Source organism: Periplaneta americana, chromosome 12 (assembly GCF_040183065.1).
Source record: "Periplaneta americana isolate PAMFEO1 chromosome 12, P.americana_PAMFEO1_priV1, whole genome shotgun sequence".
Taxonomy (NCBI): domain Eukaryota; kingdom Metazoa; phylum Arthropoda; class Insecta; order Blattodea; family Blattidae; genus Periplaneta; species Periplaneta americana.
Window position 1 is genome coordinate 42,554,752 of NC_091128.1, and position 126,144 is coordinate 42,680,895.

General features: G+C 36.6%; 2 protein-coding genes across 5 annotated transcripts in view; both read left to right on the plus strand.

Annotated features, from left to right (window-relative positions):
* The window catches only part of IntS3 (integrator complex subunit 3), a 181,593-nt gene extending 169,718 nt beyond the window's left edge, over positions 1–11,875 (plus strand). For both annotated transcript variants that reach the window (XM_069841161.1, XM_069841162.1), the window contains exon 16: positions 11,023–11,875. In XM_069841161.1, coding sequence (XP_069697262.1) covers positions 11,023–11,097 — 75 coding nt within the window. In that variant the 3' untranslated portion in view covers positions 11,098–11,875. The remainder of the gene's footprint in view (positions 1–11,022) is intronic.
* A 25,156-nt stretch (positions 11,876–37,031) lies between these two features.
* On the plus strand, positions 37,032–116,708 carry LOC138710344 (myelin expression factor 2-like). Of its 3 annotated transcripts, none has more exons than XR_011335214.1 (15): positions 37,032–37,365; positions 51,032–51,318; positions 56,953–57,107; positions 63,257–63,526; positions 66,022–66,175; positions 71,088–71,243; positions 72,869–72,952; positions 76,068–76,109; positions 81,347–81,882; positions 84,418–84,553; positions 87,166–87,319; positions 102,914–103,062; positions 112,427–112,502; positions 112,730–112,844; positions 115,745–116,708. XR_011335214.1 is itself a non-coding variant. In XM_069841163.1 (12 exons), the coding sequence occupies exons 2-12, from the start codon at positions 37,310–37,312 to the stop codon at positions 87,219–87,221; spliced, it is 1,932 nt and encodes a 643-aa protein (XP_069697264.1). In that variant the 5' UTR covers positions 37,033–37,070; positions 37,259–37,309; the 3' UTR covers positions 87,222–87,661. The 3 variants fall into 3 exon arrangements, 1 of the variants encoding a protein (XP_069697264.1); XR_011335215.1 differs by having other exon boundaries at positions 102,925–103,062; XM_069841163.1 differs by lacking the exons at positions 102,914–103,062; positions 112,427–112,502; positions 112,730–112,844; positions 115,745–116,708 and having other exon boundaries at positions 37,033–37,070; positions 37,259–37,365; positions 87,166–87,661.
* The last annotated feature ends 9,436 nt before the right edge of the window (positions 116,709–126,144 follow it).

Consider the following 126,144-nt stretch of genomic DNA (forward strand, 5'->3'; position numbering starts at 1 on the left):
CGACTTAGCCTTAAATGAAGTCTTGAATATAGTTGCCTCATTGCAGTCGATGTTTTTGTTTTAAATATTGTGTAAACAGTATGCTTAACTATCTATTAAACATCGCTATGAACTTTGTTTAAACACCATCCCTCAGACTGAAACAAAAAAATGTGCATTTTCTTCACCAGTAGGGAGAATACTGAGGAACTTTATTAGATAGATGACTCAAGTGTCGCAAAATTGAAGCATTTGATTAAAATAATGTGGGAAAGTGGAGTTTAGGACAAGACTTCACTTCTCGAAAGAGATTACATGAGCATTAGAGCACTGCAATTCAAATTTTTTTGCTCTCTCATATTCGTTCAAAGGTCTCACACTTGAGGATATTTCCTTCGAGCAAAGAGTGCTCTAAACCATGATAATGAGCGAAGGAGATTCGCAGGATGCAGTTGGGAACCATTTAAATTTTTACTAGTTACTCGGAATTGCTCATAACCTACAGGTGACCTAATGAGTTAGATATGTTCTGTGGGAAAATAGTTATATTCGTTCTGACTTGCCATTCCATTTGCTATATTTTGTGCTCTATTTTACTTTCTTCTTGTATTTCAAATGCTGTATCAATGAAAATTGATTCTACAGTTTTCATTTTCTACAGTATACCGAACTTAATTTCTATATTAAATTATGTCTTTGGACCTAAAATAGAAATATTGTCGGACCATCGGATCTGTGCCCCTTCAGTATGTCGTCGTTCTTAGAAAAGTTAACGCTTGTACTCATTCCATTCCACCCGCTTTCCTCCCACCACATCAAACAGCAGGCCACGAACCTTGCCGAATAGGGATGTTGCCAAACTTCTGTCAAACGGTGTCATAAATAACTGGTCCTCCATGCTACAATATCATTTTTTTCAATCAAAATACATCCTGTATTTCTACATTTTTTAAACCTAAATCCCATGTCTTGAATCACTTTCCATAGTTTTTCTCTCCAACCTTTGAAATTATTGCTTCTCTCGCAACCTTCAGTAATTTCTTCAATGTTGGGGCTTTTTTCTGCACGGTATACAATTCTTGTATCTTTCTTCTTAAAATACATCGGTTCATATCATCTACAAGAATTAAAGGTTCACTTGGTCTGTTCTTCCCTGGTGATTCTAGCTTTTCATCTCCTGCACAGACTCCCTCTCTCCTGATTTTCTTTATTAGGAGCTCTGACCTGCCTATATAAATTATAAATTACATAAAAATGTATTATTAGTAAGTAATTTTAATACGTAATCAATTGAAATAAAATAAGCCTATGCTGTGATCGCATCTACTCTTTTCATTGCCTGATTTATAGGAAACAGATATTGATCTGTTTCTCTTCATCGCAAAATGGTATTACATACTTGCTTAATAATATTTTTTTCACCACTCAGTGCTACAGTGTTCATGTTGAATTGACAACACTGGACTGCAAGTGCACATAAACTGTCCCGCAAGAAGGCCAAAATTGTGAGTAGTGGGGAAGAGAAAGGAAGAGAGATAGGAATGCAGGGAGAGAAATGAATTACCGAGGCTGAGAAGGAATTAGGGTTCAGTTCGCATATCTTACAGGGGCACAGATCCGATGGTCCGACAATACAAGAATAAATGCCACACTGAATTGTGTCTTCAGTTGGAAAATAAAAAAATAATAAAACCATAACAACTGAGAGCAACAGAAATTAAATAGTATTTGTTCTGTAGCAAATTTTCCCCACTGCAAAGGAGATTGAAACTCCAAGTCATGTGCTTGGTTCTTGTCCATTTAATTCTCTTCTAATTAATCAAATTGTAAAATTGTAAATTATGTTTTATTTAACGACACTTGCAACTGTCAAGGTTTATCAGTGTCATCGGTGTGCTCGAATTTTGTCCTGCAGGAGCTGTTTTACATGCCAGTAAATCTACTGACATGAGCCTGTCGCATTTAAGCACACGTAAATGCCTAAATATCATCGCCTGGGTCGTTATTGAAACCTCAACCCAGGCATAGAAGACCAGGACTCTACCAACTGTGCAGTAAAGCCAACTCTGATTAATCAAAGACACCATAAGATTGAACACATTCACCAACCTTTTGCAAAAAAAGAGGACTCGAATGTTATGAAGAAGTTCACGCAGTTGATACTAAGGGCATGCATCATTTTGTGGACATTGTGGCATTTGATAAAAAAGCGAAAACAGCTTACATAATTGATTCAGTTGTCAGATATGAGAAGAATGAACAGAACCAAGCACAAGATGTGGACCAAGAAAAGACAAATATATTTATGAGCTTTGCATTCCATTCTTTCAGGAGAAGTAGAGAGACAAGTTCCTTAATTTCACATTCATTGCACAAGGTTTTCGGTGCAAGGGAACTATCTATCACAGCACCGTAAATTTATTTAATAATTTTGGGTCAACAAACAATATCTCATTTCATTTGCCAAGAACATTATTGCTGATTCCATCATCATCATCATCATCATCATCATCATCATCATCATCATCATCATCATCATCACTCACCTTTCTAACAGGTAATAGTCCTAAAAAGAACTGTTCTGGTCTACAAAATTTTCCTTCCATCCCTTTACAGAGGTTTTAGAGATCTTTCTCCTGCTGGTCTGTAACTCAAGACTGCTTGTTCAAGGCCAGTTATCGTAGTATCAATGTATATACTGCAGTACTGATTGCATTCTGAGATCTTGTAGGATGTCTTCATTTTTTTTTTTTTGTGATCCTATTTGGTATAGCCAGCTGTTCGGCGCATGAAGAACTTCATTTCACTAGCAGTAATTGTATTTTCATCATTCTTTCTTAAAGTACAACCTTCACAGCCATAATAAAGGAGTGGTCTTGTTAGGGTCTTGTATGGACGACAGTGGATATGTTTTTGGACTAGGAATCTTTCATTACACTGTTAATGATGCCCATGGCTTTATTGATTTTAAAAATGTTTGCAGGAATATTTAAATCTTCTAAAAATTATAGTTTAATTCATTAACTCTTTCTAAAATTTTATCATTTGTACAACTCTTACTTGGTACCGGTACTGGTTCTTTGCCACAGAAAGCCATTATTTTAGTTTTGTCAGTGAAAATTTCCATGTAAAATTTGTTAGCAATTAATTTTAAATTATAGATTGATCGTTGTAGATCATCTTCAGAATTAGCTAATAAGACCAAATCATCTGCGAAGATTAATGTATCTAAACATAAATTTCGCTTGATGTCCATGTCTTGTATGTCTGAACTCACGTATTATTCCATTCATATAAATGTTGAATGAAAGAGGTAAAAGTGGGCATTCTTGTCTAACTCCAGAAGAAATTTCAAGCCAATTAGACAGTTTATCATCGCCTTTAACAGATATCACTGTTTCTTTGTATAAGTTGAAAATGTTTTGAATTATTTGTTGTGGAATTGGTCCTTTGCCAATATTTCTAAAGGTACGATCACATGTCACTACTTTTGCTGCGCAACTTTTGTACTGCAGCTGCAAAAGTTGCGAGTTGTGTTCACACGTAAGCCAAAAGTAGTGCGCAGCATGCTACTTTTCATGCTGCGCAACCTGAGTGCTGCAAAAGTTGCAACTGGAGGTTGCGAGTCTGTTCACACGCAAGGCTCTACTTTTGCAGCCGCAGTCATGCTGCAGGTTTCCATCTCTGTGTTGACTTCTCAATATACATTTTGTGGTTATGTTCGCATTATTAAGAAACTCATGCGAAAGCTTACTTATCTATTATTTGCTTTTCTGTCGTATCTAGTATTCAGAAATTGGCATTATTTTTGCTATAAAGCTTTTAAAAACGCCTATATATTTAAATGATAACCAACAGCATATTCACGTAATCAATGTTGGCAACCCTCCTGTTTGAAACCATGATACGGAAAATTAAAAAATGAATTATATCGTCAGCAAATATGCTTACACTGTGTTGTGTATTTAATAACTGTTACAAATAATTTATTTTCATCATATCTAACATTAAAATATATCCAAACAATAAAAGTATCATTGGCACATTTGGGTGGCAACACTGGTTGCAACCGCAGCAAAAGTTTCAACAAAACCAATATCAAAAATACTGCAGCTGCAACCCTGAGAACCCTGTTCACACGTCGCTACTTTTAAGTTGCGCGCAGCATGGAAAAGTATCGGGCAGCAGGTTCGGCAGCCACTACTTCTCGGGTTGCACCGTTGTTCACACGTCGCAGTACGAGAGTTGCGCAGTTTTTTGTACTGCAGCGCTGCAAAGGTAGCGACGTGTGACCGTACCTTTACAGTTTGTTGCAGTTTACTTTATAAAAGCTTTCTTGATGTCATGGATTCAATATGTACTTCTGTATTAAATTCACGATGTTTTTCTATCAAATGGAATTGGAGTGGAATTTACGACACCATGGCCCAGCACTGTGACCTGTTATGATCTATTGTGCTAACCCTCAAGCTAGGCGCATTCCCAAATCCACACCAACTGATTACACTAAGGTTTGCTGTGTACCCAGGTTTTGAGCAGGCAATCCCACTCGTCCCTAGGCCAGGCACCTTAATGAAAATAAAAGTTTTCATACTGATGTCTTGGATCATTAAACTGTCAGGTACATGTCTAAATCAATCAACCATACCCATTGTAATGTTGTAATACATGGGGATACGCCCACTTTGTGACCTCACTGTAGATTTCGACCATTTACTAGGTGGTGCTGCATCATTCCAAATGATATTTTAAATCACCATATTAAATATATATATATTTTTTTTTCATTTAATTTGTTGTATTCCATAGATCTTACATTAACACTGAAGCTTTAAGATGTGGAACAAGTCAAAATTTTACAAGAGTACAATTTTTTGGCGAGATGAAGTGAGGTGAGCCCAAGGATTCGCCATAGTTACCTGGCATTTGCCTTATGGTTGGGGAAAACCTCGGAAAAAACCCAACCAAGTAATCATACCAAATCAGGTAATATATATATAAATTAAAAGAAAAACAGTATGTCATATTATAATGTAATCCTAAATACTAAACAATTATGTATTTATTATATTTATTGTCTTACATGATTGATCATGTTAACTGTGTCTTAAGGCAACTTGTTAAACACAAGCAGCTTCATTTATTTGTTTGTTTAAATGTTTTTCTTTTCTTTATTATTATTATTATTATTATTATTATTATTATTATTATTATTATTATTATTATTATTATCGTTATAAAGTCTTGTAACCTATGAAATCTCTTGGCTGCTCAGTTTACAATTAGGATTGCCAACCCTCCCATATTTGCCCCTAATTTTTAACAGTCTCCTGGCTCCCGTATTATTCTTCTCTTCAGGTATCTTTCTCCCTTATTTTTGCATAATGTAAAACTTGTTATTCTAAACATTTGATTTTGCCGTGATTGATGAGTTTTGTTGTTCAAAAGATGTATGTATTTATTCACACTGCAAATGGGTATATACCTGGTGGCAGTGGTAACTAATTACACTCAATAATGACAGTCAATAATAAACACAACTAATAAAAACATTAATTATAAATAATATCCTAGATTAAATTAAGCACGATCACATAAAATTTAAAGTAAATCTAATTTGTATCTTAATCCTAAGTTCGAACTAAAACCCATGAGTGTGATAGGTTCATACCTGCACAAGTACCTTTCAGCACAACACTTATTACGCTGTCATCTCACTCACTGCACTGATTCTACCCTGATTTCACTAACACTTCAAAACCATTTCACTGTTCAACTACTTTGCACAGCCACTATGAACTATAGAACTTCACTGACACAAACTCACTTCACTGACACAATAGACTTCACTGACACAACACACTTCCTCACTGATAGAACACTTCAAATAACAAGATATCAATTACACCCTTTAAATAGTGTGTATAAGATACTACCGTCTATTAGTAAAGTCCTTAAGCCTATTTTTAAATACATGTTTTGTTATTGGTAAAGCCTTTAGTAAGTCTGCAGGTAAGGCATTCTAGTCCCTGATAATACGATTGAGAAAAGAAAACTTTTCAGTGTCCGTCCTCTATCTTCTTTCCCTCAATTTATATGAGTGGTCGTTCCTTGAAGAGTAATTTGGTGGCTGCAACCTATTTTTTATTTCTCTCCAGGCAGGCTCACCTCTGTATGTTTGAACATTGCGCATAATCGAATTCGCGTTCTCCTGTCCGTGAGTGTGTCCCATTTTAATGGTGAATTTTTCCAACAACACTTGAGAGCCCGTTTTTTAATCTTTTCCAGTGTCTTAATATGTTCTAATCTGTAAGGATCCCAACATGCAGCACCATATTCCATTACTGGACGAACTAGTGATTTATATGCAATCTCATTGGATTTATCAGAGCCTTTCCTTAGTACCCTTATCACAAAGTGTAACTCCCTCCATGCCTTTCCCGCTGTGTCAGTAATGTGTTCCCCCCAACCGAGATCGCTGCTAAATGTTATTCCTAGGTATTTACATTTGTTAACTTCCGGAATAGTTTCACCCCCTAACATATACGATGGGATTATTTTATTTCTTTTTCTTGTAAAGCTGATGGCTTTGCTCTTTAGAGAATTTATTTTCATTTTGTTGGCCATTGCTCAATCGTTTATTCTATTGAGGTCATTCTGAAGAAGATGCATTATGCAATCTCTATACAACTAATGGTTGCCAGAAATGGGTTTTAGTGCTCATACATTTAAAATGAAACCATGTTAATGTTGTAAATTTAGAAAACTGGCTAGTTTTGTTCTAAGCATATCAAGTAGTAATGCTCATACAAAGAGGTGTTTCACCTCATGAACAATTTACAGATGTTCGAAACAAGAGCACCACACATTCAATCAAATCAGAGCTGAAAAATGCAGTCAACTTCAATTATTACACAAGAAAAAATCTGTATCAAAATACTCTTAATTTAAGTCTATCTGCCGAAGTGTAGAATAAAGTTGGCTTTTAGTAACTGAACTGAATAATTTGTCTATTTTCTATGTGAAATTTTTTTGATTCCTTAGTCTCCCATATTTTCTTAAAAAAAAAGTTGGCAACCCTATTTATAATATAGTACCACTGCATCACAATTTTCCGGTTATCATAAATTTCTCAAATTTGTAGCTCCTCCTTCAGATTGCCCAAATATCTAAGTCTAGGTCTTCCCAATGATCTTTTCCCTAAACGAGTTTCTGTGAACACCCTTTTTACTCTTCTTTCTTCTTGAGGTCCAAAGGCTTGACTAATTTGCATTTGTGGCTTAAACATTCAGCATCCACAATCTCTCTACTTTCCCCTTCCATATTTATTGGGACAACTGTCACGAGTGTGTTTCACATGTCTTGAGCATCACACACTCTAGCGATAAAGTCTCATACACTCGCAGCATCTAGCGGTTAGATAGCCAACTACATGATCACTTTGTCATGCTCGAGCAAAATATAATAAATGCAGGTCTCTAGTGGGCATCTGCAATATGATACTCACAATTTTCCGGATGAGGTTGATATAGGTAATTTTCCAACTTCTGCTTAGCTTGTAGGTAGTAACTATAAATAAACCTGTCTAGTACTACTACAATTGGTTACTGATCATAGTTCAGTGCTATATGATTTTTTGTGGACACGGACACAATGAAGCTCCACCAGTGCGCGTTAACACTTATGCCACCCCCACAGTCAACCCCTACCAAGCTACATTCACAAGCCCGCCACTTCCTACCCTTGGTCATTGTCCCCCGTGCCATTCTTCTGCAATACGTTATGGCAGTTCCCTTAAACATAAATAGATTCATTTTCCCTTCTACCCCCAACTCGCCTCGGTAGCCGAGAGGTCTAAAGCATGACCAAAAAGCGTGTGTTTAGTGTTTAGTTACGAACTTACTCGGATCGAAACTTACCCTCTGCGAAGTATTAAGAAAAAAAAAAAAGAGAGAGAGAGACATGAAGCAAGGAACAGAGAAGGAGAGGCTGGAGAGAGAGAGAGGCAGACAGGACTAAGTTCCTCTTTTGGTTCATAGATGTCGCATTTATTCTTTTTGTTCCACTTTCCTACACTAGATGTCACCCCACCCTAAACCCCTATTTCCAATCTTTCCCGCTAGAGTGTGTGGTGAGCTTGTAGGGGAAAGTGGAAAGGGGTCGTGGGCGGAGCTTAGCGTTCGCCGTATTACGTTATTATTGTCTTATTATTAGGATTTGTCTGTGGTACATTAGTTGTTCTTAACCCGAAAAAATTTTCCTCCTCCACAGATCTCTGTCCTGTCTGGATTCAGTGCTCTCATCACTACTTCTACTAGTTGTTTCACGAAAGAACACATCCATATCATTTGCTTCCTCAATTTCACAGTTTGAAATACCCTTTAAAATTCACTCCCCAGCTCACATTGCACACCTACTTCATTGCAATTTGTATGTGTGTTTAAATTGGCATCATCACTTGTTTGTTCTTGGATATCACTGGTCCCTGCTTCTTCATTCACTGTCTCACAAAGTTTGCTGCATGAACTTGTAAATGACTCGTTTATTGCTTGTTTTATAATCTTCTTCCTTTTATGATCTTCTTCCTTGAGATCTGGAACACATTCTTCTATACTGTCCATCCATAAACTACAAAAGAAGTAAATTAAAATCATCAGTACCAGTTGCAGAAGACACAGCCCTGCATATATATTGACTACACCCCAACTCTGGTTACTAGCAACAGGCATTTATAATGAACACCGATCAAAATACCCCTCATTTCTCGTGAAAAACAACAACTGAATAGACTACATGGACTATAGTGGACTTTATGTTGTCAGCAAACAGCAGGATACATTACGAAGATTGATTGATAATCTTCTTCCTTACATATGCAACAGTTTTTCTCTGACTTTGAGGATGTCCATTAATTTCATCCAGCTTCAATTTTAAAGAAGGGATTGCATTTTTTTTTAAACCGGTCTACTTGTTTTGATATGCAGAAGTTCATTTTTAAGCCGGGACAAATTTAAAAATCTTCTGGAGTGACGTATTCAGAACAAACGGCTGAGACACTGTACGAAACGCTACTAAGTGAAGCTCTAAGGAAGAATTGCAGTGAACTACCTGGAGTTGTGATGTCACGACTACAGCTGGTGCATCATTATACACGCAGTTTTGAGAGAACGGAGCGTCGTAGAAACTTGCGATTTTCACTGTTTTATTTCTCTAATCAAAACCTTTATTTTCAGTACCACTTTATTTTTAAGTTGACTCCTGTCAACTTAAAAATAAAGTGGTACTGAAAATAAAGGTTCCAGAATAATAATATGGTCACCATATTAAAGATTGGGCATAAAAAAGGCCGTAAGTGCCAAAGAATAATATCATACATTTTGCACATCTATGGGAGAAGCTAGGACCAAAATAAATTTACAATGAGACTTATAATTTTTCTTAGTGTATTGAGCCAGGGACATAGACTTTTTTTTTTTTTTTGAAAAACTAATTTTCAACGATATTGGCCTTTTTTATGTCCAGTCTTCAGTTTATACGAATAATTCCACTTTCTTATTAATTCATCCTTAATTACATACAGGATGGCACACGAAATTTCATACCATTTATTTTACACATAACACGTATTGATTTGTATTAAAGCTTTATAAAATTATACAGAATTAATAATTAGAATATGGAATTTTATCTCTAATGCAGAACATGTTCCATATGACCACCGTTTTGCCTCACAACCTCTAGCAAATGAACCCTTACATTTGTCACCACTTTTCGACACAAGTCTTCAGATAGCGCACGGCACAACTCCACTAGAAGGGCTCTGAGCTGCACCACATTTTCTGGCCTCCTTTGGTAGACTTTCTCTTTTAGGAATCCCCATAAAAATAAATCGCACAGATTAATGTCCGGGCTATTAGGCGGCCACATTTTGCCGCATCCATGTCAATGTGACATCACACGAAGATCAAACATCTCGTGCAGGTAATCCAGAACGGTGTTTGTAGTGTGTGGATGGGTTCCATCGTTCATGAACCACTGTGTTTCCGTAGGGAGACCTTTTGCCATGAGATGGGGGATAAAACTGCTTTCCAACATGGTTTTGTATCAAACTTGGTTGACAGTTTCATCGAAGAGAATTGGACTGATGATTCCTTGGATCGAAATTGCGGCCTGTACAGAAACTTTTGCCCCAAACATTTCTTTTTCATGCAGTATGCGAGGACGTTCCCTCGCCCCGAATCGAACGTTTTGTTTATTCACAACACCGTTCACATGAAAGTAGGCCTCGTCTGTAAATCATATGTTGTGGAGCACAGCCTCTTCTTCCATTGACCACAATGCAAATTGTTGCCTCCGCTCCTTATCTCTCTGTAAGTTTATGCAGAACGGTATGTAGGAATACAATTATTGAAGATCTGAACGCATGATCCTTTGCACTGTCCAACGACCAATTCTCAACTCAGCAGAAGTCCTCCTTGTTGATTTAGAGTGACTTCGAGTCAAAGCCATGCGAACTGCTTCAAAGTTGTCTGGCGTATGGACACTAGCGCGTCGCGGCTGCATTTTTTCCAACACAGAACTGTTAGTTTCAAACTGTTGGACAATCTATAAATTGTCTGCTTGCTAGGAACCCATCGTGTTTTAAAGTGAGCACGAAAACGTCTCTGAGTCCTCACAACACTCTTCGTTTCTGCGAAAAACAGAACAACTTTCACCTTGTATTCAACAGTCAATCGAACATTGTCCGCCATTTCACAAATTGATGTTTGGCTCGTAGCTATGGTTATATCTGAATTGTGATGCAACCTATCAGATTTTCCATGAATTTCGGCATCCACTAGCGCAGTTAGAAACATCGAAACTACAATATTAAAATTTTAATGAGATAATTAAATGGTATGACATTTCGTGTGCCACCCTGTATTTCCTATAACTAATACAGTTCATTACACTGGTTAATTTTTTTAATACTTAATAACACAGACCCAGTCTTTATGCATTGATAGCATGCCTTTATTTTATCCATATATCTCTTGTTTTCAGGAGGAAGAAATAGTAAAGCCAAGGCATTCAAAGAAGAGGAAAAAGGTAAATCCTGTTGGTTCAGACAGCGATTGACCCACCACCAGTGTGAAATGTGGCAGTATAAATTGGGGACAATTTGATTATATTTTTGCCACAGTTTTATACTATGAGGAGACAGTTTTTATACATTCGTCAGTGAAAGAAAGTGCAAGAACTGTAATAAAATTACAATAAATTTGGAAAATTGGATAATGTTTCGAAAGTAATCTCAAAATTAAACAAGATACATTGCTGTTGTGAATGAAAAGTGAACCAGTTATCAACTGTACTTTGTTAATTTAATAGAAACTTGGTTTTTGAGTAATAGTTGTTCATTATTAAAAAAAAAAAAAGATATTGCATAGCAGCGGTATTTTATGAGGAACTGTTTCATAAATTGTAAGAATATGGATTTTGAGATAATATTAACTGGCATTTCCAGTTCTCCTTATTTTAGATCCATATTTATGTTGATGTAAATGACATCCCACATTGGGAATTTGAATGGATGAAAATGTTTTGCATGTATGTACTTGAATGTGTGCGAGGATGTGTGTAAGTTTGAATGTGTAACATATTATGTTGTGTTTGTTTTGAATGATTGTACATTCTATTACTGTTCAAACAGTAAAATGCATCTCATTGGAAACCTCTATCATCATCCTTGTAAAGTGTTTCAGTTTTGTGGGAATATGAGTTTAAATAGTTTACAAGGATTTCGTAATCTTGTACACATAATTCTTGTAAATAAATGCACAGAAACTTTTGTACATTTCCTAGCATAATATATGTGAATATTATGTTTTTTAAATTAAAACATGAAATGACATAATGGTGTTCTTCATTTGACTTATAATGGTACTGAAAATGTATCATTATTCACATTGGATTTAGTGTAACAGACTCAGACCCATGTATATATAATTCTTTCCAAGAAAATATTGTGATATGACATTCAAAAAAACCTAATGTGAACGAAAAAATATTTCTGCTACAACAAAGAACATTAAGTAATTCATCTGTGGAATGGTGTGCAGTGGCATACTCATTAAAACGAGGCAGTGATATATTTCTATGGAATTATGCTAAAAAGAATTGCTAAAATATTGACATTTAATATCCTAAGAAAATAATGGAAAGGGATTGACAAACTAACAGTTACTGTCCGTGCACTTAAGGTTTAATTTATCATACCCAATCAAACTCATTTTTCATACTGCCCTGAGCCATTGTTAACAGTGCTCATTGTTGAACTGTTTATCTTACGTTTGTTTGCAGGTGATCTGGTAGGTTGGTTGGTTGGTGTGTGATTTAGTTATTAGTGAATTATTAGAGAATGAGTGATTGTAGAGTTAAAATAAGTGGTGCGCAGCACAAAAAAAAAACAAACAAATGACTGTTTGGAAAACTGAATTTATCACACAAATTCCAAAACTAGAATTAATGTATTTTTAAAGAAATCAGATTTGAAAAAAGTTCGGTCCAACAATCTGGTACTTCCGTGTTCACTGTTTCTGATTTAAGTGATATTGTTGATTCAGATCGTACAGATGACACAGATAACAATTCTTCGTCAATATATTTATTATTTATTTGTCTGATGGCTAGTACATGATATTTACTATCATTGACTGAGGAAAAAACAAGAAAGTGGTGAACAAAACTACAGATAAGTACTTCGTCAATATATTATGATAGTGAAATCCTATTTCCTCCCATAAGTAATGGCTAATGATCCTGCTTTTTGGATTATGAACGATGGCATGCATGATTATGTTAGGAAACATGGTGTTGTACAGAATATACGAGAGTGATCCAAGAAGTAATGACTGTTTGCACATTCCTACCGCGCAGTTCAATTCCCTTCCTCTGTTTAAAGTTGACTAATTTACCCAACATCTTTTCTCAGTATTCTGTGAATGCAGGCTGTAACAAGATGTTACTGTGCATTTTGTAAGTGTTCAAAATGAACTGTGTGATACAAAATCCCTTTAACTGTGAGGTGAGAAAAGTTTATCGATTCTTAAATGCTCAGAAGTTGAAACCTGCAGAAACTGATCTGGGTGTCTCATATAACCCCAAGAGAGCAAGGGCAAGTCATTTGAGTGGCATCATCCCTCATCACCGTAGGAACCGCGAAAATTTGAACAGTCTTTGTCAACACAAAAAGTCATAGCGATTGTTTTTTGAGATGGTAAGGGGTTTCCCTGGTGGATTTCGTGCCAAGGGGCATTATGATCAATGTTCATCGGTATTGTGAGACACTAAGAAAACTACGGCAAGTCATCAAAAACTCCGGAGTGGACTGCTTTCTCACAGTATTGTGCTTCTCCATGCCAATGCCTGCACTGCTGCTGCAACCCGACATTTGCTGGATCGATATGGGTGGGAGGTTTTTGATCATCCACCCTACAGTCCAGACCTTGCTCCTAGGGAGTTATTCTTGAAAAGTCAGATTTGTATAATACACGCAATTGTTTGTTAACAAAAAACCACAACATTTAAGTCACACAGAAAAAGTGTGCACTCAATGCTGGATCTTTGACATCTTGTCAACCCACTTGAGGTACGTGGATATAAAAGGGAATAATTGAGCCGAGGTCTGGTAGAGTTCCTGGGTAGCTCAGTCGGAAGATTGTTGGCGCGCTTAGCCAAAGGTCCCGGGTTCGATACCCACCCACAGAACAATTTTTCCCTTGGAATTATTAAAAAGATTGGTTTTTTATACCCATCCCACAATACCATTCACTAATCATTTCTGTCTTACGGGATTATTCTATAAAATCTGAAGACACTATATAGTATACTGTTTTCGCTGTAAGAAAAATCCTAATGTAAACATAAGCACCTGGCTGTCATACCCATGATTGGCTCCCAGTCGAAACACTCACATTACGCAGGAAAATATAGCTCGTGTTTGGAAACCACAATCTTGTATTATTTGAAAATAAAAAATTGAATTCTAGTTGTTAAATATGATGAAATATTTAACTTCACTCATGTGTAAAACGCTATGTAAAAGAAAAGCTACTTTTATATTTTGTTATGTACTATGAACGCGGATGAATACCAACAGTAATACCGAGGTAGTCTGTTCTTGTAACAAGCTGGCGTCACTTGAGCTCGTACCGTAGTTCACGTAAGCACGTGCTACTGAAGTATGGCTTCTGTATCCTCAACTGTCCATTGTGAAGACATAAGACTTAAAAAATAATTTAATTGCTGTTATTATAAAATAAATGTTTCCTAAGCAAATGAATGCATAGTAGTGAGGTTAGGCCTACTTGACGAGTAAGGGAAATGTTTAACATGAAACAGAATGTACAACAGTAGGCGGGAACACGTACTGAGAATCTATGGCGCCAAACAGCGGCCAATGAAACCTCACTTCAGTCACGTGCTATTGTTTACATTAGGATTTTTCTTACAGCGAAAAGATTATAGATAGTTTAAACAAATGTAGATAGGTAGAAAGCGAGTTTTTGTAAGGTCTAAAAACAGTGACAGGTTAGGTTTGATTTGTTTAAACTACTTTTTATGTACCTGTATATATATTAACAGGATGGAAGTGAAATAATTCTACAGATTTTCAGAGCAAATAGTTCATGTTGTATGTAACAAGAAAGTGCCATACCACATTGGTGGAAAGTTCATATTTTTCTCAGAAAAAAATGTTTTTTCCAAATGTTTAACATCCTCTTATTTGATAATTATTGCGAGTAGGGTTGTGATTTTTGTCCATACCGATAGAAAATCTAATAAAGAATCATTTATCTCTCTGGTGTAGCCTATTTCAATAGCGTGGACGATTTTCGTGTAAATTTAATTTAAAAACCACTAATTTCAAGCCAATGAATGATGCATCGAGATTGCAATGTTGTAGCAGAGAGAGAGGTGGGAGGCAGTTCACGTAGGCTGAGTCTGTTGACCTCTTATCTGTATTACGAGAAGAAAGGGGACTGTGTTGGTGGCGAGATTGCCAGACTGCTGGAACTTTCAACTTAATTTTCTAATTAACCATGCATATAATCACAAAATGTAACATAGGTTTTCTATTCATTTAAGTGTATTCTATCGTCCCTTACAATCTGCAGGACTGTTTCACTTTCAGCCTGTATATGAAAGTTTTAGTGTACCAACAAATATCACTACTATTATTATTATTATTATTATTATTATTATTATTATTATTATTATTATTATTATTATTATTACTATTATTATTATTATTATTTTCCCTAGACAGGGCCCCCTCCAAGATTGGGGCTGTAGGCAGAAAGAAGTTTGCTGCTGCAGTTGTATAGCATGTTGATTATTTTAACTTTGTTTTACATTATGTTATCTTCTGATTGAGATTCTGGCTGATATGTACGAGTACATCTATTATCAGGCAGTACATCTCACTTGACGATAATGTCAGAGGAAGAACAATTTATTATTTGTATACATCTAAAGTCTACTGCAATAATGAAACAATTGTCTTTAGAGGCAATTAATATTAGGTACCCTCCACAAAACTGGCTTCATTTATACACCGACGGATCCTTGATCTCCAGAGAACAAGGTGCAGGTGTTACGTGCTGTCTCTTCTCACTTTATAGATCTCTTGGATATGGAACAACAAGTTTTGATGGAGAAATCATTGCAATAAGTGAAAGTCTCAGGAATCTTCTATGCCACATCAATAAATTCAAGAATGCCGTTATATTGTCAGACACCAAAGCAGCTATTCTATCAATAGTCTCTAAACACACACCTTCATCTCAAACAGCAGAAATAATTAAAATGCTCTCTCAATTAATATCACTCAATAAAAGAATTGTATTCCAATGGATACCATCCCATTGTGGAATCCTGGGAAACGAAAATGCGGATGCTTTAGCAAAGAAGGGCAGCACTGCTACTTACAGACCTGTTACTAAATCTACGTATTACTCTGTGAAAAGATTTATTAAATCTACATACTCAGACTTCAACAAACAAAATTTGATAACACAATCTCAAGGGAAAAAAGGAACTCTCTGCATCGTAATCCACAGTTAATTCCCGATTTACCATGCAAATCGTCTGTAGCTGCATTTAGATTGGCAACAGGCCATGACTGTTTGGCCAAACACCTGCATAGAATTGGAATATATCAGTCCCCGAACTGCCCATTGTGCAACTCAAACCAAGAAATGGATTCGGAACACCTCAAAATCTGTGCTTCAGTGGCTGACCATGATAATATCTTTGAAAAATATTGGAGTGCAAGAGGTCAAATGACTTTATTGTCAAAAGCCTGGGATTAGAAAACAACAACATCTAAAGTCTGACTAGTGTAATATGTAGCTAGTCAGCGATGTGCGCAATGGCGGGGGAAAGGAACTGGCCACCGTACCCCATTATATCCTGATATAGTTGCCTCATAAGTGGTGCCTTGTTGGTATCACTTGTGAGGTTCAGACCTGTCTTCGGAAAGTTGACTAAACAACAACAACAACATTGTTACTGGTATGCCAGTGCAGAAGTTTGTGTCTTCTTTCTAATCGTGGACGTAAATCTGAAGATCTTGCAATTGCTGTTTGCAGCTTCGTAGAAAAAACATGCCATTTAGTATTAATAATTACCGGGGACAGTCCGATGACAGTGTATCCAATATGTTTTGGCTCTTGTATTAGTTTACAAGTATGGATTAAATCAGTCAATCCTTTGGCTTCGTTCACCACCTACATTGCTCATGCTTTGAACTTAGTTGGCCAGTGTGCTGCAGAATATTGCAAAGAAGTCTGTGACATTTTTTACTCTCTATGTACAGTAAAACCTCGATAAGATGCGCCCGCTTATTACGCTATCCCGTGTAATACGCTTTTTTTGTCCGTCCCTACACATTTCATATATAACGCTTTTATAAAATACCCCGTTTGTTGTGCTCAAGTCCCGCATAATACACTGATTTTGTGGAATATTTTCGATGTAATTTTCAGCAATGTACTGTAACAGTAATGAAACATCTTGGTCATTGAACTCACTGGTGCCATTAACCTGAAAAGTATTGATATTCGACCCTTTACCTGCGATTTAAACCTTCATACTTCATACCTTAGTATACCCCACCCTCTTGTTACGCTCTCTTATTCGACTCCTTATCTGCGTGGTTAAAGCCTACATACAGTTACAATACCTCACCCTCTTGCTAACCCTCTCTCTCAAATAGCATTCCTCACTCGGCCATAATAAAATTCTGGAAATTTTTGTTGGGCAGTTTGTTGTCCTTTAGTGTATTGAAGTGTCTGTGAATGTGATTACAAAGAGTTTTAAACAAAAAGCCCTTTCTGTGTCGGAAAAATTGGAAATCTTACGAATGTACCATGAGAACAGTACTCTTACTCAGAAACAGCTCTCTGATTCATTAGGAATCCCATCACCGACATTAAGAATGATAATAAAAAATTGCGACTCAATCACTACAGCTGCGATGTCGGGAGAATGTAATTGCAGGAAACTGAAGTGTGGTAAACATGAGGACTTGGAGAACACGCACACGGCAAACAACTATAAATGACTTCTTTTTTTTTTTTTTTCGAAAGAATTAAGTACAGTACAGTAATTACATAATGGAGTAATACTGTATTACCTTTCATGAATCATGTATTTCAATTAAGCAAAATGCTAATAGATACTGTATATAAGTCAAAATTAGTATACCCACCTAATATGCGGTTCCGCTACACGCATTGTATCCTTCACCTGACATAATTAGGAACATTAAATCCAGACATTTGAGATGGGCAGGGCATGTAGCACATATGGGCGAATCCAGAACTGCATATAGAGTGTTAGTTGGGAGGCCAGAGGGGAAAAGACCTTTGGGGAGGCCGAGACGTAGATGGAAAGATAATATTAAAATGGATTTGAGGGAGGTGGGATATGATGGTAGGGACTGGATTAATCTTGCTCAGGATAGGGACCAATGGCGGGCTTATGTGAGGGCAGCAATGAACCTCCAGGTTCCTTAAAAGCCAGTAAGTAATATGGGATCCCGGTTAATATGCGTTTTACACCCAGTCCCTTGAACAGCGTCTTATCGGGGTTTTACTGCATCCACCCACCACTAAGAGGTTCTAAGTAAACATTTATCACAACCACAAAATGTAACATGAAAACGACTGATACATTTTAAAATTTCTTTGCAGAACAAAAAGTTACATTTTTTCTGAATAAATTTCTACACATTTAAAGGGCAAAACTAAAATTCTTTCGATCATTTATTATCATAATATACTGCTCTCTTAAGTTGATTGAGCGTGTCGGGAATTAAATAACTGGCTTTCCCAAAACACATTATGAAATGTTTCTTATAAAACATTTTTTTTTTTCTCTAGAAAGAAGTAAAAACGAGCAAAATTCTGTTAATATTTTTATTTGAAATATCACCAAGAATAACCCCCTGAAATTAATTACATTACTTACGGTTCACCCTGTATATTTAAAAAATGACAGAAATAGGAAAATATTGAAATTACTAGCATTAGAAACTATAAATCCAATATATCCAAAGCAGGGTGGTTACACATTTACACAGATGGATTTCTGCAACAAAATATACTGCTCAAACAAACTAGTGCAACAGGTTTTTTGTCTGCTGTAAATTCTTGGTACAAGACGATAGCTGTGCTGTAATATTATCACCATTTGCGTTAACATCTTTTCTATTCAGGAAACACGACATTTGGTTTTCATCTTCATCGCAGTCCAAGGAAACCAGATAGTAATCCTTCCATGCTGAAAACCAATATGATAGCTTGATCTTCTCCATTTGACTATGACTATTTTAGAACATATCGGAGGCTATGGTCATTGTTATGGTTTAATTCAGATGTTATTGCAAAGGAACTATAAAATGGTTGATATCAGGGCAGTTGAAGTGGCACGAGCAGTCACCTCATTCAGCAGGGATGGATTTTTCGTCAGATTGGCAACGAGCTCCATTACTCTGTGTCAGTTGTGTATAGAGCTGTCAAACGCTACAGGGAGTTAGGGCAGTACGAAAGGAGACGTGCGCAATGACTTAAACGAAAGACAACTGGAAATCAGGACAAATTTTTAGTTCTTTCTGCTCTGCGTCAGCATACATCCGCTGCTCGTGATATGCAAAATAAGGTCAGTACATGGAATCGCAGTAAGTGACAAGATGATCAGGAATAGATTGTGGGAAGTTAACTTGAGATCTTGGAGACCTCTACATGCCCCTTGTTTGGAGGTTCATCTCAAGAGAGCTAGGTTAAGATTCGCTCTGGAACATGTAAATTGGCAACTTCGACATTGGAGGCAAGTAACCTACTGTTCACAGACGAAACAAGGTTCTCCCTGACTTCTTGTGTTGGACAGTTACATGCCTGGAGATGTCGTGGAGAGCATCTTGATGAACCTAAGATCCTTGAAATTAACAGGTTTGGTGGGGGCTCAATTATGGTGTGGACCGGCATCAGCTGACTGTCCTGACCGGCTAAATTCAATTGGTTATGTTGAGAATATATTGCGACAATATATTCTGCCTATAATGGAAGGTATGGGTGCTGGATTTGTGTTGATATATGACAACGCGAGAGCCCACGTTGACACAGTCTCCATGAACTTTCTGAGCGAGCATGAAATTCCTGTAATGGATTGGCCAGTGATTACTCCAAATTTAAATCCTATTGAACACATATGGGATATGCTTGAAAGACGCATCCATAGGTGCCATCGAAGCCCACAGAATCTCGAAGAGCTTGCAATGTCACTTAATGAAGAAGAGTGGATGAATATACCCCAAGTCAACATTCATCAGCTTGTGAGAAGCCTGTCTGGTAGATGCTAAGCAGTAATTCAAGCTCATGGAGGCCACACAAAGTACTAAATCCATGTAGAGATTGTGGGGACTCATGATTGTTAGAATAAAAAAACAGATTTTTCAGCTTGTTTTGTGCAGTATCGAGTAAGATAACCATTGTTGATCACAACTTGGTTGTAAATGGCCATAAAAAGTAATCTGTTATAAAGTATAGTGTCTGAAGTTCAAGTTTACTAAGGACAACATTCTACGTTTTCATTGTTCAATAAAAAGTTAATTTCAAATCTTGTTCCGTTAACTTTTTTGAGCAGTATAATATTGCTGGAGCTGGTATTTATTGTAATCATTTTTTGACTTCTGCTTTGTCAGACTACAGTGCACGTCTAGAAAGTTGCGAGCACTGTAATGTTACCACGAGTATCTGCCTGATATAGGAGAGGAGAGGAGAGCATCCAGTGCAAAAAGAAAGTTGTACATAATTTAATACCACTACCACTACAGATAACTGCAAAATAGGCTAACAATCAGAAGACAGAGAGTGAGAGAAGTCACTACCAAAATTAAGTTTCTACAAAAACAAACAAAAATAGATGCTTTACGATGTGATTGTGGATTGGAAGGAAATGAAAATGCTGGCTTTTTGGCAAAGAAAGGAACCACAATCCAACAAAGATTTCATTCTGAGATTTCGTATTGTTCAGCAAAGTTATTAATAAAAACAAATTATAAACGGGCAGTATTAAATAGTATGATGATTCCTAATTCTAACAAGAACAGCAGTAGGTATTTTCAGATAGTAACTGGACATGACTGTTTGTAAGTGCATCTCTTCAGAATTGGAATTTATACTTCATCCAAATGTGTTCTCTGCAGAGAAAAAGATTCATCTATGAACTGTAAAGCTATTGAATAAAATCACAGGCCCTTACTTGTATATTAGAAAACAAATGGAGAAAATCTAATGTTCTGAGCATATGATTGATTGATTGATTGATTGATTACAGTAGGTAACCAATAGTAGTGATGCAAAGGGTAATGCCTTGGTTTCATTTAAGCAAAGCTGTTAATTAGCTCGTCTTTTATTTCTTAAGTATTTAACAAATCACTGAATATTTTAGTATAAAAAGTAAAATCATATTTTTTCCTTTGGTAGTACTAGTACATACTTAATTATTTGTTAAGTCTTAAACTCGGGGGGGGGGGGGGGTGCAATTGCGGCACACTTACATTCATTGACATTCAATGACTGTCTAAAATAAATGCCTTGACTCTACTCTAGTATGACGTAATAAACATGCTACTGGATGAGCTCAATGGAAGGTGCTGTAATCTGGCTATAGCAGCCTAAAAGCTGAAAGCTCTGATCACATATATCTGATATATGAAGGGTCTTGACAACCAGCACATTGACTCTACTGGTACTACCAGAGCCCCTTCAGTTACGTGTAAATGCCTCTGATACTACGCGTTTAATGTTAAATAACAGCTGAATTCTGATATCACTACTGTCATTGTATACAAGACACTGTAGGTGATTACGAAGGGCATTGAGGGAACCGAGGAGAGGGGTGGTGCCATCTGCTAGTTCGTGAAATCAACACAGGTCAATTTACAATGGACAGTAAGGTTTATTAATGTAAGTATATTAGCATAATATAGTGACGTGAGATGGAAAATTTGCCATTATATATTTTTCCAGAAAAATTTTTCCGCCTTGCAAATAGTTGGTTTCTTCTCTCCTTACAACCTCAAAAGCCTCACATTTATTCCTCACTATTCTCATCACTTACCAGGTTATGAAATGAAAGTCGTAAGTCGTCTAATCTTTGATTGCTGTGTTAGTACAGACTCCAAAACAACGCCATTGTCAAGTTCGTTTTGCCATGAGAGTACTGATTAAGAAATAAGCGCTGGCAATATATTTTGAGAACTTTACTAATCTGATCTAAACTGTCACAAGACTATTACCTCGACATGGGCTGATGAAAGCCTTTCATTTTAAAATAATTATTGTTGGCTGAGGAAAACATTATAACAATTATGTTATATGATTCGTAATTTCTCTTCTTCGTTATCTGTGAACTCTCACTTTATTTATCATAACTCATTCACAAACACAGCCAAATCAGCACCCGTACTGAAACTGCTTTACTGAAAGAAAAGCTGATACGCTGTTGTAGGTCTGTATAGCCCTGTCGCATTCCCCTCCAAGGCGATTCACTCCCTCCAGGTAGGGGAATAGAAAGTGCACATCACACAGAGACTACTGCAGGATTTTGGCATGCGTGACATAAATGAATGAAACATAACTACAATGGAATCACCATCGATTCCGTCTTGTTTTGCAAATAACTCTCATTCCTAAATTGTGTATTGTGTTGTTATAAATTGAGGCGGTAGCCGGGAAAAGGGCCCATAAGCAAAAGTCACGTTTCGAGAAAAAAAAGATTGAAAGAACTACTGTATTTTTATATAATTGCGATTTGAATGCACTTTTATCAAAATAACAATTTTCATTCTGTTGCAATAATATATGTCTACAAGTTTTTATTAAATAATGCATTGCGACTTTAATAGTGTTATAAATATATATTTTTTACTTGAGCAGTTTATATCCCCTTTTTCCAGAGAACAAGTTCATTTTATCAAAATGCTTTCAATATGATTATATTTTAGAAGAAATTAAACATCAGCATTGAACAGTGCACATTACAGAGGTTTACAAGTTCATAATAATTTAACAAAATTATATTTCTTACATACATCTCGTAGTTACGTCATAAATAATGTACCGAATACGTGAAATTAAAGAATATCTGTTAGGTAAGAATACAAATTACAGGTTATTTAGTCTTAATCTAGAATGGATTCACACTCACTTCAAAGTTTATCTTCAGAGTGCAGTTTACACTTTAGTGCACATCCTGGATGGACTCACACTCACTTTGAGGATCATCTTCACTCATGTTTGTTGAATTCCATAACTTCGAAAGGGTGAATCAGTTCATTCAATTAGCTATTCTGCTCTCTGTGTACAAGATATTAAACGAAACTAAGTAAGCAAGTAGACTAGATTTTAAAATGGAGAATTGAATTAAACATTCTCCCAAAAAAGAGCCAATAGACCTAGTATTAAAGTAAAGTAGAAAAATAATTTTAATAGCTTAAGTGCATTTGCTAGAAGTTTCGTGAATTTTTTGTATGCGTGTCTATGTATATTCGAAGTACATGAGACTAGTTATTTCAATATACTAGTAGGCTACATCGCTATGGTTGTGTTTCGGCTGACTGCGAACATTAGTGAGAGATTCTTGCAGGTTTTTTTTTTTTTTAATTTCCTTAAAGAGAAGAATGAAGCAATGAAATGGATAAACTATGTTAGTTTTTATAAACGACGTACCTTCATATACAAATACCGAAGTTAAAATTTCGAAAATGATACCTATAGCACTTTCTATTGTACCTACAGTACATGATTTTGTGTATTGTTTTGGAGGATAGCTGACAAAGGACCTTCAAAATACTGACTAGTTTGCAGTTTTCACTTGCAGTTCCCCAACCCGTTTTTTTTTTTTTTCTTCAGAAATTTAAGTAAATAATATAGGCCTATGAACTTTCCTCCTGCAGCATCTAACAAGACGAAACAGAAGAAGCCGAAAAGATTGGTAAGTCCATGCCTTGCTCTATATTTGTAATAAAAGAGAACATTACCTAACCAAAAGCCCTGTACATTGACTAATGTTATACATAGTTACCTTCTTAAATTCTCATGGTTTTTTTTTTTTTCAGCTATAGTGTAGTCTTTTGTGAGAATGCAGCAGAGGAAGAAAATGATGCCAAATAGACATCGAATGTACAACTTGCAACTTCAAGAACACTGGAGGGTGAAAATTATTTTCTAAAACATGAAACAGGATTGAAAACTGAAGTGGCTTTAATAGGAAGCAGTAATAAATTAATACTTACGTGCACTGTTTACCCAAATAACTTAAAGAAGTTTTTAAATTTGTGTTAAGTTTCATTTAAATATCTTACTGTATATAGTGTGTGGAATGTTTATTGTTTTTCAAAAGATCAACTCTTTATGGCATTGATTAAGCTGAGATAAAATCATCTTCATGAAGACTGCAGTTTTTGTTTGATGTTGATGATAAATTGATTGTGTATATATATATATATATATATATATATATATATATATATATATATATATATATATTCTCACTCGGGCTACACACATGAAAACAGAGTAGGCTACCTATAATTGAATCTGTTAATTTATATCAGTTTTTGAAACTTATTAAAATTTTCTCCTTTACAGGAGAGAAAAAACGTTATAACTCGAATAAAGCTTTGTAAATAGGCCTGTGCATTGATTGTCATAGAGCATTAACAAATAATGCATTTTTGACAATAGAGAAATAGGCCTACATAGAACTGCCCACCTTTTTTTATAAAAAATATTTTTTTTAAATGTCATTATTCCTTTTAGAACTATCTCCGAAATTGATATGTAATGGGTAGAAAATCTTGAAATGTAACATGACATTTATTTTATACAGTATTAATATAGTAAAATTCAATATTAAAGCTGAAAATTAACATTAATAGTTGACAATAAGGACTTTGTTTATAAAATGTCATGAATACGTATCGTTTAGAAATGTTATGAAAATAATATTAAAATCTGTCTGGAACATATATCTTCATATTTGCTCAGTGAATATAGTGACAGGGCTGTACATACTTGTAGTGCAGGCAGAACATGATAAAGAGTAACCTTTCTTCTTACATCTTGTGATTAATCACTAGTTTAGAATATTGTATTTTATAATCATTTTATCATCATAAGTGTTATCAACCTCAACGTATAGGCCTATTGAGATATTATGTTACCAGTATGTACGTATTATAATATGAAGAACATATTAAATTTTTGTTTGAATTATAAAGCAACTCTGCTTCAGCATAACATTATATTATGTGTTTCACTTGTGTTATTTCAAATGTTGTGAAGATTTTTTGTACCGGTACCTATATACCTAATGAAAAGTTTAAAGATTGAATTTAAATAAACAAGAATACGAAGTACTTAAGGGTGAAATGCATGTCTTTGAAAGCAGTTTACGTGCATGTAGTTACATTACGTTCAAGCACGTAGGCAATATTGCAGGCTCACACTGTAACATAATTTATGAGTTTATTAATAATTATAATAGCATTGATTCTGCACCGTGGCATCGCGGTCTAAGGCATCCTGCCTAGGACTCGCATTACAGAATGCGCGCTGGTTCGAGTCTTCGTGGGGGAAGAAATTTTCTCATGAAATTTCGGCCAGTGTATGGGATCGGTGCTCACCCAGCATCGTGATGCACTTAGGGAGCTACGATAGGTACCGAAATCCGGTTGCAAATACCAGCTATAATGGCTGGGGGGATCATCGTGCTAACCACACGATACCTCCATTCTGGTTGGATGATCGTCCACCTCTGCTTCGGCAGCCGGCTGGTCGGTCTAGGCCCTTCACAGGCTGTAGCGCCACAGATTATTATTATTATTATATATATATATATATATATATATATATATATATAATAGCATTGACTTCAAATCAATAGGATTAGTAACAGAGACGTGGCCAAGTTAAGATGGGAGGTGCCAAGTTTTGGGAACATCATATGACAAATTTGTCCATAACTTAGGCCTACATGCAGCATATTTAAAAGACGTAATAATTATTATCTAATACCATAACATTTAAAATAAATTTATAGACTTCCCAGACATAGACATTTATTTGATTTGAAAAAATCTTATTGCATAATAAATAAGCAACACCCATTTTGCGAGCTGTGTCGATTACAACGTGACATGCATAAACAACGGTCATACGATGGACTAATGGCACGCTAGCGTTGTGGTGCGCGCAGTTCTGATATCGTCTGCGTGGCTAACGTATCGTCTTCTTGTTACGTTACTTCCGCGCATGCGTACATAGTTAGAGATGGCCGATATTTCACAAACCGATATTTTGTCACAGATAAACCTGTGACTGATGACGCGAAATATCTGTGACAAAATATCGCTATCGAAATCTGCTCCTTATTCAGTACTCTGTGACTGATATTTTCTCCTCTACGTCGCGTCGTAGGTTTGCGCGTGCGCATGATAGAATAACAGCAGTCTGGCGGTAGTTTCTCCATTTCATTACAAATGATGTAGTTATTACACGATTTAAATAATAACACCATTGATTACCAGTATTTAATCTTGTGTAAAATCCTTTCTGAACAACTGTTTTGTTTTGTAATTATTTTCCGAATACTTATGTTTCATTAATTTTTATTCTATGACTCAATATTATAATGTTAATGCACGACTTAAAATAATTTAGGAACAACTGGATAATACGCACGGCAGACCAATATCGATAGTCGACTCTACTCGCTGGCCACTAGTCACCGGGCCGTACCGAGCCGTATCAAACAAAATATAATCGAAATGGTGGTAGTCAAATTCGCGACTATATTCTTAAATAATTCACTCCATTAGTATAGTTCAAGGTTTTATGTAGTACAACGGCGGTTTTTTGAATGCATTAAAAGAAAATGAAGATGTAATAAGATAATAAACTAGGTTATCACAAGGAAATTAACAGGAAAAAAGGTGTGTTTCACGGAATACAATTAAAATGACGGAAAGTAAATTTCCGGTTAATGTTCGCCAAAGCGTAAAGTACGTAATTATGACGGCGTTGCTGTTTTATTTCTGGCCTATCGAAAAATACCTAGCCTTTTACGAAAAAAAATTTAAGGACCATGAAATTATTCACCGCTTTCATTATAGGCCTATTATTTTTTAACAATATTACGAATCAAAAACTGTCATATTACATAATTTTAACTACTACATGGACGAATCAAATCAAGCTAACCTAACCAAAGCTAACCTAACCTAACCAAAGCTAACCTAACCTAACCAAAGCTAAGCTAACCAAACCAAAACTAATCTAACCTAACCAAAGCTAATCTAACCTAATCAAAGCTAATCTAATCTAACCTAAGCTAACCTAACCTAATCTAAGCTAACATAACATAACCTTCGTAAATGCAAGGCCTGTAACCGGAGCAAGAAGGGATCTCAATCATTTAATCTGCAAGTACACGCAAAAATTAATTCAAGTAAGGATCCCACTGCATGAGAGGTCCGCGCATGCGCTACAGCAAAACTGTTTCTGTCCCGAGCCTCTCATCTAAGGCACTCGTCATAATTTACTCGCAATATTTACGCAAATACACATTGTCGCTAACAGTGGTGCTATCTCTCAATAATGTTCAGAACGAAGGAGGTAGACAGAGAGAGAAAAAATTTCTCCCGCCAACTACGCCACACACCAACGTCATGTTCTTATGTTGGTGACATTGTGTATTTACTTAAATTTGGTGGTAAACGTAACGGCACGGTTCAAAGTGGCCGTGCTAATTCTCCAGTATAGCGATAATTTATCCATTCTATTTTATAGAATAAAAAGGATCAATTTTTAAAACGATTAGGATAACCATATAACCTCAATTTCTCCATACCCAACTAACTACATTTAAAAATGATCAATTGGTTCAATATCCACAATATAACCTCTTGGTACATGAGGTTAACTTTTGACATGTTACTGTTCAGTTAGATAAGTATTTATTTCTTAATGGTACATGTACATAATTTCTTTGTTGGATTTTCCCATATAAATCACTGATGAGTGGTGTGTATAGAGAAATCGTATTCATATTTCACTGCTCTTTAATATTTCCTGCTAATTTTTATCGGTGTGACAAAATATCGGTGTAATTCATGCTACGTATCGATATAAAATATCGGTGTGACAAAATCGCAGGTAAAAGTCACAGATATTTAATTGTCACAGTCACAGTTGTCACAGATACTTGAAAATATCGTTAAGCTCATCTCTATTGTATGGAACGCGTTCCCAGCGAATAGGGAATATCCCTATTCGCTGGCGTTCCTGTCTTTAGTCGCTGCTCGTTTATCTAGTTCTGGGAACAGGATTTAGCTCTTGATCGCGATCAGAGGACGGTGACACACTACAAACCCGATCGCGATTAGTGACTGTAGTCTGTCACCAGTATAACTTGTTGATGCGCAGACTGGTTTCAATTTTGGATAGAACACCAGTGCTCTGTGTGAGTCTATATTTGTTTTTTTGAAAGATGGGACATGACAGGAGCGTTGCGATCGGAAAAACAACTGAATGTCACATAGCGTGGTAAGCCTGTTGCTATGGTAACAACGGTTGAGTTGCCAAACTTACCATTCTCACGAGGCGAGTGCTTAATAGCTCTCTTGGCGACATTTATTGAGAGAAGAGAGACTACTAAATTGAAATGTCAGTTCGATTTCTGATGGTGTTGTGTGCAGTTGGTTCTGTTTAAAGTACGGTATATGAAAGTGTGATGTAATATCTTTTTCGTGTGTTGGCATTTTGGCATTCTCAAAGCAATTAATATGTCTCTTAGTGAGCCCAGTACAAGTGGGAATGCTGGATCGAGTGATTATGGCAGTAATATTCGGAAAATGGTGTTTAGTGTTTATATTTTCTTTAGGAAATACTCTTCTGAAGAAATGCGTAAAAATCTTAACTTTTCAAAATGTCAAGCACTGACTGCCGAGGCGTGTTCTTTAAGTATCTCTAGAGTGTCCCGTGTATGCAGAGAAGTTAAATAGTTCAAACACAGGGTGCCGATAAGTTGTTCCATTTTCCTAGAAAGCATATAAATGTTCCTAAAAGAGTTACAAATCTAGACGACTTCCAAAAAGACGTTGTACGACGTACAATTTTTTACTTTTACGATAACGGAAAATTTCCGACAGCTGACAAACTAACCGTACTGCTTAGAAAAAAAAATACTCAGGTTCAGTTTCTTCCACTAAAAGATTATTAAATCGGTTGGGATTCTGCTGCAGGAAAACCATTGATGGGCGAAAATATCTAATGGAACGGAATGATATTGTTGCCGCAAGACTGAAGTTTCTGCGCAAAATGCACATGATCAGATCATCACGTGACACTCGACCCACATTTTACCTTGATGAAACGTCGGTCAACAAAAATCATTCTCTGAAATATGTTTGGCAAGACTCAAATAGAAATGGAGGTCTTAAAGTGCCTTAAGGAAAGGGAGGTAGACTTATTGTTTGCCATGTAGGATCAGCTGAAACAGGTTTCGTTCCAGATAGTAAATGGGTATTCAGATCAAAGAAAACCAGCGATTATCACGAAGAAATGACGGCACAATCATTTCGCGATTGGTTCTTAAACAGATTTCTAAATCATCTAGAGGAAGGGAGTATAATTATAATGGAAAATGCTCCATACCATTTCGTTAGCATTAATAGAACACCAAGTACCTCCTCTAAAAAAGATGAAATCAGTGAATGGCTGAAAAATAAAGGTGTTAGTTTTTTTCCATCAGAAACTAAGTCAGAACTTTTGGAAAAAGTTTGCCTTTCAAAAGCAATGAAAAAATGTATGAACTTGATCAGCTGGCCAATGAAATGGGGAATGAAGTGATAAGACTCCCACCTTATCATTGCCAGTATAATGCAATAGAACTAATTTGGATCCGGGTGAAAAGGGTGGTCACTAGAAACAACAAAACTTTAACAGGGCTTGTAAATAAGGAACTTGATAATGTGACTATTGAGGACTGGGTAAAATGCGTGAAACACGCGGACAAATTACAAGAGGAAGAGTTCGCTAAAGAGTTAGGAAATGCAGACTAATTTGTTTAAATGTGTTCAAGGCTAATATCTGTAAAATCGGGATTTTTGTCAATCTCGACTCCGTTTAATCGGGACTGAACCAGGAAATTGGGAGAATCCCGCCTAAATTGGGATACCCGACAATCCTGGCTGTCAGACACAGGTACTGTCTTCAGACTTGCATCATTTTCATAGGAACTCTGAATGTGAACATTCATAACCACGGTTAATAAAATAATTAATGTCAACTTTTTAATTCAATCCGGTCGAGGTGGGTTCCTCAAAGTCGGTGACCAAGGGGTGCAATGGTGGCTCTCGTGCTCTTCTTTTCGGCCATTTTTCGCCTTATCACCAACCACCCCTTTTCGTTCTCTCTTCTTTTTTATCATTCTATTTCTCTCCGCCCGGCCACCATTGCATGCGGAACGCCCACCACATCATCACAGTCATTTTCACCTCTCCATCCCTGCTGTTTGTTTTGTCACGTCCGCCACAATGACGGGATTTGTTAATGCCTGGTGAGGCTACATTATTCTTCCTCTTCTAGTTCATTATATTCATTCTTAGGTTAAAGTACTTAGGTTTATAACTCCCGTCTCACCAGCGGGGATCTTTCCTATCTCCGTGGTCCTGTCCCACGGTTTCGAGCGCGACTTCCGACTTGTGTGGCCCGACAGGGCGCCCAGCAACGAAGCAATAGTGGACCCTTCACACTGCTCCTATATGTAAGTCTAGGTGCGGAGCCCGGACCATTACTTATGTACATTCACGTAGAGCCCCAACGGGGCCCCGGGGCGATTTAGACGCCCCGGTGACCGACTCTGCTCGCCGGGGCGGATATATCGCTTCGACATGTTACCGCTGACGAAAGGGTTACGCGATGCAATCAACCACAAGTCTCCTGAAGCTTTGCAGTCTCGGATTATTCGGATTGTGATGGTCGGGTGAGCTTTTTATGAGTCGGGTTGTGGAAGCTGGATAGTCCTGGGGTTGTTCAGTGTAGAGTGGGGAGCCACGGGCTGTTATTCCCGTGGTAGGGGCATAAAATTTTGTATCGCCTCTGGTGTACGACTTGCCGTTAGGTGTCTAATGGCCAGTCTCAAGGGTAACTTGAGTGAAGTGGGTTGCTGGGATCGGGCTGTGGGGGGAGTCCCCATGGCCGGCACAGACCGAGATGAATTTTTAGGTGTCTTTTTCTTACGCCCCCCTCCCCCGGTGGCAGGATGCCCAGGCTGACGCCGACGGTTCCGTGGGGAGGCAGTTCAAAATGGCCTCTTCGCGCTCCTCTTCCCCTCCAGAAAAACAGCAACAAAAGAAAATGAAAACAGTAAAAGACAGTACAACTGAAGTTAATAAGACGAACACTGCAATGGAATTGGACCCTGAGAAGGTAATAATTAAAGTGCCGCCTCCAAAGTTTATCAGCATCACGTTGGATGGGACGGAAAAAACAATGAAAAACATTAGTCCATTTTACGTGAGACGCGCGCTCGACGGACTCGTAGGCAAGGTCAGAAATGCAACTCGACTCCCCAACGGCAATCTCCTTGTTGAGACTGCATCTGCAAAACAGAGTGAAACACTGTTGAGAGCGAAGTTGCTGGGATCATACCCTATCAGAGCAGAGCGACACTCCTCGCTGAACACCACGCGAGGAGTTGTGCATACGGATTCTCTAGATGGTATGTCCGATGAAGAGATCTAATTAGAGCTGGCGGAACAGTCCGTGTCCAAGGCTTACCGTTTACTGCGTAAGCGGGACGGACGGACTGAACCCCTGAGCACAGTCTTTCTGACCTTTGAAACGTCTCTCTTGCCAGAATATATCTTTATCGGGTACGAGCGTGTCCCTGTGCGTGCATATGTGCCGAATCCAATGCGGTGCTTTACGCGCCATCGGTTCGGACATACGCAAAAACGTTGCACAAACAACATCATATGTGTAAAGTGCGGCGGTGCTGACCATGGGGAATCCCCATGTAGTATATGGTAGAGAAGGATATTCAAGAGCTTCGAGTCCGAGAAAATATTACTTTTTTCGAGGCGCGTAAGCGTATTTTCGACCAACAAAAAAAGGCGACAGGAATATCTTATTCCTCAGTATTGCAGAAGGCAACAGAGGGAATTGATGCATCTACGCAGACGCCACTTCTTGCAAGTATGCCTGGGAAGCGAATTGAGACCTCGACCCAGACATACGTGGACTCTGCGACACAGACTGCTGAGTTAGACGACTCGTGTGGGCTTGATATCAGGCATACGTCCCTAGAAAGATCGCTGCCGTAACAGCAGGGAAGGATTCTAGGCCTGGTAGGACACCGGAACGTCGCGCTCCGAGTTCGGGTGGCGGATCGAGATCACGCTCTCGATCACGTCCTCGATCAATATCACGATCTGGAATGCGACGAACTGCAAGTGAGTCGCCACAGTCCAAGATTAAGCAGTCGCTGACAAAGGCATCAACCCATTGAAAAGAAAAAAAGAGAAGATCGCCTGTAAAGCCACCATCATGATTTAGCTCCTCGCGATGACAGATATTGTCCAGTGGAATGTGAACGGTGTACGCAGCAGATATACAGAACTACAACAATTGATCTATCATGAGAACCCTGCTATTTTATGTCTACAGGAGACACACCTCCGACCCGAACATTCCCTGAATATTTCAGGATACAATATTTACCGGTACGATCATCTTGCCGGTATTCGGGCCAATGGAGGTTGCGCCATCCTACTACGTCAAGGTATCATTTCCTCTGTCAATATTAACACTCCTCATGAATGTATAGCAGCTAGAATATCTTTACCTAGCGTCCAGATGTCTATAGTTTGTGTCCATATGCCCCCTGATATACCTTACACAGTTAATGACGTGGAACACATTCTATCGCAGGTACCGGCTCCATATTTGTGAGTCGGAGATTTTAATGCATCTCACCACTCTTGGGGCTCTAATTCTGATGATGACAGAGGAAATAAAATAGCAGAGGTATGTACCCGTCTTAATCTGATTACCCTAAATTCCGGGGAAGCAACACATCTATCCTCGGCTTATGGTACTTTCTCCATGAGAGACATCTCCATTTGTAGCCCAGTTTTGTCCACGCATATCGAATGGTCAGTTATCCATCACCTTCATGGTAGTGACCACTACCCCATTCGAATGCGTCCGCTTTACGTCATGCGGAATCTCGCTCTTCAAACTGGGTTATTAAAAACGCGGACTGGGTCGGATTTTCGGAGTCCATATCATTCGATGATAATGGATATGAAAATGTGGACTCCGTCGTAGAGCACTTTTCAAATGTGGTTATTAAGTCTGCGGAATTATCTATCCCCCGGTCGTCCTGCAGGCCAAAACGCTTCCCTGTCCCTTGGTGGACGGATGCCTGTAGAGATGCAATCCGAGACCGCAAACGTGCCTTACGCCAATTTGAGCACCATCCGACCCAAGAAAACTTTGTCCAGTTTAAACGTCTTCGAGCTATAGCTCGTCGCATTGTGTGCGATGCTAAGAAGACGTCCTGGACAAATTACGTCAATTCATTGAAAAAGAACGTCCCAGCTAACATCGTGTGGGACAAAGTCCATCGAATAATGGGGAAACGTAGTTCTGTAATTCCGGGCCTTCTGAACAACGGCGTAACGACCACCAGTCACGTAGAAATTGCAGAGATATTCGCTAACTCATTTGCACAGATAAGCAGCTCAAACAATTATGACCCGGAATTTCTAAAAATCAAGGATACTGCGGAGAAACTAACTGTTAACTTTACATCTAATAACACTGAACACTACAATGCACCGTTCACATCCGAGGAGCTGGGGGCGGCACTGGACGCATCCCCTGACACCTCCCCTGGCCCTGATAACATCCATAACCGTATGCTTCGCCAGCTGGAAAATCCTTTCTTCTTGCAATATACAACAAGATCTGGACTGAGGGTGTATTTCCATCTGCTTGACGTTCCGCCATTGTAATCCCAGTCCAGAAACCGGGAAAGGATCCTTCTTTACCTGGCAGTTATAGGCCAATTTGTCTTACCAGCTGCGTATGCAAGGTTATGGAAAAAATGATAAGCAAACGCCTGATGTGAGTACTCGAATCGGAAAACCGATTATCTAATATCCAATGTGGGTTTCATAAGCACAGATCAGCCGCAGACCATCCTGTTCGGCTGGAGACGCCATTAGAGATGCTTTCCTCAAGAAGGAACATCTTGTGGCGGTCTTCTTTGATCTAGAAAAGGCTTACGATACCACATGGCGTTATGGAATTCTGCAAACTCTACATGATTGGGGACTTCGTGGCAGTCTACCAACATTTCTTGCGAAGTTCATGGCAGAGCGGTATTTCCGAGTTCGAGTAGGCACCACACTTTCTAACGAACACCTCCAAGAAAATGGCGTTCCGCAGGGGTCTGTATTAAGTGTTCTTCTTTTCTGCATTGCGATCAATGGAATTGCCCACTGCGTGGGTGGCCGAGTATCTTCTCTCTTGTATGTTGATGACTTCAGTCTATTTTACAGCTCCCGATATCTCCCATCCATCGGTCAACAGTTGCAACTGGTCATCAACGTACTATCAGAGTGGTCTGTTCGCAATGGCTTTAAATTCTCCACTCAGAAGACGCAGTGTGTCCACTTTTACAACCAACGTGGACTACATCCACATCCTGAACTGCGTCTTAATGGAGTGGAGTTGCAATATACAGACACTGCGAGATTTTTGGGCCTTATATTTGATTATAAATTAACTTGGGAGGCGCATATACGTGATTTGAGAAGGCGTTGCGAGAAATCCGTAAACATTTTACGCCTTTTGTCAGGGGTTCGCTGGGGTGCAGACCGTACAGTGCTTTTACGCCTTTACCGAGCTCGCATACGATCAAAGCTGGATTATGGCTGTTTTATTTATGGCTCAACATATAAATCTAAATTACGTCTTTTAGATACTATCCATCACCATGGGATATGACTCGCTACAGGGGCCTTCCGAACCAGTCTGATAGCGAGCCTTTATTGTGAAGCAGGAGAACCATCACTGTATCGGCGACGTAATGTCTTGTTGTGCTCTTATTCTGTTAAGCTCCGCTCGCAGCCTGAGCACAATTCTTATGACTCTTTCCATCATTCGTCTCTTTACGGCCGATACAGTGAAAATCCACGGAGACCTCGTCCAGCAGGTGTGCGGTTTCGTGAACTGCTCTCTGAGCTGGATATACATCTACCATCAGTTTGCACACTGGAGTATACCACCACTCCACCGTGGATTATGCGACGTACCATGTTTGATATAATTCTGAGCCGATGTTTTAGAAATTTTACACCAGCTTTTGTTTATAGACTTCGTTTTAGTGAACTTTTATCACGATATCCAAATTAGTCATTAGTTTTTACTGACGGATCCCGAATAAATGACTGTGTTGGTTGTTTCTTCGTTACAAATGGAGAGATATTTAAGTACAGACTAAGCCAATATACTAATGTTTTTACTGCTGAACTCCATGCATTTTACAGAGCTTTATTGTTTTTAATTAGGCAACCTCGGGGCAGATTCCTTATCTGTTCCGACTCTTTAAGTGCCATCCAGTCCTTGCAGTCTTTTAATTGTGATGATCCGCTTGTCTTAAGAACTCAGGAGCTGTTCCACACTCTCATTAGCTTTGATTATGAGATTGGAGTAGTGTGGATTCCTGGTCATGTAGGAATTCCAGGAAATGAGGCCGCGGATGCTGCAGCCAGGGCTGGTGCACTGAATGGCTCTCTGGTATATTGGCGCTAGAGGTGGCAGGACATTCGAAACTACTTGAAATATAAAATATGGTGGCAATGGGAAGGAGAATGGTCTGCACAAGTGGGAAACAAATTACGAAATATAAAGGATACTGTTCGAGTTAGGGATTCGTCCACAAGAGCGTCACGACACGAAGAAGTTTTACTCACCTGGTTGAGGATTGGCCACTGCCATCTGACACATGGCCATGTACTACGTGGCGAGCCTCAGCCGGAGTGTATGTGCCGTGTTCCACTTACGGTGGAACATTTTTTATTGCGTTGCAGAAAATATGACCGTGCCCGCAGGCAATATGGAATTCGGCCCACACTACGTGACGCTCTTGGAAATGATTTTAATTGTACAAATGCAATTCTGAGATTTTTATCGACTACAGGTTTGGATAAGGTGATGTAGTTTTTTATTTACTCGTTTTACTTATCCTCCGGAGGTTACATTTGTTGTTTTATATTTGATTTCACTTTGTTGACATTTTGGACTTTATACATCCGAACATTTGATATAATTTTATTGTTTTTAATATATGATTTACAACTTATCTCTGGTGGTCTTAGTTTTATTGTTTTATTTGTTCGTCTTGAAAACCACCTAGAGTCGTAGAATTGCTCACTTTTATGATTGTGTAGAAATCACCTTATGTATACTGCATTTGTGTGCCTCGTTTTACCGTGACAACGCTTTTTAGTTCTTTTAACACTCTGATTATTATATTATTTATTATGTATTTGTTATATTAAGAATTTTAGATAAGGGCGCAAATAGCCATAGTAGCTGACGCGCCCTTCTTAAACCCTACTACTACTACTTTAATTCAATCTGTAGGTTAAACTACTGTATAAAGTCATAAAATTAGTAGCTGCAGTAGCAGGAATAGTAGTAGTAATAATAGCAGTAGCAGCAGCAATAGCATAAGAAAATGTTTCATTAATCCGTAACTAAGACAGGAATTACTTTCAATCAGTTATATTAAAAGAAATATATTTTTATAACTTATGCAGTTTCTGTATGTTTAAGTTCGATGAATAATTTTATTATTAATGTATGGACTGAAACAATAGCTGTTTGAAGAAAATGAATGATATAGAGTGAGTGAAGGATAGTAGCAGTGTATAATAACGTAGTTTGAAAGGTAATTACTATCTTCGAAATGAGTTGAACACACTGAATGATTCAATGTAGGGTAGAAATTCTCTCTGCGGATTGTACGGTTAAGCCTTAAGGGAATCTTTACTCAGAGGAAACTTGAAGCATAAAGAGTCACATGGCAAGTACAGTAGTTTGTCTTCTGTAACATAATATGGAGAAAAAATCGTCGTAGAAATTAAGGATTAATTAACCAGTGAAATGTAACATTCCTTCCTTCTTTATCGTTACATCCGTGTGCATTGCTGCAATTAAAAGCAGCACACGAAAGAACCATACTTATTCAGCTCTACCAAACAAATGGCCGCTGGTTCAATTTGGGAGCATAACACTAGCGCCAGTGAGCGATCTAGAGGTTATTTAGTAAGTCTATGATTTCAGCGCTATCGGCCAGCAAGGCGTTCAGTGCTGTCGCTATTTCAGCGCTACCTCAGCGCTGTCCCGGCTGAACGCAGCCAATGTTAGATTGGTCACACGGCTTGTTAGGAAGCGTCCATTGTTAGTGTTGACTTCTGTGAACTTAGAAATATTCTTTCTATCCTTTAATTTCTATATACATTTATTGTACTACGTATTGTCATTAATAGATAGAGCATAATTTAATAAGTTGCTATCATTGACGCAGAAATCGTAGAAGTCCAATGCTGTGGACAAGGCGTCATTAAGGATTCCCATTTGATTTGTAGGTATTGGTGTGTTAGCAGAAATACTTGCACGTGAGAAGATTAAACGTTACGATGATAAAAGCTGGCGAACAAGGAAATAACTCTTCTGAGACAAGAGCTCGAGACAGGTAAATAATGTGTATTTAGACCTATTTAGCTCTTTCATCGGTTTGGCCTTCTGAAATGGCGTCATCTTGGTGCGGTTATAAATATGAAACTACCAAATTGCATCTTTATAAACAGTAGCTGATTCATTTAAGCTCCAAGTCAATAAAGATAATGTATGTTAATTCTACATGTAGTATTACAGGCTGTTTCTTTGTTTCATATACACGGTTTGGAATGGCTTGTGCGCTTCAGCATTTACAAATTGCAAGCTACGTGGCCAAAGCCAAATATTATCTTAAACGTAATTATGTCCTAAAACTAAGTACGAAAGGCGGGAAAATTTTAGAACACGGATTGCACCTACCAAATTATGTCTTAAAATACTAAAAAGAGCAGATTTGTCTGCGTTTGTCGAATGCGCATCATTATATTTAAGAAAAGGCACTTTTCAGTGCCAATTATTTTGTGTGCACAAGGTTGGAATTTTGAAGTAAGAGGGGAAGGTTGCAGTCCTTGTTCTGGAATTTATCCCTTGGACAAAATTATCGTATTTTATGATTATTTGAATGCAACAGAAGTCAGAAGTCTTGCTAAAATCGGCGGAAGTCTCTCAACGCTCGTTTCACCCAAGGCCCCATTAGTGTAAGGAGACTGAACATACGAAATGTATGTGCCCTGGCCTTCTGTGCCCGAGGTTGCGGGTTCGATCCCGGCCTAGGTCGGTGGCATTTAAGGATCCTTTCAGATGAGGCTACTTTAGTGGCGCTGCTTAATACACTAAATTTTTGTAGTAGACTGTCTTCCAGTGAACATATAAGCCTACGTAGAAGGAGATAATATACTTTTGGTAACTTTGATAATATAGGCCTACCAGTGGCGTATGCTGAACCTGGAGTATGGGTGTTTTGTCAAAAATACATAATTGGTCTATAGTCGCACAATTCTTATAAGTGAAATATCGGGTCAAAATTAACTGCCATGTGTAATATATAATTTTAATATATAATTTAGTATTGTTAACAACACTTTCATGGATTTAGTAATTCAAATTACGTAGGCCTACCTCTTTCATTTAAACATTAGCTGTATTCTTCTTTCTTGTGATGCGAACTTCTCAATCACAGCATTATAAAATAAGTCTCTGTCCTTCATTTTGTGCACTTAACTCCTTTCGATTGACGACAAACTTAAGTTACACGCCTTTCTTGAGTTTGAGTACTTCTTAAATAGGTCTTGATTCGTCTTAATGCAGAAAACTAACGTTCCACAGAGCTTGTAGTACAAGGAATGGTCCGTATTAATCTAGCAAGTTTATACACTTCACTAAATCCAGAAGAGAGGAAATTGTCATGCATAAAACTAATAAGTTCGTGAACATCCTTTCCATGAAATTCAGGTGAAGTGTAGAGAACACTTAATTCATTCTTCAGTCCAACGCGATCAAATAAATTTGCGTACTGAGCCAAAAGTTTCTGTAGGAATGGTTCGAGAAATGTTTTTCTATATTCACAGTACTGCTGATATTGTAACAAATGAAAATATTCTAATTTATAAAGTTGAGAAAATCTACAATCAGTTTTATGAATTAGGAAATCAGTCACTTTCAAATATAGCCGACGATAATTATTTTCTTGTTCCGCTTTTTCTGGACAGTGCCGCTTTGTTTTCACCCGACAGGTTTCGTCCTTATTTGAAATTGTATTGTTCCAAACTAATGAATAAGAATTGTCCCTATCATATTGGAGCTTATTTTTTACGTCGGTTACTTTCCTGCTACAGTAAAGAATATCAAAATGTTTTATTTGTAAAAGATTGTATAATATATCTGTATAAGTAAGCAACATCGAAAATACTTCCAATAGAAATATAGTGTCAAACTGTTGAAGGATAGCTAGAAAATCAAGTGAATTTATGATTGTCTCACTATCCCATTTACCAGAATGTTAAATAATATTTTCGAAAACTCACAAAGTTCAGATCTGTATTCTTTTACAGTATGGCAAAGTCTTGATGTAAAAGCTCCATCGTATGTCTGACCCACGAGTTTAGTAACTACTCGTGCTACGTGAGTAAATAAACCATCTGCTGTTCTGCCCAAGAATCTGCCCTTTAGGATAGCGGAGAACTCTAGATAGTTGAGATTTGTTCTCAATATCAGAAGTTTCATCAAGCATTATAGCTACAAATGAAACTGAGTTAGTTTCATTTTTTATTTCTTCTTTTCTATATCAGTAATAACTTTTATGATATCATTTTTAATCAATAGAGAAGTTCCTCGAAACACTGTGGACGAATTTAGATGGTTTTCTAAAAGTAAATCATATTTTTTTTACACATTCAAAAATTCTGAAAAAATTTCGTTTGTTCAAAGAACTACCTGATTCGTCATGTCCCCATAGAGGGAGCTCCTGGTTAGCCAGAAGACAAATAACGTCAATGATTCTTATCAATACGGCCATACTTTTCTTAACCTCTGCGTTGTGTTTACTGGTATCAGTTCTTCGTTGATCATCAAGTAAAGTATCATTTCGCTGTTTGCCGAAAAATTTAGATTTCAGGAAACATTGTACATGAGTTTGAGATTTTGAATGTTTCTGCTGTGCATTAGACAAGTGATTTAAGTCAGCAAATCCATGCTTACTCCAAACCTCATTTTTGTTAGAAAACAATAAGCATAGCCAGCAAAATAACCTGTTTGAAGTTTCACAACCCGCTAACCTTTCTACATTTTCACTAAATTCAGAAGTGACGGATTATGTCTACCCTTATTTGCTATATGTAATTTCTCCTCTAGTGGGCGAGAAGAGAATGGCTTTTGCAAAAGATCTTTTACAGTGTACATTTCCAAATGCTATTATAATTAAATAAGTAATTGAAATTGTTCACCTGTGCTGGCACACAACTATGAACCCTAGTAAAACCTAAACACAGTAAATTCACTCACACACACGTCAAACACAATATTTCATAACGCTACAATTGACAAGTTGAGCTGCCTGTATGCAGGACGACCTGCGAGCTTGAGAGAAGAGAGTATCCCCACCATGTCACCTTGCGCACGCAGACAATTATAGCAGTAACTCTCAGCAGGGGATGTTCTTTTGTACCTCATCCCACTTCGTCAGGCAGAGCATATGTTATAAAACGAAAGCTGTTCTGGGGATGGTATGCACATTCAACCAGCAGGCATTTAAAATATTTAAATGGTAATAAATTAAAATTAGTCTTGGACTTTATATGTCAATTTCCAATGAGATTACCACGCATTTAAATTGTGACAAATTAAAATTATTGTTGCATTATGTAAAACAACTTAAAATAAACAATGAGATTACCGAATTTACAGGGTGTCCAGCGCACACCTTGAACACCCGCAATACACGCCCTTGAAGCCTACTTTGGTAACTTTGCTTAGATGGAGAAAGAATACTTACTTACTGGCTTTTAAGGAACCCGGAGATTCATTGCCACCCTCACATAAGCCCGCCATTGATCCCTATTCTGAACAAGATTAATCCAGTCTCTATCATCATATCCCACCTCCTTCAAATCCATTTTAATATTATCTTCCCATCTATGTCTCGGCCTCCCCAAAGGTCTTTTTCCCTCCGGCCTCCCAACTAACACACTATATGCATTTCTGGATTTGCCTATATGTGCTACATGCCCTGCCTATCTCAAACGTCTGGTTTTAATGTTCCTAATTACGTTAGGTGAAGAATACAATGTGTGCAGTTCTGTGTTGTGGAACTTTCTCCATTCTCCTATAACTTCATCCCTCTTAGCCCCAAATATTTTCCTAAGCACCTTATTCTCAAACACCCTTAACCTATGTTCCTCTCTCAAAGTGAGAGTCGAAGTTTCACAACCGTAAAGAACAACCGGTAATATAACTGTTTTATAAATTCTAAAGAAAGAATAAACGTAGAAATAGAAGAAGAGTTTGAGTTCATTCATTAGTTTTGTCGAGATTGAATCGAGGACTATTCCATAGCTTGTTTGATGATTTACATCAGGATGATAAAGAATATTAATTTAAAATTACGCAAATGAGGGTTAAAATGGCATAAAACATATTTTTGTTTAATATTTAAGAATTCAAAATTAAAGATAATAGCAAACGTGAAAGCATTCATAGCATGTAATTCAACCAATAGGCTATACTGTAATAGGTGTCGGTAGTGTAATGATAAAGTCAAAGGCCGTGGTGTATTTGAACCGAGGTTCGAATCTGAGATCAACTAATTTTTTTTTTTTTATTTCTTTGCTAATTTATTTACATTATTTTAGATGCGTTATTTTATTTTAACCTGAAATAAAGTAGATTTTACTACATAAATAGGCCTAATATATCCGTAATTCACACTAGTCCAAACATGCTTCTCATGTGCCACTAAAATAGTGGCCTGGCTGTGGCCCAGTCTGAAATCTACCATTTAATTCTATGTATCACGACGAGAAGTGCCACTTTCAGTGGCTGCCACCAGCAGAGAAGTGAACCACTTGGAGCGTCTGCAGCACGACTGATTGTGTCTGAAGGCATCCATTTAAATCCATTATTCACAAGCAGCAGCACTTTAGCAGCGCTTCTAAAAGTGGCCTCATATGAAGGGACTCTTAATGGTTTGTCCACCGCTGTGGAGTAACGGTTAGCATTCTTAACCGTGAAACAAGTGGTCCCAGGTTCAAATCCTGGTTGGGACAAGTTACCTGGTTGGGGTTTTTTCTAAGGTTTTTCCTCAACCACTCGAAGCAGAATTGTTGGGTAGCTTTCGGCGTTGGATTTGGGATTCATTTCGCCTCCATTAGTATTATTTCATTAATCATCTTAGTAGGTTACAGGTTGACCAGAAGAACATGGTAGATGTGGTTCTGGAATCTGCCTATGGGCGGCACCAATATTTGTTTACGTTCTCTAAGTCCTGATGATGGGACATTAGGAGCAGAGTCTTATATTCGAAAATATCAAAGTTATTTCATACCATGAATTGCTAGCTGTTGATGCTGCTCTTCAGTGTGTTACTAAAATTTCTGAAAAATCTATTTGCATACTTACCAATTCCAAGGGGACTACATTCAATATAATCAGATATGTACCAAACCTATATGCACATAGAATTATTCCAATTCAGAAACAACTAAGTAAACTAAAAAACTCCAAAAGAAATAACATTTCAGTGGATACCTAGTCATTGTGGCATACCTGGAAACGAGAAAGTCGATAATATTGCAAAACAGGCAACATATTTGCAACCAAGACCTCTTCGAGTGATATCTCTAGCCAGTGCTTTTGCTTCAGTAAAGTCTCATTTTATAAACCTATATATCAACAATTCACTCTCTTCTGACAAAGGAAAAATTTTACAGTCCGTACAAAAAACCAAACTACCTGGAAATGTATAAAAACTTGCCCAGACATGTTCAAACATTTTTAACAAGAGCCAGAACAGGTCACATTGTCACTCAATTGTGCCTACACCGATTTCACATTTCTGATAATCCTACTTGTCTGTGGTGTAATAATCATGATGAAGGCCTGGAACACATTCTTCTATCAGGGCTATAGAAGGAAGGGCTGACTCATAGCAAGTCGGAAAGTGATGCTGTCCTCCCAGCCGCTGTGACATCATGGTACACAGCAAGTCCTTTGCTCACAAATAGAACGTAAAACTCCATTACAATAAGTGCTGGAATTATCGACCAAATATAATATCAACTGTGGATTGATATGACCATCGTGAACACCCCCCAATAATAACTTATAAAACTGAACCCTAGGCATATGGCCTGTTTCATTCAATATTTTATAAACGCCAGTTGTCTTTAAAGAGTTCAGTTTTAACAATTTCGTCGCTTTTCAAACTGATGTCTGTTGAGCTGTAGCTTCATAAATATTTTGTGGTAGACTTTTATTTCCTTTCACGTGTCACGTTTCTCTGCTGATTAAATTTTATATCCCAGGTCAAGGAGAGGCATTCATTCATTCATTCATTCATACATGGACAAGGTTGCTATATAGTATGGGACATGTGGACTGAAGCTGCTCGCCAGAACACATCAGTGACGATAATGATAATTAGACTATTATAATATTAGTATTGTTAAATATTATAGCCTATATTATATTATGTATTATAATTATATTATATTATATTATAAATATACGTGACTGCTGGGTTTGCAGTGAAAGATCTGCCCTTGGGCAAAAAATCTATCAAGGAATGAATATTATATTATGTCTGGAATGAAGCGTATTAAATGGACAGATAAAATAAGAAATGAAGCTCTGGCTAGGAAGAGTAGATGGAGAAGAATAATGCTGAAACTAATCAGGAAGAGAAAATGAAATTGCTTGCATCACTGGCTAAGAGAAACTGCTTACTGAAAGGATAAAGTTCGGGACAGAAGATATCAGATTATAACATTAAGATTTAGGGAAGCGACTAAGAAGGCGGAAAATAGGGGAGAATGGATAATTTTGGGTTTGCAGTGAAAGATCTGCCCTTATACAGAAAACTCTGAATGACTGTATATTATTATTATTATTATTATTATTATTATTATTATTATTATTATTATTATTATCATTATTATTTCGATAACCAATAATTTCACTCCTAGTGGAAGTGCATGAAATCAAAGGGTTTTAAATAATCAGTTAACTAGGCCTATATTAGATGGAAATAATGGAACAAATGTTTAAGGATGTACAGTGTATATTGGTGGCAGTGTAATCAATTTTCATAATATTGGTAAAATATCAAGTACATCAACGTTATTCTATAATGATTCAGCTTATTTCATTTTTTCACTCACCTAATGAAGTTGTTGTTTGCTAGATGACTTCATCCACTTGGCATTCTTCTTAGCACTGTTCCTCAGGAATTCTGCTCTCTGCCCCCGATTCAAGGATCTCAATCTCACAAATGTTCTCACACGTGCATATAGTTTGAAAGCTTCGGAGCACGTGTTTGAAAACTTAGTTTCTAGCAATGTTTTGAAACGTATCACTTGTTCCTCCTTGTCAATGGAGTTCCCGTGCATAGTTTTAAATTCAACTTCAAACATTTGTTTAGTTTTTTTCCCACTCTTTGGAAGGTTCAGTTAATCCACCGTAAGACAAAATCTCCAGCCAAGTGTTGTTTTCACTGCCTAAGTTTTTTGTTTTCTGGCCTAAAGATGAATCTTTTTCTTTAACTTTATGTGCTATGTAGCCAGCAATGTAGTTCATAGCTTCACTTTCTGCCCAGCTTTTCAGATCTTCTTGGTTTGCATCTTCTATTCCTTCCATAGGCCTTAATTCATCATCTTCATCGGAGAGTACAGAATTCAGTGTTGCAGTATTTTCAGTGGCAATAATATTCACCTCATCAATCCCGAAGGCAGATTGCAACATGTCTGCTGTTAAATATGGTTTTAATTGATAATCCTTATCTTCAGTAGCGTTAGTTTTATTAGATGGAAGGGGAAGTTTATTAGAAAGTAGGAGGCGTCTCAGTCTGAAAATGAAGTCTGTTGGACTTGGATGGTCGTAAAAATACCGGAGACCTATAATTTGGCTGAAGAGACTTTCTAGTACATCCTGAGTTAGGCGGAAAGTCATTATGTAAGTCAATCCTTTACGTTTAATTTCTTCATGTAGACCCAACAAGAAATTAATTGACACCAATATCCCTTTTTGGAAAGGCAGTAAATATTTTTTACTCAAAACTCTCACATGAAATATTGCATCTTTCACGTCACTAAGCACTTGCAACTGCTCTGACATGCAAGAATTTAAACCAAAGGTGGTCTTCATTGGATGAGATGATGAAAAATGGGCACTGTTGCTGTTCATTATATCACAGAATGAATCTATTAGTTGAAAAAATTCTGATGCCTTTTCATTTCCAGTTAAAGAGGATATTGCTTTAGCAACTGTTCTTGAGAAAAGAGTTTTAGCCAGGCCAACCTTTTGTCTCTCATTTCCTTTAAGGAAGAGAAACTCAGGCTTAAGTTTATAACATAATGTCACTTCCTTTCAATCTTTATTTAGAACTTCGATCAGTAAGTATTTATAACTGTCCCATCTTTAAGTTCTAATCCAGTGTCAAGCAAATGGTTTCTCAGTAGCTTTAGATAATGTGGCATGTCGGCAAAAACCCATACCTTTCGACACGGATCAGTGGGATGTATAAAACTTGAGTTTTCAGGTGATATTGACAACTCTTTCCACAACAAATTGCACCCACCCAAATCTGAAACAATTGCTGATACAAGAATCCCAGTTCTCTCTATATGTACAATTATGTCAAAGAGCAATGCCTTATTCATGGTTGTGTCGAAATTATAGTACACAGGTTGTTTCCAAGGTGCAGTCAATCCTCTAGCAAGTACTACTTGAACCTTAGAATGAGGTCCCAACACCTTATCCATGCCAGGATGGTAATTTAGGCGGCTGTTGATGCTCATCTCATCGAAACTAAGGACACATGATTTCTCTAAAGATGAAAGATTTTCAGAATTGTCGGACATGAGCTGCAAAACATTATGTAAAATTCCAGGGCGACATTGGAACCAAGAGCACCATCTCTTTAAAGTCGCTGGAGAAGGAAGTGGAATACCTATTCTTTCTCTCCAAAAATCGAAAGATTTTCTGGAAATTGCCCTTATTACAATTGCTCTAGATATATCCTGTGAAGACCAAATCATTTTTTTTCTTCTGAGAAATTACAGCCCGAATTTGATTTTCTGTAAAAATATTTTCCATATTTCGAAGAAAAGTGCAACACTTCTTACTGATAATTCTAGATTTGTTGTCTGTTTTTGTTCTATAAGGAACAGTTACTTTTTTTCTCATTAATCTCCTAACCTTGTTTTCAGTATTTTATTGTTTGACTGCAAAGTTTTAAAACTGTATTCTAAAATATTTACCTTTCCTTTCAGTAAATCAATTTGTTTTCCACGTTCATCACACTTTAGACAATGTACTTCAGACACTACAGACGTTTCTTCAAATCCCTGTGTGATATTTACATATTCAGAGCTGCCGGTACTAGGTTCTAATCTTGGCTTCTTTGGACTCAGTGTCTGAAGGTGATTAAGAGCAGCTTTTCGAATATTTCTCTTCTGATATCTATCGTCTCGGTTTGAGTCACTTCCAGCCTTGGAACTTGGAATATTTAGATATGGAACTGCATTTTTCTTCATATCATCTTCATAATCGGTCACACTTCCGAAATGATCACTACAGATACGTACTCACTTAATATTCACTTGGTCCTGCCTATGACACTTGCTTTCCCACTCTTTAGCTAAAAGCACATCTTTTCGGAAAACTGTGATAAATTACTTCGTGAGTGTGACGAGAGTCATTCGAACAGTTTGCTACAGCACAATTCACCATTTTAAAACTTAAAATACTGTCATTAATAATGTAATACTGTACCTTTATAATTATTCAACACATAAAGAACTGTTATACGCTCATTACACAACCAAATAGGCCTACATTACGAAATGGTGCACGTGAACTTGAATTACATTTCTCAACACTCGTAACTGCAACACTCACAGAGACCAACTGTACAGCAGTGACGTCAGAAAGTGGTGGGGTGGCTAGAGGGAGAGACTTAAGGTGGCAAGCTGAACAACAAAGCATTGAGCCAGCCCCTCTTTCTACAGCCCTGTTCTACTATATTGTCTATTAGGGTGTATCGAAAAATTTTTTTTTTGAAAAATGAAGATGGCTAGTGCGGAAAAGTTGCGACTTGTGGCAGAAAGACTGCAGGAGAAAGAAAATTAAATTTAATCAATATCTTGTGTCTCCGCATCAATACTGAAGATTCGAATTTATAATGCATACTTGTAAAAATATTATATCGACAGTCTGCATACCTATACAGCTATCCCTCGTTAACCAGATCTTTTAAAAGTTATCAAAGATAGTAAAAGAAGAGAAGCATCTGGCACCAGTATTTTCTTGTGGAGTGAGAGAAGAGAGGGATGCTGGCAGTCAGGGTAGAATCTGCCCAGCAGTTATATTTTGTAGGCTACGCTGGCCAGGTTTGTATCGCTGTTGTTTCCTATGAAATCGTGTATCATATCAGTGGTTTAGTGGTACATGCAATAGTTCTTATGCATTGTGTTGTCATGAGTGGAACAAAATAATTCCGTACTGTCGTACTGCCGAGTCTTTATTTGATATACCAGGACCGATACGAGAGTTGCAATTTCCAACCTATAAAGAAGTGATAACACATTTTCTTTGGATCAGAGAATTAAAGATAAACGAAGTAGGTGGAAAACACCTTTCAGTAAAAGATATCGCTCATTTTACTGCCGACAGACTTATCGAGGTTTGAAAAACAGCAAGCCTTCCTACCTTCAGCAATCAGAGAGTAGTGGAAAAGATGAAATAGTATCATAGTAAATGTCAGAATATTCTGAAATCGCACTAACGAAGTGGATTAATCTGAAGGGCGTGTGAATAGGCTTTTATTAATAAAGGTTGAAAATTGTTTGATATATGCACTTGTAAGTGCCCGGACCCGGAAAGCCTCTGTGAATGTGAGTTAAGTAGGAAAGTTCCATCAATAGGAGTATCCTTTCTAATAGATCAGAAAAATTAACGAACTATGATTATTGATAATATCAACATTGTGACGACTAAGACACTATTTAAGAGTGAAGAGAGAAAAGCGAATAGGCCCATTCGGCATCGATCTGAAGAAGTGCGACTTGAATTCCGAGGAAGAGAAAAACAGACATCAGTTACAAGCTCTGAGTCTTCGCCTTCGCACCACTCGGAACAGCAGTGAAGCAGTGCGGATTCTGACTTCGAATCGAAGTCTTCTGCTGCTCAGGCTCCCTTGCCTCTACCAAAATTATCTTCAGCAGCCTTCAGATAGGCACCTCGAAGAGAGATGTGGCTCTAATTGCGACAGCTATGCTACAAGCGCGAGAATAATGTCTAGTAGGAATAAGGGTCTTATAATAGATGATCATGAGAGAAATGAAGAATGGAGATAAAATTCAGAAAGAAGAAACACCTAATAATAAGTTCATTCGAACAGTATATTTTGATGGTCGAAAGGACAGGGCACTAACACAGGCGAAAAATGACAACCGATTATATCGCCGAGAAAAAGAAGAGGAGCATAATTATAACTTTATTAGAAGAACCACATTTAAAGTATATTCGACATGTCTCCCCTTCTTCTGGACATGGACATCAGATTTGAAGAGCTGTGCTTCAATTTTTAAAGGCAAGTAAATTAGATATATCGCCTCTAGCAGCACTTGGTTCTGATGGAGCCCCTACAAATACAGGAAGAAAGAACGGATCTATGGTGTGCATCGAAGAGGAAATCGGCAGGCCATCCAATGAATAATTTGTCTTCTCCATGCAAATGAACTTCGACTCCGCTATCTCATGAAACATCTTTCTGGTATCACTACAGGTCCAGAAACACGTTCTGGACATATTGGAGAAGAGTTACTCCATTGTGAGACAAAATCATGGCGAATTTCAAAGTTATTGAAGTACCCTGGATCAACAAAATTAACATGGAACGAATCTCCGATCTTAGTAGGCCTACTGACCAGGAGTATTTTCTGGGGATCTACCAAGTCGTTCATTCTGGCCATTGTCCGATAGAGCTTGAAAGGAAGAAACCAGGGCCAGTTGTTCAATCTCGATGACTTAACAACTGCTTATAGGATTCTCTGCTTGTATGTGAGCTGTAGTAACCCGTCACATAATTTAGTGTGCATAGCTGAGAAATGCCATGCTTCGAAACTTAAGTCGGAGTATGCAGCGTAAATCAACATTTGACACCGGAGTATACTACTAAGGGTGGGTGGAGGGATGGTGCTGGAAGTGCAACCACACTCCTCGTAAGTGAGCCCTAGGTTATTTTTGAGTGTAAATTTAAAGAAATAAGCGAAGAGTTGCACTACGAAACAAAATTTGGAAACAGACATAGAGCATTAAGCTCGCAAAACTTTAGAGCTGATGTGGATACACAGGATATTATCGAATTACTATTTTCTTTTTTTCTGCGTTCTTTCTGGCACAAATAGCAACTTTTCCGCACTAGCCACCTTCATTTTTCAAGAAAAGTTTTTTTCGATACACCCTACTGTCTATCCATAAACCACAAAAGAAGTAAATTAAAATCATCAGTACCAGTTGCAGAAGACACAGCCCTGCAGTATACTGTATATTGACTACACCCCAACTCTGGCTACTAGGAACAGGCATCTATAATGAACTCCAATCAAAATACCCCTCATTTCTCAAGAAAAACAAAAACTGAATAGACTACAGTGGTCTATAGTGGACTTTGTCAGCAAACAGCTGGATACATTAAGAAGATTGATTGATTGATTGATTGATTGATTGATTGATTGACTGATTTATTTCTGAGAATGCGACCTTCCTCCTCACACAGTTGAGTGCATGATGGCCGTAAATATCAGCAGTTCCTTCACAAATAAATCATTATTATTATTATTATTATTATTATTATTATTATTATCATTAAATACATTGGTGTGGCTGGCAGAGTTTACAACCAAGGCCATTGCGATTTTAAAGGATGTACTATCAGAGTGCTGATGTGAGAAGGTAATGTGTGTACCCAAGCTCTAGACTCACTCTCTTGAAGAGCTATGGTCATTGTTTTGATCCAATTCAGATGTTATTGCAAAGGAACTACAAAATGGTTATCAGGGCAGTTGAAGTCGCATAGACTGTCACCTCATTCAACAGGGATGGACTTATCAGATTGCCAATAACCTCTGTCATTCTGTGTCAGTTGTGAATTGAGCTGTCAAATGTTATAGTGAGTCAGGGTAGTACGAAAGGAGACTGGGCAAGGACTTAAGTAAAAGACAACTGCAGATCAAGACAGATTTTTAGTTCGTATGTAGGCGTACATCAACTGCTCGTGACCTCAGGTTAGTACATGGAATAGGAATAAGTGACCAGATGATCAGGAATAGATTGTGGGAAGTTAATTTGAGAGCTCAGAGACCACTACATGCCCTTGTTTGGAGGTTCATCTCAAGTGAGCAAAATTAAGATTCGCTCTGGAACATATAAATTGGCAACTTCGACATTGGAGGCAAGTACTGTTCACAGACGAATCAAGGTTCTCCCTGAGACTTCCTATGATGGACGATTGTGTCTGAAGATGTCATAGAGAGCATTGTGAACCTAACTGTTGTTTCAGTGTTAGGTGTTAGTATATAGATCTGATCACCATTAAAGAACATGAACGAACAATCTAGTGTGTATGGGGTTGCGTGTAATCTGAACATATTCTTCCAGGAAGTTGTATACACAGTAGACAATAAGATTGCACTGACCACTCTTTGCCTTGAGAAAATGTTTCATAAAGTATGTGTTTAATATTAATTATTATTGTCCACACCTGTGGAGTAATGGTCAGCGCATCTGGCTGCGAAACCAGGTGGCCCTGGTTAGAATCCTGGTCGGGGCAAGTTACCTGGTTGAGATTTTTTCCGGGGTTTTCCCTCAACCCAATACGAGCAAATGCTTGGTAACTTTCGGTGCTGGACCCCGGACTCATTTCACCGGTATTATCACCTTCATTTCATTCAGACGCTAGATAACCAAGATGTTGATACAATAACCCAATAAATAAATAGAATATTAATTTTTGTCCTTTATTTTCACAGATCACCATTAAACCCTACTGATGACAGAAATGATGAAGACTCCAACCTAAGCAGTGGGAAAGAGAGGGGCAGAGAAAGGGACCGTGATCGATCACGTAGAGGAGATCGGCCCAGTAGATTTGGCCCTAGGAATTCAAGCCAGAGCAGAGAACGTGAACGTGAACGTGACCATGACCGTGAACGTGATCGTGGAGGGAAAAAAAGTGCTTCAGAAAGACGAATTTTCGTTTCAAACATTGCTTATGAGTATCGTTGGCAGGAGCTCAAGGACCTCTTCAGGACAGAAGGTTGAGTTTGTCATATATTACAAAATAATTATAAAGAATATGTAAAAAAAATAGTCTTTAGAATTGGTCAAGAATTCCTTATGTTATTTTTTCTCCTAACCAACTTCAGTGCCATGCATTAAGAATGCCCATCATCTAGTAATGTAAAAACGAAGAATTTCAGACCTTTACCTAGGTTAGGTTAGATCATATCAGATCAGATCAGATCTTAATAAATACTTGACAACCTATGAAGATAATGCGAAATTTTATTTTTGCACTGTAGATCCTGAAATATCCAATGTATCAGAGCTAGATACTGACTGTATCAGAGATTCCAAGAAAAGAGGAATCTGTCTTTTGGATCTATTACCACGAGCTGTTTTCTAGGACTCTTGTAAGAAATGCAACAAATTTCTCTTTTTATGCCATTTTCTGATAATTGAGCTAATATATACAGGAAGGCTGGGACCCTTTACACCAACTTTTAGTTAGGTACAGCTTACCTGCTATGGATTTAAAACGTCCATGTAGGTTCCTCCATGTTCATAGCATAACCTTATGCACCTCCATGTTAGGTTGCTCGTCTGCAGCAGCATATTAGAAGTGATATTATTGCAAAAGCTGCATGAACTGGTGTATCTATCTTCCCGCACCTCTATTGCAATGCCACAAAGTGTATTGTCGGTGTAGTGGAGTCTGAGGTCGTTTTGTCCAATCCAATGATTTTGAAAAATTTCGTCCAGGTGTCTGTATATGTTCAAAGCAAAATGTGCTGGTGTGCTATCTTTTTGAAACCAAACAGTTTGGAGTAACAGTCAGCGCGTCTGGCTGTGAAACCAGATGGCCCGGGTTCGAATCCCGGTCAGTGCAAGTTACTTGGTTGAGGTTTTTTCCGGGGTTTTCCCTCAACCCAATACGAGCAAATGCTGGATAACTTTCGGTGCTGGACCCCGGACTCATTTCATCGGCATTATCACCTGCATATCATTCAGACTCTAAATAACCTAGATGTTGATATAGCGTCGTAAAATAACCCAATAAAAAAACCAAACAGTTTGGTGACTCATCTTAGTGTCAATACTGAAATTAACTGTTTGTTGATCATATTCAGATAACTGTTGATTAATAGCACCATCAAAGAAATAAGTATGAAGGAAGTGATTTGCTGTCACCCCTGCAAAAACCATAACATGTGATAGATTCCCTTAAAACTGTGAATACAGTGGAACCCCACTTTTCTGTCATCCTATTAATCGATTGGCGGATTATCAGACTGTCTTTCTCCCTTATTTTTTTTTTTTGTTTATTTTATTTATTTATTTATTTTTATTTTTTATTTTTTTTGCTACAGAAACGTGATATGAAGTAGATACTATTGTATGTTATATTAGTATAGGCGTTTTTTCTTGAGAGTCTTATTACAGCATTTACACTTACACAGTTCTACAGTTTGAGTTGCTTTACTGTACAACTTCGAGATGAAATGTATTCCATGAGTGTCAAAAGAAAACATGTTGTGCTAAGTATCTAACAAAATGCATATAATTAACTGGTTTGGAGAAAGAGAAACTGTGGGTCATCTGGCATCACAATACGAGGTTGATTTAATAAAAATCAAAGAGATAAAGTGTATACAGTATGGAAATCTACAACATGAGACCTCTACTATTCCTATCTTTCAGATGACTGCAACTAAAAGGAGTTTTCTTACCCCTTAAAAAACACATCGTTAACAACCGAACTTAAATTTATGATATTAGGAATATTTATTTTTCAGTCACTGACTTTACTGCAATATATGTAAGGTACAAAACTTTTACGTTACATGTTTTAAAAATCGTATGAACGTTTTCGTTGGATTATGCCAACATCATGAGATATGACATTCATTCTAGTAAGCAATATCATTAGTCTCTACAAATACAGTACATATTAAATAGCATACAGAGTAATAAAAACATAATAAAAACCAACATAATTAGGATACAAAATGTCATTCTTGTGTGACTGCCCTTATTATCAAATAGTTAAAAGTACACGTGTGAATTACAATATATATATATGTTTGCAAGTCTTCACAAGTAAAATAATAAAAAATAAAAGTAGGATGAACTGCATATTGTAAAATGTGAAGAGATGCAATTACAGTATTTGAACTATATTAGCGAATTTGTTTATGTTCGTGTTCTTATTTCTTATTGATGCACGTCTTTCCACTATCCAGTTATGTGTGTATCGTGGTATGTATCTTGTAGGTTTGCCTTGAGTGCTTGTTCAAAATTATTATGGATGTCTTTGTGTCCAATGATGTATTTCAATGTTACTGGTAGGTTGTTTTATGTTGATTAGCAGTATATGCTTAATTAGACAGTGATGCTATTCATCCAAGATTATTAATTTATGGTCGGTATCCAAATACTGTAGTTGTGATACATTGAGTTGAGCTGTAAAGACTACTATACAATTTACAGCATTATACAATTCATCAATTGAGCTATACAGACTACCATTCAATTTACAGTATATACAATTCATCAGTAGAGCTACACAGATTAGTAATCATTTTAAAAGCATATACAATTCATCAGCCAAACTATACAAACATACACAATCAAATTAGTTAAATTTACAAACTTATTTTTGTTCAGCTATACAAAATTGTACAATTCATATGAAGTAGATTAATTCAATTTATAAGCTTAAACAATTCATCAGTTGACCTATACAGTATACTATTCAATTTACTGCGCATACAATTCATCAGTTATGCTAAACAAAAATATACAATGCATAGTAAACATTTTAGTTGAGCTATATAATAATTGTACATGTCATTTAAGTAGAATAATTCACTTCACACGCATAAAAAATTCATCAGTTGTGTAGAAGATATGAGTATGTAGAAATTTGGTTAATTCTTTTCTAAACCTTTTCTCGTGGTTCTTCAAATCTTTAAGATAATTAGGCAGTGCATTGAAGACTGTTATACATGAATAGCGAACTCCTTTTTTAAAACAGCTTAGACTAACAGAGGGTAGATGAAGATCTGATTTATGTCTTGTATTAAAATGATGAATGTCGTGATTAGTACTGAATTTATCGTGGTTCTTAATATACAGCATCATTAGGGAAAGAATGTATTCACAAGGTAAAGTCAAGATTTCTAAGTTTCGGAAAATATTTTTACATGATGTCCTTTTATGCACGTGGCCATTATTCCGATAGCTTTCTTTTGTAAAACAAAAACATGTTTAGCTTCAGACGAGTTACCCCAGAATATTAATCCATATTTCATTACAGAGTGAAAATATGCAAAGTATGACATTTTAAGTAAGTTTATATCACCAATAGTAGATAAGGATCTTAATGCATAACAGGCAGAGCTCAATTTACGAGTAATACATTCTATATGCATTTTCCAGTTCAGGTGATTATCCAGTTCTAAACCAAGAAACTTTGTGCTTATAGATTCTTTGAGATGAGTTCCATTTAATCGAATACTGTAGGAAATCTGAGCACTATTGTGTGTACTAAATTTGACTGCACTGGTTTTATCAACATTAAGTGCTAGTTTATTTGCATGGAACCATTCATTCATTAGATTCAGCACTGTATTAGAAGTGTTTATAAAATGATCGTATTGTTTGCTTGAAATAATTACACTTCTATCATCTGCAAATAAAATTACACGAGATAAATTGTTTATGGTCAAGGCTAAATCATTAATATAAACTAGAAACAACACTGGACAAAAAATTGACCCCTGTGGAACACCATGTTTCAATATTTCTAAATTCTGAATAAATAACTTTATGACTATTTGGTACATTTATTTCTACTTTTTGTTTTCTATTCAATAAGTACAATGTAAACCAACCCAACGTCTCATCTTTAATACAATAAAACTTCAATTTTTTTACTTATATACTATGGTCTACACAATCAAATGCTTTAGCAAAGTCACAAAAAAATCCCACCTACATGTAGTTTCGAATTTAATGAATTTAGTATTTCATCCACCAAACTAAAAGCAGCATTTTTGTTTTCTAAATCCAAACTGTTATAAAACTAATACATTGTTGGACTCCAGGTAATGATATAATCTGTTATACATAACTTTCTCAAACACTTTTGAGAATGTTGTTAATAATGATATGGGTCTATAATTAGCAATGCTACATTTATCTCCCTTTTTGTATATTGGTTTTACTATTGAATATTTGAGTCTTTCTGGAAAAATACCACATTGCATTGACAAATTGCATAGATACAGTAGCTTAATGGAGGGGATATTATTTCAGAACAAGCTTTCAGAACTTTACTTGGAATTTCATCATATCCAGAGCAATATTTTGTTTTTAGTTGTTTTATCACATGCATGATTTCTGCTGCGGTAGTGGGAATAAATTTGAGACCTAAAAACTCAGTGTTAAATACATCAGTTAGGTAACCAAGTGCAGCATCTTGAATGTTTAAGTTCTGAATAATATTTATATAGAAGTCGTTAAAAAGATTTGCAATTGATTTTGGATTATCTATTTTACTATCATTGATTTTAATAAAAGTAATATTTTCATTCTTTGAATATCGATTAGTTTCATTTTTAATAATATCCCAAACAGTTTTAATCTTATTATCTGAATTTTGTATTTTTTCATTCAGATACATTTTCTTTGCATCTTTTATAACTTTTGTCAAAGTTTTACAGTAATTCTTGTAGTAATTAAGAACATGAGGATCATCACTATTCCTACTCATTAAATATAGATTACTTTTTGTAACACATGCTATTTTAATTCTCTGAGTTATCCACATGTTTTTACTTTTACATTTTTTCACCACCTTGACTGGAAAACATTCATTGAAATAATTCGTAAATGTAGTGAAAAATGCATTAAATTTAGTATTAATATCAATGGTATCGGTACTATATACATTTTTCCAAGATTCATTTTGTAGACATGTATTTAAATGATGAAGAGATTCAGCATTTATAATCCTTTTTTTTGATTTTAAAATTAACACTTTGGAATTTTTCAGTCATATTGAAGACACTTAGAATTTGTGCATCATGATCGGACAGGCCAATGACTAATGGTACTGTTGAATAGGAATTCAATCTACTTTTATCTGTAAATATATTATCAATGGCTGTACTACTTCCAGCTTGTATTCTGGTTGGAAAACTTACTGTGTGGCTAAAATTATAAGTTTCAAGAAGTGAGTTTAATTTTCTTTTACGTGAGCTTTCTGATAGATAATCTATGTTTATGTCACCACAGATTACAAATTCTGTATGTGGTTTATAAGGTCTTTTCAATAGTGAATCTAAGTTAGTTGTAAATTTCTTATAATCTCCCATTGGCGCCCTATAAACACATAAGATAATTAAATTTGATATCTCATAACCAATAGTTATGGTAAGTTAAATATTGGTATTAAAAATTACCATAGGTAACACAATAAGCCTAAGACTGGGGTGTATCCTGAGAAATGACTAGTTTGATGTGGAGAAAAACAAAGCAAAATATTACATGTGCCCAGACAGTCAAAATATTGTAGCTATGAAGAAGACGAGACATACGAACTAAGTCACGTGAAAAGCATTATAGTTACGTCAATCCCTCAACCCCCCCCCCCTTTTTTTTACAGTTGGAGAAGTTGCATACGTGGAGTTGTTCCATGATGAAAATGATAAACCTCGAGGCTGCGGAATTGTAGAATTTGAAAATGCTGATTCAGTGAAGAAAGCCGTAGAGAAAATGCACCGTTACGATTTGAATGGAAGAAAACTTGTTGTGAAAGAGGTGAGCACTAGTGTAATCCAGTATGAAATTATGTACGGTAAAAATGTTGTTCAAATATGTAGACTTTGACAACAAAGACATTAGTCTCCTTGCACTCCAATATTTTTTAGGTATGTAATCATCTTTTTGTAGGGTTCTTCATCTTCTTAAATGTTCTGATTTTCATGGTAATTGAGGAACAATTCCTGGATTAGATAACGTAAAAAAGAAATTATGTATTGCTAATTCAGGCAATATTTATTGACTTTCAATTAGCATATGACTCTGTTTGAAGAAATAAATTATTATTAAAACTCCAGAAATTAGGTATCTCCAGCAATATGTTCAAATGGATATCAGAATTCCTTAGTCAAAGATTCATTGCTATTAAATTCAATAACTCATTTTCTAGTTACAAACATATCGAGGTCTACTCCAGGACGCTGTCCTCAGCACAACTCTATTCAATATTTATATAAATGACTTACCGTCCCTATTAGAGGAATCAAACATGAAAACAGTACTATTTGCAGATGATATAGTTTCGTGGAATTCCGAATCTCACAGACATAGAGACAAAATTCAAAATTCTGCTCTTAAGCTCTAAATCAACTACATGAATGGAATACATCAAATTGGATGATCCTCAATTTAAGCAAAAGTAACTGTCAAATATTTTCACTTGGTAAAAAAGAAAGAATTCAGTATCAAGTACAATGGCCAACACCTTCCTAGGACTTATCTTGGAATTATTTTCGACAATAAGTTAGCTTGGAGCAACCATTTGAAATATATTTCTGGAAAAGCTCGTAAAAGATTCTCTCTTCTGAAAAGACTAGTAGGAAAGAAATGGGGATGCTCTAGAAATACTTTGAACACTACATACAAAATGTTTGTACAGCCAGTGCTGACATACTGCAGAGAAATTTTAATTACTTCGCCTTTCATAAACGAAATAGAACATCTTAGCATGTAGGTTTTCATGGCCGGTGTCTAATTGAAATGGAGCTTCTGGGCTAAGTTGTGTGGTCTACTGGTGAAGATATTTCCAGGCGAAACGTCTGTAAACCACACAACTACTGTGGCAGACATCTTCAGTGGTGAGGTATCCTAAGTCTAAGTCTTCTGCTAGGGGTACCTGTGGCAACTGATACCCTGACTGTTTGCCTGCCACTGAGATTCAGCAAGTGCGGACCTCCGGGACAACGGTATGCCACGACCAGCCCAAGGCCACTGAGATCCAGCAGGTGGGGACTGCTGTGACAATGGAATGTCACGAACAATCCAAGGTCACAGAGATCCAATGGGTGCGGACCACTGCAACAACGGAACACCAAGGTCAAACCCCAGCTCTAGAAATAAGGACAGGCAAACAGTCAGGGTATCAGTTGCCATAGATACCCTTAGCAGAAGACTTCGACCTAGGATACCTCACCACTGAAGATGTCTGCCGCAGTAATAGACAAAACATCTGGGAATATCTTCACCAGTAGACCACGGCATCTTAGCCTGGAAACTCCATTTCAATTGAAATAGAACCTGTCCAAAACCAAGCTCTAGGCTCATTACTGGTGGAATCAAAACAACTCCAATAGATTCTATGAGATTCCTCACTAATATTAATAGCATCAAAATGTCATTAGAAGAAAAAGCACTGATTCAGTATGAAAAACTTATCAAATTACCAGGAAACAGTTGGCATTCATACAGTCCTCTCTGTAGATTAAAAACTCAAAGTTTCATATCCATGGTTCAAGAATTAAAACAGAAAATCAACATCCCGAATTTAAAAGAAAATTTACAAATTAAACCAAACACTTTAACTCTCTTAAATATAGAGTATAATCTAAATTTAACACAAGAAATACTGAAATCAGAAGTAAACACTGAAATAATGAAACAGTTGTCTTTAGAGGCATTTAATATTAGGTACCCTTCACAAAACTGGCTTCATTTATACACAGACGGATCCTTGATTTCCAGGGAACAAGGTGCAGGTGCAGGTGTTACGTGCTGTCTATTCTCACTTTATAGATATCCTGGATATGGAACAAAAGTTTTGATGGAGAAATCATTGCAATAAGTGAAAGTCTCAGAAATCTTCTATGCCTTACTTTCAAGGAACCCAGAGGTTCATTGCCGCCCTCACATAAACCGCCATTGGTCCCTATCCTGAGCAAGATTAATCCAATCTCTACCATCATATCCCACCTCTCTCAAATCAATTTTAATATTACCTTCCCATCTATGTCTCGGCCTCCCCAAAGGTCTTTTTCCCTCTGGCCTCCCAACTAACACTCTATATGCATTTCTGGATTCGCCCATATGTTCTACATGCCCTGCCCATCTCAAACATCTGGTGGATTTAATGTTCCTAATTATGTCAGGTGAAAATCTTGTCAGGTTTCTTAACAAGCTGTTCTTTACGGTGATGGGTTGTTAGTCCTTCGCCCAACTCCCAAGCTGGAGGACCAATCTTCTATGCCACATCAATAAATTTAAGAATGCAGTTGTATTGTCAGACACCAAAGCAGCTATTTTATCAGTAGTCTCTAGAGACACACCTTCATCTCAAACAGTAGAAATAACTGAAATGCTCTCTCAATAACACTCGATAAAAGAATTGTATTCAAATGGATACCATCCCATTGTGGAATCCTGAGAAATGACAATGCGGATGCTTCAGCAAAGAAGGGCGGCACTGCTACTTACAGACCTGTTACTAAATCGACATGTTACTCTGTGAAAAGATTTATTAAATCTGCATAGACTTCAACAAACAAAATTGTATGCCAAAATTCTTCATTTAATACTCTATTCCAAACTCTAAGTAGCAGATGTTGACTATAATTATAGTGAAGTTATCCAATGGGAGATTGGGAATGTGGCGGTTCAGAATTACACTGATCCAGTCTCTTATGTGTAACAGTAACTGCCAGTGTACATGTACGAGAATTGAAAATGAGACTAGCTAGGATGAAGTTGGCTGTGAAGAACCAGGGGTAGATATGGGAAATTCAAACCAACTGTCCTTCAGAAATGTTTGTAATTTGAGTGCTCAGGAAATAATATTTAAACAGAAAAGAAAGTTGTTACTCTAATATGATTACTGGTAAGTTCATAACACAAAAAAGAGGGGTATTTCTGCATTGTATTGAAGTGGCATCTGGTAGCTGAAGTTTATTGGAGCTTAAATTGCTGATGTGTACCAGGTTGTCTGGTTTAGGTTATTTCATATTTCAGAAAGTTTGATGTCCTTGAGCATGGCTTCTATGCTGGCAGCAGTAAAACTGATAGGTTTATAAAGATGGAACTGTTGATATTTTTCTCCACTGTCTACTGCAAATACTCCCTGTGTTCAAAAAGTATCGAACCTTTTGTTGGCAAAGATACATTTATTCATACAGACTGTACTTCGAAGTAGTTCCCTTGGTAATGCACACACTTCTCCCAGTGATCCCACTTTTGTTGGAAACACTTCTGGAATGATGTTCAGCTGCGCTGTTGCATTCTGCATAATAGCTTCTCTTGATTCAAATCGGGTCCCTTTCAGTGGCATTTTCAACTTAGGAATAGCCAAAAATCAGACTGATCCATATCAGGAGAGTAAGGAGCCTGACAAACCACGGAAATGCTGTGTTTAGCAAAAAAACTCTGAATTAGATGTGAAGAATGAGTGATGGAGCTGTCAACTTGCCTCTGCCCACATGTCTGGTCGCTTGCATCACACGGCATGACAAAAGTGACAAAGGACCACCTGGTAGTACTCCTTGGTAATGATTGTGCCGCCTTGTGTGTACTCCACGGGAGTCAAAGAAAACGGTCAGCATGACCTTCACATTGCTGTGGGGCTGCTGTGCTTATTCTGGCCTCAGGAATGATGGATATTTCACTTTGAGGTCTGTATCTTTGTTTCTGGGTCGTACCCATAAACCCATGACTCATCACCAGTGATCTCGGTGTTCAGGAAGTTGGGGTCACTGTTTGTGTTGTCCAGCATGTCCCGTGCAATTTCCAGAGTTGTCTCTGCTCCATCGTTAGCAGCTTGGACACGAATTTTGCGGACACACTCTTCAATCCAGAATCCTCAGTCAAAATTGAATGTACCGATCCATTGCTTATCCCCACCTCGTTCACAAGTTCTCGGACTGTGATACGACGATCCTGCATGACCAAAGTCGCCACTTGGTCAGTAACATTGTCGTTTCGTCTTGTTGAGGGCCTACTGGAGACAGTTCGCCGTCTACAGATGTGCGGCCATCTTTGAAGCTGTTGTATAGAAGTTTCACTCATTTGAGCCCGGGAGCTTTCCTTTGTAAGCGACACTGAAACACTTTTCACTGTTGACCACCTTCCTACTAATTATAAAAAAGCTTGGAGCCAATTGTTTTGTGACACGTTGCCATACTGTATACTAACAATTAAATGAGTTGAAACATACCTTTACTCGTCATCGTCATTGTCTCAGACATGAATCTCATATCTCTCCAGGGTATTTTCTGTGTTGTGATTTATGTACTTGTTCTCAAATTTGTATGTTGGACGCAGGATGAGCCTTTTTCTGTATTTTTTTTTAACATACTCATGCACATTACAAACAAACTTTTGGCTTTGTTCATTTAAAGTTTCTGTCTCTTTCCTTTGGGAAACTGGAATCACTAGTGCTAGGTTGAGGGTTACTTTGTTCATTTTCAAAAGAAGGGATTTGGTTTGTTTCCCAAGGCCTTCACATATTGTTGAAACTATTAACAACACACTATCAAATAGAACTAGAAAAATAACTCTCTACAGAAACATCCAACTAAAACACGTGCTCACTGAAGAAGAATGCACTGATTAGCAACAGTGCTTATTCTGGCCATAAATTATAATCCACAGCTGCAATACAGTGTCATTGACATTGTTGTCGACTCTTTATACCTCACAGCCTTCCGCTTTCTTTGATAGCGTCTGGGCTCGAATGCGTCTGTACCACTCCTTTATCCATGAGATGCTCATAGCATCATCCCCGAAGGCCTGTTGGATCTTGCGAATGGTTTCCACTTGGGTATCACCAAGTATTGCAGAAAATTTAATGCAACATTGCTGCTCATGTCATTCTTCATTTTACAACAATTAGAAATCCGATGAGCACTAGCTACACGTCTTCACTCAGAGGCTGACTGACGCCATCTGTGGATGGAAAAAAATTCGCGCCTTTTCATGAATGTTTCCTACACATCTCCACCTTGCTTCATTTGTTTGGGCGGGAAAAAATAAGATTGGATACTTTTTGAATGCAACTTGTATGTGTATTTGAAGACACTCTCATTCTCCATCTTTATTAAGGGTGTAGGTTAGTGCTACAAAACTAACCACGAATGACCTGTTATGCACTCATAAACTGGAAATCAATTCAGAAGATTTGTGTGTATCATGATACTTTTGGGTTTAATTTCCTGACAGCATGTGTTTCCTAAGATAACTATGACTGATGTGGCTTAAACTTGGGCAATCCAGGAAAATGTTAGGTGGTTGGGTTACTCTGCGTCCATCCCATATTTCCTAAAATTTGGACCACCAGTAAGGCCCAGATGGCAGTGTCTGGTCAGAAAGTCCAGTTACTCATTTTAAAATATTAATTACCAAAGCCAGTAGTTGTTTAGTGGAGTCAGATTTTGGTTCTCCAATAAGGAGTTTGCCTATCTCATGGCTGGTGTAGGTTTCCAGGCTTCTAGCAAACCTTTCATCAGATTCTCCTTTAGATCCTGTTTGATTGTATGTATTTCAAAGTTGCCAACACAAGATTCTGGACCGTAGCGTTGGATGGAAATTGCATGTTTGGCCAGTAGATTGCCATACACTTCACTGTGTTGTGGGGACCCAAATTGGTTGTACTTTATTTCTTCTGTATAAGATTTCCAGGGTGTTTCTTGATTCTTCAATCATCCTGGGGTGAACTCCGTACTCTTAACACAGCCTGGCTATCAGAGCAAATATAGATAGATATTCATGCCTTGGCATGGTCTATTTAGGCTTTCTTGAGCACAAGTTAATATCGCAAGAACTTCAGCTTGGGCCTGGGACACACTCATACATGAAGATATGTGTATATCTTATATATATTTCTATAAACCAGCATATCATTTAAGTCAGATTGAGAATATAGTGTGTAACTATTTTGGTTTCAGGATTATGATGTTGAGCGTGACAGATATGGCCGTCCACAGAAAGGCGGTGGTGGCGGCGGTGGTATGATGAGCAGTAATGCAGGAGGAAACAGAATTCGAGACGAACCCAGGAGTAAATGGGACCCGATTCCATCTCTTGCATCATCTCTGAACCCTGCAGTTGGAGGAGGAAATCAAAATAAATGGGGAAACACGTATGGTCTCAGCCCACAGTTTCTGGAGTCTCTGTGGATTAACGGACCACTTGTCACAAGGGTGTTTGTTGCGAATGTAAGTTGTATTCTGTGTACTTGGTTTTTTTTTTTTTTTTTTTTTTTTTTTTTTGTGGACGCAAAATAATTATATGTAGAACATATATATTTTTCCTATTAACTACAAGAGTTGGTGCATAAATACTGTATTAATCAATATCAAAGACCGGAAGTTCAAGCATTATAATCTTTAAAATAGGTACCTAAGCAAAAAGGTATTGTAAACAACTAAAATAGGCAACAAAGGGAAACAGAGTATTAGGCTTACCTGATTAATCAATCTGCATTTTTATGTTGATATTGTGGTGAATGTTTTGTTGTAACTTTTAAATTTAAAAAATGTTTCCATGTACACTTGACAGCAAAGTTTTACCAAATGTGTTTCCCCCCCCCCCCCCCTACTGTCATGTTCTGTCTTCTGTCAAACAACATAGTTTTCATATGACAAAATGACCTCTTAACATTCACAGAGGTTATGGGGACAAATCAGAAGCCCAGTAACATAGAAGGGTCCATTTCAACTTCAATAGAACTGTCATTCTGTAGAATTTTTTAAATTTTTCTAAGTTTGTCCAAATCATAATTCTGAGAAAACACAGTCTTACACTTTTCTCCTGGAACGCTGTCTAATCATTGCACTGCATCTTCCATAATTTTCACTCACTTCCACAGAGACTATTTGTTCAAGTCGAGTGAGAGGAGACCCAGCTGCAATGAAAGTTGCATCATTTTCCACCTCTGTAGATCCCAGAAGTTTCTTGGCTGCTGTGATCATTGATGCTTTGTCGTCCAGAGCGCTGACCACCTTACTTACATTCGTGAAATTTGAAGTGTAATAAATTATTGCTGAAAACCATCTCGTTATGTTAGGTTTGAGAGGCAGAGTTACATCTGGAGCAACGTCTTTAAAATCTGAATTTCATGACGGGGATTTCAGAAAGATTTTCTTAATACTGCAAACCAATTTATCGACATCTGGAAACAAGCATCTTACATCTTCTGATTCTGTGGAATCCGTGGGCTATGCAGATCACATGAAACAGGTTTGGCCAGCCTTTTTCATGTATGGTGCAGTATTAGTAGCAAACAGTAACACATCGTGGTTAATTTCTTCTGGCACCACAAATTTTCAATGAATTGATATATTACTGTGAGATAGTTGTACTGTTGACCCTTTCCAGACATTCTGTTGTAAGCAAGAATGGTTTCACGTCTGTAGAAGGATCTAATGGTCCAACAGTGACATTGGCAATACAGCGACCTCTAGGATCAGGTGACTCATCGATTGGGATCCAGATCATATTTTTCATTTTGTCTTGAATAACTTTCATTAAGGAATAGCGACATTCATCTAAATAAGTTTTTTTATAAAGCTGACTCACTAGGCACAGATTCGTTGGTATACTTCTCCAAAACCTGTCTTAATGTAGGATTTTCGAGCTTCCATAAAGGGATTTCAGCATCCACAAAAGCTTTACATAAGTGGAACGCAAATTGTGATAGTCAACAATGTTGCAATTACCGTAGTTAACAGAAATCTTTTTCTTTGTAGCCTTTTGAAAGTGGATTTTTGTGTTTGACTGTTGCAATGTACAGATGCCTCAAACTAGGAAGCTGCCTGGAGAGGGGAAGTAGTAGAGCTAACGGAGGGGGCCCACCTAGGCTCTGATACCCAGGTATAGTCATATTATCTGAAAAGTTGATCCTCTTGACGATGTATTCAAGATGTACCCTCCCTATGCAGCCTTCTCAACTGTTATTAGAACTGAGCTGTACCGTTCTAGTCCACTGTGCACAGCAGTAGGCGGACAGTGGTAGGGGAGATGTGCTCTATGCGCCTGCGTGAACGAGACAGCTTGCTAGATTGAGACACCTGTATTGAGATATGAAATGTTTATTTTCAGCGTACATTGCCTGCTCACATATTTTGCATAGAAGAATTAGGCCATCAGTTGAAAACTCGTCAGATTCAAATGTACTGACGCAATTTTGCAAATTCCTGAATTTAGGCATGTTACTAGTAGCTACGTTATGTAACGACTAACGAATTAGAAAGATAATTTCAACCTTTGGCTTGTATTTCTAACTGCCGCACTCATTGTTGCTTTCAAAAAAAGTATGAACTTATTGGAAGGCAAACACAAGCAGTAATTTAAACCTTTTCTTTTATATTTCTAGAATTCGAAACTCATTGTCACTTTTGAAAGTAATATGAACTGACTGTCATTCTTACAGTTACAGAAATAAATTAAATGTACTGGCAGACAGTTTTAATTTAAACAAATAATTAAAGTAAGGCAATAAAAAGCATTCATTTTGAAAATAAGGCGTTTATATTAAAAAAGACAGAAAAGGCAAATTAAAACTTTCATTATTTAAATCCTAAAGATGTAATTCGTATAGATTCACTTCTAAATTCTACAGAGATGTAACACATTAAAAAGACATTCTACCATAGTTCTGATCATTGATTATTGTTATCATTAATATGTTTTTGTTTTTTTTTTTTTTCAGTTGGATTATAAGGTAGATGATAAGAAGCTAAAAGAAGTGTTTAAGCTTGCTGGGAAAGTTGTGACAGCAGAGCTGAGTCTTGATAAGGAAGGCAAAAGCAGGGGGTTTGGAGTAGTTGAATATGAACATCCTGTTGAAGCTGTGCAGGCTATATGTATCCTTTTGCATTCGGAATTTTGTTTGTTTTTTAAGTGACTACAAGTGTAGGAAATCGCAATCTGTAGATACAATGCTATAATTTTAATGGAATCCATTTCAAGTTCTTGGGCTCGAGTTGATTTCAACACCTGGATTTTAGATGTAGACATTTAGGAGGAGAAAAAAATCACGCTGATAGGTTTATTCACTACATATCTATAGCTTAGAACAGTGGTATTCAATCTATGGTACTTGTATCCCCAAGAGTATGCTGGCTATCTCAACGGGTACGCAATACATATCTCACTGATTACATGTATATGTAAAATTGCTGGCATATTTAATTTATTGTATTTGTTGATAATTTTTGCAGTTTACATATTTTTTTATGCTCGACCATGCCGAAATGTAATTATACACCTGGTAGGAGTCCTTTAATGCATGTCATTAAAGTACACCTATTCATTAAAGTTCAGGTTTTCGGTTATTCTCGGATATGCAATCGAAAGACGAGGGAAACATCACGGAGGCTGGAAATCCAATATTGTCGCAGAAGGTTATGTTCTATTAGCATTAATTGTAAATAATATTCAAATAAATTCAATTTGTCATCTCGTTTTTCAATTCTAAATCAATATCCAGGTTATATCAAAATTAGTTCATGTTATTCTGTATATTATAACAAGGTCAATGACATTATTGTTCCTCGGAAAAAAATCAATACTTTGCGTCTGCGCACATCTCACAATTTACGACCTATGCACAAGGTCACTTCCACTCTTCAGTTAGATACGAATAAAATGAATACTTCTGAATAATTTCAAGTTAGAAATATGGTCGAGCATAAAAAGTCGTATGAAACTTGCCTATAATGGTAATTAAGATGCTTGTATGGAAATTGAGACTTGCTTGCGCTCATTTCATGAACAAACATAATCGCATCTTAATTACTATCATTATAGGCTCGTTGCATAATGTACTATTTATATCGATTCTTTGTTTTTCCTTGCTTCAGTAACATTTTACTTAATTCATTGATAATATTACATCAATAATAATAATAATAATAATAATAATAATTTATCTAATGGCTGGTAAATTGATTGTGTAGAAGTGATGGAAGTGTACTTATCTGTGACTTCTAAATATATTTAAAGTTTTACGTGAGGATGAAAACTTATTCAACAGACATATTTGCGTGTTAAAATATTAAGGTAACTCTATTCTGAGATATGAAACTATCTTTCTGAAATTATTCCAGGCGCTAGTAACAGTATTACCAAAATTTCAGCTTCCTACCAAAGTATTACCCGTTTTATTGAGACTAATATTTTTAACAAGAATGGTTTAAAAATACTTCATTAGTCAAAGTTTTGGTCCTGAACATGCAAATTATTGTATAGATTAGAGCTGAGACGAGATGTTATGGCACCAACCTGTGCGAAGTTTTAAATTGGCAGCCAGCAGGGTAGAGGAGTGGGGATTGTTTGGGTTACGGTTCTCAAGCATAGGGTGGCAGGCGTGTTCGTTTCATCTCTTTCTAAAAACATATGTCTTACCTTAGTATCACCACTTTCCTATTCAACAGTCCGAAGGTACCTAATGGAATTACGCCGCTATTCCATCTTTATATTCTTATTCTCCGTCTGAATCAGACGACTGATCTGTGCTGGAATCAGATGTCCTTAAGTTTATGGAAATGTTCTTCAAAATACTGTCTATCACGTGCTCACTTTCAATGCAATTGTTCTCTACTTTCTTCACATAATTATGCACTGATATCCATTCTTGGAAGAAGCGATTGCAGAGTTGGCCTCTGCTTATGCGAGCGTAGAAGTTATAGATGAGTCTTCTTGGGACTTCCTCATCAAAACTGTCTACAGCTGGAACTATCTTCTTCTTTGGCTGTGATTTTTCCGGACTGGAGAAAGAATCTGCTGTTCCTGCCTCAATATTTTTCCCTTCTTTCCTGATTCTTGCAAAGGTTCGCTTTGAAATACCAGTGGCTGCCAGTACTCTTGCACACACACACACTTTTCAATGGAATTGGTATTCCATTTACAGCCTCTTCTGACATGAATTCCCATACATTGTATGCTATTTCATGTCCTTGACTATGAACTACTCTATGATTTCACACCTTGGACAATGCCATAATGAGGGTGCTCAGAAGGACAATGTTTTCAGTATTAGCAATAGCGATAGTAGCAGAACGATCTGAACACTCGGAATGCTAGTAACCAACTAACCCAATACCCCTCCAGTTGAGTTTGAGGGCGAGTCCAATCAAAAGAACTAAAATGCGTCCCTCGCGCCGGTGCCATAACTTCTTGTCCGGGCTCCTTTGTAACGTATGTATAGAGCTTACAGAAGTTTATGGAGAATATCCGAAACAAAAAAATTGAAATCCACTAATTTTACTTGTTTATTATTGGTTATTTGAATATTAAAAAGAAAAGTATGTAAATCTTAATTTATGAAAAACATTTTTATTATTGATTCATTACAGATACATGCTCCGTTAAAATTTTCTTCCATTGCGCGTCATTGGATTTCATATATTTGAAGGCAATGTACATTAATCGGGAACTTCTGTGAAAACCAACACTGCCTTCCATCCCTAACTAATTTCTCCACTGTGGGATACTACTGTTACACACTTAAAATTTTACGTCTCAACACGTCTTTATTAAAATCATCTAAACCACACATTTGCTTCTTTTGATTACATCTATTTGCAGGGGACGAAAATTTAATCATGCCACGTTGTTCTTGGCCTTTTTTCGCCTCGACTGTAATTCATTGCACAATACATATGTCGATACTACGGCAGCTGCCATTCTCTCCTGAGACTTGGCAGTGTCAGTTACTGGGCCACCAGTATCGGCCTCCCACTTGAAGTAGTCATGAACACGGTGCACCAGCCTTCTGGCTTGGCTTTTCTGCACTTCTCTCTTTGAGTTTCCTTCTGTCTTATCTTCAAACACTACACTAATGCTACAAAACTACACCATCGTAACTCTAATAGTATAGCTTAACACTAAAACTATAGAACAAATAAACAGCTGCCACAAGAGAAACTGTCTATTGCAACGAAAAAAGCTGGACTGAATCTGATCGGTTCTGAGAAAAACATGATTATTTCGTGCTATTGTGCACTTAGGGCTACCCGCGGTCCTACATGCGAAGAGTATAGTGTAATATGTAGCTAGTCAGCGATGTGTGCAATGGAGGGGAAAGGAGCCATCACCCTACCCCATTATCTCCTGGCCTAGTTGCCTAATAGATGGTGCCTTTTGGTATCACTTGTGAGGTCCAGACCTGTCTTCAGGCAGTTGATTCAACAGCAGCAGCGTACATAGAGCAGAGAAGTAGCCTACTACAAATTATTATTAGTTATTACGGTATTACTCACCTGATGCTTTCATCTCATTTGAAATTTTCTCCCATATTTTTAGAAATCACATTATTGTCGTGATACTGTTTCAAAGTGGGATTGTACAGAATGTATCTTTCCTGTACTAAAATAAATAATTTATCCGCATCTAGCTCTTTTCTGAAAATATGCGCTACACAACAATAGTGTTGTACCACATCTGACACCAATATTTTATTGTGCCCTATCTGACACCAGTATTTTGTTGTGCCACTTGCCATGACAAGGGCGGATGGCTTATCTTTGAGATAATCGCGAGTTATATCCTACTATCAAGACAACACAACAAATTAGACACTGCGGTATACTTCCTAACTCTCTGACATGATTTATATACTGTACTTGCTTATGGATAGGAGGGATTCCTACTTAGAATGTGATCTCAGGCTTTCGAAATAATCACAAGTGTAGAAATTCACTACTTAAATTGAACGATTTAAGAAGAATCAAAGTTGCTGTTAATTTTAAAGTATCAAAACGAACTAGTTAAATGTAAAGTACAAGAATTGAACTGATGATTTTACTTAGAGTTGATTGTAGGGCGAACCCTGGTGCATTTCAAAGATTATGCCATTTTCTGAACTTCTTCCTGGATGTCGGGAAGTTACGACCACTACTGCATGACCGCTGTCTACCAATGACTAATGACCGTGATTTATAAGTTCTCGAACTGCGTCCTTTGTGACGTATCAGAGTGACGCTATTTTGCCCGCGAATCTTCTAAAAAGACGGTGTTGCATTCACTAAACACCACGCTTCTGATTCTTAACCATTATTTCAGATTGGCATTTCCTGTTGTCACTTAGAACAATACCGATTTAAGGAACTCTCAAGATTGAATCTCTGTTTTTGATTTGACCAATAGAAATTTAGACTTCAAAACGAATATCCAATTAGGAATCTCGCAAGAGACGTGGTATGTTAAAAACTGCTGCTTAATCTACGTGCATGTCAGCTGTTGCATAAGGCTGCTAAAATGCAAGCATACGCATTTCCTGTCTTGTTCAAGGACTGACTCTGCTACTGCTGACATCTGTAAACTGTACAGTAATCTGTCGAAACAGGAAGCGATCTCTGTCGCATGTAAAAGCATGTCTGAATGTTTTAATAAGTACGATTTCATTACTTTCAAATAAAGTGATAATATATTGCTTATGGTCATAACAAAGTTATGATTGCTTATCATAATCCTTGGGCGCAACAGTAGTATCTGTAGATAGTGGACGTGGCTACTCATGCAAGCACAGTCATTGTGTTGTATCTTCGTGTCTGTCACGACTGTCCTGTCGTGTCTGATTCTGTGTGTACCCCATCATAAGACAAGTACCAATAAACAAAATGTTGCATCATGCCGTGCTGCATCTCATTCTCTGTGCACCCAGCCTAATGTGTCTGAATATTGGAATTCGAAATTCTAGTTTCTAGTAATGAATATAAATACCCTCTGAGTAACAGTTTCAAAGTTGATTAATTTCCTTGACTCTTGGATCAGCCATGTTGCACAATCAGACACTATACGACCGCAAGCTGACGGTCAGAATGGACCGAGTGGAGCACAAACTTGAGGGACCTCCAAAATTACCAGAAGGTTTGCGAGGCCTGGGAATGGGTCTCGGCCCGGGTGGTACGCAATTAAAGGATGTTTCCCGTAAGTTTTTCCTTACCTCTGAATATGGTAATATTTTGTTGAGATAAAAATTTGCTTAAATATTTTTATGTTATTACATGAAGTATGTGAAATGAATGACACAGAAAGTGATAGCTTTCGAGATTTTAACAGAAATACACATTTTCGCATCCCAGAAACTGAAAAGGAAATTGTTTACAATAAAAGAAGTAGCTGGGACCAAAATATGTTCTGTCTTCAAATGATGTGATTTCAAATTAAAGCATATGTAAGAAAACATTAACAAAAATTTTCAGAAATCTACTGCACTGTTATGAGCAATTAAAATTAGCCATGTACATTTACTAAGTTCGAAGAAAGAAGTACAAAATGAAGCTTGAGAAATCGGTTTTCAATTCTGTGTGTCACAGTTGTTTATTTTTGTTTCACATTGTTTATGTAGTTTTTAAATGAACCTTTTTATTGCTGTCACTCAAACTGATTGTATTCTCTAGTACCGGAAGTGCAGGAATTGCATCTTTCCTTGAAAGACTGCAACATAATTTTACTTCCCAGTATACTTTCTTTTTCTCCTCTTCCTGCTCATTTTACATGCTATCAGGGCTGTACATATCAGCTGCTGACTGTAAGGTTAAACAAAATGATACACTGCATGTTGAAGTAACAAAAGTATTATATAAGAATGATGAAAATACCAAAGGCATTGCACTGCATGCCAACAATAAAGAAGTAGATATCCAAAGTACTCGAGCCAAATAAATCTTAACACAGTTTGTTCAGGAAATTTCATTGTTACGTCATGAATATCTTGGAATAATAAAATTGATTGTATTACTATTTAGAACTGTATGATTGTTTATCTTTTTGGTTTTGAAAACTGTGTCTTCCTTCGAAATACAAATTAAGCCATATTTCGAATTAAATATGAAAGCAAATAAAATCTAAGTTTTAAACTGAGGAGTAATAAGTAGTTAGAATTACATGTCTCCTTGAATTAAGCAATTTCGTAGTAAGATGTTTTTCCTGTATGTGATGTGTAGTCTGAAATTGACATAAAGTAGCTGGTATTTCGGTGTCTGGGCTTTAACTTTTAAAACGGTATGTGTAGAAGAAGTTTCTTTTGGTTTTATTTCACAAAGAAAACTCCAGCTGTCTTAGTAATGGGGACAGCCTCTCTTTAAAGTTTCCTTCATGCTTAATTTGTAAGTCTTACAATCTTACCACTGTTGGTGAGGCCATTGGTGTAGTCTCGGAAACTAAGGTTACTTTCTGGTGTGGTTTGAGCCTGTCTTTAGTTTATTATATGATTGCTTTGTTCTCCCCATGACCGAGGTTTTCTCCAATTACAAGACGAATGTCAGATAATTCCATGGTGAATTGTCAGGCTGATCTGTCACCAATCTAAGTGGAATTCTATAATCTCGTAGTTTATACAGCATTGATAAATAATCTATTAATATTTTATCAGAAGAAAGTTCAGTTTAATATTACAGTAACTCAAATTTTGTACGTGATATATTAAGCAAGGCAACTTGCAAAAAGAATATTAATAGTTTTGTTATATATTATGTCATGGTTAAAGAAAATCGTATTGTATATGTTTGTACTGTGTTCAAATACATATTAACAGTTCTTGTAATGTTTAGGCAATCTCCCCAGTGCACAAGCCGCCACTGGGCTAGCAGGTGCTGTTCCTGCAGGAGCTGCAGCAGGATTGGGAGCTGGATTAGGTAATTGTACAACTGTACTACAAAATCAGCTGTGTAACTTAGTATTGAATATAACCAGCATTACCTCTAACCCAGCAAGGCAATTTGAAGTGTTAACAATTTACGATACAACCACTATGTTGCTTAAAATTTCTTGTTTAATGTTTTGAGTATTTGAGACTCGTATTCATAAAAGATACTTTGGAAGGAGACTTTCCCAAAGTCGACTTTCGTAGCAAAGTTTAGCTTTGTTTGAAAGTCTTATTCATAGACAATACTTCTGAGACTTCGACTTTGACTTTGGTAAGTTGAGAGTTGATCTTCATCTAGTGTTGGCAGTCACAATCACTGCCTTCTAAACGAATTAAATTAATAGATAGTTTTGATAGAGTATGCATTGCCGCAAACAGAGCCATCTTCTGAGTCACAAATCAACATCAGATCACATTACGTGATTGTTAACCATTCTTGTAGTGTTATAATTAGAATTATTTCATTGCAAAATAATTCTGAAGCCTTACAAGATAAGATGATGCCACCAGTGACAGATTATAAAAGTGATGTATTACTAGAATGAAGTGTAATAAAGACATAGTGGAAAACAAGAGAATGGACAGCATGTACATAAGAGAATAAAAAAGCTGCCTGGGAAGAAATAAATAAAGCATTTTGTAGTGCAGAAAACACCAATCCACGAAATGGAGAACAGCTCAAGAATATAGTAACTTCTGCTGTGGAAAATTTCAGCATGTTTAGACCACCAGATTCAGTATTGCCTCATGGGTACTGTCGATAGCTCCCACAACTTCAGGGAACTGGGACCTTTCATACACGCAATGGGCATTGTCCTGATTTTCAGCTGGATTTGGAAATTTTAAAACTGTAGTCTTTTCCGATCAATTAAAACACATATACATCTGAAATTTTAAAAATGTATTTTCCGAGCAATTAAAACACACATACATCTGAAATTTTAAAACTGTGGTCTTTTCCGAGCAATTAAAATACATATACATCTGAAATTTTAGAAATGTATTTTCCGAGCAATAAAATCAGACATACATCTGAAATTTTAAAACTGTGGTCTTTTCCGAGCAATAAAAACAGACATACATCTGAAATTTTAAAACTATGGTCTTTTCCGAGCAATAAAAACAGACATATATCTGATTATCCTACTTACAGTTGGCTGATTTACTCCCTGCAAGTCTGCAGAAAGTACTTTTAAAATTGCCTGAAATCAGAATGCAGAAAACAGTAGTATGACGACTGCTGTAATTTATACCATGATTATGAATTGACTGCATATGCAGCTGTATGACCTGCCCTCTATTAAATATTGAAACTCAATATTATACCATTAAATCTTACTTGCAGCGTAATATCACAATGAAATGAGAAGTTGTATTACTGGTGGAACAGGTAACCTCTTTGGTTACTATTCATCAGTGCATATTGAAACATGACAAGGATATCTAATACAGCCTGTTTATCAAACCTGTATCTTGATTTGAACTCATTATTCCCAGTAAAATTCAATACAGTTTTGTGCATATCAAATAATACGCCAAGAAACATTTAGCAGCTTTAATAATTTCGTGGATGTCCTCAATATTTTCGGCAAAATGGAGTGAAAATGGCAAGTTGTAGCCGATTTAAGTGAACACCATATTTTAACGTTTTTGTGGCTACTTCATTCACACACAACCCCAGAATGTCTGGAGGACCACACCTGCTGTTGGTCAACAGGTCCACTGGACCTAGCTGGGAGATCTTGTTGATCACCAGCTTTCTCTCCTTAAGCCACTGGAGGACGATTTTAGTGCCATAGCAGGTCAGCACCAGGAACAGAAAAGTAGAAAGAGGAGGAAGGAAAGTGAAATGAACCCCTAGGCCTCGAATGCTCTAATGCTGTCGGGGTCGAAGAAAGTAAGAGTTCAGTCAGAGGACTGGATAGGAAAGGATAAAGAGGGAATTAGGTATTGAATAGAGGAAAATTATACCAAATTCAGTCATTAACTCAAGCTGACCAGTGCTAATTGGTGAGTAGCCCCTCCCTTTAGTTCAGCTTGTAAAAATACAGACAAACATAGCGTGAAACATAAAATCTGTTAACATTAACTGCTATAATATACATATATGTTACAGATATCAGAATTGAGCATATGGAGATTTTTATGATATTACCAGTCAAGCTGCATCGTCATCTTACCTTCTTACGACAACATTAATACGTAATCAAGTTGAAATACAGTTGGATTTGACATTTAGTAATATGATGAATTTCATTCCTTTTATAAATATGACATCAACAGTCATAATTCTTGGCAGCTCCAAACAATCTCGCTCCCATCATGGCAACATTTAATTACTTAAAAAAGAACTGAATATATCAGTCCCCTAACTGCCCATTGTGCAACTCAAACCAAGAAATGGATTCGGAACACCTCAAAATCTGTGCTTCAGTGGCTGGCCATGATAATAACTTTGAAAAACATTGGAGTGCAAGAGGTCAAATGACTTTATTGTCAAACGCCTGGCATTAGAAAACAACCACATATTTTCGGCAAATTCAACAGTTTCCCAAATATCAGCAATTTTCCTTATGTCCACAAATGAAAGTCTAAGTCAAAGTCTAGATTTCTGGCGACTTTAAAGCAACGTCACAATTGACATTTACTTCAGTCATCATGTCTACTGTGAATAGGAAAATGGCGACTTTATACTTTTCAGAGTCAACTTCATGAATACGACCCTAAATTTAGTTGTGATTGATCCCATTTACAGCATGTCATATGTTTATTTATGTATTTATTTAATTTAATTTAATTATTTCATTTATTCATTTATTGAATCATATTCATTTATTTCTTTATTTTTGCAATATCTGGGATTGGAACTCCAAGGAGTTATATCTGTTGGACTAGATATGAGTATTTCCAGATGCAGTCTATTAATAAGCTTCCATATCATTGATCTAATGGTAATTATATCGGAATCATTAATTAATATTTATATTTTATGTTTCATTTGCCAGTATATATGTGGATGATGCTTATCAGGATTCATATTATCACTTTACAATTTGGTTGTTGATATCCACATTGTAATATTTTGCAATAATTTTACATTTTAGGTGCAGCAGCCTTATCAAATGTAGTTGGTCCATCACCATTAGGTAAGACTTTCTTTGTTAAGAGGGTTAATAATATTGTATCTCAGTTCATTGCATTTGTAATTTTAATGTAAGTATCTATGAAACAATGTACACCAATGTTAATTCCCCTTTTGGGATAGAGATGATGGTTGAATTGGGTACTGAAGTCTAATGTGCTGTTTATGGGACTTAAGGTATTATGAAAAATTGAGATTTGATAAAAAGTGGAAATAATGCAGTAATCTTTCGATTTTCTTTGTTAATTTTTATAATTATAGTAATTAAGTTATTTAAACTTACAAATGAAACATAATAATCATTAAAATTTCCTAGTACATTGCTGTCGCACTAAACTAAAATACTATATCATCTCCTCCAGAGCTAATTTTAAGAAAATCACAAAAACGCGTTTGTATCTATACAACAATTTTGCACTGTATTTTTATACATTACTTCGATCTCTTTTGAGTTTGTGAAAGAATGTTACGGTGTATAGTTTTGGCTTCCTAATTGGATTTAGTTTTTAATATGAATAAGATAAGTCAACAGTATTTCCATGTAAGAGTAATTATTTATTGACGAATTTGCAGGCTTATGATGGTATAATTTTCAATTTAAAATGTAGCCTATATTAGTTAATTACTGACTAATATAATTGACACATACAAGTTATGAAACAAATCTTGTTACACTTGCTGACAAGAACTAAAATGGCCTGTTTTGTGTTGGTGCTCAAGTATTATATATGCAATCATTTTCAAGCAACATTAAGGATTTAACATAGGGCGAACATTAATATGCCACTTTTGTTACAGTTTTGGTCAATGTATGGCATTTTAAAAGCAACATATATTACCAGTCTCTGGTCATCCATCCTTATTGTGTGTCCCAACCATCCTATTCTGAGAGCTCTAATATAATTTATTATATTTTGATTTTTAATTAGCTTATTACATTAAATTCAAAAGTTCGTTAAAGGTCTCTCCATTCATCCGTAAGTAATTCTTAAAATCCTCTGGACTATTATTTCTTATGTCTCTCAGTAGAGCATGTGACATTACTGATGTCTTCTAGCAAGCAATTCTGCCATAAACATTGATTTTTTTACTATTACTATGACCAGAATTAATGAAGATCTAGCATCTGTAACTCAATAGGCACAACAAATTTGGACAGACTAAATCCAGAAAAGTCGCAAGCTAAAATAATGCAACACCAACAAACATTAAATAAAATAGATCTGACCACTTAATCGAACATGAACATAAATAATACTTGAGTTATATATAGCAAAACAATAAAACATTTATGGATATATTTAAATTCAAATTTAACTTTTACAAGTCAAATGACCTACATATAGTTATGTAAGAAAACTTTTTCTATAATTAAATCCCTCAAATACTTGTCCACTGTCCTACCTATTAGCTTAAAAATCTCATTGAAATATTAGTGATGCCCCTATTCGATTACTGCAATTCTCTATTCAGGAACTAAATACTGATCTTGTCCACAGACTACAGCATGTTGAATACTTGCTTTCGTTTTGTTTGTAACATTAGCAAATTCGTTCGTGTAATATCGTCATTAGAACTATTGTCTTGGAATCCATTTAAAGAAAGAAGACTTTTCAATTTCCCCGTGAAATTAATTTTATGATGTTAATGATAATAATAATAATAAATACATTACACATTAAGAGTAAAACTGACAATATGTCTTAATAGGATAGTTATAATATTATGAATTATGGTTTAACTAAAATTAAAATTACCCACATCTCCATACCTACTTACCTAGCATCTGGTTTTGTTTTCCTTTCACTACCTCGAACCTGAAATGTGTACTTTCTCTCCACTCCTCTGCATTAACAAGACAGGAATTTCTTAAGCTCAGAATGGGACATTTGCTAATACTACAGCTTTGCTGTGAAAACTTCCTCTCCAAGTTTTTACTTTTGAAATAATGTGAACATAGTGTATTTAACATTATTGCATTACTCATAACACACGCAAAATTACAGCCTACTCATTGGGTGTATGTTTTTAGTGAATTAATTTCTGTGAGACATTTCTTAATCTCATTAAACTCGAGAATACAAGAATACTGTATTTGGAACTAACTGTTAATTAACAGTGCCTTTAATATGTCGGTCTTCAGTTTTGTTTTTCCTGATGTTCGTATTTTCTTCATTATGGGAAAACATTTTTCTGCAGAAACGTCGGTTCCAGATAGAAGTAAAGGTACGGTCACACGTCTCTACTTTTGCAGCGCTACTTTTATACTGCAGCTGCAAAAGTTGCGTGTCGTGTTCACACATAAGCCAAAAGTAGCACACTGCACGCTACTTTTCGTGCTGCGCAGCCCGAGTGCTGCAAAAGTTACAACTGGAGGTTACGAGTGTTCACACGCAAGGCGCTACTTTTGCAGCCGCAGTCATGCTGCAGGTTCCCATTTCCATGTTGACTTCTCAATATACATTTTGTGGTTATGTTCGCTTTTCTGTCGTATCTAGTATTCAGAAATTGACATTATTTTTACTATAAAGCTTTTAAAAACGCCTATATACTTAAATGATAACTAACAATATATTCACGTAATCAATGTTGGCAACCCTCCTGTTTGGAACTACGCTATGGAAAATTAAAAAAATGAATTATATCGTCAGCAATTGTGCTCAGACTGTGTTGTGTATTTAATAACTGTTACAAATAATTTATTTTCATCACATTTAACATTACAATATATCCAAACAAAAGTATCATTGGCACATTTGGGTGGTAACACTGGTTGCAACCACAGCAAAATTTTCAACAAAACCGATATCAAAAATGCTGTGGCTGCAACCCTGAGAACCCTGTTCACACGTCGCTACTTTTAAGTTGCGCGCAGCAGGTTTGGCAGCTGCTACTTTTCGGGTTGCACCGTTGTTCACACGTCGCAGTACAAGAGTTGCGCAGTTTTTTGTACTGCAGCGCTGCAAAAGTAGTGACGTGTGACCGTACCTTAAGACAAATTCTACAATTTAAGCAATATTTCTGAATTACGTTTGTTGATAGGAGAAATGCTGAAACATTTCTGTTCATTTCATATTAACTTCTTTATTCCATTAAGTGATTTTGCACTAGCAAATTGCTTCACATTAACAAATTCACTAAACATGACATTGCCTTCGATGTTGGAATCACCAGAAATGTTTCTGTATACACTTTAATATTCCATTTTGGGAAATTTGCAAGGAAAATTCTTTTTTTTGCATTTTCTAACAAAATGAAAGTAATACGGATCCCAATCAAAACTGTCGGGACACAGGGATGGAATGTCTAAAAATAGAATGTCTGGTCACATTACTCTGTATAGAACATTCTTCTACTCGTCATCTTTCAGTATATCACTTACACAACTCTGGAATTCTTTCTGTGCTGCCTTGGCTTAAGCCGTAATTCATAATATTATAACTATCCTATTAAGACATGTTGTTAGTTTTACCCTTAACATGTAATATATTTATCATCATCATCATCGCTGTTTTCCCTTTCTCTCTTTTCTTTGTCTTGTATTAATTCTCTTTTGATCCTGTTCATCTTCTATTGGACTTCAAATAATTTGGAATTATTTACTGTCACTATTTGTAATTGTTGTATTTATGTGTGTTATCTGGTAGAATGGAAGAGAAGGCTTTTTGTATGACTTTAATGCTGTCATATTAAATAAATAAATAGACGAATAGATTACATAAATAAAATTCCCATAACAGCACTGGTAATTATAATTTTTCCTATTCTCTAATCCATATCGCTACATTTCAATGCTCTGGCTTTGCCTCTACTCCTACAAAATACTGGAGTCGGCAAAAGAAAGACAAAAACACGTTCAAAATTTATACATGGCAATGTGCCAGTCCAGATGACATGTCAAATGACAGTTTTTGACCGTACACTTACGATTTTTCCCCCAAAAACAGAATGCACTGCAATATCAAGTGTTAAATCCTCTCATGACTTCTTTACTGAGTATGGGTGAAAGCAGTTTCTTCCACACGTCATCCTTTTGTGCATGCCAACTGTGCCATCCCAACACGCCACGATTTTACAGAGGAAAGATTGTGCGTATGGCCACCTATTGTATTATAATATATGTATTTTGTGCATTCAATCGAAATGCATTTTGCAGTAGACGAGATTTAAAGAATAATTTAACAACACTTTTTAACGTAAAATATGGATTTGACAGCAAATATCGAATATAAAAATACATTAATCATATCATTCATATGTAATACTAAGAATAAATATTAGGACCATAAAAATGTAATTTTAAATGTGGAAAAACATTAAGTGAAGGTCTTGTAAAATCAGGGTTCTACTGTATTCTGTATAGGCTTTCAGTTACTGTACAGCATTGTAGTGCTTTAGCTATAATCCTAACATCTGAGGTATAATAGGATTTTTTGTAAACATGAAAAATCACCATCATCCTGTCAAGTACTAGTCCCAAAAGAACTGTTATGGCCTGAAAAAGCGATTTTCTTGCCATCTTTTCATAGGTCGACCAAATGACCGTTTCCCATTTGGACAATACTTCATTATTGCCTTAGGGATCCTGGATGAAACCATTCTTGAGACGTGTTCCTTCCAGTTTAACTGATATCTGGAGATATAGTCCAGTATTGATGACACATTAAGTTCTTGAAGGATATCTTCATTTTTCTTCTGATCCCATTTAGTGTAGCCAGCTGTTCGGCACATGAATCTCATCTCGCAAGCTGTTAGTCTGCTTTCATCTTTTGTCCTTATAGTCCATGCTTCACTCCCATAACATAAGACTGGTTGAGCTATTATTTGATAAAGACTAGTACGAGTTGATTTTTGTACTAATGAGGGTTTTTAAAACTCTATTAATGATGCCCATTGATTTGTTGAATTTTACAATTTTCTCTGATAAATCCAAATTTTCAACAAAAGAAAGTTTATATCCTAAATAATTAAATTCGTTAACTCTTTCCAAAATTGTGTTATTTAAACAAATTTTGCTTGGTATTGGGTATTTACCACAAAAGGCCATTATGAAAAATCAGTAGGAATAATAAGAATACATTGTACTTATTACGCTATAGTAACATACATATTGATTTTTATAAAGCAGAATTGGATAATAAGGGATCGTATTTTAGAATAATTATAACTTCTATACTTTAAGGACGGTTATTTGCTTTACTTAGCTGTATAAATAGCACCAAGTGACTTTGTTCTGTGCAGGTCTAGGGAACACAGGTCTGCAGGCAGGGTTGGCAGGTGTGGGCGGTCTTGGCGGTGGCAGCCTCATTGGCTCATCACTTGGTGGAGGTGGTGAGATCGGTCTGGGTGGAGCTGGCGCATTCGGAGGCTCAGGTCTGGGAGGAGGACTTGGCCCAGCCGCTTCAGGCCTAGCAAACCTTGGCGGAGGGGGCGGAGGCCTGGGTGGCGGAAGTAGCTCCTACGGCAGTGGTCTAGGCGCTGGTGGGTCTGGCTCATACGGGGCCGGTGCAGGAGGAGGTGGATATGGTGGCGGATCGTCATCAGCTATGGCTGGTGGGTCAGGGTTTGGTAGCAGTGGACGAGATTTCGATTCCCTGAGTGCAGCCCTGACAGGAGGTGCAGGTGGCTACAACTCGAGTGTAGCTGAGAGAGACTTCAGAGGTGGAGCTGGGGCAGGCTCTGGCTATGCAAATGGACCGTCCCGTGGGGCATTAGGTGCTGGAGGCAATGCATCGGGGAATGGTGCCCGGCTCTCTGACACAATCGTTGTCAAAAACGTAAGTAACTATAATGAAAACTGGATCTGCTGGTTTGAGTAGCTACCCCTATTCAGTTTGCTTTATTTATTTATTTATTTATTTATTTATTTAACCTAGCAGAGATAAGGCCATCAGGCCTTCTCTTTCCCTCTACCAGGGGATTACAACTACAATATTAAGAATACAATTATAATTACAATTAATATTAAATTTACAAATACAATAAAAATCAAAGTACTAAAAGATTAAGTGATTAATAAAAGCTAGACAGTTTATTGTAAAAGTTAAGAAGAGAGAAGCATTTCTTTTATTAAGTAAAAATTAAACCTCTACCCAGTAAGAAAATGCTTAATAAGTTTGCTTTTGAACGCTACTAAATTCCGACAGTCTCTGATGTCACTGGGTGGGGTATTCCATAAGCACAAGAGCGAGATTGTGTATGATGATGAATGCGATGATGTCTTATATGTTGGTATGGCTAGTATGCGGTTATTTTGCGTGCTTGTGAAGAGATTATGATATGATGACGGGTAACTGAAACAGGAGGCAAGGTAGGTAGATGTAGAAGTGTGAAGGACTTGGAAAAGGAGAACAAGAGAATGAAAATTTCTACATTCGTTAAGCTGTAGCCAGTTTAAAGTTTGGAAGTGATGGGGTAATGTGGTCAGCACGACAGACATCGCAGACTAAGCGAACACAATTTACTGTTTACTCTTATTTACACTGTTCTTTAGAGTAATATTGATTGAAACACTACAAAAACGTATATAGTGGCATACAAACCTGAAACATGCAGTAAAATATATGAAGAGTACACGGCATAACGATCAAGATCCATTTTAGAAAGTTTCGAGAAAAACTAATTTTAAAGTTTAAGCACGTGTTGTGTGTATTTAATAGAAATTGACGTAGTGGAATGTCAAGAACGATGATTTCTTATTACTAGCTAGACCACATGATAGTACTTCCTTTCCACTATAATATGACATTAACTCAATTTCGATTTTTGACGGACCTTGATCGTTTTTCCCGTGTACCCTTCATATATGTAAAAATAATTGAAGACTCTGGATCTGGCCATAGAGTCATTATTGCTTCTATCCATCTCCACCAATACCGAAGAAAAGAACCCTACAATAACAAAACAACATGGAATTTTAAGAAAGTGGATTGGAAACTATTTACAACAGAACTAGACGAACATCTCAACACACCACTAATGGAAAATACAAACCCAGATAGATTGAACAAATATTTCTGTGAATCTGTTCTTAAAATTGCAAAAAGCACATTCCATGAGGCAAACTAAAAAAAATACACTCCATTCTGGACAGAAAACCTGAATTTATTGAAACAAGATAGAGATAAAGCAAGAACCGAAGCAGAACAGCAAAACACCAGAAGATACTCAAGATTGGAGGAGGAAGACTGCCATTCTTAAAAAAAGCAATCATAACAGCAAAAAAGAACAGTTTTAATAAATTTATTGAACTGTATCTGGAAGTCTTGGGTTGGAAGTGCAGTGAACTGTATCTGGGAGTCTTGGCTTCGAAGTGCAGTGAACTGTATCTGGAAGTCTTGGGTTCGAAGTGCAGTGAACTATCTGGAAGTCTTGGGTTCGACGTACAGTGAACTTGAGTGAGTGAGCTAGAAGAACTAGCTAAGACGAACGAACTGAGAACTGACAGTTTTGTTCTGCACATAGTGCTTTGTGAACGTCAGTTGAAATTATTAGTACATTGTTGTTGTTCTCAATAATACACGTGGACTGTCATTGTCGTGTGGAGTGCAATAACGACTGTGTTGCTGGGTTGAGTTGAATACCCATTGTTGACGGGTGTGTGGTTAAAGTTAGAAATAAAAGTCACACATTGTTGAATAAAAGTTACAATATGAAGCAAGATCACTTCTCTACTTTGGTAGATTGTCTGATAAAAAAATGAATTGATTTTAAAAAATGGTCAAATATCAGTATTTTCTTCTAACACAAAATAAAAAATATATATATTATTATTATTATTATTATTATTATTATTATTATTATTATTATGATTATTAAGCAATTTGAATGAGCATGATATTGTAAACATGAGTTTCAGCAATAAAATAAGAGAGAGCGAGAGAACATTAAAAGTTAACAAGTTTGAGTTATGAGGGAGGAAATGCTTCATCACTGCTCAGTGAACTGCCACCATATTGAATTAAAATATATATATATATAAATAATTTTTTTTAATCGTAAAAATATTTTTTTTCATATAGCAGAAGAACAGTGTTTTACACATACCAATTTTCATTATTGTACAAGACATAGTAATGGAAGGAAAAAAAATGTTGAATATTTCCAAAAATGTTCCTGCTGTAAGCTGTAACTAACCCCTTAAAGCTGTTCAGCTCAACTTTTTTTACTTATGCTTTTTTTTTTTTTCTTCAAAATAAACTATTCATGTGTTTTAAACTGCTGTATAAAAACAAAATGTTTCTTCATGGATTTTGTAACTATAGAGTTTATTTTTTCATCTTTCACTGGACCTTCTCTCTTTTCTGTTTTAGTTGCCCCCTGCAGCAACCTGGCAGATGCTTCGAGATAAGTTCCGGGAATGTGGTGATGTTAAGTTTGCAGAAATGCGAGGTAAAGACATAGGACTGGTCAGATTTTCCAGCGACTGGGATGCTGAACGTGCAGTCCGTATCCTTTCATGCAGCATTGCTTTCTATGTTGGTCGACATGGCTGTTGTAGACTATATACTTTAGCCAGAATATTGTTGTTGATGTAGTGTAGTGCTAGACTTCATGTTCTTTGGCCTTACAGTCGAATTTGAAGTTCATATTCCTTGAAAAGACAGCAGAAAATATTGATGAATATTTGTAACATTTCAGGTGCGTAGGTGGGTGGATGAAAGATGGGATATATCCAGGTACCACTCATACAGAGCCACTAATGTTCCACAATTGAATTTTCAAAAGAGCATTAACAGTCGGTAACTGAAGCTCTTTTGCCAAGAGACATGATCCTTTAATTTTGCGTAAATCTAGATACTGGCATCCCAACTTTACTTCTCTTTCCAAAAACTCTTGCTGAAGATTTCATAACCTTTAATTCCATTGCCTTTGGCCTGTTTGAACCTGTGAACCTCTGATTCAGTGGCAGTGTTAAGTGATAACTAGGGCTAGGATTTTGATGAAATTGCATCTTTTTTCTAGTAAGCCAGAAACATAGCTGCTTTAGTATTTATATGTTATGTGATAAACTGAGTGTTTTGAGACATATTTGTTAGGGCATTTTTTTTTTTTTGCATTTTTTGCCTGTTTCAACTCATAAGAGCATATTTTGTTTTATTCGGACATTTTCATTTAATTTTGGCCATAAATCCCCATTATTAATATCAATTAATGTTGATTTCCTTTGATATTTTGTCTATATATTTTGTCCTTTAATACCCATAATTTTTTTACTTGGTTATTTAACTACACTATATAAACTACGAAGTTATTTAGCGTCGATGGAATTGGTGATAGGGATATATTTGGCGAGATGATGCCGAGGATTCGCCATAGATTACCTGACATTTGTCTTACAGTTGGGAAAAATCTCGGAAAAAACCCAACCAGATAATCAGCCCAAGCGGGAGTCGAACCCGCGACATAGTGCAACTCCGGATCGGCAAGCAAGCGCCTTAACCGACGAAGCTATGCCGATGTCTAATACCCATTATTTTGTATAATATTTTAATCGTTTTTTCTACACAAATATTGCCATTTTAACATAGTACACTCCAACCACCCGTTCAATATAATGATGGATAAGAGTGGCCTTGTGGTGAGCTACATCAGGTAAAATAATTTATTAAAGTGTACGACTTAGAAAAAAAATTATGTAAAATTAAATAAATTTAAATGTTGGTATTAAAATTTAATTTAATTACTAGTCTTAATATTTAGTACAAAACCTCTTTTCCTACTAAGCCAATTATGTAAGATCAATTTTTAGGACATTTTTTTAAGATTTTTAGGTCATAAATGCATTGCTTTTAGGACATTTTTTCATGATTTATAGGTCATCAAAATCCTAGCCCTAGTGATAACCATTAAATTACCAAGAATATCAGCTAGGCCTTATATCCTGTCAAGTGTGATGTGAAGAAAATCCCATTGTAGCAGTGGTATGGACAGGACTTCAGTAGCAATCATGTTACCGTTCTAAAGTAGTTACAATTCCAGTATAGTAAATTCTATATGGTCAGAAGTAAAACAGTTGTCATTGTTTATTGTGTATTGTGTTGACACCATTTGTCTGCATTCTGTGGTCCTGTATGGCAGGTCTATGTCCAGTTCTAAGATTTCTGTGACTAATATTCCAGACTGCTTCAGTATTATGTTAAATTATTTCAGCTTTTCTGTAAATGATAATCAGTCAGGTTTTATAATCAGTGGGGACTGTTCCTTTATGTACTAAGTGCTAAAACATTGTGTTGTTGAGTAAAATACTTAATTTCCTTGTTCGAAGTACAGTTTTACTTCATGTAGTCTACCGAAATGTGAATAATGAGGTATCACCAGAGAAAGTAAGAAAAACATTGTGTGCGTGCGTGAGTTGCAAGTGATTTAACATTACTGGTTACCATTGCATAGCTGTTAAAATAGTAGCACAATATGAGATGACGGTATTTTGGTTGTATTACTTGCGTGTTTGTTCTGACCAACATGAATTCAATAGACATTTTCTTGTGAGGTTTATTATAATTTTGTGAGAAAGACTGGAGCTGAAAAAATTAGGTAAGATATTCCTTCACACACAAGCCTAAGACAAGAAGCCAAAAGCGTAAATGGCGAAAAATATAATAAAATATTAACAAGTAGGGAAAAAAAGGAAAATACTAAAATCTATTATGTCAGATTTTGTAGTGTTTGATTTCCTTCGAGGAAACATAACAGTGAAGTCTTCTATCTTTGAAAATCTGTGTTTCTTTTTAATTTGTGGAAATAGTTTCTATTGTAGGCAGTGCAGTAAAGGAACACACAGAATCGAATCAGTTTTTTTAAGGGGATCCTTGTAAAGCGAAGAATCAAAAAGAATTCTTGCACTGCAAATTGGATGTGTAGTAGCATACATTCAGGACTGGTATTATTCACAAATTACCACTGTTCATTCTGAAGAATTTACTTCAAACGGGGATTTAAATTTGTTGCACACGGTAATTAAATTGAATATAGGGATTGTATAATGGAGACAAGTCCATATTCTTTATACTTATCCATTATCTTTAAGTGTTACTGATGCTCCTTAACAGCTTTCCCAGACATGATGGATCGCTCACGACTTGAAGGGTACACAATCGACGTTTGTCTCTACTAGAAAATGCAAGAAATCTACAAAGAAGAAATTTTCTAGTGTTGATGTCGTCCTTTTACTCTTTATATGCTGGCTGTTGAAGTTTGCATCAGCTGTGAATGGTAATTTTTAGGTTTTTTAAATTGACAGGATCTGTCTGAACTGAAAGCGTCCCATTTTGGAGTTAGTGGTTACCATTCATAAGTTGTCAATTCAGGTTCAATTTGTGTTATGTTCAAAAGTTGTCAACATGGATTCATTTTGTGTTGGATAGTGTTGTCGAGGTTGACATAGTGTGTCGCTGTATTCAGTTGAGTGAAAGGATTCTTGTTGTGGTTTTATATTGAAGTAATTGATTTCTGTTGGCTACTAGCAATAGTTAGGTGCTGTTAGCATAAAGGGTTGATCCATCATTGTAATCCCTATTTCACAATCGTGAATAAAAATTTTATATAAAAGTGAAACTTCTTTTTTGTTTTTATGATTTCGTCTTGTACATCTGTTTTCGTCAGAAGAGGAGAAGAAGAAGTGTTACAGAAGGGAAGTGGATGTTAGTTGCTTATACAATTGCAGTGTGTTTGGTATCTGTTGTAGCCGGCAACTTTTCAGGCAGACAGTTGAGCATCTGGGCAGCCATCTTCTGCATATTGTGTGGTCTTTGATCGCTACTAATGGTAAGTTGGTCTGGTTAGTTTGAACTTCCTTCATTCGGTTCCAGCACTTCTTCGGTACTCCTTTGACAAGGCTTTTCCGTAGATAGGTTATTTTTAAATTACAGTGTCCTGTACGAGTTGAGTCCATCTGCACTTGTTCTTAGGGAGTGCACAAGACCCTCCGACATCTAATGAAAAGTCCACAGTTCTCTTGACATTCGGCTTGGAAAGAGATTGGATTGTTGATGAACTTTAAAGGACAGATAATTTTTCCGTTTTTGTCTTTGTCTTCATAAGTAGATGTGAGAGGGTATATTAAATTTTGAAGGACTATCTGAAATGAAAATTTTCTCTTGTTTTTCAAATTATTATTAACTGCTGGAACTTTCTTGAATGGTGTAATGTATTAGTTACTTAAATCTTACAATTGTCTTAGGAAATAGTTGTGCCAATGCAATTTATGTGATTCCTGAATTCCTCAGAGATGGGACAGAACATGGAGACATGCACATTACATGTTCTTTCTATCTTTCTTTATATTGTATTGCTACTTCTGCTATTGGTTGTACTGCTAGTTTTTGTCTTGTATTGTTGGTTTCGTACAGGCTTTTACCAATTCAATTTCATTTATGATGATTCCATTTGTTCAAAATCTTTTTTTCCTTATTACTCGTGATTCTGATCTGATGATAAAACAGGGATAGCCATTATTTTATAGAATTTTATACATTTCCCTCGTGGTTCTCCCTTTCAAAATTCGTCTTATAGTCGCACATATTCTTTTATAGTTGTTAATTTTACTGGAAATATCTTTATCCTCTTCATATGATACGAGGGGGATCCAGGAAATAACGACCGTTTTGTTGTAATAATTAAAAAAATATATATTTATTTGAAAAAACAAAGTCTGTTACATAACTGAAGCTTCCTTTACTTCTCTACATAATCACCACCTACATTTAAACATTTGTCGTATCTGTTCACTAGCTTTAGAATTCCTGTGTTATACTCCTCTGCCGCTAGTTCATTAAGCCAGGTGTTCACTGTCTTCTTCAACTCTTCATCACTTCCAAAAAGACAGTAGCCATGACTTTTTGTGTTGAGAGAGTCTGTTTGAATTTTCTCGGTTTCTTGGGTGATGAGGGATGATGCCACTGACGTGATTGGCGCTTGGTCTCTGGGGTGTTGTGAGACACCCAGGTCTCATCACCAGTCACAATTTGATCAAGAAAGGCGTCTCCATCTGTGTGATATCGTATCAAGAATGTCAATGCTGAGGCCATTCTCTGAGTTTTGTGTTGGTCACTCAGTGGCCGTGGAACCCATCGTGCACAGATTTTGTGGTAGCCAAGATGTTGCGACACAATTTCACCAAGCAAAGAACAAGAAATGTCAGGAAAGGCAATATGCAATTCGTCGTGTGATGTCCGCCTGTCTTGCAAGATTCTGTCGTTCACTTTAGTCTTCAGGTCTTCTGTGATGAGTGATGGGCGTCCGGGTCGAGTTTCATCGTGGACATTTGTTCGCCCATTGTTGAACATTTCACACCATATTCTCACATTTCTTTCATTCATTACAGTATCACCATACACTTCTTTCAATTGCCGGTAAATTTCTGCAGGTTTCAAATGTCGGGCATTCAAAAATCGAATCACACTCCTCATCTCACAGTTGGCGGGATTATCAATCACGTCATTCATTTTGAAGTAACACAAAATGCACAATGGCGACTTGTTGCAACCAGTACTCACAACATTATGAGAACACATGTTAAGGAAGCCAGTTGATCTTCAAACAAGGAAGGGGAGTCAGCTGCGCAGCGGGTATGCGCGAACAGTCATTTCCTGGATCCCCCTCGTATGTATCACACTCTAAATATTTAGTGTCGTAGCTGCAATTCTAACATCTGAATTTCCTATAAATACCATGGTCTTGTTTTTTTAATTGAGGTTTTTAAATTATAGGTTATACATAACTCGTTTAGTTTATGGGTAGCAAATTTATCTTTGCTGTCGTGGTCATCTGCAAATGCATGGTATTTAAGAATTCATGGTGAATTTAACTTCCTAAAGATGCGCTTTCTCTTACCCTGGTAGCTGTATAAATACGAAACAATGTAGGTGACATAGTACATTCTTGCATAACCCCTGGATTGGTTTTAATTTTTGGAGTTATTTTTTTGTCAATGTCTATATCAATTATAATTTTGGTGTCCCTATATAGGGTTTGTGTGTGCATTGGATATCTTCTTTTCTTCATTATATACCAATTGCCTTTTGATATTGTATCCGTAATCCTAGGTGTGGAATACTATGAAAATTTATGAAACGGAAGTTTGGCAACTGAAGGAAAGAACAAATTAAAATTACTTGCTATAGAAATGAATGTTGGTGTAGAACAGTTCGTATATTCAGAAGAGATAAAATTAGAAATATAATCGTCAGATTAACGAATATAGATAGTACAATTTTTAATTACATTAGAATGAAACGGTTACAGTGGTATGGCCATGTAAATAATGGACAGAAGAGCAACTACCGAGAAGCACAAAAGGAAAATGCAAGAGGGAAAGGCCAAAAATAACTTTGAGTCCTGAACTCTGGACTTCATTACAAATATCTGCACACACATACCGCTCTTATCTGTATGAAATGGGGAGATGATGATAATCTGGTATGGACCAATGGGAATAATCTGTGCCATCTAGTCAGGCTGTCTCACATCCTAGGGGTGATGATGTGGAGCAGTGGTGAAATGAATTGATAAGAGACCAAAATACTTGGGGAAAACCTGCCTCAGAGCCACTTTGTCGACCACAGATTTCATTGCCACTGCCAGAAATCGAGGCCCATCATCTCAGTGAAGGGCTGTTGCCTAACAGACTTAGCCACAACTCAGCGTGGGAATGTAAAAATGCGACTCTTAGCAACTTTCACAATCACTGACTGTGCAGCTTCTGAGCTGCTGTACTTCGTTTTAAATCATTAACTTCCATTTGAATCAAAATCGACTGCCCCAGAAAAATGCATTCCCTCCTTTGTGAGTTTGTAGCTTGCAAAAGACACTGATGTTCGTGTGTGTTTAGATTTATTGTTCGGAATATTGACTACAATTTCCTTCAAGAGTGGTGATTAGTGTTGTGACGTTGGGAATATTCCTAGATTGGGAATTTTTTTTTCTCTATTTTTAATTTTCTTTACTTTGGTAAATGTTACAAATTACAATCCAAGGAAAACATAGAATATAGCGAATATTGAGAATATCCACCAGGAGATTATTGACCTGCCGGCCCTGTTGGCTTTTTTTTTTACTGGTTTATTTAATGACGCTCTATCAAATACTCTGTTATTTAGTGTCTATGGAATTGGTGATATCGAGATAGTATTTGGCGAGATGAGGCCGAAGATTCGCCATAGGTTATCTGACATTCACATTACAGTTAGGGAAAACCTCGGAAAAAATCCAACCAGGTAATCAGTCTAAGCATGAATCGGGTCCTCGCTCGAATGCAGCTTCAGATCAGAAGGCAAGCGCCTCATGGCGACTGAGCAACGCCAGTGGCTGTGTTGGCTTGTTAAGTAGTGTACGAGTCAGTTATGTGGAAGAAGCAGATTTACAGACTACACATTTGAAAGCACACTTAAGGGATGTAGTCTTAAAAAAAGTATTGTTTCGCGAAAGTTTGTCATTATGAATATAATAAGTGTAATAATAATAATGAGCATAACACCCTGACATAATCCATACTTATAAAATACAACAATGAGTAAGACCCAAGTAAGACAATTATTTTTAAAAGTAAAAATAAAAAAGTAGGACACTCCCAGGTTGCAGAAAAAAGTACTGGAATAGCACCCTGGCATGACTACACCCCTGAATACACAACAGTTATTTATACGGTTTAGATTTATTTAAAATAGTACGTTCAAAAGAAAAATATCCATCCCATTGAATTTAAAAGAGAGAGATATTCCACTTAGATGGGAACTTAGGCTACTTGCTAATGGAGCAGTCTTAATTATTTTGAACATGACATTTGTGACAGTAAAAATTCAGGTAAAATAAAGAAATATTGTTTTTAAATGTAAATATTCAGATTTTAAATGTAATTTATGAATAGTTTAGTAAAACCTGAAGAATATTTTCTACAGCACCACTGGAAGATAAAATGCGCCTTCTTTCTGATGTTGTTTAGATAGGTCTGAACCTCTGAAGTGATACCAACAAGGCACACTTAGGATGAGACAACTAGGTCAGGAAATAATGGAGTGGGGTGGCCCCTCCATTGCATACATCGCTGACTAGCTACATATTACACTAATCAGAATTCAGATTCATTCAAACAATTGTTCTTCCTCTGACACATATCGTTAATTGAGATGTACTGCCTCAATCAGAGGCATCTATCTGATGCTCCCTGCATTTATCGGGTTGCATTCAGTGACATCACAACTCTTGTCATTATGATAACCATTTTGTCGAGTTCTGATCGAGGGGTCTTTTAGACTGAACTCTATATTTTTTTTATATAGTATTCTGTGTATTTTAACTCTAATCTGAAATAGCAATAAAACTGTTGATCAACTGAAAAATGGGGCTTTTTTAAAGTTGTTAAACAGTTAATAACACTAGTCAACAAATTTTAACTTTTTGTCTGTCACAGAAATGAAATCAGCTGATTTTTACTAAATCGACCCTGCTGATTACGAAAATGACAGCGAAAAATCTGTAACACGTAACATTTTTGTGTGACAGAAGGGGAAGTATTTTGATTTAAAAAAATGTTCTCGTGCATTTCAAAATACATAATTACAACAGTGAAAATAAATAAATTCCTAAGATACAAAATTTATACACAAAATACACTGACGTTTCACAGAAAAATAATAACGCTGCATAAATAATAATTACAATAAGGAAAAGTAGCATTATATTCTTTTTCTCCCTTCAAAATAGGCTTTTATTTTATTAATTTAAAACTGCATCAATTGAACTATAATTTTTTAAGGTTTATAAATTAAATTGATTAAAACCTCAAATCAAATAACTTAGGAGCCCTATATTGAAGTAAACAACCAGATACAGACTTCAAGCTAGATTTTTAAGAAATATATTTAGTTACTTACAGTTATTTTTTCCTCTTGTAGTTTGAGTCTCCTTCTCCGAACAAAAACCAATAGTAATCTGCCATCATAAGAGAATCCCACTTTCCTTGATATCGTTGTTCCATCTGTATATAACTTGATGAAACCTTTCCCCTTGTTCATCGCTTACAGCTTCTAAGTTCTCTGGGAAACAGTCCAGATGGGGATGTAGGAAGTGTATTTTCAAAAACTTTCGACAACCAAGCTTCTGGTAACTATGCAGGAGTTCTTGTACAAGCTGTTGGTAATTGTCAGCTTTATTATTACCTAAAACTCCACTAACAACACTTTCAAAGACATTCCGAGCTTCTAGTTCCTCAATACAACTTTTTTTCGAAGCTCTCATCTTTCAAACGTTTCCTAATTTGAGGGACAACAAAAATTCCCTCTTTCACTTTAGCTTCACTGAGTTTCGGAAACATATTCCTTACATATGCAAAATCTTCTCCATTTTTATCCATAGCTTTTAACGAATTTATTAAACCAAGCTTGATATGTAAAGAAGGAAGCAGTAATTTTTCCGGTTTTACTAAAGGGACATACTTGATATTATGTTCTCCTGGGACATAGCTTTCTCTGGGAGGCCAGTCTTTCACTATATAGCGTTTTTCAGTTGCTTTACTATCCCAAAAACAGAGAAAGCAACAGCATTTTGTGAATCCACCCTGAAGTCCGAGCAATAAGGCGACAATTTTCAAATCTCTGCAGAGTTACCAGCAGTATGTTTTATATTGGATTACATCTAGTAACACTGACAAATTTGTATAAGTTTCCTTCATATCCATTGAATACGCCACTGGAATTGATGGTTTAGTGTTTCCATTGTGCAATAACACTGTTTTTAAACTTATTTTGGAAGAATCTGTGAATAACGTCCATTCCTCTGGGATGTATTGAAATCCTAGTTCTTCCATTAAGCCGTCTATATTTACACACGCACATAGAATTCTTCATTACAAAATACTTCGAAAACCATTCATGTCTCTTCTTCTACAATGAAATTCTAGTATCTGTTGCTAGCAGGTTCCATTGTTACAGTCTAGACCCTAAAATCTCAGTTTGTTGTTTAGTGAGATTAAGATCTCTTATTAAGTCGTCCATTTCATATTGTTGAATTAAATGGGTTTTTTTTTTATGATGTTCTGGACTATAGGACGGATCAGAGGATTTTGATGGTTAAGCCAAGTCATCTATTCTATTGGAAGAACCAATTCTTCCAATTGCGAAGGTGGATTAGGAATAGGGAGTTTTGTTTCATGTGATACAGATCTTATTGCAGATGGAACATTAGGATATTCAATTTTAGATATTGTTTTCTTTGAAAATCCCGTAATCTTTGTTAATCAGAAATAACAATCTTCTGCATGGCTTGTCGGTTCACGCGAGATCATTGGAACTGCAAACGGCATACTTCGAGTCTTCTCTCCATTCATCCATTTTATCAGTTTTGAGTAACATGTTGTGCAGCACACATATGGGGAGCCCATGATTTGTCCTCATCACACACATTACATTCTAACTAGCAATAATATGCTTGTTTCAACTTATCTGATAAAGGCCGACGCTGCAATTTTGCCGCAAATTCTCCACATGCGTAACAAAAGCTGTCCGGCAAATTTACACACGCACGACGAGACTTTTTCATTCTCAGAAAGCGTAAATTAACGTGAAGATAAACACTTAAAACCAGCGATACAACTTGTCACAAGCTCAAACAATATTCAACTAATCCTAAAATGTAATCTATTTCATTCTAAAAGCCCACCCTCTCAGTGCTTTCTGTCGGTCTAGCGCCATAAAGCAATAAAGTAATACAGATATGTATCACCCACTACGCGCCTTATTAATGCAGAATAGTGTATTTGAAATAACCTATTCCTTAAAATACACTTCTAGTATATTCTGAGCAACAATAATTTATAAAACGTATGAATATACTGTGTAACCGTTTAAATAAAGTTCATAGTTAGATACCCGATTTCTTTGGTAAATTCATTTTTTTTTTTTCTTCACAATTTCCAATTTTCCTCTTAAATGGTACGTGATGGAAATTTTTCAATTTTAGATTCACTATCAGCACACAAAAATTGATCTAAAATGACCATTTTCACATTTGTGACAAAAACCTTGTTGACTGGTGCAATTATTAAAGAGAGATAAGACCTCAGGGCACTGTCCTCAGCACAACTTTATTCAATATTTATATAAATGACTTACCCTCCCTATTAGAGGAGTCAAACATGAAAACAGCACTATTTGCAGATGATATAGTTTTGTGGGCTTTCGGATCTTACAGACATAGAGACAAAATTCAAAATTCTGCTCTTAAAGCTCTAAATCAACTACATGAATGGAATACATCAAATTTGATGACACTCAATTTAACCAAAAGTAACTACCAAATATTTTCACTCGGTAAAAAAGAAAGAGAATTCAATATCCAATACAATGGCCAACACCTTCCTAGGACTTATGAATCCAGATTTCTTGGAGTTATTTTCGATAGTAAGTTAACATGGAGCAACCATTTGAAATGCATTTCTGAAAAAGCTCGTAAAAGATTCTCCCTTCTAAAAAGACTAGCAGGAAAGAAATGGGAATGCTCTAGGAATACTTTGAACACTACATACAAAATGTTTATACAGCCAATGCTGACATACTGCGGAGAAATTTTAATTACTTCACCTTTCATAAACGACGTAGAATATGTTCAAAACCAAGCTCTCAGACTCATTACTGGTGGAATCAAAACAACTCCAATAGATTCTATGAGATTCCTCACTAATATTAACAGTATCAAAATGACAATAGAAGAAAAAGCACTGATTCAATATGAAAAACTTATCAGATTACCAGGAAACAATTGGCATTCATACAGTCCTCTCTGTAGATTGAAAACTCAAAAAAGTTTCATATCCATTGTTCAAGAATTAAAACAGAAAATCAATATCTCGAATTTAAAAGAAAGCTTACAAATTAAACCAAACCCTTTAACTCTATTAAATATAGAATATAATCTAAATTTAACATAAGAAATACTGAAATCAGAATTTAACACTGAAATACTGAAACAATTTGTCTTTAGAGACAATTAATATTAGGCACCCTCCACAAAACTGGCTTCATTTATACACCGACGGATCCTTGATCTCCAGAGAACAAGGTGACGGTGCAGGTGTTACGTGCTGTATCTTCTCACTTTATAGATCACTTGGATATGGAACAACAAGTTTTGATGGTGAACTCATTGCATTAAGTGAATGTCTCAGGAATCTTCTATGCCACATCAATAAATTTAGGAATGCAGTTATATTGTCAGACTCCAAAGCAGCTATTCTATCAATAGTCTCTAAACACACACACCTTCATCTCAAACAGCAGAAATAACTAAAATGCTCTCTCAATTGATATCACTCAATAAAAGAATTGTATTCCAATGGATACCATCCCATTGTGGAATCCTGGGAAACGAGAATTCGGATGCTTTAGCAACGAAGGGCAGCACTGCTACTTACAGTGTTGCTAAATCTACATATTACTCTGAAGAGATTTATTAAATCTACATACTTAGACTTTAACAAACAAAATTTGATAACACAATCCCAAGGGAAAAAATGGAACTCTCTGCATCAAAATCCACAGTTAATTCCCGATTTACCACGAAAATAGTCTGTAGCTGCATTTAGATTGGCAACAGGCCATGATTGTTTGGCTAAACACCTGCATAGAATTGGAATATATCAGTCCCCTAACTGCCCATTGTGCAACTCAAACCAAGAAATGGATTTGGAACGCCTCAAAATCTGTGCTTCATTGGGTGGTCATGATAATATCTTTGAAAAATATTGAAGTGCAAGAGGTCAAATGACTTTGTCAAATGCCTGGCATTAGAAAACAACAACAAGACCTCTATGCCCATATTTAATGGTTTCTTGTATTTTACTTATGAAAAAAAAGTCTGTAATCACAGTTTTCAGTATGATTTTAATAATTCCACTCAATTTTAACAATATTTTACATTTTTATGACTGGGAATTTTTCGGGGCATATTCCTGATGACAAAATTCCCGGGAATTTACCAATCACTATTGGTGATTAAGAGGTGATAACATTAAGAAATGATGCTACTATGACAGGGAAAATGGAATTAATATCCTGAGATGAACATAATCAGTCTTTACTTAACACAACAAAAATCAACTTGAAGTTCCTGATGTGGAAAGCTGATACATTCATTATTATTGTACATTAGTATTTACTCATGCATTCAGATTGTTGAGTTTTTATACCACGTCATCAATTCAGGATGGAAATATCCATAATTATGTAAGTGCAAGAATCCAAGAATTTCCCACGTCATCGTCATTGTTATTACACTGCAGATTTTTCGTGCAGAAAGCCTCAAAATATGCATCCAATTATTACTAAAGTAATCCATGGCGTGACAGCCCATGGAGGGCCAAGACCAACCAGCTGACTGCTTTCCTCACATCCATATGCTGTTTTCGCTACCAATGGGAACCCTCCAAATTCACCACATTACTGGATGGGCACCTATCCCATATATTGGTGAACTTTCAAGAGACAATTTCTTCCCTCATGAGAACTCAAACCAACACGCATTCAGTAACACAAGTCCTCAGCATGTTGCCACCCGGGGTGGGCTACTGAAGTTACATTCCTATTGATGCCTTAGTGATATTTATAGTTCAGCAATCTTTGAATGTTGGCAGCTTTCTGACTGAAAGCACTTGCAAGGTTCCTGTTCGTAGCGCGAGAACATGCGATAGGAAGCAAGAGGTGAATAGTTAGGCCACCATTGTATCCTTAACCTCTTAGATAAGCATGTTCTGTGTTGATATTGCACTCTTTTAACCCATCCATTGTTTGTGCTAAACTTTAATCTTTCACATTTTCTAGAGGCATAAATTGTAAAAATTACCTTTTCAAGCTATCATCGTTTATGTAGTGCACACAAAGAGAAAATTGTTGAACAGAAGACATATCACTAGTCTGATATGAAATATAGCGAGTTCTCATGTAGATGCGGGAAATAGTGTGTTAAGGAAGCATTTTTCAAGTTATCATAGAAATGCTACCTATGTAAGTTGGAATATCCAAAACCAAACCATAGAATCTCTTGGCTAGAAAACATATTGTGGCACCCATATGGAGCATTCTGGAAAATCCTGGTGGCCTCGGGAGTGTGCGCGCTCATCCAGCGGAAAGGAAGGTGCGGGTAGGCGAGGCTCGAGCTTCGGTGGGCGCTGGGGCGTGGTGCGGGACAAGGGGAAGGAAGACTGCAAGACGCCAGCAGAGCGGAGAGAGCAGGGGAAACATCTGGAAACAGATTGTTGTGGGTTCCAGAGGTTTCGCGATGCAGAACATTCTAGACGTTCGTGGTAAATAAATAACACCGTGAGTTGCGAATGTTAGTTAATTAGTCAGCTGCGAGAGAGCTAGTTAGTCTTGGACAGCGGAGATGTATCCAGAGGATCTGAGTTCAAGATGCAGTGAACTTGAGTGAGTCCGTAACAGTGGCAGCGTCCAAGCGAGTGTGGTGGATATAAAGGAAAGAATTGTGACGGTGTTGTGTATGGTTCCTGGGGTAGCTCAGTTGGTAGAGCATTCGTGCGCTAAGCGAAGGGTCCTGGGATCGATACCCGGCCCCGGAACAATTTTTTCCTTGAAATTATTCAAGCCTGCTTCACAGGGAGCTTCTACCTGAAAGTCAGATTTGCAAATTAATTCACTGTTTGCTGAAAAGTTTTGATTTCAGGAAACATTGTACGTGAGTTTGAGATTTTGAATGTTTTTGCTGTGCACTACACAAGTGATTTAAGTCAGCAAATCCATACTTACTCCAAACCTCATTTTTGTTAGAAAACATTAAGCATGGCCAGCAAAATAACCTGTTTGAAATTTCACAACCTGCTAACCATTCTACATTTTCATATTGTGAAATAGAAAAATGTCTAGTGTATTGTCCACTTTTTGTTTTATATTGTTGCACTAAGTGGCGGGGTATATCTACCTTATTCACTATATGTAATTATTTCTCTTCTAGTGGGCGAGAAGAGAACGATTTTTCCAAAAGATATTTTACACTATACATTTCCAAGTGCTATTATCATTAAATAAGTAATTTAAATTGTTCACCTGCACTGGCACACAGATATGAACTCTAATAAAACCTAAAGACATAAATTCATTCGCACAAGCAGTCAAACACAATATTTTATAAGACTACAATTGCCAAGTTGAGCTGCCTGTATAAAGGACAACCCGTGAGCTTGAGAAAAGTGAGTATTCCCACCACTCCACCATGTGCACGCAGAGAATTATAGCAGTAACTCTCAACCGAGAAGGTTCTTTTATATGGGCAGGACAACCAGCCCAGACCTCATTCCACTTTGTCAGGCAGAGCTTAGCCGTTCTGGGAATGGTGTGCACATTTAACTAGAAGGCATTTAAAATATTTAAATGGTAATAAATTGAAATTAGTCCTGAACTATATACGTCAACTTCCAATGAGATTACCACGCATTTAAATTGTGATAAATAAAAATTATTGTTGCATTATGTAAAACAACTTAAAATAAAAAATGAGATTACCGAATTTACAGGGTGTCCAGCGCACACCTTGAACACCTGCAATATACGCCCCTGCTCACAACCTGATTAAATGTTGCTACATGCTCGTTGCTGACTGCTTTCAGGATAGGCAGAAGAAATATCTTATATAAACTCTCTGAGATCCACTTTGACAAGTGTCTACATTCTGAGAGGCAGGGCATTATGTAGGTATCTATTTTTATGGCAACATTGTATTAATAGTGAAACTGCACCTGTTGAGTAACGGTTAGCGCGTCTGGCCGCGAAACCAGGTGGCCCAGGTTCGAATCCCGGTCGGGGCAAGTTACCTGGTTGAGGTTTTTTCCGGGGTTTTCCCCTCAACCCAATACGAGCAAATGCTGGGTAACTTTCGGTGCTGGACCCCAGACTCATTTCCCCGGCATTATCACCTTCATTTCATTCAGACGCTAAATAACCTAGATGTTGATACAGCGTCGTAAATTAACCCAATAAAATATTGAAACTGAGGAACTTGATAATTGTAAATGCTGTGTGTGTTGCATAACATATCAATACAAGGATACTTGATAATGCTTTGAATATATTACAAAGTAATTATGTAAAACTTGAGCAAGCGAGACAAAAGATGAATTTTTAAATATTTTCGTAGGGAGACATCTGCCTATTTTTATTCTTTTTCTTGTGGTTATTTTGGGAGCTCACTGACGTACATTTTAAATAGGGATGTAATTGTAATGGCTAGTCCTTCGGGTTGTCCTATTTGCATATTTCTGAATTTGAACATCTGGTTTCTGTACTTTGTTCTAATGAGGCCGAGATGTAGATGGGAGGATAATATTAAAATGGATTTGAGGGAGGTGGGATATGATGTAGAGACTGGATTAATCTTGCTCAGGATAGGGACCAATGGCAGGCTTATGTGAGGGCGGCAGTGAACCTCTGGGTTCCTTAAAAGCCAAAGGTAAAAGTATTGAGGGGGCTGTATATCCAATAAACTTTTCACTTTTCCTCCCAGATTGTTAATTTTATTAATTTTAATGTGTCTTGTTCGGTTACTTCTTTCATTACTGTTGAAAGTAATTCCATTTTTTTACTACTTCTAAGATAGATTTCACAGGCTACTTGTTTTTTTTTTTTTAGATTTCACAGGCTACTTGTTTTTTTAAAACAGCACATATAGTGTTCATCTTGGCATGGTGTAAAATTTTATATTTTCTTCTGTTACAGTTGCTAAATTTAATACTAGGGCTGGATAAAAAGTAATGGCAACAGTTCGATATTTCTGACATGGCTTTATTCACAGGGGTACAACATTTACGTACCTTTTATAAAGTTGCCCCCCTTATTTATTACCTTTTGCCAAATGTTTGGAAGGCGTCGTACACCAACAGCGCGTCCATCTTTGTTGATGTTACGTATTGACTGCCCTATAGCATGGATAAGTTCATCTCTGGTATTGTACTGGGTCCCTCGCAGTGGTTCTTTCACTTTGGTGAAAAGATCGTAATCGCATAGACTCATCGGGTGAGTACAGTGGATGTTCCAGAATCTCCCATTGCCAGTGACGCAAGAGGTCCTTGACAGCAGCAGCGGTGTGACTCCTTGCATTGTCGTGAAGAATGATGGGGTTCTGTACCACCAAGTGCCGTCATTTTCTCCTGAGAGCTGGACGAAGGTGGTGCTGCAGGAACCTGCAGTAGTAGTCCGAATTTGCCGTCTGCCTTGGAGGTACAGCGTGGTGCAGTATTACCCCATCAATGTCATACACCACAATGAACATCACCTTCACAGCACTTTCTTCGGACGAGAAGAACCTGGATGCTTCCATTCATTTGATTGACGTTTCAAGTTTAGTTGGTTCGTATGAGCGAGCCCAGGTTTCGTCCATAGCGACGATTCGTCCAAGAAAGTCGTCATCTTTCCTTTGGCACCGGTCCAACAAGGCCTGTGTGACTGCATAGCGGTGCCATTGTTAAACCTCGGAAATTTCATGGGGTATCCAGTGCCCTGTAATTTTGTGGTAACCCAGAATGTCTTGCAGAATGTGGAGCACAGTTTTGTGACATACTCCAACTTCTGCTGCTAACTCACGTGCAGTCCATCGGCGATCAGCATCCAACAGGGAAGCAAGGAGTTGAACTGTGTTGTCCTCCATGCGGGGTCGTCCTGTACAGAGGTTGCCCTGAATGACATCCCTGCTTTCCCAGAACGCTTTAACCCATCGTGCCACTGTGCAATATGGCAATGCTGCATCGCCACATGTTTCACGCAGTCCCTGAAAACTTCTTGTACACTACGACCTCGTGTCATTTCAATTTTGATCTAGGAGCATTGCTCTAGTTTTGTAAACGTGGTCTTAGAGCACTCGCACTATTCCTATGAAAGTCAACGTTCTACACACTGCAGTAGATTGACAGAGTACTGTCGCTGCTGACTGCACTAACTCATCTAACAGTCCTTGTTCATGTCCACACAGCTGGCAGCTCTCGAACACACCATCGTCACGTGACAGCAGTATTGCCATAACTTTTTATCCAACCTATGTAAAAAGATTCATGCTTTATCTACGTCTTTGATGTGTCGAATGCATTTGAGTTGTGTTACTTTAAGTTAGGTGATTTTGTATTACCAAAGGAGCACCACGTGAGGGCAGTCTACTTTATTGCTCTCATTTTAAAAATTTCAGGAGAAGATCTTAGTTAAACAGATAGCTTTATTAATGTGTTCAACTATATTTATTAGGTGCGTATTTTCACTTAAATGCTCGTAATACAATTTAGTGAGTATTTCTTGATGAGTTCAAATTATTTGATGTTAATAATACTGAAAAATGTGGATAATTGTCAACACAGCACTGCTTAGTTTATATTATTATGTTGTATTATTGTTGTTACTTTTATTGCTATTATTTGTACATAATTACATATTTACTCATTTAATTATTCTTTGAGTTGTTGCCTGAATATCATGTTACTGTATTTACCCGAATGTAAGACTAAGTTTTTTTCGAATTCTCGAATCCAAAATCTGGGATTGTCTTATAATCGCAGATTAAGGAATATCATTACGCCTGCTCAAATTCAATGTTTTTACATTGCATAGTATAGTGGTAGCATGAAATAGTACTGGTAAGTGAATAAAGAAAATTCTTAGGAAATCTTTTCAAAATAGGGGATCGTCTTAGATTCGGGTAAATGCAGTACCGGTAATTGTATTTCATTAAAAATACTGTTTTTTTTTTTTTTTTTGTGAGAAATGGAATTGTGATGTAAAATGTTTCACTAAAATTATGTCTAAAACTGTTCTGGTCTTCATCCTACAGGAGTATTATAGCTTCTTCAAACCCGAACGTCAAGGTTTCTGCAGTCCCATTTAAATCCTGACATGAAGAGAAAATTGGTATTTCTTACATCAGAAGTTTGCTTTGGTTATCACAAATGCTACCGGTACCAAGAGTGGTTCCAAAGATGGGTAAGTGAAGACAAATTTGAGTCTACAGTGGAGCTTTGATTATTGTCTTCAGTTATTGTCATTTCTTCTAATGTAATATTAAATTCGATTATCGTCAAAATTCTTTTTGGATCAGAACATAGCATACATTTTCCAGGAAATCATTCCAAAAATGATCCTCCATACATTGTTAAGTTAGATGCCATGGAACTATTCTGCAGCACATATAAGAATCATCTTCAAATTTATACAGATGGATCTCTAAATCCTAATAATGGGACATCAGGAGCAGGGTATTACATTCCAAAATATCAAGAAAGTTATTTCATACCATGTTCATCCTTCTCCAGTCTTGACACTGAATTGCTAGTTGTTGATGCTGCTCTTCAGTGTGTTACTCAAATTTCTGAAAAATCTATTTGCATAAGATAAGGTAATAACTGCCTCCCATTGGAGGTAGCCCAGAAGGACTCAGTATACTCTCCTACATGAATTTTACAATAATAAATGTTTATATAAATTTTGTAGAAGAAAATTAAAATAAACATATATGAATTATAAAGTGAAGAAAAAAAAAATTAAACAGAGTGAATATGATGACTGAGAATTTGGCAAGAGCATTTCAAAACTGAAGTTATGATGTCAGCAGTAAGTGTCTGTGGTAGTTCAAAAGTCTTCCTGAAGCTTTCAAAGAACTTGGGAATCACACCACGAGTTCCAATAAGAAGACCAGTCACCTCAATGTCTTCAAGCTGGTATTTTGCTTTAAAGTAATCAACTGTTGGCAGATAAATGTTGATCTTTTCTTGATTGACATCCTCCGGCTGGCTACTCCCCATTTCAATCCTTATGGTAGGATCAATTATATATCCTTTCTTGGTAGCCTGGACTGACTCCAAGGGGGCTATATTTTATATAATTAAATATGTACATAGAATTATTCCAATTCAGAAACAACTAAGTAAACTAAAAAAACTCCAAAAGGAAATAACATTTCAATGGATACCTAATCATTGTGGTATACCTGGAAATGAGAAAGTCGATAATATTGCAAAACAGGCAACATATTTGCAATGAAGACCTCTTCAAGTGATATCTCTATCCAGTGCTTTTGTTTCAGTAAAGTCTCATTTTATAAACCTATGGATCAACAATTGGCTCTCTTCTGACAAAGGAAAGATTTTACAGTCTGTACAAAAGAAACCAAATGACCTGGAAATGTACAAAAACTTGCCCAGACATGTTCAAACATTTTTAACAAGAGCCAGAACAGGTCATATTGTCACTCAATTATACCTACACAGTTTTCACATTTCTGATAATCCTACTTGTCTGTGGTGTAATAATCATGATGAAGATCTGGAACACATTCTTCCATATTGTCTTTCCATAAACCACAAAAGAAGTAAATTAAAATCATCAGTACCAGTTGCTGAAGACAGCCCTGCAGTATATATTGATTACACCCCACCTCTGGCTACTAGCAACAGGCATCTATAATGAACACCAATCAAAATACCCCTCATTTCTCGTAAAAAACAAAAACTGAATAGACTACAGTGGACTATAGTGGACTTTATGTTGTCAGCAAACAGCTGGATACATTAAGAATATTTATTGATTGATTGGTACATTTCTCCTAAGTAATTAATAGTCGCACAATTTCCAATATCTTGTCATGTGTCCAATCAAAGGAGAGCGCTGGTACGTTCAACCAGAGGTCCCGGGATCGACAATTTTTCCCTTGAATTATTCAAATCTGCTTTACAGGGAGCTTCACCTGAAAGACTAGATTTGCATAATATATACGTTACTGTGTACGTTAACAGAAAACCACAATTCCAAGTCACACAGATTGTGTGCACTCATTGTGGGTCTCTGACGTTTTGTCAGCCCACGCGAGTTGTGTGGATATAAAGGGAAAAGTTGAGACGGTGTCGGTTGGAGTTCCCAGGTAGCTCAGTGGTAGAGCGCTGGTACATTCAACCAGAGGTCCCGGGATCGATACCCAGCCCCGGAACAATTTTTCCCTTGAAATTATTCAAATCTGCTTTACAGGGAGCTTCACCTGAAAGATTAGATTTGCATAATATATACGTTACTGTGTTTGTTAACAGAAAACCACAATTCCAAGTCACACAGAGATTGTGTGCACTCGTTGTGGGTCTCTGGCGTTTCGTCAGCCCACGCGAGTTGTGTGGATATAAAGGGAAAAGTTGAGACGGTGTCGGGTGGAGTTCCCGGGTAGCTCAGTGGTAAAGCACTGTACGTTCAACCAGAGGTCCCGGGATCGATACCCGGCCCCGGAACAATTTTTCCCTTGAAATTATTCAAATCTGCTTTACAGGGAGCTTCACCTGAAAGACTAGATTTGCATAATATATACGTTACTGTGTACGTTAACAGAAAACCACAATTCCAAGTCACACAGAGATTGTGTGCACTCGTTGTGGGTCTTTGGCGTTTCGTCAGCCCACGCGAGTTGAGTGGATATAAAGGGAAAAGTTGAGATGGTGTCGGGTGGAGTTCCCGGGTAGCTCAGTGGTAGAGCGCTGGTACGTTCAACCAGAGGTCCCGGGATCATACCCGGCCCCGGAACAATTTTTCCCTTGAAATTATTCAAATCTGCTTTACAGGGAGCTTCACCTGAAAGACTAGATTTGCAAAGGAGAAATGTTATGAAACAATGAAGATATAGTTGTTTCAAGAAGCAAATTGATGCAGCCACTTCAGAATCCCAATCATCCACTTCCACAGACGTCATTCATTTTACGAACTTCAATTTTTCGAGACCATGAGGAACCCTGTTCATCTTACTGTCGCAAATACTACGCATACAAAACATTTAAGACATGCATCTCTTGATATAATACCGTAAGTAGAAGTTTTCAGTCATATTTATTGCGTATAGTCTATGATTTGCAGTCTCTATAACATGTCTTTTCTTTGGATATGAGTTTATTCCTGTGAGTTAATTCAAAATCGTAAACAAACATGGCTTTTCATCAAAATAAGGGACCGAGTATTTATTGAGTTTGCAGCATTTTTAAGCTTTTATATTAAAATCCTATAAGAAACATAATGGACTTGAATATTTTTTATTGAATAAAATCATTGTGATATTGTTAAGGTATCATATTTTTTTAAACGTATAACGTTGTTCAAAATTATAAGATAAAAGGAAGTTGTTCACATATGACTAGGTTTCATTTATAAAATGAATTTTTGCTCTAACATGAATTAAAATGCTTTTATTATTGTTTCGATAACTGTCACAGTTTTGTGGAATAAAGTAATGCTAATATCAAAGCTCTACTGTACTATGTTTATCATTTAGAAAGTGCACCATGTTCTGTTCATATTTTAATGTATAAAGCATAAATGAAATAAAAAAAAAATTACAATTATTAGTAAATGTCTATCCTGTACTGTAGCATCAGTGTCTGGGGTGTCAAACTGGTTTGAGTCTGCCACTTAGAGAATATTGCAAAATAGGCTATTAGAAGTAATACAAATAACAAAAGTTCAAGTTTTGAGTTACACAACAGTGGCAAGGAATGATTGAATAAATAATTAATTAGTTATTTGAAAGTCATTGTTGACCATACAGATGACATATATACATTAATTATGGTTACAGTAGTGATGGAGGAAATTAATTAAATACCGATATATTGATATTACAATGTATTGAAAACCTAATTTCGATAAACGATATATATCACAGAAAATGTATCGATATATCGAGCGATTATTGATATATCGCTATTCTGTAAGCAAATTGCATTTTCAGGCGTACATTTACTGTATTAAAATAAAATTACTTAAATTTTAATATTCCTTTTTACCATTGAAATTAATATCATAACAGTCAAAAGCATAAATGTAAAATTGTAACGATAAGCAATACATTTTCAATACCATATGATGTAGGTCTTAACCTAAATCAAAATTATGGTTGAGGCGAGGGAGCTTAAATGATATAGTGGGAAAGAGTTAAGTGAACTCTACATGGTTGAGTATTTGATATTGGAATACGATTCAGTTATTCTAATGTTATATAGGATTCAATCCAGGACACAGATATAATGCTCTTTTCTACCTAACAACGTAATCATTTTTAAATGTAAGTAAACTGTACTTAGAATGTTACAAGTTTTAACAAACTTCACAGTTGATTTGATACAATCCTTCTATAGAAGTTCCCATTGCAAGTTATTGTTACACTCCAACATTCCAAACAACAATGGTGATGATTATATATAGGGATAGAATTTTTATGCACTAAAAGATGATAAGAAAACAGAATGTGAGCACTAGGTTGTGCATAGAAATCATAGACATAAACAAATGTCACATCGGTATTAAATTCTTGTTTCTCTTTCCATTTCATAATATAGAAATAAAAGTTTCGATACCCGTTTTGAGGTCAAAAAGTTCTCTTTCAGGGTGGGAGTTGCTCTCCTGCCATGGAGAACATTAATAACAATATTAAAACAGTAGTAGATAAACCTCCGGTCTGTCTCACGTTCGCACATGCTGCATTTTGAATTTGGTGCTGCATATTAAAGAGTATGAATTCGAATTCCAGTCCAGCCAATTAGAACAAGGTAATTTAGTGAGGTTGCACAATTATATAACTGTCTACCTTCAGTAGCGCCATATCTCGGGAACTATCGGAGTTGTCTAGTGTGGATTTTGTTGTTGTTGATACTTACTTACTTACTGGCTTTTAAGGAACCCGGAGGTTCATTGCCGTCCTCACATAAGCCTGCCATTGGTCCCTATCCTGAGCAAGATTAATCCAGTCTCTACCATCATATCCCACCTCCTTCAAATCCATTTTAATACTATCTTCCCACCTACGTCTCGGCCTCCCCAAAGGTCGTTTTCCCTCCGGCCTCCCAACTAACACTTTATGCATTTCTGGATTTGCCCATACGTGCTACATGTCCTGCCCATCTCAAACGTCTGGATTTTATGTTCCTAATTATGTTAGGTGAAGAATACAATGCGTGCAGTTCTGTGTTGTGTAATTTTCTCCATTCTCCTGTCACTTCATCCCTCTTAACCCCAAACATTTTCCTAAGCACCTTATTCTCGAAAACTCTTAACCTCTGTTCCTCTCTCAAAGTGAGAGTCCAAGTTTCACAAACATACAGAATAACCGGTAATATAACTGTTTCATAAATTCTAACTTCCAGCTTTTTTGACAGCAGACTGGATGACAAAAGCTTCTCAACTGAATAATAGCAGGCATTTCTCATATTTATTCTGCGTTTAATTTCCTCTCAAGTGTCATTTATATTTGTTACTGTTGCTCCAAGCTACTTGAACTTTTCCACCTTTCTAAAGAATAAATTTCCACTTTTTATATTTCCATTCTGTACTATGTTCTGGTCACGAAACATAGTCATATAGGTACCTTGTTTTATCAGGGTTTACTTTCAAACCTATCTCATTACTTGCTTCAAGTAAAATTCCCATGTTTTCCCTAATCGTTTGTGGATTTTCTCCTAGCATATTCACGTCATCCGCATAGACAAGAAGCTGATGTAACCCATTCAACTCCAAACCATGTCTATTATCCTGAACTTTCCTAATGGCATATTCTAGAGCGAAGTTAAAAAGTAAAGGTGAGAGTGCATCTCCCTGCTTTAGCCCGCAGTGAATTGGAAAAGCATCAGACAGAAACTGGCCTATACAGACTGCTATAAATTTCATTAAGACACATTTTAATTAATCGAACTAGTTTCTTGGGAATACCAAATTCAATAAGAATATTATATAAAACTTCTCTCTTAACAGAGTAATATGCCTTTTTGAAATCTAAGAATAGTTGATGTACCGTACCCTTATACTCCCATTTTTTCTCCAATATCTGTCGAATACAAAAAATCTGATCAATAGTCGATCTATTACGCCTAAAACCACACTGATGATCCCCAATAATTTCATCTACATATGGAGTTAATCTTCTCAAAAGGATATTCGACAAAATTTTGTAAGACGTCAACAAAAGTGATATTCCTCGAAAGTTACTACAGTTAGTCTTGTCCCCCTTCTTAAAAATAGGTACGATTATGGACTCCTTCCATTGTTCTGGTACATTGTTGTTGATAATGATAATAATTCCACAAAAAAAAAAAATCGATAAATTTATGAGAAAACCGATATATTATATGATATATTGAATAAAAATTTCGATTATTGATATATCGCTATATCGAAACGAAAATATCAGTATTTCGTAAAAACCAATATCGTTCCCATCTCTAGGTTACAGTAATTCAGAATCTACATACACATAATATGTAATGGTGGTCAATGTTGTGTGCAGAATTTAAATTAGTAATCATTCTTCCTTGTGCACAGAATCATTGACGTTTTTGTGGGAATTGATTATGACTTATCAATACAAATGTATCTAATACTGTACTATAAAGAATGGAAGAAGAAGATTATCGAAAAAATGTTAAATATAGTAAAGAGGAAGACCACAGGAAAGATGTATAGCCGAATTAAGAGAAACCTACAGGAATGGGGGTATGAACAGAAAGAAATATACAAAGGAAGAGCATGGAAAGATAGTGACATTGGAGGCATGTTTGGAATCAACCTTCTGAAAGGAGGATACGATGAATGGAGGAGGAGGTTTATTATATTCTACTACTGCTACCATGTCAGGTCTGGAATTTTTCAATGACACTTGCGGCAGACAAGATCGCAATTGGCGTTTTTCTTATGCTTTCCCATATTAGGCATCTACATCATTCCAGCAACATTTCTCCATTTCGTTATAATTCTGTAACATTCCCTGAAAGCCGGCTGGTGAGACACAGAGGGAGCTGACCTAGGGACGAGTGGATTTGCCTGCCGAAACCTGGGTACGCAGCAAACCTTAGTGTAGTCAGCCAGTGTGGCTTTGGGAATGCACCTAATTTGAGGGTTAGCGCAGTACATAGATCGTGAAAGGTTGCAGTGCTGGATCATAGTGTCCCCTTCCAGAAATTCCATTCTACTACCATTACCACTATACCACTACTTAAGATTGCCAACTTGTTTTGAAGAAAATACGTGAGATTAAGAAATCGACAGAATTTCACATAGAAAATTGACAAATTATTCCGTTCAGTTACTTAAAAAAAAAATTATTTTATTCTACACTTCGCAAGCTAGGCTTAAATTAACAGTATTTTGAGATAGATTTTGTCTCTCATAATAGTTGAAGTTGATTACAGTTTGCAGCTCTCACTTGATTACATGTTTTGTGCTCCTCTTTCGAACATCTGTCCAATTATTGTTCATGAGATAAAACATCCTCTTTGTATGAGCATTACTACTTGGTATGCTTAGAACAAAACTAGCTAGTTTTTTCTAAATTTATAATATTAATATTGTGTGATTTTAAACGAATGAGCACTAAAATTCATTTCTGGCAAGCATTACTTTCTATAAAGACTGCACATTTCAGTGCATCTCTTGAACAACAAACTTCATCATGTAAACAGTCATCATTCACGGCAAAATCAAATGTTTGGAATAATGATGTTTACATTAAGCAAAGACTGTTAAAAATTAGGGGCAAATATGGGAGGTCCTGAGAAATACAGGCAACTCTACTACTGCTACTGCTGCTGCTACTACGCATTGCATAGATGTAAAACAAAAATAAACAAAATTAATCAAATTTGAAGAATATTTAATACATGCATAAACTTTGCTGGTTGGAGTTTACTTTTGATTTAAGATCGGAAGTGAACAGAATTCTAGTTCTGTTTTTGATCTTAGATTATATGAAGTTTGTTTGGAACTGAACTGAAGTCAGCGTAATACATATAACAATAGCAGGAGAGAATCATGTTAATAATGAGTGTTTGCAATACAGTGTTCGATATTCATTTGTGTCTTTGATAATATGCATAACTAAAATAATCTGGAAGTAAACATAGATTACAACCCAGCCAGTATAACAATGCATTGTTAGCATTATGCACATAATTACTGTGTAAGTAAAATATTAATGCAGACCTTTCTCTATATATAATTAAAATACATTTCACTCACAATTTTACTTATAGTATCAGTATTTATTCTTCCTTATTTTAATATAGAATTATTCTAAACAAAGTTCAATCATCCTGAACCGAGAAAAGTCTCCAGTTTGATTTGATCTTAGGTCAAGATGAAATGATCTCGAATTAGTGTTTATACAGCCAAACATCTTAGCTTAACTGAAAGTGAATATAGTAAAACTTTAATTATTCGTTTTTATGAGGGTCTGAAAAAAAAACGCATAATGAGAAAAACATATAACTGAAATGACTTATAATAACATCTGAAATAGCATTTGAAGACTATATGGGGAGAACGAGTTAAGTCAATTTGGTAAAATTTTCACAAGAGAAATTTAGTACTTTACAGTTAAGTCATCTTTGAATCTGTAATACAGTACTCGAATTTATAACACGTATTCTGGAAGAAGGTAAGAGTATTTATAGAAAATTTAAGCTGCTTAGGACGAAAGCAATCTGATATATTAAATTTCAAACTCCAATCCAGAAAATTTTATTACATTGACTGAGCTTATTCTTTCTGTGTGTTCTTCGTTTAAAATATATGATTACTATTTTAAAAAATCAGTTATTTTGGACTGCCTGCTCCTAAGGAATAAACACTATGCCCTCAAATTGTGAAAACTGATAACTGTTTCTTAATTTGTTCACTTATATCATTGTGTGATACAAAATGTTCCACTCTTTCTAAAGCAGTAACAGCATCATTAAAGGATCCAAGATTGTTGGAGACAGACATGAGCAGCTTCGAATTTTCACGAATTTCAAAGTGGGCTGCATCTTAACAATGAACACGCGCTGTATTTTCATGTTCTTACATTTTCATGGCAAACATAATTTCGAACAAAATTGATATAGAACTTACAAATGACGTTTTATATCTCTTGGAGTTTAAAATTTGATTGTATAAGTTTAAAAAAAGTATAAACTAAAAACAAAAACAAATTAAAATGGAAAGTATAGGAATTTTACCAGGACTTCATAAAAAACGAATGTGTGAAAAATGTATGAGACACATTGCTGTATCGTGGCCTAATCTCTGATTAATTATTTATACAACTGATCCTGAAGCAGGAACATGTCAGTTCATACACAAAAATAAGAGAAGCTGTAAGGTAATTGTGAGATTGTAAGATTGTGATTAAGATCATGAGTAAATTGCGTTAAAAGTGTTCTGAAACAAGTTGAGCTACACTTTGAATATCTGTGTGAAGAGAAGTATGGTTACTATCTTAAGAAAACCACTGCACATTTGAATCCAGATGTGAAATTGCTGCTTTATTTCGTCCTTATGTTTTATTATTTTACAGAACCAGCCATTCTCGTGCATTATTCAGTACGATCCAGTCCAGCAGTTATGCTACACTGCTTGATTTCTTATGCAGAGTAAGTTACATAACCTTAAGAAATATTTATAGAAACTGTGTTTTAAATTTATACAGTGGGTAGTATTAATACAAGTTAGAAGTGTCCTGTAAGACACAGCTCAAGAGAAATGTGAGACACAAATAACCTTGAGTCGTGACTCCTGTGTTTCGTATTAATAATTTTCCCTCTTTGTTTATCCATGCCTTCGTGTTTTAAGACATTGCTTTATTTATCTTTGTTTACAGACAGCTGATTGCGAGTAAGTGAACAAAGATTCCCTTCAGTTCGAGGAAGCATATTTTATAAATGCTGGTTTTCTATCGCAGTGATAGAAGTGGCCATTTTCAAACGTGTTTTGCGGTAAGTGGAAAAGTTTCAAATATTGACACGGCTTGCCTCTTTTGATAATCTTCCAATTTGTATTAATAATAAATAATTTAGTTTAACCCAGCCGTCAAATGTACGATAGGGTCGATGGTCTCATGGGTGAGGTGTGGTACAAATGAAACACTCAGCATAAATAATAAACTATTGTTTACATTTATTAGTTGACACTTCCGGTAATAAGAAAATAAACAAAATGGATGCAGGGGGAATAAAGTCGACTATAACTCTACTAATCCTTCGGGACTGGCTTGCCAATTACTCGTCACTCAACTGGCATTCCTCATTACATACAATAGTAACACAATCTGTAATAACAGATTATAAGTATAAGTTAATCGGTCGACAATACTATACTTCTCGAATGCTGCAGGAAGTACCAATATGAAGGCAAACACAACCACTATCAAATATACAATTGATGAAATCCCAGCGGATACTTTAAACCAAAGTGAATTACACAAACCCCAGTATGAGAGCAAATATACTTATATTGCTCAAAGAAACATACAGTAACTGATGTTGGAAAACCTATTATAATCGTAGGCAGACCAGCCTCGAAACCAACCAACAATGGTCTCTCTCCAATTCTCATCCCACCATCATTACACAACTCAAACACTCCACAGCCTGTCCACGCTTTCACACGTAGTAAGAGACGATCCCAGATCGAGTCCCGACTACACCAGATCTTTCATCCCAGATCACCGCCAAACAAAAACCCCAGCTCTCAATGGCTGTTCTACAACCATTCTCCCCGAGCGTCGACCCACGATACTCTGCGTCCACCGTCCGCCATGCTTCACCGACAAACTAACGCTAATTAATAATTAATAAGAACAGAGCCAATGAAATACGAAAGCCCATATCACGTGGTAACTTAAATTCGCTCCTTATACATGAGAAGTATCAGACCATGAATGGCGGAAAGAAGAAAGCCATCTATGAAAAGGAAGAATGAGACCTAAAATGGCGGACAGGATGCCATCTATGAGAATTAAGAGTAACTAACAACAGAAAAATGACATGAATAAGGAAGAAAAAAAAAGAAAAAGAAAGAAAGAAAGAAACACAGAGTGCCGAAACTAAAACGGCACAATGTCACAGTGACATTTTGCATAAACCACAATTGTCCAAATCAAAGAAGAGAAAAACTACTGTGATAGGAATAAGAGAAGATGTGAAAGGGGAATTCTGTTGTTGAGAGAAAATCAAATTTAAAAATTATAAATATGAAACGTAAAGTAAAAGAGAAACCACATCTGAAAGGGGACAGGCAAAAGGACTATGCATCTGCAAGACTGGGAGCTAAAAGGAAAACAAATCATGTCGTAATAGTGACAGGTAAGCATAAATTGAGTAAGGTCAGTATTTTACTGATTCATTCTTTATTCAAATAAATTAACGGCATTGAACATGGTTCTACAAATCTATGTTATATTAGGGGGCCTGGCAATTGCGGTTTATTATCCAAGACCATCTTCTACGAACCTGGTGCCTAAAGAGACTGATTACGTATCAATACGAGATGCAAGTTCAATGCCTGACATGATTCTTGAGGGTCCCAGCAGACATACAGGGAAAGAAACTGGAAACACCAGAGATTACTTATGTTAAAACAGTCAAAAGTGCTCACAATGCAAGAGGAGAATTTGCAAAATGCAGAAAGAAGTGTTGTATCCAAAAATAAATAAATATGTAGTTGTGGGAGAAAAAAGAAAGAGAGTCGCAGAATAGAAATGAATTAAGCATATATGATTGTGTAATTTGTTACAATTATATTATTTTAATGTACCGAAGTACATATGATATTTCCATGCAGATATTCTGAGTCGTCATATGATGAAAGAGTAATGGAACGGAGAAAAATTCTCTCCGGCGCCAGGATTTGAACCCAGGTTTTCAGCTCTACATGCTGATGCTTTATCCACTAAGCCACACCGGATACCCACCCCGGCATCGGACAGAATCGTCTCAGTTTAAGTTCCAACTCTTGGGTTGCCTCTAGTGGACGCCCTCTGCACTACATCATAGAGGTCTTTGAACGTAGGACTGAAGTCCATACATGTGCTGAGGTGCACTCGTTATGAGTGACTAGTTGGCCGGGATCCGACAGAATAAGCACCGTCTTAGAGGGAACCCAAGAGTTGGAACTTAAACTGAGACGATTCTGTCCAACGCTGGGGTGGGTATCCTGTGTAGCTTAGTGGATAAAGCATCAGCACGTAGAGCTGAAAACCCGGGTTCAAATCCCGGTGCTGGAGAGAATTTTTCTCCGTTCCATTACTCTTTCATCGTATGATGACGCAGAATATCTGCATGGAAATATCATATGTACTTCGGTACATTAAAATAATATATATGATATGCGTAAATCACTTCGTGATTTAAGACGGCACTTATTCCATCGGATCCAGGCCAACTACTCAGCTGAGTTGGGTAGAAATGTTTCAGTATTTCTCTTCTCAAAAATGGTCATTCAGTAGCTTTTCTGCGGTTGTAGAATTTGGGTTATCACTGCCAGATATTAATGCACCTATAGAGAGAATGTTTGCAAGCATGAACAAAATATGGACATTAGAAAAAACACAAAAGTTGAAATGCTGAAAGCATCGTTGTTTACCAAAGCAATCTAAAGTACAGGTGCTTTGAGTTTTTCAATTACTTGAAGCAAAATGGGAAACCTCTGAAGAAATCCATTCTTCAGAAAAATATGTCCTGTAACTATATAACATGATGTAAAATGTATGTTATTTTTATAGTAAATTCCAAAATGTCTCTTCACTTGACTTCTGTATTTAACTGAACTTCTAAACCGCGATAAACTGTGAACACTAACTTAATTAACAAATAAATCGTTATTTTTTATTTCACAGAAGCATGTCCAATCTTCGGGTCCTGCGCCGTGGCGTTGCGGTCTAAGGCATCCTGCCTAGGACTCGCGTTACGGAATGCGCGCTGGTTCGAGTCCTCATGGGGGAAGAAATTTTCTCATGAAATTTCAGCCAGTGTATGGGACCGGTGTCCACCCAGCATCGTGATGCACTTGGGGAGCTACGATAGGTAGCGAAATCCGGTTGCGAATGCCAGCTATAATGGCTGGGGGGATCATCGTGCTAACCACACGATACCTCCATTCTGGTTGGATGATTGTCCACCTCTGCTTCGACATATGGGCGTGAGGCCAGCAGCCGGCTGGTCGGTCTAGGCCCTTCACGGGCTGTAGCGTCATGGATTATTATATATCCAATCTTCAGTGTGATGATACGAGCACCTAAGAAGATGACATACTAATAATAGAGGACACTGCAATGGAGGATGCTGATGCACTATCAACTTCTCAACTCACAAATAATACGTCAACACAGAACAGTGAATTCACTTTGACCACCAAGTAAACGCCAAAAACACCGCGAAAAAATTATAGACTTGCTGGAGAATAGGTGCATTGAGAGAAAAAATATCATTGACAGTTTGAATCAGAATCGCGACGATGATGTTGATTTATTTTTTAAAAGTATTGCGATGTCCGTAAAAAAACTGAGACCAAATTTGATTCATGAAGCGAAAATGAGATCACTTCAGATGGTTTTTGATTTGGAAAATCGCTACACAAATCCTTTCATTTTGCCACCAGAACCTTCAGCATCAACAAGCACTAGTAGTTGCATGGCATGATCGTCACCTTCAACTTTGAATATCAGCAATCATTCAACCAACCATGACTCGTATGATTACATGGGACTTTAAACCCCGGCAAGTTTTGAATCACTGTACAAAATAAAAAATGTATTAAATTATTACAGTTTATACCAATAAAGTATTTTTACTTTAAAGGTTTTGCATTGTTACATTTCAATGTTGCAAGGAAAAATTGATTAAATATATTACTACTATAAAGAATTTTTACTTGCTTCAGTGTTATGGCTAACATTTCGTCAGGAGTGATAGGGTACAAATATCTACTTGAAGAACCTTTCTTGAGATCTTCTTTGATCACATCAAGAACATAGTTCAACTGAGCAATGTTTAGCCTGAAAAACTCCCAGAATATCTTGTCATCTTGTAACAAGTGCAGATTGTTTAGTGTTATAAAAAAAACCTTCCTACGTCTTGTTCTAAATATGAGATGTACTTCAGCGTTTCCCTCATTCAAATGTTGGAGCTGAATTTCTTTCTCTTCATTTTCTTCCAATAGTAAATAAGAATCTAACATTCTAAATGTGCTAAGTGCCAAATATAATCTTGCAGAGATATTGATTAAAAACACACTGTGCAAAGAATGTTGAGATACCTATTGACACATGAATGAGTCATTTACAGTTGAGCTACGACAAAGCTAAAATTTAGTGTGACATACTCATATGAATGTTCCTCCCTTAGATTAAATAAAATGAAATTTGAAAAATTTGTACTTAGCACATTTAGAATGTTAGATCTTCAAGTATAACAATAAATCGCACTCACTCATTGTGCAAGTGTTCACTCATTACCAAAAGATCGCACACGTGCGACATTTCATAAGAATCACTTACTAATGCGTCAGGCATGAACATCACACGCACTACATCAGTTGCTTCATAGGAATTACCACCTCAATTTAGCATAGAATTTTGGAGTGTGCACAAATGTGTGTCAGCGGCACAGCAGTAAGAATGCACATCTGACAAATCAATTCGCAAGTGAGTTCGGAAATGGGGAGAGATTCAGTCTTTGATAATATCCCTCCTGGGCTGAGGAAGACTAAAAACACCAGAAGACATCGCTTAAGAGGGCTATGTTGACATTGCTGCAGTCAACGAGTTAGATACAATAGAGAGGCTGAAGACCTCTGATAAGCGCTCCCTGCGGAGGCCAACAGTACTATGGATCATTCCCTACAAAACATGGTGGTCTACAGTACCGCCAGCCTCCGCAAGGAGTGCTTATCAAAGGTATACTGCAACGAGTTAGATACTTGATCCGAATAAATATTATGAAAACAAATAGTCCTTTAACACCACCTTAAACTTATTACAAGTTTGAAATTATGTCAAGTAGTAATTTGGTTATAATGTGGCAAACTGAAACAACTGGAGACTTTGAATAATAAGGTGTCCCGTAGTTTCCAATGAATACTTTATTTCATATTCTTGAATGATACACTTTCAATAATAATATTTCACAACATATCTAATATTATTATTATTATTATTATTATTATTATTATTATTATTATTATGTATTTGTATTAATTGTAGACTTGGGTCAGTGGAAGAGCAGGCCTTAACTCTGCCAGGTAAAATAAAATAAATTATTATATTTTTCGGATACATCAATATTTAATTTAAACATTTCGCTATAGGTTTTGTAAAATGCTGATTTATAAATGAAAAAGTAATAATTAAGAATTTAAAATTTCCAAAAATGACTCATTCCCTCGGATTTAAATGAAATGTACCGTACCGTAAATCATAATATTCGTTGCTGGCTAATTAAACCCTCTCAATACAGGTATCATTGCCCCAGAGAATTATAAGATAAGACGGACTGAGCATAAGCGAAATATCTGTATTAATAAGTTTGTACCAGCAAGAGTTTAGTATTTATTGTGTTTATAGGGCCTACGCCAATTTTCTTTTTATTAATGCATAGGGCTCTTTTTGTTAACAAAGAGGAAAGTTAGCACTTTCATCACACACAATTTGTCATTATTGTTCAAAATAATGTAAGAACAGTTTTATTCTGCAAAAGCCTCTGCCTAGTTGCAAGACACGTGTGAGATCAATGTTTATTTCAAATTATATTAGACTACACGATGTCTCCATCACGCGACAATATTTGTTTCAAATTATATTAGACTACACGATGTCTCCATCACGCGACAATATTTGTTTCAAATTATATTAGACTACATGATGTCTCCATCACGCGACAATATTTGTTTCAAATTATATTAGACTACACGATGTGTGCATTACACGAAAAGAAGTGTAGCTAGCTGTGGCTCCTCTTGTTTCTGATAACAATGTTAATTGTATCTTATTGTTTCAATAAATGTGGTGAGTTATGATCATGAGTAACTTTCTATTAGTGTCATTCTTTAATTATTATATTGCATGCTAAGAGGCTATTTGTAGTTTTAATAATTGCAATTTTCAAAAGTTCTCTGTGTTAATTCCAATTTCAAATGAATTTTTCTCAATAACTTAATTATTGGATTTTTTTTTTTTTTTTTCCGCCACTACGTTTCCTATATTTTACTCCTATTAGTTACATACGTCGTCTCTCTTGAAATCACCTGGTGAGCACTGAATTACATGATTTCATATTAGGTTAGACTAGCTGTAAGATAATTAAATTTGTGATGAAGTCAAAAAATTATTTATTTTTCTTCTGCCGAATACATTCATCCATCTTTTTGTGCTTTGCTTTGGTTGCATTGAGTATAGCTTGTCATTTAATATCTGGGCTATATTTAGTGAAACTAATAAAACATAGGCCTACAGCTGTTATAAAACGTGAAGTTTTGTGTGTATTTTACTTTTTACTTATTAACATAGGCTTAATATGTAACTCAATTCACAATAATACTAACTTCATCACAGTCATTTCCTACAACATCCGAGCCACGCCCCTTTGTTTTGACTAACCAAAATATGGCGGACCAATGTTCAATTGTCTTCAACTTTCAGAGGTCTTCCGCCTCTCTATAGTATCTAGCTCGTTGGCTGCAGTACAGACGGCCATTCCGAGGAGTCTATAGCAGTCAACAAGGCAGCTGGCAGTGAGCACTTCTGGGTATATTGCACATGGATCTTCAATTTCACACCTGCAAGTCATTAGTCGTACAGAAATTCAAAGCTAATGATCCAAATGCCCATATTACATTCTGCTGACTGTTACTGAAGATGAAAAGATCCTACATTCGTGGATCATTTAATATACAATCAACATATTGCCTAATACTAGTGTAAATCATATTAACTGATTACATAAATTTTCTGTATACAGAATCAATGTATGATAAAATACAATATGGTGTATTGATATAAATTGATTAATTAAAGAAGGAACATTTCATCTAAATAAGAGGACTCAGGGAAGGATGCAAGAATAGGGTAAAGATGCCTAATTCCGTGATAAAATTTCAATTGACTGCCATGGAGTTGTGGTATCTGACTTTTAAGTTTTTTAAATACCTAACAGATGCCAGGAGATGACTTCTTTTCAATTCTATTGAATACCCGCCTTTTGAATAGAAGCAGTCGACTGCAGAAGCTTTTGTTCAGTGAAAGGTGGTTGACCAGTAAGTTTTTCTTTCTCTTGTGACCACTTCTGAAGAAACATTTTATATTTGAGAATTAATATAGCATTATAAAAATGATATATTATTGCAGATTGTAGTCAGCTGAATCAATGTGTATGATCATTTAAACATTATGAGACAACAATGCTACAGGAGCTTTCTCATTTTCGGATTTATTTTCATATTTCTTCTTCCTGGCTCACTCGACCAGCGATACCAACGCTAAATTGTGAAAATTAATGTCTATGAAAGAAAATAGTTCGTGGAAATAATAATAGAAATAAGTTATAGAAAACCAATTATAATATAATAATAGGGCATATATTTAACTTAATGACCAGCCTCATGGTCTAGTGGTCAGAGCTTCTGGCCATAGTTCATGAGGTCCCGGGTTCGATTCCCGGTTAGAGCACAGGAATGTTTCCTTAAAGGGGATTATTCCTGTGTTCGTCCATGGTCTGGAATTTAGGTTAAGTTTAGATTTAAGACCTCTCCTGGCACCACATTATCATAATCATCCTATCACATCATCGGGGTAATGTAACTCCGCCTTCCAGGCGCCCCAGCTTCAGAAGTGGGTTACAACTAAGCCACGGCCAGAAGAGAAGACCAGAAATGTCGAAAAGACAACCTGGTGGCATTGGATTAAAAAATAATAAGTGACACAGCTCAGTTTTTGTTTTGTGGTGAGGTGAATAATCAACCAGACAATCTAATTGAATTAGAAAACAATATTCGCTAAGCCATTACAGACATTTCAGCTGGCATGTGTTGTTGCATAGTGTGTTCAGCAGCTCTATAAAAGAATGATGAACATCTGATGGACGTTCTCTTCTGTACACAACACCTAAGATGAACTTACTACAAGTATATTAAGGAGGAGCTCACTTACTGGCACGGATTTGTTTGGTGCATTCGGATTTTTATTCTTTGCATTATTTTAAACGGAACATTGCCCACTTGGCTGCATCGACTCTGTCCGCATGACCAGATTCCGTCCAGAGAATAGTAAACAGATTTCCGTACGGGCCAGGATCAAAATAAAGAATGTCATGAAAATTATATCGATTGCAAGGCCTCTAATCGCAGTTATACTAAAGATAAATGGATGATGCGAAGCTTATTTTGTTAGTCCAACAGTATGCATAGCTTTACAATTGATCAAAATAGAATTATAGTAATGTTCTTCATAGTTTATTCAAGTTACATTGCTATTCATTTTACTTCAAGTTTCAGTTAAGAACACTACAATGATATGTGCTCTAGTGGTAAATTACACCAATGTTTGATGATTTAATTCGGAAATGCGGACAAGTGAGCGATATAATAAAAATCCAAGTGCGGCAAACTAATTTTTTCTGGTAAGTTAGCACCTACTTAATTCTCAAAGATTTGTAGTTATATTTCAGCTATAATAAATATTTCTCTCATGTTCATCAGTGTTTTGAATATCATTTAAAGTTAAAAGTGACCAGATTTTCAAGTTCTAAAATCGGGACACCTTGCAAAGTGTGGTAGTAAATGAATTTTGAACTTTTTTGTATAGATTTAATATGCAATATAAATACCCAATAAAGAAACAGAATCGTGATGAAAACAACACAGTCAAATATATGGATTAAGTAACATAAAAACACAAAAATTACATATTATACAGATTAAAATCGACTGCATGTGTTTTGCCTTAACACTGAACATGACATCCTGGGTAAACACCTCAATCGTCTTGGCATCCTGCCATCATCAGCCTGCATTTTGTGCCGTCAACAGGAAGATTTGGATAGACAACATCTTGCAAAATGCTCTGCTCTGAAATCCTCCAAAGAAGTCGACCGCTACTGGGAAGCCAGAGCTCGAATGTCTTTGATTACTTAATTCGTAGTTTTGTTCACCACTTTCTTGTTTTTCCCTCAGTCAATGATTGTAAATATCATGTACTAGCCATTAGACAAATTAATTTTTTTATTCATTAAAGACATCAGCTCAAAGAATCTGAGTGACACAAGGGTCCTGAATACAATAAAGATGTGCAGTATAATTTGATTTGAAATATTAAAGAAAAAAGAAAGTTCATTGTTGAAGGCAAATATATAAGTGGATTAATTGAAATAGAGATGATGATGTAATATTTGAAGATAATCCTTGATAATATTTATAAGAAGAGACATATAATCAAAAGGAATGTGAAGTTCCTTAAGATAATTCCATGTAAATTTTGTAATAGAACTTCTACTGCCAAACAGCAAACCAATTACAGACCATTGTTTAAGAAGGACATACTTTTGAGAAAGATACGGCAAACAAGGTTCATATATAGACTTCTTCTCAATATCAACTTCGGTGGCCTGATTTAGGTTCCTTTCGAAACGAACGGTTTCCCGTTTTAAATGTCCGTTAATAGCAATAATATCCGCCCATCTGAAAGAACCATCTGATGATACACAATGCACTTCCTCATGAATCTCCCAATTTTAAGTTTTTAATGTCGCACACGATGTCTAGCATTGATCAGCAGCTCGCCTTTAGGGCATTGTCCAAATGTTTCAAGCTCACTACAGTCTGAATGACGGCAGCGGGTTGTGCTTAGAGTTCTGCCCGGTATTGCGCAAACCGCCAAAATATTGCTTGACGTTTTTAAAGCATTGGTCCACCCTGAGGAAGATAGGTCCTTTCGACTGCTTAACCATGAGTTAGCCTTGGGGAGATCATTGTAAACAATAACCCCTTTTCCACGCAAGATATGGTAAGTGTTTACGAATTTTACGACCTGACTAGTTGATAGCATCAATAGTTGTTATATTCAGTTTTGACAGAGCAGAAACTTTTTCGCTTACAAGGCCCCTAACAATGTAGAGATGGCAGTCATCAACACGAAGAAGAGTATTGCAGATATTTATGTGTTATACATAAGCTTCCCAAGACTTTATCTAAATCATTAAGAAACTCGGTTTTGATTGGTTGAGTGGAGCACACTGTAAGGAATAAGTAAGAGTGGGCCAGAGATATTGATTCTTAATCATAACCTTTTGATCAGGTTTTAATAAAGGGGAGAGACAGAGTTTAGAAATATTTTTACTGAATGTGGTAAAAACTGCACATTTATCAAAAACGATTTCATCATTAAAATTGATACCAAGGTATTTAATGCGGCCATTAGGATTAAAAATGGATTGAATGAACGAACCATTAGCGGACGCGACATTAATCAGGGATAGGATACCACTTTTAATCGCTATTAAATTGCACTTGCTAGAGTTAATAGCCAAACCAAGAGTAGAAAGGTTACTTTCTGCTAGACTGATCAGAGATGTAATGCTATTTTCACTACTTGAAATCAAATCAATGTCATCAGCAAAAACAACGGCAGAGAGATTGTCTAGAGTAGGATCTAATGAAAAGCCATGGGCGTGCGATACTTCATCATCAGTAAGGTCCTTAATGATAACGTCGATTGCTAAGTTGAATAGAGTAGGAGAGATTCATGAACGCACGAAACAATATTTTCCTCCTCTAGCAAACTGCTACGCCTGAGCGAGTTTTAAAATTAGCAAATCAGTGCAGCAGAATTCTTGAGACGCCACATCATACAATTAGTGATGCAAGTTTTGAAATTAGCGAAACAGTGTAGCAGATTTCTTGAGGCGCCATGCTATAAAGTTAATGTTAATTATACCACGGTGTTATGCAATAGTGATGGGCGAAGTTGTTCTTTTCCCGGAACAGTTCCGACTGTTCCGGTTCCGAAAAAATACTATGTTCCAAATAACAGTTCCGAAATAACAGTCACCAGTGGTGATGAGTCGGAGTCGTTCAAACTAGAGTTGGGCAACGCGATTCTTTTTCAGAAGTCGATTCCAACGATTCAATCACACATTACGAATCGATTCTAACGATTCGTTCACGATTCTTCTCAGTCTGCGATTCCAACTATTCTTTTGAATCGTCAACGAGTTCACGATTCTTCCCAGTCTGCGATTCCAACTATTCTTTTGAATCGTCGCAAGACACTTTCCTTTGCAAACCACGCGTAGAACAAAAACGTTCTACATCTCTCATAGATGGCATAAGTGGCGAGACATTGGATTGTCTCTTTCTCATTGGCTGGAACCATTCAGTATTAACTCCATTAGTCTACAAAATTACCCAAGATAATGTCTCTAAATTATGATTTATCAACTGAACCTTATTATGAAGTACATTTTTTGCATTACATCTCTATTTAACTATGCAAATTTCAGGTTTGTGTTCATTATTTTCCATACTTAACAAATGCAGTACATATTTTGAGTTCACTCTCGCTCGGAAGCATTCGACACGGTTCGGAAATGTCCGTTGACAGGTTACATCAAACAACGAATAGAATCGTGGGTTACGATACCATGCCGATTCCTTCATATTCTTTTGAATGACGATTCGTTACGATTCGTTTGAACGACGATTCGTTACGATTCTTTTGAACGACGATTCGTTGATACCACGAATCGATTCTTACGATTCTTTATTATTAGTCGTTCGAATGAACGATTCGTTCACGAATCGACCCAACTCTAGTTCAAACGAACGGTACAATACCCTCCCTCTTCACCATGCTGCTCACACTGGAGCACTCATAGGCATGACATAGTACACATTCTTATCTATAGATGGCACTGCAATGCACATTCGAATCGATTTTGGAAAATTGCTGTGCATGCGGACAGAACTCAAAAGCTTAATGTTAGTAATTAAACAGCTGTTGACTACAAGGACAGAATACAACACTTTGTTTTCGTACATAAAGTTATAAAGACATGGTAGCCAACTAAAAAAAAATAACATAACATTTAAAACATATGGTATGTAATTTCTGTTCTCTCTATTACATAATAAAAAAAAAAACAAATCATTAATTTTTATTTTTCTTAATGCTCAGTTATAATAATAATAATAATAATAATAATAATAATAATAATAATAATAATAAATATTATAATTTCATAAATAATAAAAAAGATATATATTGGCAGTACTGAAACCTGGAAACCCCGCAGTGGGTTAGTAAAACGTTGGAATCGCATCTTTACCAAAGTGTAATTTAAACTTCGCATTAAACCTCGCTCTCCAAATCAGTACTTCTATGGGTAGTTTCCAACAAATAATGCTACAACATTTTTGTCGTTCTTTGATAACAGAGAAGATAGCACAAAAACTTGTGCTTGTCAGACTTAACCTCAACAAACGACATACAGACATTGTAACTAAACCACTCATTACCATTTACGACTTTAACCTTTGTATAGAATCAGCTGATCAACGAATTAATAATACTATGCTTACTTTATGACTTTGTAGAATGTTTATAAAACAGAATTAGTCAACTAATGGTGAAATAAACCATAAAGCGGGAATGAATATTACAGATTATTAAATACTTACTATAACATTACAGATGATTGGCCAGTCTTACAAATGTTGATATTAAAGTTCGCGCCACCGCAAGGATTTCAATTTCCATGCGCCCCCCTCCAACCACGTGAGAGTTTCAAGTACCAACTTCATCCAACGAAGTTCCAAGTATAACATAAAGAACAACGAGAACAGTGTAACTGCAGCTGTCGTTGGTTCATCGGAACAAGCTCCGACGCTTCGACGTTCCGACTGTTATCTCGGAGTCGGAACATACCTTGTGCAACGCGGTACTGCGAGCCCGCAACAGCTGGGCAAGTGAGCAGCTCGGAGTCGGAACACTGTTATTTCGGAACAGGAGGTTCCGACCTACTGTTCATTTTTGCAACAGTTCCGAGACCGGAACAGTTCCAAAATAACTGTTTTGTTATTTTTTACCCATCTCTATTATGCAAGCATAAATTTAATAAATCACAACTACTCCTGAAGTGCCAGACCGTGGTTTTCGATAAAACAACGAATGGATAAGCGTTTAAACAAAGGATATGAGATCGCATCCGCTACTTTTATGCCAGATATCAAAATCAAAATGTTTTTCAAATA

Coding starts and splice junctions, on each gene's coding strand:
- LOC138710344 (XM_069841163.1), top strand. CDS start 37,310: ATGATAAAAGCTGGCGAACAAGGAAATAACTCTTCTGAGACAAGAGCT. Junction 66,176..71,087: donor TGAAGCTGTGCAGGCTATAT/GTATCCTTTTGC, acceptor CTCTTGGATCAG/CCATGTTGCACAATCAGACA. Junction 72,953..76,067: donor AGGATTGGGAGCTGGATTAG/GTAATTGTACAA, acceptor TTTACATTTTAG/GTGCAGCAGCCTTATCAAAT.